This window comes from Pogona vitticeps, chromosome 6 (genome assembly GCF_051106095.1).
Source record: "Pogona vitticeps strain Pit_001003342236 chromosome 6, PviZW2.1, whole genome shotgun sequence".
In the NCBI taxonomy this organism is placed as follows: Eukaryota; Metazoa; Chordata; class Lepidosauria; order Squamata; family Agamidae; genus Pogona; species Pogona vitticeps.
Window position 1 is genome coordinate 66,708,342 of NC_135788.1, and position 144,179 is coordinate 66,852,520.

The window sequence follows — 144,179 nt, forward strand, 5'->3', positions numbered from 1 at the left end:
ATGACATGGGATGCTCAGTTGCTAAAGCTCATGTTATGCCAACTATGTTAGTCTTCAGTGTGTCACAGTATTCATAGAACAGTAATTTTCGTAAGCCAAATCTTGTATTTGATTTTACTACATTATTGCTAATTAAAAAGTAATCCATTGAGTTTTTGTTCCAAAACATATCAGGGAACACATAACTTACTAGTGTTGACTCAAGGTTTACTGCTCTTCCGACCGTAACACACAATAAGATACATAGCATGTAAAATGAGGATGATTTGCCCAAGAGTTCAGAATGCTGTTTCATCATGCCAACAGAGACCATTTGTATAATTCATTTTCTTTGATATTAGAATATTTAATGTAACTTTGCAGATTAAAATGAAGTGTCTTTCATTATACCAGAAGGCTGGCATTAATTATTTCAGTTCTTGTTTAGAGAAAAATCAATGCTTTGCATTTTATATTATCTTAATATCTAATGATCTGTGATTGTTAGTGGAACTTGAAAGAGGTTTCACGAATTTTTTTATGAAATAGCAGACACTTCAATATTACAAAAGTACTGTATGTTAATCAATAGTTATGTGAAAAACAAGTTTGATAGCAGTGGATAGTACTCAAAAAGAAGTTCAGCAGGATCTATGAGGAGGGTGTAGGTCCTCTGGAAAATTTCCAGAACACTGTAACACACCCAGTGAAGTTCAGTTTAATAAAGAGAACTGAAGAAAGAATCTTTTCATAACTAGTTATGTGAAGTCATCAGCTACCAATTAAGGAGATAAAACTGAAGGTTTGAATACAAGTCACCAGCAAAAAGATGTTGATACACTACATGTGTTTAACCTAAGGTACTGCCCTAACATATAATTTAAATTATGGACACTGAGTTGCTTTCATCCTCTTAAATTGCTTTATCAAGGACTGAATGCATTTACAGTACAATCCTATATCAGAGGAGTTCCTCCTCAGGAAAATGTGTTTACAAACAGTCTTATAAATGTTAATAATTTACAGTTGCAGTTTTATCAAGGTTACAAAAGTTAAACAGAAAGACGTTGTGTTAGTTTACATTTATGAAGTTGCAATCCTACACATAATATTTACCTAGGAGTAAGGCCAGATGAATTCTGTAAGATTATACTTCTGGATAGGATTGCAGTTGGTTAAAATAAGAATGTTTGCAACCACATTTAATTGACACATGCATACCGTTTCCCCAAAAATAAGACAGAGTCTCATATTAATTTTTGCTCCAAAAATGGGTTAGGGCTTATTTTCACAGGGTGTTTTATTTTTTTCATGTACAACAATCTACATTTAATCAAATACAGTCACCTCATCTTCTTCTGGTTGCTGCACAGTGGTGGAGGGCCAGGTTTCACTTAAGTGGGGCTTATTTTTGGGGTAGGGCTTATATTACAAGCATCCTGAAAATTCATACTAGGACTTATTTTCAGGTTAGATCTTATTTCTGTGGAAACAGGGTATAAAATGGACACAGTTCTAAGCACACAGAATTTTATTTTTATATTTTTAGGGGTTTTTTAAAATAAAACTTGTTTTAAAGGAAAACGTTACTTTAAAATCATACTTTCTCAACTCCGTTTTGAAGGAGAAATATTCCGGCGAAGTCCTAAACAACTCATAAAATTGTGTTACTGAAGCCATATTAACGAACACAAAAGCGAACTTGTTTGGAAATGCCACACCCACTAGTCTCATATTTTCCTAGTGAGTCAGGAAGAGAAAAATAAGCAGTTTGTATGTATTCGCAGCAGATTTTTAAAAAGGAAAGAAAAAAAAGCTACAGAAAACATTTCGCGAGACAACTATTTGCATTATAAGAGAGAAGACAAGTCCTCGTTTCTACTTTACTGGCGTTGTACAAAAATCCCTGGAAGGACTCACTCCCAATTTGTGGTCCGAGGGGAAAGCGGGAACCAAGTAAATGCTGGCCAGCAGGATCACCAGAATTTGGTGCTTAAACCTCACGAGCAGCTTTTGCAAAGAGTGGTCATTAGCAAAGTCTCAAACCCCCCCCCCCCAGGAAAGGCGACTTCAAAGAGACCCTCAAATTGACTTTAATTGCGTCCCCAAAGACCCCAAGCCGGAAAGCAACACAGGAAATGGCACACGACTTAATATTAAAACAATACCCCAAATCCAAATCGAGGCAGGCTGTGCGGATAAGGAGATGGGAAACCCGTATCCTTAATGGCATTTGAAAGCAACACGTTCTACTCGCAAGTCAGCCCGCTGTGAATTGAACCAGGTTTGGTCGCGGGGAAAGGGACATACTGTACATAGACTTCGAGGAACCGTACAGCCCAAGCCCTCTGTGCGTGCTTGGCCAAGGTCAGCCCCGCTCAGTTGAATGGGACTTACGGCAGAGAAAGCGGACATGAGGGAAGGTCTACCAAGACAAAAATAGCCGCTTTCTGTGAAGTAGCTTATCTCGCTCGCTCTCCCCCGACTTTCCTCCCTTAGAAGAAGGGTGTTCCTACCCGAAGGACCACCGCCTGTTATTTCCCAAGCCCCCCTCCACCTGGTCCTCATTCACGGTGACAGATTTACCCATCACTTCTGTGAGCAAGGCTGCCCTCTCACCTCGGTGAAGGGGTCCATGGCTGCGGGAACCACCAACAGCGAGCAAACGCCTCTCCTTCTTCTCCCTCCACCGCGTCCGCTCCTCGCCCACCACTCGTTCGAGCTCTTCAGATTTGAATTTCAGCGCCTGCCAGCCGGGCGGCGCAAGGCGCATGCGCCCCACGGGACCGAGCCCTCCGGCTCCGCCCAGCCCAGTTACAGGAGACCCACCGCAGACAACAGGCCCTCCTCTTCCTCGTGCCGGCCCACTTGGACATTCAGTACTACTTTTCCCCTTGCATAAGGGAGGTCAACCTAACCGGGTGTTTTCGCGGCTTCAAAGCACACTAGCCTGCTTGTACCAAAAAAAAAAAAAGGGGGGGGAGAAAGAAAATGGTAGGACGTGCCAAGGGCGAGAAGGGTGACTGGCGTGAGTGTTAGCCATTTAGGTGGAAGTACGCCCTGTAAGTGCGGAACCAGAGGCATTTTTCTCCCCGTCCCTCATAATCCGTAACGGTATGACCAGGCCGGCGCGACTTTTCAAGGATGCGGGATTCCGCGCAGCATGGGCTGCTGCTATCGAGTCTGGTGACGGTTGCGCTCCTTCCTACGGATAAAGAGGGATACCCCTGCCGGAGTTTTTCTCTGTCCGGCAGCTCCTGTGCTAAAACACGACGTGCCTTCCCAGGGCCAAGGGCGGCGACTCTTGCCAGTATTTCAGAAATAAATGAGCGTGACAGGGTTACTCTCGGGGGGGGGGGGGGTGTCTTTCAGTTGCAGCGTTTCCTTTGCCCCAGCGCACGGTTCGGGTGCTGGTGTCACCAATTTACTTTGCAGCATATTCATATCCGCTATATGGATTCCAACTCCTGGAATTCCCATTGTGCTGTGTGTAGTGGACAGAGTGCCTGGACTAGGACTCGGGAGAATAGGGGTTGAATCCTCACTTGGCCAAGAAAACTCACTGGCCGGTAAAACCGGTCCTTAAATATCATTTACATTGAGAGCCCTATTAGGATCGCTACAAGTAGACTTTGTCTAAAAGGGCGGGATAGAAATCTAATAAGTAAAATATAAGTTCCAACTTGATAACACCCGCACACCCTTAATCCTAATGTCTTACAAGTGGATTCTGGCAGGTTTTTTTTTTTAAGCTCCTCTAGGGAAGTGTGTGTGCACTGTATTATATTTATACTGATACTTTTCGTGTTTTATTGTCCCACGTCTGTTGTATCAGGGAACTAGTGTTCTCAAAGAGGGTGTGTCCTCTTTGACTTACAGTATATGGTCATCTGGCCATCAGAAGTGAATTTTGATCCTAGGTTGTTCTTCTGCCTGCCCAATGGTGAATTTCCCTCTGTTTTGAGAGCGTTTCAACCATATGCTGCCTTGGAACTAAACAAGTGTAGCACTAAAGCTGTATGATGATTTTTTAAAAAATATAGCGGTGTCATTTGGGACAGTGAAGTGATGCACTGCAGGTACAGAAAGGAATATTGCCACCAGTGATGCGTGGTCTTCAAGTCCCACAAGCTTTTCAGCCATACTGAACTTTAGCATTAAACCAGTATCATCATTTTTACAAATACTGTACAATTTTACCATCAGTGTCACTCAGAGGGGACTGCAATAGTGTATGTTTGTCAGCAATTTATCACTAGAGATCAGGTATCCATATATGAATATGAATATCCCTGTCCCAGATGGACCTAATGAGAGTCCAGCCCCCAGGACCTGTCCACTCATGCATCCTGCACAGCAAAGGTCCTACTTGTCCTGTAAATGTCACGTGGAGCTCTACTGTCTCTCTGCTCGGCTGGCCACTCCAGACAGGGACCAGGAGGAACCATTCCCATCTGAAAGCATCATCTGAAACTTCTCTTATACAAGGATAAACATATTATTGTTCCATCTACTACTGTATCTTGCTTTGGAGTTGCTTGATGCCTAAAGACTGCTTATTTATCATATATGGGTTTTTTTTTGTAACCCATCCTTTCCATGTTGTTGTTGATTTGACTTATATGCTACCCCATAATGCTAAAGCACTGTCTGCGCGATTACAACATACTGTATGTATGCAAACCCTCACCATGAGCTGGGAACTCATTTTACCAGCTTGGAAGGATGGAAGGCTGAGTCAACTATGAGCCAGCTAACTGAACATTTATATGCAAAAACAAGTCCCAATTAATAATAGAATCATAGAAAAGTGAAGTTGAAAGGGGCCATCAAGTCCAATCCCAGGCTCAACACAGGTATACAATCAAAGCAGATATGCCAGGTGATTCTCCAAGTTTTTCTTGAATGCCTCCAGTGTTGGAGCACGCCCCAACTCCCAAGGTAACTGGTTCCACTGTTGTACTGCTCTAACAGGAAGTTTTTCCTGATATTCAACCAAAATCTGGCTTCCTTTAACTTGAGCCCATTGTTGCGTGTCCTGCACTCTGGGATGATCAAGAATAGATCTTGCCCCTCCTCTGTATGACATACTTTCAGATATTTGAAAAGTGCTATCATATCACCCCTCACCCTTTTCTCAAGGCTAAACATGCCCAGTTTTTTCAATCTTTCCTCATGGAGCTTGGTTGCCAGCCCTCTGATCATCCTTGTCACCCTCCTCTGAACTGGTTCCAATTTGTTAGCATCCTTCTTGATGAACTGAACACAAGACTCAAGGTTAGGCCTAACCAGTGCTGAATAGAGGGGGACCAACACCTTGCGGGATTTAGAAACTACATCTATTAATGCAGCTTAAAATAGCATATGCCTTTTTTGTAGCCACATCACACTGTTGGCTCATATTTAGCTTGTGATCTATAACAATTCCAAGGTCCTTCTCGCTTGTACTTTTGTTGGACCAGGTATCCCCCATCTTGTAACTGTGCAATTGGTTTCTTTTTCTGAGGTGCAGCACTTTGCACTTATCCCTGTTGAATTTCATTCTGTTGCTTTTGGCCCAGTGCTCCATTCTTTCAAGGTCATTTTGAATTTTGCTTCAGTCTTCTAGGGTATTAGCTATTCTGCCCAATTTGGTATCATTTGCAAATTTGACAAGCATTCCCTGCACTCCCTCATCAAAGTCATTAATAAAAATATTGAAGAGCACCAGACCCAAGATGGAGCCTTGGGGTATCCCACTTGTTACCTCCTCCCAGTTAGAGTATGACTCTGTAGCCAATTGTGTATCCACAAAACTAGAAATAATACCATAAAATCCAGATCTGTTTACAGAGACTCTGCTTGAGACATAATAAAAATTGAGAGCACTTTTACTAACCAGTTCATTGATCTCCATAAGATATTGTTGGTCTGTAATTCCCATCATTCTGGACCATTAACCATGCTGCCTTGGATCCATGCGAACTAATATCCAACAGTATTTGGTGGAGCTCAGGTTATTCTTCTTCTAGGCTTTCCACAGTGCCCTTCCAGGAGGAATAGGGAGAGGTACTGGCTACTATTCTTCTTTTTTAAAACTTTCTCTTTGAATCAAACTATTCAAGGCCATCAAATTTTAGGTATATTTTGGATGTTTATTAGCTTTCAAATTCGGAATGAAGGAATAGAATGCAAAAACTTGAATGCTTAGTAAATTGATTAATTTATTTTGCCTTACTTAGACTTGTGTTTAAATCAATTCTCCAAAAATAACAATGTAATTTCAGTGGTACTGATTTCATAAAATCTTCTAAAACCTAACCATAATTATGGTGCCTCAAGTAAAGATTCAGATATAGTAGGATGACGTCACAGTATGTTGACATCATAAAAGCCTCAACACAATATTCTAGAAAAGCTTGTAAAGTGTGTCAGTTAAGATACAGAGGATAAACATACTAGTCTAGCAGTACCAACTTAGTAAGACATTCAGACCACCTGGTAGAAAGCTAAGTTGAAGAATGAGAACTTTGCCCCTTTTCCAAAGGTCTGATTTTGTGGTCTAATTTTTCAGAAAATGCAGCACAAACTGAAAGAAGAGCAAAGGAACGTCTGATTCAAACTAATACTTTTAAACAGCATTCTGGATCACTTGGATATATACTGTACAAGCAAGGAGGGATATAATGTAACTCTGCAGAATACTCCTACTATGAGACTAATTTTAATTTGATAAAATAATTTCATTTTGCTCAGGTAAGTCTAATTTCCTTTGAAGGTACTCTTGCTCAAAGAAACTGCCTGTCTGCCCCAGAATGGGATTTAGGTTTTAAACTTCAGAACTGAAGCGTTCATATTCACACATTAAACATAAATTAAGAATTTACAAGGAGCTGAGGGCTTGTCTACACTAACTCTTTTGAAGTGGGCTATTGCAGGATAAATCAGTTTGTCTGGGGTCAGTCAGACATCCAGTATGCCGTTTGGTGTAATCCTTGCATCCAGACACCACATGTAGCTCAAGCTACCCTATTTGGTCCACCTCCCTCTGCTGTCAGTTTCCCATATAATGATGTGGCCTTAGAAGACTGTCACTTCACAACATTGGTAAATTAAACACACCAAAGAAGTCCCCCTCATTGCTCTCTTCCATCTCCTCTCGCTTCCTGGTAGAAATATTTAATTAAAAAAATTAAGTGACACAGTGTATCAGTACTGCTCTAATACACCGTAAGAAATTACTGCCTCTGCCCCTTCATGGAGCATAAGAACTGTTTAATTTGTCAATATCCTAAAGTAGCTCTCTTCTTAAACCACTTCATGACTTGGGAAACTGAAAATGGAAGGCAATTTGATAGCCACAAGCTCACTTTGGTTTGTTTCCAGCAATCACATGCACTGGAAATGAATCAAAATGGAGCAATTGTACCCACACCAAAAATATAGAAGCCATTGGAGGTACCAAGAAACGCTCCAGGGGGTGGGTGCTGATTTTTCTGGTCACCAGAAAAAGGAGCAAACAAGCCCATCCCTGCAGTGGACAAAGCAGCAGGACAAATGCCTATCTGATTGCACCATGAAATATTTGGTTCAAATAATCCAGAACTAACATTAGAGACAGCTCTCCTTCCTCGCTACACATATCTATATAGGCATACTGGAAAAGACAGGGAAACACCTTCAGTTTAAAGTAAGAAGTTACAGTATAGTTGAAAATAATCCTTCAAAACCAAACAAATGCAGGCCATAGATGAATTCCCATTTCTCCGTGCATGAGATGCATGTGACAAGACACTGATGTACCCCTTCTGTAATTTAACTTCTACCATTGGTAAACAGTACAGCATTACCCTGCTGGGTACTCTGCTCCCTGGGCATTGCATAAAGGCACCCTTTATGCAAGAGGGGGAACAATAGTTTTGCAAGTGTTCATATCCACAAACAATAAGAATACAGAAGAGTCCTATTCATTTATGCGACCACAGAAATTGTCCACGGACAAACGCTGGCTCTATGGCTTGGAGATGAACACCGTGCCCTAGAGTTGGACACCACTTGACTAAAATGTCAAGGGGAACCTTTACCTTTTTATTTAAAAAAAGAGAAGAAAAGAAAAGATCTCATCAGGTGATGCCTGGAACAAAAAAAAAATCAAAAACTGGTGAGTCAGGGCACCACCACCAAAGCAGGAGCCCACCCCTTTATTTATATATTGATGGTCCTAGAAAACAAAACAAAAAAATACCCCAATTGGGTTATATGTAGCCCACTGGTGCATGGAGTTCACTTTTGGTTTATTTAAAATATGTTTACTCTTCCTTTCTCCTTAAAAAGTAATCCAAGACTGCTTGCTTATATTCATAGAAGATAATGATAATGTCTTGCCTTAACTGCAGCACATGTGACATGGGGGGGTATTGCACAGACCTATGCTGTGGCTGTGGCTCATGGAAAGCTTCACTGGTACCCAAAAGGGAGCAGGAACAGCTAGAAATGGGTGTCAGTCTTTAAAGTCACCAGACATACTCAATTCAAACCTCAAGTGCCACTTATCTTGTTTCTCTAATTCTGCAAGACTCCTCTTGTGCCCTGATACCTGGGGTCTATCCCTGTCCCAAGCCTTCAAAACCAAGATTAAAACAACAACGATGCAGTGAACCGTATGTAGAAAGATAACTTACTGTTATTCATATATACTGGAATGTTTACCAATCATGCAAAGAGTTACAAGGTTAATAATGTTTATAAGATCTATTTGTATAGTATGGAATACAAATAATTCAAAACAAGAAACCAAAATGGAAAAAAAAGAGAAACAATCTGAAAATCAGCTGTAAAGATTCAGAGTTATTTAGCACACATTTTAAAAAAATCATTGTAATGGTACTAAAAATCCACAGTTCGCTGGAGAAAGGGAACAATCCTGAGAATACCACATAACACAAAATAACATTTCCTTATAAGGTGTGTAGCACTAGCTAACTGCCAAAGAGAGGTGACGAATTTCAAACTGTGGTTTTCAAATGAAGATACATACCAGAAACATCCACAAACCGAATACATGCTACTGGATCTCATCCAATAATAACTGAGGGAGGAAAAAATGACTGGAAAATGATTTCATTACAAAATGAATGCTTTGTACCTGTATCTCTTTACAAGCATTTGTTGAAACATGTTTGAGCTAATTTAACTACTGTGTAACAAAAATAGTTTTGCAATGCAGCCACATACAGTTTTGGTTTTTTTTTTGCCATCTTAAACATTCTGTAAACAAAAAAAAATCTAAAATGCACAATTGGACTACTTGAAGTAGAGAGTAAATGTGACAAGATGACATCATGGCCTCTAAATTGTCATTTGAAAGCCAGAACAATTTACTAAAATTAATTAGCTCTTTGAAGGAAAGTAAGTTAAATAATTGTGAGGATATGAATAAGCATGAAACCTGTATATATATTTCCCCTTTCCCAAAGAAGTAAAACAGTCTGTTTTATACACACATTCTTCTAATAACAATGTAAATCTACAACTCATATGCTATTGAAGCAAACTTGGGAGAACAGCTCTTGCACTCATTTCTGCATTGGGGCAGCTTTGTTTAATTTTCCAAAATATGAAGTAGGGGGAATGAAATGAAATATAATTAATAACCTCAGAAAAATACTGGCTTTTGACTCATTTCTTTTTATTCCAGGATGAGACATCATGTAGTAAATATTGTTAACTTTGTTAACTTAGGGCTGGATAGCTAGCCGTCCTGATTCTAGGACTACAGCTTCCATAATTCTTTACTATTCTGGATGCTAGGACTTCTGGGAGCTGTTGCCCAAAACATTTGGCAAGCTACAGCTGACCCACTTCTGATCCAGCAAGATCTCACAATTTTGGAACATAATAGATTCATGCATGGCCCCAGCAATTGAGACAATTTATTTATAAGTATTATCATCTCAAAATAACAATTCCTTACTCTCCATTAGACCACCAAGCCCTCAAAATGAGCTCTTGTAAATTGCAGTAAAGCAAACAGCTTCTGCTGTAACAAGTAATGCAACATTACAGAGCTGTAATTCTTTGCATGTTTTCTTGGGATTTGTGACTTACTTCTGTATACATAAAATTGGCCTGTGCACCTGATGAGTATTGGCAAGTTTACTAGGAAACTCTTGAAAGGACCAAGCTAGATATGAACCATTCATTTTTAAACCCAGGCCTTCCATCTCTGAAGCAACAAAAGCTTTTAAAATAAAAGAATAGATGGGTGTGCTAAATGCAATCGTTGTTGTTGGTGAGTTCCTTTGCCCACTGCTCACCACCCCCTTGGGTTGATAAGCAATGAATAGCTGTCTTTTTCCATACACAGAGAGGCATGTAATTCCATGTGTTGTTATCCTTCTGCCCTGTCAAGACAGTACAGTATTGATTTATAGGGCCCTAATAGGGCTTTAAAGGTGAGATTTTTAAGGAGTAGTTGTATCAGTTCCACACACCCCAGTGAGTTTCCATGGCTTAGAAACCAGGCCTCCTGAGTGTTAGTCCAATACACCACACTGGTTTTCCCCATGTAATTCCATATCACTCTCTTATATGGAGGAAGGCTAAGCTAATGTTGGAGGAGGGTAGAAAAATTTGCTATTTTTCATCCTGATGCACCTACTTTCAAGATATGAGAAAAAAGTAGGGGAGAAGAGTCATGTATTTCAGCTGAGTGCACTGATAAAAATACAATGTAACAACTAAATTAGGTTGGAGTTCATGTATGATTTGTAGAGTTTCCCACAGATAATTGCAACAAACTGACAGTGGGCCAGAGCATATTTATTTATGTCATTAATTTGTATACTGCCCAATTAGGGCAGAGCACTGATCTGAGCAGTTTACATCAAAGCGAAACAAACACAATGATGTAATCACAAAACAAATCACTGAGATAAAAGCAAATAGTCAAATTAATCAGAAGTTAATACATCTAAGTGTAAAACTAAGCAAACCCAGATAATGGGAAGACCGTGGCATAAATATAACAAAACATTAAAAGAGGATGCCCTTAAAAGCTTCATTGAACAGCCTAGTTTTGAGCATCCTCTTAAAGGCTGGGAGGGAGGAGGCCAGGTGCAGCTCTACTGGGAGCCCATTCCTTAGAGATCGTGCCACAAATGAGAAGGCCCTGTTTCTTGTAGATTTTTTCTTGCCTCTCAGTGTCGCAACCCATAAGAACATTGCCTGTGGGGACGGGGTGGTGCAGGGTGATGTTCTTAAGGAAATACATTCTCATGTGACTACACACCATCCAAGCAGGCTTAGCACTTTGTCAGTATGCTGTAGCAAGTTATGCAAAGCTTTCATGAACACCTGTATTACAGTATGGCTAATGTAAATAATAAATAAATTGAAATCTATATTGCCCAAGCAAATTTCAAAAATATGAACTGATAATATCTGGTGCTTTCCTTCTCTTTAGGTCCTTTATCCATGCCTTTGAGGCTTCCTAAGCACAAAGCAGCTTCTAAAAGGAAAAAAGGTATCTATGATAGACTGATAACACAACACTTGAATCATCTAGGGTCAAGACTGCAAAAGACTGTAACATACACAAGACTATCAATGGCCAAAATCCTATTGCTTAGTGAAGTATATCACACTAGAGTAAGCCCATTAGGTCAGTGGGGATTTAGTGAATCAACTCCTCTATAACTTTGACTCAAGTAAGCCTACTCCAACTGCAGTTCACTATGCTAAAGTAAGTAGCAGTTTTGAGTAGACTCGCTGAATCTGTGGAACTATCTCACTAAATATTGATTCAATGGGCATACTCTGATGCAATTTAATACTAAGCAACAGGATCTTGGCTGTTATGTAGAACAAGTCTGTCAGTGTAAGCTTAAAGTAGTTGGTTCATAGGTTTTATACATATTAATAAACTAGTTCCTGGTATACAAAGTACAGTACTTTTTTTTTTTAAACGGAGGGGATGTCGTAGATCAGGGGTCTCAAACATGCGGCCGGCTTCCGCAGGCTCTTGCTCCGCTTTGCGGAAAATATAATGTGGCCCAGCCTCACCCAGACTCTGCCTCCAGTGGCCCCCAGGTAAATTGAGTTTGAGACCCCCTGTCGTAGATCTTTTATACTATACTGTACTCGCAGATCTGGGAACAGAAATCATCTACTGGGGCTGGGAGCCATTGACTTTCCAGTTCTGGTTGGAATCCAACCCCAATGAGGCCCCACCAGTAGGGCTTCAAGGGTGGGCAACGGTAATTATAGTTCAACAATATCAGGAGTCGGGGTTTTCTGAAACTTGAAGTCGAAAATATCTGGAGGGCCAAAACGCTCCCACCTCTAGGGCGCTCCACAAATTTCTTCCGGCGGCTGGGCTGCCCGAGCACAAACTCGACTGGTGGTGGGTGGCGTCTACGCTCATCATCGCTTCTCGCCTTGCCCCCCCCCTTCCCCTGGGTTGTCCGTAGCGGCTTTCCGTCCTCGAGACTACAAGTCCCAATACAGTATCTCGCCACGTTCGCGCGCTGCCTCGTCGGCGGGGAAAGCCCCCCCCCCCAGTAACGACTGAATCACGCCCCCCTTTGCGCAACCGCAAAGCCCCGAGGTTTCCTTTTCCGACGGGGAGGGGGGCCGTGCTTGGAATGCGGGGAGGAGGGGGGCGGTGTCCTAGCAACGGGGCAGAGGCGCTCCTGAGCGGCTGTCTCGGATGTCCGTGAACGGGGTGGTGGTGGTGGAAAGCGCAAGGAAGGGAAGAAGGGAGCCGGTGTGGCTCGTCGGCCGGGAGGTGGTGGAAGGAAGGAAAGAAGGGGCCGGAGACGCTCTTCGCTCCGTGGTCTCGGCGTTCGCCTCTCCCTGTGGCTAGAAAGGGCGGGAGCTCACCCTTGGCTGTTCGTCGGTGGGGCTCGCCCCCGCTGTTCATGCGGGTCCTGGGCAGGGACCCTGTAGGCTTGCAGGGGGAGGCGGAGATCCAGAATCCACCCTCCACCCACACATCGTAACGGATGATGCTCGACTCGATTCGTGTCACTGGTGAGTAGCAGCGTTTTCATTTCTTGCCTCGTCTGGTGCATTCCGGCGGTGGCCTCTGCCGGCAAGTTTCTGGTGCCCACAGAGTCGTCGCGATGGTGTCTAGAGGCGCAGAGTGATTTTTGCCGGCCAGGCTTCTATTGTGCAGCCGCTTTGCCTCAGTCGTTATTCCGGCAGCGGGATCGGCATGCGGCCGGATAGTCGCCACCCAGTGTTTTCTTCCTCCTCCCGCTTCTGATTAGCTGGAGCATCCACCTGCACGTTTAGAGTAGAAAGCTAGGCCTGACTCAACCCTACCTGTGCAGGTTTACAGCAGGGGAAAAAAAGAAGTTATTCTGAATCCAGCAACGATAATGGAAATCTCCGGAGTAATTGATTTGTTCCTTGAGTACCTATTGATATCTTCACCCCCACGTGGCTCTTGGCTTAATTAAAAATGTGGCGAGTATGTTGTAGTGGTGGTTAAAATAGCATCTGTATTTTGAACAAAATTGACATTTTGTTCTGAATGGATAACCTTTTCTGTACCCGTCAATACTTGAGCATAGGGTTAATGGCAATGCTTTGTAGTTTTACTTCAATTTTTTAGAAACATTTTAAAGAAAAAAATTGCCCTTACATTTTATGAAGTAAAATTACAAGGCATTGTCATTTGTGTATTTCCCTAACAACATTTTCAATAAGGATTTGAATCCCACTGCCATTTCTGTACATTCATCTCTACTTTTCTAGATTGGCACTGCCTTGTAAATTAAATGTGAAATGTATAGTTTTCCACCAATTCAGATTAGAAAAACAGAATAATGCAGATGTGAGACAGTCCTCCTTTTCAGGTCCCTGTTCTGTGCTGTGGTCTTGAGCAGTTTGGATATCCTGGGGGAGAGAGGAGGACATTAATAATAATAAAAGCAAAAGTTCAGTGGTAGAGTAGACCATTTCCCCTCAGAATCAGTCCTTTGTCTTGACCGCTGGGATTTTATCTGTAAACTGCACAGAGTATGACAATGGGCAAAGAACACTGCAGACATACACTGCTTGTTGATGAAAAATACAGGCCATAATTATATATGGGAAGATTTTCAGTCATCCAGGTGAGGTTATAGGGAAGTTGAATCATGGCAACTGGACTTCTTTCTTATTAGGTTGAAACGTTTCACTACTCATCCAGATAGCTTTTTCAGTCTGAGGAGAGTTGGCAGGAGACCCCTGATATATGTTGGTTTTACTTCCCCCTGGTCTGAATAGTCTCCTTAGATGGACAGGGGTGGGGAGAGTGAAAATCCCACTTCGGAGTCCTTCTCCACCTATTGTCATGGGTCCTTAACAGCCAGCCTTTAACAGTGCTCTTTCTGGTGGGTGTGGTCCTGATCTTTCTGGGGACTGATGAAAGGGCAGCACGATAAATGGGAGACAGATTGTATCTAAAACCACCCCCATTGAGTGAGGGATTTTCTATATGCACATGTATGGCCTCCCTGACCCCTCTCTCAAACCCTCTATCTTCTCAGTCCAAAATTTTGGTCATCAAATTAGTGTCTTCTCTCCTTCAAATGAAGGAACACTGCTGATTGTGGTCCTGAGCCATTGCCCCTCCTGTGCTGGGCCATTCTCCTGTGCTTTGTCCATCTAATGAGCCTATTTACATGGAGGATATATCAGGGGTCTCCTACCAGTTCTCCCCAGACTGAAGAATGTACTTGGATGAGTAGCGAAACATTTCGACCTAATAAGAAAGAAGTCCAGTTGCCATGACTCAAGTTACAGACAGGCCATAATTATTTTCTGTAGATGCAGAGCATTACTAGAGAAATGATATCGCAGTTAGAATACCCTAAATCACATGTGTCAAACTCAAGGCCTGCGGGCCGAATCTGGCCCACCGGGCTGTTTCATGTGGTCCTTGCAATATACCAGGGCTCCCCAACCCCGGTCCGTGGCCTTGGAAGGACTGGGCCGCTGGGACAGATAAGCAGGAGGTAAGCAGCAAGTGAAGCTCCGCCTCCTGTCAGCGCGCTCCCAGCTCTCCTTCCTTTCCCTGCCTTCCTGACATGCCCTGGAGAGGTGGGGCCTAGCTGGCTGGAAGGGTGAGAGGCGCACTTGGGCTGGGCAGAGATGGGGTGGCAGTGTTGCCTTGCTTTCCTCTCCCTCCTCCATGTTGCACCAGGGCTGGCTGGGCAGGTTGGTGAGCCAGGAGGCAGGCTAATAAACCTGATCCCAAGCCCCACTGGGAGATCCATGTGCCTCCCCGTGGCTTCTCCATCTACCCCGTTGAGGACAGGCACACTGTCAGGGGTGCACAGCTGTGCAGATAGGCGTGGATCTTGGCCACCTCTGTGCCCTCCAGGCAGCATGTCCAGCCTGGACTACCTGGCCACTGAGTGCCTCGTGTTAATTGCCACCAGGGCTCCAATCTACCCACCCTCTAAGGGCTGCAATCCCAAGGCCCAGGCAACATCAGAATCCTCCTGGTAGAAACTTAAAAAAAAACCATGTTCTGGTTTTTCAAGATCTGTCTGTTTCTGTTGCTCTATTCTGAGAACAGTTATGTAACAATTTGGGCAATAAGAAAACCAATGTATTTGCTGCTTTATTTCTGTGAGGACTGATTTTTGAGAAGGTTGCCTATACCATTTTAAAAGCAAGTGTAACATTGGAGTGTACCACTGAGCTCACACTCTTTGTAGTATAGATATAAAGAGTAGATACATTTATATAGTCTTACAGATACAACCGCCCTTTGAGGGCAACCACAATGCCGATGCGGCCCAAGATTGACACCTCTGCCCTAAACTATTAATACAGCCATAATATTTCGCATTGCTTTGTGGTGCTTTCTTCTAAAGTGCCTTTGGAAAAGCATGGACAGATGGATGATACATTAAGGATACATTTTGATAAGATGCTGTTAATGATTTGTTCAGTAGTTACTGAAAGGATTACATTTGCTACATAACTTTTGTTCTGTAGTGATATAAAGAGTAAGTGTTGTTTGGAAGTATCAAAAGACACAAAGATCTTAAACTGATAAAACATTAAGGGACTAATAGTACTGTATCTATGTTAACATGGCAACATTTCATTCAAAACAAAGCATTGTTCTATCACTCTTTCTTCCTGCTTCTAGACTTCAGTTTTAAGTTCTTGAAGTCTGGGATCACAATGAAAAATAGATTGCATCCTTAGAACTAGTTCCTGTAGTAATAGCTACATACTGCAGGAAATGAACATATTTTACACCCAGTTGTACAAACTGGAAATAAGGCACTTTTAATTGTATGTGGTAGTGAGGGAAGAAACCAAATTCTTGGTGGGCTGTACCTGACACATGCCCCATCTCTTGCCCTGTAGACAGTTGAGAACATTTGTTACTCAGACCTAATTTGTAAATTATGAAACTCATCTGCTTGTATTTGACTGAATATATTTGCTTTGATAGGCGACTTTCTTTTAACTTAATATCTAAGGGTGGGATCGCATGGGGAAATATAGCAGTTTGGACTGCTTATAGAGAGGTTCAGTGTAATTTATTTCTCGGCAATCACATGAAGGACAGGGAAATGTGCTCCTGCTTTACCCCATCCCATGCCCAAGCTGAACATTTTTGGTCCTGCTGCGGGGCTTCTACTTTGGGAGGCCAGGTTAAAGCAACTTCCTAGCAGACAGAAGGGTTGCTACAAGGGAGATTACTCCCATTAAAATGATATTTTATAGTGTGATCAGGCACATGCTTTTGCAGTCATCTGATAGCACCCTAAATAAAAATTTAAAAAGCCAATTTATAGAACCCATGCCATTAATTGTTAATTTGTTCCAACAATTGCTTATATATGTCAGACTGGGAGATAGGAGATGTGGGTTCAAATCCCCATGCAGCCTCACTGTGAAATGGAAATGGTAAAACATTCCTTCAGCATCTCATATGCCTGAAGATCCTATTTTAATTGCCATAAGTTAGAAAAAATTTGACAACATGTAACAGCACTCAAAAGCGAAGGTTGTTAGTACAAAGGTTGATACTTTGTTGTAAAGAAAATCATCTCACAATTAACATCAAAAAAACTAAAGAACTCATAATTGATTTTAGGAGGAAGAGAAATGTACATTTACCACTGTACATAAACAGTGAGGAAGTGGAGAGAGTTGGTAGTTTTAAATTTCTGGGTACTTACATCTCAGAGGACCTCTCATGGACTATAAATGCCAACATGCTAATGAAGAAGGCACAGAAGAGGCTGTATTTCCTGAGAATGCTTGGCAAGTTAAATTTATCTCAGCATTTACTTCTGTCATACTATCGTAGCACCATTGAGAGTGTCCTAACCTATGGCATTCTGGCATGGTTTGGGAGTAGCTCTGTAGCGGACAAAAAAGCTCTACAGAGAACCATTAAAATTGCCCAGAATATCATCGGGCTCCAGCTACCAACCCTGGATGACATCTTCACATCCCGCTGTCTAAGGAAATCACATAGCATCCTGAGAGACTCTTCCCATCCTGCTTATAACTTTTTTGAACTGTTACCCTCTGGCAGAAGATATAGAACAATTAAGACTCGGACCACACATTTTCTCAATAGTTTTTATCCCAGAGCTATAATTGCAATTAATAATGAGCTTAAAGACCACCAGTAGTGAATAATTAGTTGGACTGTGTTACTTGGCCTGCGGTGTAGATGTTTGTATTTTTAGTGGGGGACTTTTAGTGGGTGGGGAGTGTTTGGGAATTTTATGTGTGTGCATGTGTCTGGTCTCTGGGTGTCTGTGAATTTCGTTGTATGCGTATATACTTACAATGACAATAAATAATAATAATAATAATAATAATAATAATAATAATAATAATAATAATAATAATAATAATAATAATAATAATAATAATAAGTATTATTATTATTATTATTATTATTATTATTATTATTATTATTATTATTATTATTATTATTATTATTATTATTATTATTACAGTACTTGTAAACTGAGTTTTGGAAGCTGGGATGTTTATTTTTTATCACATTCTCTGACAAGTAAGTCCCTGAAAGCTGAGGATATAAGATCTCCTTTATTTCAGCTGGGGAAGGAGGCAGGTTTCCTGGCTGTCTCCCCATTTTGGGAATGTTATCTGCTGCTCTGGCTTCTCTTAATTTTGTTCCTTACAAACATACTGGACTTCGGCTGCCATCATGCTCAGTCAGCCATTGGCCACCATGTTGTCTCTGGACGATGAGAATTGTTGTCCAATAGCTTGAGAGGGCCCAAGAAGATTGAATTAGACTGCCTGTTCTCCAGGAACTGCCCTATCCTACCAGTTAAATCAGCAGGCTGAGTTCTTCTTTGCTAACAGATTTACTTCTTCACCTTCCATATGACCCTAGCATGCTGAAGCTTTTTACAGGGGTTTTCTCTGCTGTTTGCTGTGGTGTGGACTATCAGTCTGCAAATAACAGCACAAAGTCACCAGAGACAGGGAGGGGCAAAAAAGAAGGTTTGATATAGATACAGCATTAAACAATAGTGTGATCCTCTCCAGAAGCCAGCCTCTTCTCTAGGTTGGAGTAAAATCATGCCTGCCAACAAAATGCAATGCTATTTAAAAAGTGATATCTTAATCCCTTTATCTTTGATACCTTGAAGTGAGGCCCTTGGTAAATAGCGTATAATTCTGTCCGGGTATTTGACAAACAGAGATGTTGTAAATGCAGCTTTTGCCTAGCCTGAAAGTTCCTGTGCTTAGAGATTGATTAATGCTCTTCAGGAACATTGTATTGTCATTCCTGTACTTAAATACTGGGTAGCTTTTAGTCATCTAGCAGTTGTAGGACTATAATTCCCATCAAACCTAGGCAGTATAGTTAAGAATGAGGATAATAGAGGTGCTAGTCCAATAGCATCTTGAGGCCACAGATTGCATATGCCAACCCTGTTTTTTTTGTCTTGATTCCGCTATCTGCTTTGATTTTGGCTGTGTAAGAAAGCCTAGGCACCACTGAGAGCTTTTTTTAAGTGTTCTTCCTTGAAAATTCACCCTTCCCAGGTGGGTTTGGAAAGAAATTAGTTGTTTTGCAACAATGTAATCAAATTTAGTGTGGCATGAAATGAAAAGGCTTAGCTGTGTAGGTTGAGATGGTGAATGGTATGGTAGAAGCTCACGTCTCTAATGTGAACCTGCCATAAAATTAAGTTGGAGCATGAGAAAGCAGTAAGACATATCTCCCAGAGCATTTCACATGGAGAAGAAAATAGAAACACATGTAGTGTTCCATTTTACAAATGTCTGCTCAGATAGGTGCCATATTGAGATCAGTGGTATTTACTCTCAGGTGTATCAGATTGTTAGCTCAGGTGGCATTCCTTTGCATGGTCATTTGAAAAGAACCATCAGTTAAATTAGTGGGTCCTGCTTCACAGTAACAGTCAGAGGAATGAGCTTGTTATTAATCTGGGCTTTAACATTGCATCCCAGTCAACCATGCATTGTTCCTATTTCTGAATTGCTCTAGACTTGAGGGTGGGGAACGGGAGAGAAGGTGAACCTTCAGGTGTGTTGGACTGCTGCTCCCAGCAGCATAGGCAACATAGCTAATGCTGAAGACTGTTGGGAGTTACCATCCAGTGCTACTGGGAGGGCCGCAGTTTCGTCAAATCCTTGGTCAAATGAGTTTTCCTTTTTATCAAACACAGTCTGTTATCATAGGGTGTGGAGCAATATAAAGGATGCTTTTATACAGCCCTTAGTGTACCATGCAAGGAAGAATAAATTGTTCCCCTAAGGACATTACACATTTGTGCTGTTCAGTTGTTTTCCTCATGTGTAATTTGTGCATGGTGTAAGAGACGAGTATCCTAGCTCAGCTTCCCTTTGCCATTCTCATCACCCTGGGCATCTGGGAAGGGAACGTGTTACCCTCGGGATGTTGTTGAACTGCAATTCCCATCATCCCTCACTGTTGGCTGTAGGGGCTAGGGCCAATGGGAGTAGAAGACATATCTTTTCCACCACTGATCTGCGTAGGTGGTGGCTGCCAGCAAAGGATGCTGCTCTTTCCTTGGATAGTCTTCACGATTTTCTAGGATTCCAGAACCTCAAGGAGAACTTCCACAGATAGAGGAGACTTTTCTGTATAAACAATTGCCCTCCAAGGGTAGAGAGTCTCAAAAATATGTGGGAGGCATCCTTGCTCCTCTCTTTGAGGGCAGGAGAAGTTCAAGAGCACCCTTGAATAAGGGTAGTTTGATCAAGCTTACCTTGAGCATTACTGTCAAGGTAAGCTTCCTTGAATAGGTCTAGTGGCCCTTCTGGCTGTCAGATTCTGATAGTTGGCACTCTTAAAACAAGCGTTTTCTACTTCTGGAAAGTGAATTTTGAGCCATTCTTTCTCCTATACTGAAAGAAAGGTGAAGAATTACTAGTTCTGCTTTCGTTTTGAATAACTGTGTTGTACATATTTGCTTTTGAACAATACTTTTCCACCTTCCTCTGAGGCATGTATGTTAATATGCAGCATGAACAGTAGGATTCTTCCCCTACTTCAAGTTGAAAATTGGCCCTTCCAGACTAACACTGTGTGGGGTTTGTCATCAGTCAGTCCTGCTGACCTCTGTGGAACTTCTGTTCATGTCATCATATCTGGGAGTGTGCTGTTGGTTTACCAAGGACTGTTTTGCTTGGCTTTTGCCTGGCAGGCTTATCATGACATTTCCTAGAATAGCAGTTTGTCAAGCCCTCGCTTTGACATGCAATAGAGGGCTTGACAAACTGCTATTCTAGCAAACACAGCAAGTAAGCACCTTTGGGATGGGGTTGATTGAAAAGATTGAATCAGACTTGAACTATTATGCCCTGGGCACTTTGCCAAGCATAAAGCCAAGCTTCTCCATGTGCATCATACTGTATCTCTGTATGCAGAAGGAAGGAGCTAAGTACATGTGTTTCTCTTTCCATTGTTTTCAGCAAGTCTGAATGAATTATTTCTTTGCACCCTCACTCCAGCCTTGAAGTGTGTTACATTATGAATTGAGCTGAGTAGCATTGTTCTTGTGAATATGCTCTTTGTAAGTGATGATTTAGACAGGACTTAGAGGCAAGAATTTGTTGATGTCAAGTAAATGAAAGCTTTAAGTATTGTAATTGTTTGTTGAGAGGATTAAATCTATTTAAACTATCACACTCCCATCCTGTTCCATGATTGCTTGCTCTCAGTTTGTGCATTCTCTAATTGAATTCAGTGGGGAAAGAACAATTACATAAGAGCATAAGAAGACCCCTGCTGGATCAGGCCAAGGGACCATCTAGTCCAGCTTCCTGTATCTCACAGTGGCCCCACCAGATGCCTCTGGGAGCACCCAAGACAACTAGATACCTGTCTCCTGATGCCACTTCCCTGCATCTGGCATGTTAAGGTACCTTCCTTTTCAGCCTGGAGATTATATATTCCCATCATGGCTTGTTACCTACAATTAACTTTTCCTCCAGAAATCTGTCTAATCCTTTTTTAAAGGCATCTAGGCCAGATGCCATCATCACATCCTGTGACAAGGAGTTCCACAGACTAACAACATGCTGGGTAAAGAAATACTTTGTTTGTTCTCACTCTCCCAACACCCAGTTGGAGTGGATGTCCCCTGACTCTGCTATTGTGTGAGAGGGAAAAGAGCTTTCCTCTATCCACTTGATCCATCCCCTGAATAATTTTAAACATCTCAATCATGTCCCCCCTCAGACACCTTTTCTCAGTCTAGACTAAAGAGCCCCAAACACTGTAGCCTTTCCTCATAAGGGAGGTGCCCCAGCCCAGTCATCATTTTAGTCGGCTTCTTGTGCATCTTTTCCAGTTCCACTCTTGTCTTTTTTGTGGTGTGGCAACCAGAACTATATGCAGTACTCCAGGTGCAGCCTTACCAGCGTTTTGTACAAGGGCATTATGTCGGCTGTTTTATTTTCATTTACTTTTTAAATCATACCTAACATGGAATTGGCCTTCTTCACTGCCACTGCACACTGGGTTGCACTTTCATTGAGCTGTTCACCAGCACACCAAGATCTCTTTCCTGATCCGTCATAGACAGCTCAGAACCCATCAGCCAATAACTAAAAGTTTTGAATTTTTACCCCAATTTGCATTACTTTACATTTTCTTGTATTGAAATGCATTTGCTATTTTGCCGCCCATTCTCCCAGTGTGGAAAGATCCTTCTGGAGCTCTTCACTATCCCTTCTGGTCTTCACCACCTGGAAAAGTTTCATGTCATCTGCAAACTTGGCCACCTCACCGCTTATCCCTGTCTCCAGGTCATTTATGAGCAGGTTGAAAAGCACCGGTCCCAGGACAGATCTCTGGGGCACACGGCTTTTCAGCTCTCTCCATTGTGAAAATCGCCCACTGATTCCTACTTCCTGTTTCCTGGTTCTCAACCATTTCTCAATCCATAAGAGTACCTGCCCTCTTATCCTCTGATTGTGGAGTTTTCTCAACAGGCTTTGATGAGAGACCACATAAAATGCCTTCTGAAACTCCAGATAGTCGATACCGACTAGGCACATTGTGGCACCTTAAAGACTAACCACTATATTTTAATGTAGCTTTCATGGACAAGTCCACTTCTTCAGACAGCTTGTAGAGAAGTCACTGACCCCTGTATGTTTTTTGATTTTCAGCGCAGAATGAGACAGGGAATTGTTGGGGTTTTTTGTTGTTGTTGTTGTTGTTGAAGTAAACCTGGTTTCTTAAAATAAGTCTTGGAAAAGTAAAAAAAAAATCTTATTGATACCTACAGATATGTCAACAAAGAGGGCAAAAAACAGTTTCTTATTCTCGCGCAAAGGAATAAGAAGGCAAGAATGTATATGTCTAGTTTGAGTGAACATATCTAAGCATTTCAGTATGTAGTTCCAGCAACTTCCTTTCTCTACAGTTCCTTATGTCCCTTTTAAAGGTGCACTAGGAAGCCATGTTCTCTCATTGATTGGGACTTCCAGATTAACACAAGTGAAAAATGAAAGAGGCTTTCAGTTTTTGAGTCTTTCATAGCTTCCCAACTGAGAGCATTGGAAATCCATAAACTTTGAGATTCTGGAAGAGAGGGTATCGAAACTTACATATTTTCTCCATCAGGACACCTCCATTTGACTCATGCTGTATAAGTAAAATCTTTCCCTTCTTGTCATTGCCTCACTGTTGCAGGGCCCAGTCTTAACCTGTGCTCTCACCTGTGCCCTCACTGTCACTAGACTGGTTCTTCCCCATTCCTGTCATTACCTCCCTGCCACACATTCCATTCTTGCTGTCTTCTCTCACATCATTTTCTCACTAACTACAAGCCTGTTTCTTCCCGTCATTTTTTTCATCACTGTAAGACTGGCTCTTTCCCCTCATGTCCATTGTCTTGCCTACACAAGTCCTGTTCTTCTGCTGCTTTTCTTCCATTTCCTCCCTGCTGCCACTATGTTCCCAAGCCCCATTCTTCCCCTGTCATTGCCTCGCTGCTGCAGCCCTTCTCCAAAACCTGGTCTCGCACACCCCTTCGCCTTGTCACACCGGGCTTTTTTACTGTCAGAACTCTGAATGAGAAACCCTAAATGAAATAACTCAACAGAGCAATCATGTTTGGGTTTCTTAATGGACCAATACCCACATAGACCCAAACCAAATGAAAAGCTTCTCCAAAAGAACCTAAATAGAACTAATCTCAAAAGTTTTCCTCATGCACATTTCTAGTGTTCAGCATGTTTGGTTTTGAAATCCTAGATTTTGCCAACTTCTTTTACCACAACTGTACAGCCTTCCATGGGTTAGCAGCTGATGGAAGGGACGGGAGTACCTGCTACCTCGAATCACATGTGAAAGGGGGTCTTCTCTCTTCTAGTCAGGTGGGGCTAGAGAAGAGGGATTGGCTGATGAGCAGGGTAGGTGGGTCCGTGCACCATGAGCTCCTTTCCCCTGTTTCTACAAGAATAAGTAGGTTCTGTTTCTCTTTCTTGTCCATGGGGTCTATTATCACCAGCACTCACCAACTCTGTAACAGCTAGAAGACACACTTGAGCTCCTGTGTTCTTTTAAGGAGAAAGTCGGGGTAAAAATATTTTAAATAAATAAATAAAATAATAAAAGTTGTCATTCTGCTGAATAGGAATAGTGCTGTTAGTCTAGAAACATGGCAATGATCTAGAAATGTGGTATTGCACTCCTATCTTAATTCTTTATATCTGGTTATAATCAGCTGTTTTGTCAGGCAGTAAGACAGAGAATAGATAAGATTTTTTTTGTTATTACTATTGTTGGGACAACTATTACTGATCTCCTAGCATGCAAGGTTTTTTTTGTGAACAGTTATCTTTAGAGATGGGGATATTCGTATATGAGTATGAATATCCCCGCATAGCTGGAGTTAACAAGAGTCCAGCCCGTGAAGCCAGACCATCCACTCACATGTTTGCCGCTGGCCCAGCTCATCCTTCCAGTCGCTCCTGAGTGCCTTTCTCTTCCCGGTTGTCTAGTCAATCCTGGCAGAGGGATGGAGAATGAATCTCCCTGCAAGGTTGCTGAGTGGCTAGCAGAGCAGTGCTCCGGAGCGATTGGAAGGTAGAGAGGGGATGCCGCTGCTGCTGGACATGTGAGTGGACGGTCCAGCCCCAGGGGCCAGATCCTCATTAACTCCAGCTGTGCGGAGATATTCATATTTGTATACAAATACCCCCATCTCTAGTTATCTTCATTGGCAGTTGAAGAGTGCTATAAAGATTTATGGTTCACCTTGACATCATGAGGGGGCCTACAGATAATTAGTTTCTGAACTATAATCCTCCAGCCATTTTGAGAATAGTTCCTTATACACAATCTTCATATTTAAAGATTTGAGAAGAGAGCACTCTTTTCTGCATTTAATGCTTTTGAAATGTTTGGGATAGGTTTGTTTGTTTGTTTTCAAGTTTAAAGGATAATCTCAAATTGGTCTAATCTGTTTATTCATTTGTATGAAGCAAATATTAGTTGGGAAACTTTGGACATACAGTGGCTTGTTGGAAGCAGGAAGCTTGCTTAAAGTAGTATTTCCTTCAGCCCTTTAAAAATTGCATTGGGTGACGGTCTTCATTCTGTGTTGGTCATAAAGGATTAAATCCACAGGGCAGATTGAGTGGCATTTCTGTGACTGTTTCAGTAAAATGAGTAGAGTAATTTTGCTTTTCTTGTTCATGGACACTTACACATGGACAGAGATGTTTTTGGGAAGTTCAGACTCATGCAATGTTTGATTGTGTGTGGAGGTGACACAGTTCAGGCATTTAGCTGTGTTTAATTTTTCAACTGAAAATTTTGTTCTATATTACAGTGTAAGCATTTCATATTGCTTGCTAAACACAACCCTATGAGAACAGGAAAACAGCATTATACTTTGAATTTGTCATTCTAGTGTCATTTTTGCTTTGTTTTGTCTTCCTTTCACACAGAGAAACTCCATTGGCCAAAAGAAGAGTTCTCTAAAAAGACAATCTTGAGTCCTGAAGAACACCAGTTCATTCTTAAGAATGAAAGCAGTCTCCAGCACCTCTCTAGGTCTGGAATCCTTAAGGACACCTTCACCACAGGTACTAGCAGTTACAATGTCCTCCTGCAGAGCAAAGAGGAAAAAAAGCACCTTTACCAGAAGCATGCATCAGCCCCCCACAAAAGACTTCGAAAGTCCACCAAACCTGCTCATGTTTCACAAAGCAATGAACGCCAGAAGATTAAGGGGTCAAGGTCTTTACTCAGAAATGGGTGGTATTGCCTCAACAGACAGTCCTCCCTCTTTGTCCCCAATCCAATACCCAGCAGCGTCAAGTTAGCACGCAGCATTTCTGTCGCAGGGAGTAGCATTGGCTTGCCAGCTCAAGTAAAAACCAAGGTAAAAAGGCACTCCTTCACCAACCTAACCAAGCCAAAGCAGCTGCAGATGTCCAAAAGCTGTATAAAAGAGGGAGACACCAGCGGGAGAAAATTCTGCATCCTCACTGCCATCAAGCCTTCCAATGTGGAGAGAGAGAAGATTAAGTTCTTCAAATCAGATTTTACCTACAATCCTCAATTTGAATATGCAAGTTCAGCTCTGTCCAGTGTGTTAGCAAAGCACAGCCAAGCATCCAACAGATTTCTCAAGCAGGTAAGAATGCTTTTACCACACATAGTTCTCATGCACTTATCACCATTCGTGCCAGTCCTTTTCCCATGTTGTTTTTATGTCTGTTCTCTGTGAATTTTGAACTTGCTGCCACATCCTAATTTATTCAGCCTCCCATCCCACCCAAACATGCCTGCCTGCATGAGCACAGAAATTATGAGACTTTGTGTCAGGTGGGGCAGGAGATTCAAGATTGGCAAGCAGGTTATTATGAATTTTACTTGCTTTGGGGTTATTTTCACACCTGCTTATTTAATGGACTAAATAATACATTTACTGTATTCTTTTTGTTATTGTTAAAATTGATATTATAATCATATATTACGGAATAGACCATTGGTCTAGAGATGGATGGGGTATAAATCTAATAAATAATTAAATAAATCAAATATATAAAGCCAATTACTTAAGTAGTAGTGGTTTATCAAAGTAAAAAGTTAGAGAATGGTTATGGAAGGGATCACAAACAAAATCCTATTATCACACTGGCCTTGTATAAATCCATAATACGTCACAGCTGGGATACTGTGTATAGTTCCAGTTCTCACATGAACAGAAGTATGTTGTAGAATTGGAAAAGGGCCACCAAAATGACCAGGGGACGAAACGTAATTCCCCTGTGAGGCAAGGTTCCAGTGTTTGCTCACCTTAGAAGAAAGACAGCTATGCAGGTGTATAAAGTTATGCAGAGTGTGGAGAAAGGAGGTATAGAGAAGGACATTGTTCTTTCTCAAACCCAAAGAGGTCACCCACGGAAGCAAAATGGTAGGAGGCTGCAGATAAAAAATTAATCTGAAATTGGGAATGTATATTTATTGTTTAGTCGTTAAGTCGTGTCCGACTCTTCTTCACCCCATGGACCAGAGCACGCCATGCCCTCCTGTCTTCCACTGCCTCCCGGAGTTTGGTCAAATTCATGTTGGTCGCTTCGATGACACTGTCCAACCATCTCATCCTCTGTTGCCCCTTCACCTCTTGCCTTCACACTTTCCTAACATCAGCGTCTCTTCCAGGGAGTCTTCTCTTCTCATGAGATGGCCAAAGTACTGGAGCCTCAGCTTCAGGATCTGTCCTTCCAGTGAGCACTCAGGATTGATTTCCTTCAAAATGGATAGGTTTGTTCTCTTTGCAGCCCAGGGGACTCTAAAGAGTCTCCACCAGCACCACAGAATGTATATATTAATATATTAATATTATGAATGTATATACTGTATTAATATGCAAATATAGTATTTTCCAGCCTACATTACACACATCATTAGAATCTAAGCCTTCATTGTTTAAAGTATTAAGAGAAACTAACCAGGGATCATATGCAGATCCCAGAAGAAACCCTACCAAAATATGTTTTATGAATGCGGCTCACTCAGGATGACTGATTCCCAGCTTTGTTGGCTTTTGTTCTTCAGTGGTGCTACTGCACAGATTCACAATAGCTGAGTACACAGCGCAGTAGATAGATTCAAAATAGCAGATGTAGTCCCCTTCCTTCTGCTTCTCTCAGCTCCAGGTGATGGCAACTTTCTTGGCTTAGTGAAACTAGTCAAACCTTAAAGAATGTACACTGCGTCCTTGAATTGCAATAACTGAGTAGCATAGTTTTGGTTATACACATTTGGAAAAATAAATAAGTATTTCAATATATTCGCAAAGGCTTTCAATATATTTGCAAAGTATTTCAATAAATAAATATTCAACAATCCTTATCCATCCCTGTGTGCCACCTTTCTGGGTTCCTGTGGAGCAATTGGTTTTTCCAGTGCGGGTAGGACCACTTCATTTTGATTTGGCTCCGACATGTTTGTTCACTGAGATCGAACCAAAGTGAAGCTGTCACTTTACTTAAGCTGCTTCACAATGTAACAGTTATTGGTTTGAAAGCTTCCTCCTGCTCCTCTTCAAAAGGGGAAACAGATGTGAAGTTTTTTGGAGGGGTTTTAAGCCCTTTGAATCCAGTGCTTAATCGGTTGCTCAGAAAACCAATTCAGTACTACGTCACATTAAAATGATCTTTTAAAAATTGAAACTTCCTCTTGCTCCCCATAGCAAAGGAGACATTGAGAGTTTGATTGTTTTTATTATTTTCCTTCCCCTCCATTCCCTTCTTTTACTTTCTTTCTTTCCTTTTTTAAGGGAACCATAGACTAAATAGGGTTGCTTGAGAAGTGCAGTGTGGTGTCCTGCCCTCAAACCACCCAATCCGTGCATGGGGATTCAGAATCACCCCAAATAGCATATAGCACCTTTGTGCAACCTCAAGCAATTCTATTTAGCCTAATCCAGCCCGATTCAATTTGGTCATCTAGTCACACTCTGTTCTTCAGAAATCTTGGTCTGTTTGGCTTCTTCTGAGCAGTAGCATTTGACTGTTGAGCTGAATCCACATTTTAGATTAGCAAGCAGAAAGAAAAATACATGGAGCAATTTTTATAATCAAGACGTTATTTAAAGAAATGGAAATTAGGTTCTTTTTGCTGTACTGCGCAATTTTATGGTAGTATGATTACTTTGAAAAATAGTGGTATTGATGATTCAAGGAATGAAGGAAGAAGTCAATTATCTTTTCTTGCTTGCCCTGCAGTTACACTGAGTGCATTAACATGTATTGATTGGGGATAGTTGTTTAATTAGCATTGGATACTTTCACATAATACATTTTGTTCACTTAGGCGATGGATTGGTTTCTGTGCCCTTGACCTTGTTTGAAAATCTGTGTCAGGGACTGGCAGAGAGCAAGATTTGCCTTAGTTGAGACGTTTAGCTACCTATTTTGGAATACAAGGTCTGTTATCTGTTCTTTCTGATTGGATTATTGGATTGGATCCAGATTTGGGCAGATGCAACTGTGCCTGTGAATGCTACGCAGAAGGGCAGGTACTCTTACTGAATTTCAACACTGCAGGATATTTACTAATACTGCCATTTAATACCATTCATTGAACATTGGCCACACTGACTGTGACTTGTGGGAGCGGAAGCCCAACAACATCCAAGGACATGAGGTGTGGGGAGTATATGGCCATTTCCAATGTTGAATTTTAATTCCAAACGTCCCTCAACCATTAACTGCGCTGCCTAGAGTTGATGAGAGTTGTATTCCTACAGCATTGGGTGGCCACATGTTATCTTGTCTTAATGCCTTATCCATAAGCTCAGGCTAATCAAAGAAACATAAATGATTAAGGCTTCTGATGGTGACAGATTTCTTTGCTTCAGCCTAGCTCTGCCTCATTCACATATGAAGTAAGTGATTTTAACAACATTCTCCAAATGTGGTATGCAGGACTGATCATGGTACCCAGGCATCCTCTGATACAAGAAATTAGTTCTTTTAGGAGAAACGTGCCTCAGAAGGTTCTGGACAGGTAAGGTTCTGAAGCGTTATGGTTGAGGGAACATAACGCTTCAGAACCTTACCTGTCCAGAACCTTCTGAGGCACGTTTCTCCTAAAAGAACTGATTTCTTGTATCAGAGGATGCCTGGGTACCATGATCAGTCCTGCATACCACATTTGGAGAATGATGCAAATCCTATTTGGTCATTATTCAACCTGACATTGTGAATACACTTAAAGGGAAGCCCATAGAACCACCACCACCACCACCCCAGTCACTGCAATCTAACAGTTTCAGAACCTGGTTTAAAGATTAGAAAATTCCTACTCAAAAGTAGTCTACACACAAGCAATGACCTTCCCTTCAGAACTAGGTTTGAACCCATGAAGAATATGAATGGAGGCAATGTTAAATGCTCCCCTGTATGCTAAATGATCCTCTCTAATTATGTTCATAGTACTGGGTTGCCTAATAACTGAATAGGGCTATAAAGAAATTGAAATGAAAATAATTACGACAATACCTCCCATTGGGAAAGGCTGGAGAAACGACCTGGGGTTCTATCCCAGATAGCTTGACTCTGCCTTCTATCCTTCCGAGGTTGGTAAAATGAGTACCCAGCTTACCTGGGGTGGTAATGTATAGCCTAACTTGTAAACCACCTAGAGAGTGCTTTAAGTGCCATGGGGCAGTATATAAGCAGCACACTTTGCTTTGTAACTTAAGCCCATTAGAATTTTCCTGCCTCCTGTGCAGAAGAAAACAAGTTTATGCTTTATCTTCTGTTTGACAGCCCATCTGAGTTCAACTGTCACACCATTGTCCTCTCCAGGTTAAACATATCCAGTTTCTCCAGTCTTTCCCATGAGGGTATAAATCAGTGATTCCCAATCCCAATAAATTGCAAGGCTATTGTCCGGTCATGCTGACATGTGAAATTTTTGACAGACTAGTGAGACATTCTAAAACATTTTTCAAGCTCTGACAATAGGACAGTTTTTCCTTCCCATGCATTGCTTTTTTTTAATGACAGACATTAAAAGAGCTGTCTACTCTCCACATGTAATTGGACCAGATACAGGTTAAAACAAACAGATCTTCTCCTGTGATGCCTAGTTTGGCTACAACCTTTAAAATTTCATTAGAAGCCCATGGAAATTATGCTTCTGGAAAAACTATCTTCAAGCCTACTTTGTGTTTCCTTCTTATCCTTTGTTGCTGTTGGAAAAAGGGAAATGATAAAATATTAAAGGGAACAGTCTTTTTAAATGAAACAACGGACTGTTGAGTAGAAACTGGATCTCTATAATGACTGAAGGGTGTTATGAATACCTGTCAAAGTCCTGTGTGGCAAAGACTTTGTGATGGAAACTGGAAAACTAGCACATTGAATTATTTAGTTCACTCATGGTTGAATTGTACATTGCTCTTCTCTTGTACAATGGAAACTACATTTTCCTGTAAGTATCAAGATCGCAGACATATAAGTCAGAATCTGCAAATGTCAGGAAGGCCACCTGCCCCACATTACTTAAGACAATCCTCTGTTTAAAGGGCTACCCAGTCTAAATTCAGTTGAAAAGCAAACAATGGGAAGAAGAGAGAGCAATGATCATTAAAGTTGCCCTTTATTTGTAGGCCCTCCACCATAATTAGTTGAATAAATGGGAGATGGATATCAGTTATCACTCTCCCTGTGGTTTAGCTGTCATGACTTTTAAAATGCTTGCATTGTAATCTTATTAGGAATTTTGTTAACAGAATGAGAAAAGTATGTGCTCCTGTTAGGAACGTGAATCTCTCTGTGTTTTGCTCTTGTTGAGAAACATGAAAAATATCCTTCTTCTTACAGTGAAATTTCTCTGCATCAGTTTTTTTCCTCCACCAGATTCCTACAAAAACTCACTGATAACCTCACAGAGTTTTTCTGAAGTTTCCAGGGTTTTTTTTTCAGAAGAAACACTCACAACTGTGCAGAATTATTACAGTTTTGGCATTTTTCTGCTAAGCATTCTCCATAAGTGGTGCAGTCTTCCCCAGAATCTTGCACAGGATTCTTTCGAATTTGGCCGATTTTGTGCAGAATGGCCTGCTTCTTGCACAGATTTCCCAAGAGTGCTGTACAGGATTCCCCAGAAAAGGCATTGACCTGTGCAGAATTTGACAGTTTCTTGCATAGAAAAAACAGTGGGGAAAGTGGGAGCAGGGAGAGGGAAGAATGGAATCGGGGACATTGCATTAAGCTAGAAGGTTTGGCAGTAGCAGCAGCAAGTATAGTGAGACTCAGAAAAACAAAACAAAAATTTCAGTAGTTCTCTAGCTCTTATATCAATAGTATGGGATTTACAGAGCTCAAGTGGAAAGGATATGTTAGTTCAAGGGTAATCTAACAAAATTTAAAGACTTTGTTGTTGTTGGAACAGTGATACATGCTCAACCAACCCTTTTATGTGTATCTCCCATTTTCCTCCTACAGATCAAGAACAAATTGGAGGGAGGGACGTGATCAGAGATTAAAGTGCATTTGGAATATTGTTAATGTGTGATGCACAAAAAGGACTCCCTTTACAAATTTATTATATAACTTTGGACATAAACTCTCTCACTGCCTAAGGATGGGGGTGGACAAAGTGCAGTCCATCAGTTGTGTATGCCCCACAGGTGTCCAAAGGTGATCCCCAAGTATCCATGCATCTCCCCACCCCCAATTTAATGTTTTTTTAAAGGTTATTTTTTGGGGGGGAGCTGAAAAAGTCCCCTTGTGCCTTCTTAGGGGTGTGAGGGGGTAATTTTATCATGTTTTGACCTCCTCATAGCTGGGAAATGTTTTCTGTAAATAAAGAAAAGTGCTTTGAAATGTTGGCCACTTGGAAGGATTGAGGAGGCTTTATCAGCGCCATAAAAGATAGAACCTTTTAAAAAGAAATATATATTTGGAATGGGTGGGGTGCAGGAGCAAGTGAAGCCCTCCAAGGTCCATGATTCTATGCATGCAGCCCTTGGAGTTCTTGGAAGATGACCATGCATGCTCTAGGGATTAAGCAAAACTGGAAAAAAGAATTCAGGACAGAGGTGTGCAGAGATCATTGGAAAGTGTTTCTCTATGTTAAGTCTTAAAGGGGCCCTATTTTCTTTTTCTTATGGCTACGCAATCACCAAAACTCTATCACTTCTCTGTTTAGAAGCTAAAGCCTGTTTTAACCTTTTTATCTGACATGCTCTTGTCCTTTTTGCAGGCTATCAAAATTATGGAACTGACTTTGCAAAAATATGGAAGCTATGAAAATTTTGAGCAGGCAACTGGAGGAAGCTTGCTGCCCAAAAGTCGCATCTGGAATCATGTCAGGAAATACATGGCGAAAGAAGGCTGCCTAGGCGAGGTTGGGTCACTTATCCAAGCACTACCTTAAACTTCAGAATCACGGCTTACCCGTGAACACCCCAGTCATATGCTCCCTACAGTGCAATGATATCACATTGGTTGCTCATTGAGAAAGGCTGCAGCAGCAGCTACCCATCTGGCTCTGAAGATGGAGCAACATGATGGTGTTATTATGTGAGTCCTATAGTGGAGCAAGACAGAAGAAGGTGGTAAGGAGGAACCCCAAAAGTGACTTTAATTCACTTTAAAAATTGTGGTGATCTGTCATGGAACAGCCTCATTGAAGAAGATTACCGTGGTTTCCCAGACCTAATTGCTTGTTGCAAAGGGGGCATCATAACAATTCAAGCTTCAGGGCCCCCAAAATATAGGTCCAACACTGTTTCTTGGTGGGTACTTTCTTGTTTGTTTATTTCAAGCACTTAAATCGTTTTTTTCTGCTTCAGGATGAGACATTTGTGGGTTACATCTGATCAAAATAATCTAAAGATTAAAAAAGAAATCACATGAAGTGAAAATAGCTTAGTATTTTTGAAGGCAAGACAAAGCAGCAGATAGCAAAAGGGTGACCTTTGGCCCTCCAGGTGTCTTGGGAGTTCAGTTCCTGTCCACATCCCCCACTATGGTCAATGGTAGGGAGCTGAGAATGGAAGTCCAAAACACTGGGAGGACCGTTCACCACCCCGATATACACCAAATGGCATCAAAGAGTGTTAGCATAAAAACAAATGCTCAGGGTAAAAGTAGTCTTCAATAATAATAAACTCCAAGTGTCCAGAGACCTTTTGCTATAAGGTTTCCAGTACGGTACATAAATCTTTCTGAGAAGGAATAGCCTGGATCTCTTGGCCTGGATCAGGATATTCCAAACCCAGTGCATGGCCTACAAGGAGACCCTGTGTTGCATTTCAAGAAATCAGGATTCAAGTGTTGGTGAGACAAACAGCAGACCCTCCTGTCCTGATGACCTTAGGGAGCAAATAGATTCATACAATGGGAAATGACTCTTCAATCTAGCCTACAAAAACACAGTTATAGTAATCCCATTGTGAAGTAATGCCTACACCATTTTGTGTGTTTTTCCCCACTATAATAACATGAGAAAATTTTAGGCATATGGAATATGGAAGTGTTTTGTTTGCTTATTTGTTTTTTGTAATAATAAGTATATAGAAATGTGAATGCCACTAAAACGGGAAGAAAATGGCTTTGAGATCTCAAGCTTCTCTTTTTTCTTCAGATCGTGGTTCATCTTTCAGAAGATTTGCTTTCTCGGGCCTCAATGACGGTGGTGAATGGCCGACCAACTCTCACAATTAATATTTCCACTGCCCGTGAACACTGGCTGGAAGGCATGTTGAGGCATGAAATAGGTACAAAAATAACTAGTGTGACTGCTTTATTGAGGTGTACCCACAAATATTTATTATGTGCCCTATTAACAAAGAGTTCTGCTGCTTAGTATGTTGACCAATAAGGCTTCCTTCTATGAAGACCCTGGGGTTGACACTTGAGAGATATGGATCCAGTAGTGGGACCGGTGAAGTAAGTCCCTTCATTTGAGAAACTGGAAGCTGTTGTTGACATGCCAGGAGACTTTTTTTTTATACAAGAAATGAAGAGCAGGCAAGGGATAATGGAAACAAAGATCCGAAACAGAGGTTATTTTAAGAATTTAAGTAACTCTTCCAAGCTCTGATATGGCTTTAAAGAAGTGGTTTCTTAGACTTCAGATATTACAGGAACCAATAAGAAGTCTGTCAAGAGTCTGGGAGATCTCGTAAGAAGGAGAGAAATGTCTCTTAAGAGGGTAGGCAGAATTGATGTCAGAAATAATCACAATAGTTACCTAAACCACATGTTTCATTCATCCATTTGTAACAAAAATGGCAAGGAATACACTCACAGAAAAAAATATTTTTGCCTTACTGTAGTATCTTCCTATAAGGGACATGGTGGCGCTGCGGGTTAAACCGCAGAAGCCTCTGTGCTGCAAGGTTGGAAGACCAGGAGTTGTACAATTGAATCCACGCAACCGAGTGAGCTGCCTTTGCTTGTCCCAGCTCCTGCCAACCTAGCAGTTTGAAATTATGCGAGTAGATGAATAGGTACCACCAAGGTGGGAAGGTAACGGCATTCCGTGTCTAGTTGTGCTGGCCACGGAAACTGTCTTCGGACAAACGCTGGCTCTGCGGCTTGGAAACAGGGATGAGCACCACCCCTTAGAGTTGGACATGACTGGACTAAATGTCAAGTGGAACCTTTACCTGGTATCTTCCCATATCGCTAGCCTTTTTCTTGTTTTTTCAAAGCCGGTTTGTGCTCGAGGCATTTGTGGGGAAGTGGCGGACAGGAAAAGAATGCTGAATCCTATGCCCGTTAATTGTCTGCTACAAATTCCCCATATGAGCCATTTCAAATTCTCTGCCCACCCTGCCTGAACTGGGATCCAGCTTGAGAAATGATTGGTGGGGAAATGGGTAAGAGTAAATGATGTAATCAGAAAGTACAGAAGAAACACTTCCTACCATGCTGGTTCTCCTGCCCCTGTATTAGTCTTATTTCCACACAAATGGTCCTGGGAACTTGTTTGCCAATGTAACTCTACTCTGGTCTTCTCTGCAGGGAAGAGGGAGAATAAATGAAGGCAAGTATTCTTACTGAGGCTTGCACATGCTGGTTGTGCCTAATAGAGCTCAGCTGGCACTTGGATGTCCATCTGACAGTGGCTGAAATTCAGTGTTTTATTCCTTCTGCCCCCTCCCAGCATGGGGCAACAGTGCTGAGTGGTAAAGCTCCATCTCATGCATCGGCTGGGGAATAGGTGACATGGGGGCACACTTACTCTAAGATTATTCAACCAACAGAGAGAGGTGGGATGGGCAATATGTCTGACACTCTACATCGCTCCTGATTCGTACATTAAACATTGAGCCTATCCCACCAAATGCAAGTCCTCCCACATCATTTTTTCTGAAATACGTAAACTGGAGTCTCAGAGGAACTGATGTGAAAGCAAAGGCTTGGTGCATTGTGTCAACTATCAAAATAGCTTATTTTGTTGTCCCTCACCCAGAGCAATCCTGAAAGGAGATATCTTTGTTTCTGATCTGTCAGCAATTTCAACATTGTTCGGTTAATGTTCTGGCATTAAGAAGAATTGGGCAGCATCAGAGCAAGAATTAAAATAGTGCATGAGACTCTGGATGGTGAGAAAAAAGGAAACAGATACAGCAGAGTTGCTGAAGTGTCCTCTAACTCCACAGCACTCCTGCACAGATGCCCCTGAAGAAAGATATTATCCAAAATGTAATTTTAAAAAATGCCCATAGTAAAATGCCTGCTGAAGTTTCTTCTATTCCTAGCTGCCTCTTCCGCCCCACAATTCTGACATTACTTGGTAGGCTGATTTTGTTTTTGTTTTTTATTAGGGACTCATTATTTTCGGGGCATTAACAACAATAGCCAACTGTGGAGCAACTGGAATGGACGTCGAAAGCATGGGTTAAAACCCATTAACCCCACAGAGGAAGGCCTGGCAAGCATTCACAGTGTTTTGTTTCGAAAAGATCCCTTTTTGTGGAGAGCTGCCCTCCTCTACTACACTGTCTACCAAGCTAGCCAGATGTCCTTCCAACAGCTCTTTCAGGACATTGGGAGATTTGTCATGGATCCCAATACGAGGTGGGACTATTGTGTTAGAGCCAAGAGGGGCTGGACCGATACTTCTCAGCCAGGTGAATTGTGGTGGTGGTTTCCTTTTTCAGGTCAAATATTTATTTTGATCAAGCTAAAGAGGTGAAAGCTTTACAAGTGGAAGCCATAAAAAGTTCAAAAAGACAAGAAGCTTGTTGGGCATATGGCATAGTTGAAAATGCAGATTATTTAAAAGGAAATTCTGTAATCACAATATGAATAGGTTGTTTGATCTTCTGTTGAGATTATCTTATCACAGTTTGGCCTTTAATAGCTGTCATCAAAGTGTTGCCCCAGATTGTCATTGTAGGGTATTCTTTGCTCTAGGCTCTGTTCATTTATGATGGTATACTAGGATTAAGAGAATTAGCAACCTAGTGATAAAAAAATTATATAAGTTGAATAGAACATATTCCATTCAAAAGCTTTTGTTTTTTCCCCATAATAGTTAATCCATCCAATCTAAAATGTTGACATGGAATGTTAGTCTTCCTTCCTTCAGCAGAATTCAGTTATCTCTAAATACTTTGTTTAGCCAGGTTGTTAGTCAATCTACTGATCCTCTAATATGCAGCCTGATCCTAAGAATATTTGTCTTAAAAGTAAGCTCCATTGAGTTCATTGGAACTTAATCTTTAGTGAGTCTGTTCAGGCTTGAGGTTTTATAGTGCAATCCTGTGTATGATTGCTTAGAAGTAAATTCCAGTGTTCAAAGTGACTTATTCCCATGTAAACAAACATTGCGTTTGCAGGAGCTGAGCTAGACTGTTCATAATACAGTGTTTTGTAGGTCACTTAATCATAGGGCTACCATGGGTCAAGGGCAACTTGACAGAAAATAGCAACCATGCGTAAGATTGCAACATTAGTCTGCCTTTTTTAAAAAAATGTAAAAATCATGTTTGGATATACAAGGCTTGATGATCTTTTCTTCTGCAGACTTACATTGGAAATTGTTTCTCAAATATACTGTAAATTCGTTCTTTCAGGCTGCTTCAGTAAAGATCAGGTCTACTTGGATGGTATCCTCCGGATTCTGAGATACCGGCATTCTATTGATTTCTTCTTACTGACAGCTCTTGGAAAGGTGAGTGAAATGGTGGGGCATGGAATAAACCTATATGAAGTGTTAACCGATGTTGAGTATACACTCTTTAAAATGTACAATTGAAGATTTGAGAACATTGGCATGCAAGTTAGATAAGAATACGCTGATCAGGAAATTAGTAAAGTTTGCTGAAAATGACTACCTTGTCATGGTTTTCAGAATCCTCAAATTAATTGCTCCTGGTTTATATTCAGAAGTCTTATAATTTGGGGGGGGGGGGCAAGTTTGTCTTTTCCTTGGAAAAGCCATGGTTTTGTTGAGATTTGCGAAATACAAACATCCAATTGGGAGCTGGTCCATTTGTTTACCTTCATGCTCTTAGAGCAGCACCCATGGTCTTGTTAAAGCCCCTTCTAGAAGGAGCTCCACATACTCCCCCCTTACATTTTATGCTTTTTAGAACTGTTTTCATTGTTTCTCTTGCTACTTGTGAGAATAAAGGTAACTGATATCTTTCTGGCAGGCCTCTTTGGGTGGTACTGCTCTGAGAAATCTGTCCTGAACTTTTCCCATTTGTTGATCCTTTTTATGCAGTGCATGATTCCAACAAATAGTACTTGAAATGCTGAAATAGGGAAGTGGAGTGACTTCATGTGAAATTAAGCCAGACTCAATTTAGTCCATAGATCAGGAGATGGAGATCCTTTGGCTCTCCGGATGTTTTTTGGTTTCTACTTCCAGAAGCCCCAACCTGGTAAGAGCTTATGAGAGCAGTGATTCAAAACATTGTGTTTTGGGCAAAGATTTCCACCCCCTTGTATTCCCTTCCCTGTCATGTAAACTGTTTGCTAACGAACATGTTAGTATATTCACACTTAGAAATAATGACACGTATCAATTTCATCATGAAAAAAAAATACAGTGGTGCCTCGCTTAACGATTTTAATTGGTTAAAAAAAAACATTGCTATGGGAAAATATCACTAAGTGAAACACGTTTTCCCATAGAGATGCATTGAAAACCGGATAATCCGTTCCAATAGGAACGGATTGCCGTCCTTAAGCGAAAATCGCCATAGGAAACATCGCTAAGCGATACAGTGTTTCCCCCATTGGAATGCATTGAAGCCTATTCAATGCATTTCAATGGTTTTGCGATGTCCGTTTTTTCCAATTTTTAAAGTGTCTTAAAATGTTCAAAAACTGTTTTAAATGCTAGGAATCGTTAGTGCACCTTCTAAAACGTGTGCAAACTTAATTTGGCTTTGTTCTGACTCTTCGTTAATTTTTGGTGAATTTTTTTTCTCCCCTATTAGAATGCATTGAACCCGATTTTGACAGCTGTCAAAATCGGGTTCAATGCATTTCAATAGGGGCGAAAAATTCGCCAAAAATTAACGAAGAGTCAGAACAAAGCCAAATTAAGTTTGCACACGTTGTACAAGGTGCTCTAACAAATCCAAGCATTTGAAACAGTTTCTGACTCTTCGTTAATTTTTGGTGAATTTTTTCTCCCCCATTGGAATGCATTGAACCCGATTTTGACAGCTGTCAAAATCGGGTTCAATGCATTTCAATGGGGGGGGGAATTCGCCAAAAATTAACGAAGAGTCAGAACAGAGCCAAATTAAGTTTTCACACGTTTTAGAAGGTGCACTAATGATTCCTAGCGTTTAAAACAGTTTTTGAACATTTTAAGACACTTTTAAAATTGCAAAAATGGACATCGTTAAGCAAAACAGGGGACCCAAAACGCATTCGCTATGCGAAGCATGGTCCCGAAATCGCTAAGCGAAAATCGCCCATAGGAAACATCGTTAAACGATGCAGAAAATTCTTTAAAAAAACCCATCGCTAAGTGAATACATCGTTAAACGAGGCAATCGCTAAGCGAGGCCCCACTGTAAAGTAAAAATTACAATGCTGAAGTGAGGTTGTTTACTATCCTATATCTTTTCAAGTGGATCTAAAATAATCTCACTTCAGAGGCTCTACTAACAGTTTCTAGCTTTGCCCAAGCCACGGTTGTGGTTGAGATAGCAGGTGAGTGTTGCAGAGGATGGCGGGCAACTCTTGAGGAACAGTTTTTTCCTCCTAAGTCCAGCAAAGATTCAGGTGGGCTTGGGAGTTTCTGATGTAAGCACAAGAGGAAGCCGTCTGTTCAAATGCCTTCTTTTAGCCCATTGGCTTGTTGTTATTTGTTGTGTAGTTGTGACATGGATCAAGTTGATTTTTATGATACTGGTGTAACTCTGCTTTCTGTAGTATTCTGGGATGGTCTATATGCATTGAGAAGAAGTGGGAATAGTTTTAGGTTCATCTGAAAAGGCACTGGATAGTGTCCCTGCCCATCACACTCCACTCCAACGTTTCTGTGCTGGTCTCCAAAAAAAGCAGGGGGTAATTGCATGTTTATTTTTTTGAAAAAAAAGTCTCCCATACGTCATTATACCTATCTTTGGAGGTCTCTTCCCATATTTTTTTATTTTACACTAAAGTTCTGAACTGGAGTCAGTCAGACCACATTTAGAGAATTAAACACTGAAATGAGATTACCCCAGAATGATTTTTTCCTCTTTCTTACATAGGTATCCTATGAGGATGTGGATCGGCTCAAGGATTTAGGGATCACTGAGAATATGAGGTTGCCTCACTTCTTGCAAGACTATCGTCGCTACATGGAACATTTGGAAAAGATCATGGAAGTCAATGAATTATCTGACACTGAACTCCAAACTCTTGTACCCTAGATCAGCCACTGGGTTTTTTAAATCTACCATTCACATCATTTATATCAGGCTGGAGCACATGGAGCCCGAATTCAAAGAAGATGATTCACTAACATTATTTTTATTGCCTGACAAAATCTATATTCTTCAGATCTGCTTTTTTTGTGTTGTTTCTTTTTTTAAGAAAGATAAACCATGGCTACAGATCTAGATGTTCGTATTTAGATTAAAAATCTGTATGCTCATTTCCATCTGATTTTATACCATATAAAATATTTTGTCAATTCCTCAAAGTTTAAATTATAGATGAAACACAGACTCATTCTTTAAGAAAAACTTTATGTAGAAATGTCCTAATTTCTACATATTTGACAGGTGTTTGCATTATTTCATTTAGGGCATACTTCTATTTACAACATAATAGACCCATTGGCTTGTCTGTGGGATTTGGGTACTCAGTAACATATTTAAACCTTTTTCAAAGAGTTAAAGAACTTCTGTACAGTTTGCTATGATCAGTCATTCTTTCAGCTCATCACTGTGTGTCTTGCTTTATTTAGCAGAACGATATATTCACAGACATGTATTTATTAGTCCTAGCATATATAAAAATAGTTTCCACTGCCAGGTTCTGATCATATATTAACATGTTGACTATGTTTCTTCATAGTCAACATGTTAACATATGGTATGTAGCAGAGTGTGTTGTTTCTTTTTCACAAGAGATCAGCAGTCTACACTGTGTTCTTGCCCACTTTCTTTGCAGTTTAGCTGTGGGAACCACAGAGTCATTGGTTACACAGTGTACAGTCATGGCCAAACAAAAAACTAATCTTCAGACTATAAAACAGTTTTACTGGATTATTTCAGAATTAACTGGTATGAAGATTACAGCCTCCCAGGATATATGATGACATTGTTCTATTGATATCAGTGGGATTATTTGTTTCATCTGTATTTTATGAAAGATAATGTCTCCCAAGTATTCTTGATATTCCATGAGACAATTTTCTGTCTTGCATACATACTTCAGGGAATTTAATTCCAGAAAACTGCTTTTTTTGTTGTTCATGTGTTAACAGTATTGCAAGAGAAACAGTTGTGGAAACTCTTCATTGATTGATAATCCATATGGGAGATGTGCACACATGTAAGGTATTTGCAGCTTTAGTCACTGTACATCTTCATCTCACTATAGATGTGTCTCTCTATAGTAGTACAAACTTAGTTTTCCACCTATAAGTGAATAGACTGTTGTTTCCTTACTGAGGGATGTTTGTTATCCAACCAAGGAACAGAATCAAGCTTAAAAACTCTCTTCCTATTCCACATGTTGTTCCTTTTCCATTACTCTCAGTTTTGAACTGGTTCCTTTTCCTTTATTGCCTGTACACACCTGCAACACACACCCATTGCAGGCCTGACAGGGGTGGGGAGAGAGACAGACAAGTTTTCCTAGAACTGCCACTCTGTTCCAGCACCAGAGATCCACAGGTGTGAGCAACTTTCTGTCTATGTTGCTGGTATAAATGCTTGTCCACTCTGCATTGTGCTTCTCATTAGAACCCTGTAGAACTAACTAGCTGGATAGGTCTTCTGATACAAGTGGGGAAGTGTATCTATACACATGGTTTTGGCTAGGTTGAGTCCTGTAACCACAGAACTCAAGCCCTATCAAAAGAATATTTGCCTTTCCTTAGAACTTCAGGGGCTGAGCCTGCTTCTCTTGAATATATTCAAGTCACTCAGGTAGCACAGTGTTATGAAATGATTTTAAAGAAGTGTTTAAATCTTACACACAACCACATGGGAGTTCCAGGATGGAATATCTTAATTTCTAACCTGCTGATGTAGCTTTGGAGAACTTTGCTTTCATTGATTTAATAGCATCACCACCACAGTAGATTCAAGCACAATGGAGATCATTCCAACTTTAAAATTGTATATATATATATGGGTTTATAATGTTGAGAGTTGATTACAAAGCTCTCATTTATTAAGAGAACTCGGCAATATTTAATAATCTAGCTAGATGCCTGAAAATAGCATTCTGCAATGAGTTATTGTTCGAGTACAGTTTTTTTAAACAACTACAGTTTACAAAACATGGACCAAGAACACACATATGATAGCCTTAAGTTTCTATTGTTGGTACAACTTATAGCTTAGGTGCCCTCTTTACCTCACTGAATTCAACAGGATCATGGGCTGAATGCACAGTTTGAACAGATAGTATTTCTCACAGATGTCATATATGTTTAGATCAAATTCTGTTAATTTAGATGTATGTGCCATCAATATTCTGTTAATGCAGGTAAACACACCAGCAACCTAAACAATAAGTAACTCAAGAAAACATACCCTACAGTAATGTTACATAAGCTCCTGCCTTAGTGTTCAATTATGTGTTCAGCAGAATGGGCTATAGAGCCCAAATTGTTGTACCATAGGTTACTACAGCACAGAGCTATAGTAACATGCTATTAGGCATGCTGTCTTCCCAAGTGCTAATATATTAGGGATCAACGTATTCTTGCCCTCTCCTTGGTTTCTTGCTCTCTATCTCCAGCCAACTATTATATAGGAAGATTGATAGGCTTCATCCTTAGTGAAAAGTAAACTGTTGTAGCACACTGATGTCCCAGCTTAGGGAGTGAGGATGGTTTTTCAGTTTTTCTTTTGTGTGAACCTAGCTGGCATTGGCCCTCTTTTGCTTGTTATAAATGAGATTGAAAAAAAGAATGAACCATGGCGCTTTTGAGCATTGTGACGTGTGAACAATATGTTTCACATCTCTCAGGTTAAATTGCATCCATCATTAGGATACAGCCATTGGGAAAAAGGATTTGCACCAAGAAAACACTAAGCCAAACTATTTTTAATCTAAAGTTCACAGTTCAGCTTTCCAATTAAAATAGTTGACTGCTATTGTTATTAAATTCCTTAGACAAATTTTCCCTTAAAAGGGGAGAGTCAAGTCATGTTGTAACAATGTTTCATATTAATTTATCTCAGTTGGATTTTCAGCACTGTAAATAGCAATATGAAGTAATTAGGAGTCCTTTTGGTCGATGGAAATGGTTCCCCTAGAGCACTGGTTACCTCTTTATAGCTTGGCTACAGGTAGCAGTCTTATACAGTATTTTAAAATGTGTGGATTTATGCATTAATTTACTGCACCTCAACCACTGGCTGCTGTTCTGCAGTGTGTTATTGGAAATCTGCTCCTGTTCATTGCACATGTGACTGGTCAATGATGCATCTTGTGGCAGAGCCTCCTCGCAGGCACACAGAATAACTGAAATATTAGCTATGCATCCTTAGTTCCTGCGTTCTGTTGTTGTAAACACAGTAGTTGTCTTGTATTCTGTTAACAATGGACCTTAAAAATAAATGTGGTGCCATTTAAACGCTTATTATTAACACCCTATTTTTCTGGCTCATTTGTATAGTTCAGTGCAAGTCATGACATTTATAGTCAGCATAGTACAAGTCCCTCAACAAGAGTACCACGTCATGCTGTTTTTCAGCACCAACTTGTTCTCTCCTCACCCACATTTTAGATTGTAATTGTGGTTTTGTAAAGTTTTATTTTTAAAAAATGCAACAGTCTTGCTATTAAATTGTAGTTACTGTCTTGTCAAATAAGGAAGGGTCGTATTGGACTCTCTGGAAAGTCTTCTTGATGGTTATGTGCTGCCAATAAGACATTTTCTATTCAATAGAGCTATTGTTCTTTTCTGATGGCAGAAGGCGAGGAGGAATTTAAAAACTTAATGAGGGTGAAAGAGGAGAGCACCAAAAATGGTCTGAAGCTCAGCATCAGAAAAACTAAGATCATGGCCATTGGTCCCATCACCTCATGGCAAATAGACGGCGAAGATGTGGAGGCAGTGACAGATTTTACTTTCTTGGGCTCCACAATCACTGCAGATGCTGACAGCAGCCACGAAATTAAAAGATGCCTGCTTCTTGGGAGGAAAGCAATGACAAACCTAGACAACATCTTAAAAAGCAGAGACATCACCTTGCCGAGAAAGGTCTGCATAGTCAAAGCTATGGTTTTTCCAGTAGCGTATGGGAGCTGGTCCATAAGGAAGGCTGACCCCCGAAGAATGGATGTTTTTGAATTGTGGTGCTGGAGGAGGCTCTTGAGAGTCCCCTGGACTGCAAAGAGAACAAACCTATCCATTCTGAAGGAAATCAACCCTGAGAGCTCACTGGAATGATAGATCCTGAAGCTGAGGCTCCAATATTTTGGCCGTCTCATGAAAAGACTCCCTGGAAAAGACTCTGATGTAGGGAAAGTGTGAAGGCAAGAGAAGGGGATGACAGAGGGCGAGATGGATGGACAGTGTCATTGAAGCTACCAACATGAATTTGACCAAACTCTAGTAAAAGGCGAAAGATTTATACGATCTGAAGAGAAACCAAACTCTAGAAGGCAGTGGAAGACAGGAGGGCCAGGCGTGCTTTGGTCCATGGGGTCATGAAGAGTAGGACATGACTTAACGACTAAACAACAAAAACAATTCCACCAGATATATTGTGATTTATAATGATAAAGTGTCCAGAACTGGTGTTTGTGTAAGGTTTGTGTAACTTTCCACAAATAACTGAGGCTGACAGCATTATGCCCGAATGCACAACTGAGAAGTACTCTTGGCATCCCATTAATTAGCTGCAATGAGTTATACAAAATATAAACAGAAATAGAATTCTGGCCACTCTGAATACTCTGGAGAACAATATAATAATAAAAAACAGGCTTTAAGACTGATGAGAAGAACTTCAACATGGCAAATTAGTTCTATAAAGGCTCTAAAAATGTAAGTATTGTAGATTTTCAACTTTCCCCAAATGCCAACATTTTACCTTTTTTTCCAAACAACTCCACACACACACATGTAGCTTCAAAATTTCTTTAGATTTTACATGTCTAGTCGGTACTTTGAAGTAATCCATTGTAGTGTTTGTGGTACCATTGAATGTTTACCAAATCAAGATGAAAGAACCCTGACCTACTGGCAATGGTGCGGCTAAAAATATTGTAAATAAAATAAATTTATTTTTATTTATTTATTTATTTTTATTTATTTATTTATATCCCACACCACCTGGCAACCAGGTCACTCTGGGTGGCTAACAACAATATAAAGATTATAATATTAAAAACAATAAATATAAATCTGGAGTCCCAATCTGGATCAATGCCATGAACAATAAAGTTGATTTACTAGCTGCTACTTTCTATAGACGGATTCTAGGGATTCCCAATTCAATCAAATTATCTACTATAGCCCTAGAGCTAGGCCCGCATCTTCCTTCAACGACGGTGTGGGCTCTTACTTTCAAATTCTGGCTGCGCCTCTTTTTTAAAATAAACCCAGATGCTCTCCTTGTTCACCTTCTCAAAGATACTTACCAATCAATATGGTTTTCACAATGTGAATCCAAACTCATGACCATTGGCTTATCCTCAAACTCTCTATTTAACAGTAATTTTAATCAAGCACTCTCCCTTATCAAGGAGAGACTATGGGAGTCTGAGTACCTTCAGTTAGTTTCTAATGTGAATCAGACATGCTCCCCAATTCATTTCGGTGTTTTTCCCTCCTTTGGTTATGGATATTCTTACTTCCAGTCCTTGGTGAACCCCTCTATTAGGAGAGCCTTTATGTTAGCCCGACTGAATATCTTCCCTTCAGAGGTGCTTAAAGGACGATATACCCGGGTGCCTTTTGAACAAAGAATTTGCAATTTCTGCGGTTTAGAACCAGATTCAGTCACACACATCCTTTGTCACTGCCCTGAGTTTAAAGATATGTGTGCTTGTCTATTAGGTTCAATAATTTCAAATTTTTCTGGCCCTCCTCAGTTACTCACAGGTTTCCTCCTTAATGACTATTCACAAAAAATAACGGCCTTAGTAGCCGAGTTTCTTACAAAGGTTCTCTCCGCCCAGGGCTCTAAAAATTAACTAGACTACTCCAAAGTATCTCCTATTGTGTTTTTTGCTGTTGTTTTTTTTTTAGCCGTGTAACTACCATTATGTGTATCTCTATTTGCTATTAATTTCCCAGTATAAGTTTTTTTTTAAGTTTCCTATGCCAATAAAGGTTACCGAATTGAAATAAATATAAATCAATACATAATTAGGGAATTAAAACAAATGGCAATAAAGGTGGTAAAAAGAGTGATGGAGAGGATGGCAAAAAGAATGGTAAAAAGGGAGGGCGAGATCCTAGTGCTCTGGGAAAGCCTGGTGGAAGAGCCAGGTCTTCAGTGCTCTTTTGAAACCATCCAGCGAGGGTGCCAGGCGGATCTCAATAGGTAGGTTGTTCCATAGGCAGGGCAGGGGGGCAACCACTGAGAAGACCTGGTTTCTTGTTCAGAAGAATCTATCGGAAGAATCTGAATTTATCAGAAGAATCTGAAAGATAAGCTAGATAACCCAAACTAGTTATATTCCTTGAGTAGGATATTATAAATGAATACACCAATTACACAAAAGAGATAAATTTAGCTAGTTTAATACCTAAAGATTATTTTCAACTGGATCTGTTCTATAAATAGTAAAATCTGATGCCACATAGTTAAAGCAAAGTATAAATTGTTTTACATTTAAATTGGCTTTGTCCCATTATTCTGATATTGCCCCTTTAATGTCTGATGGTTGACCTAGTATATAGTTATATGTTTTCTGCTTTTATCTTCTAGACAGGATATTTCCTGACAGAGGAAGAATAAATATGAAAGGCAAACTTGAATAATACATCAGTAGGAGGGGCCTGTTCACAAACTTCATGTTGTACACTGGGAATTCACAACCCTACCCAAGCAAACCTTTTTGCCGGAAAAGAAAAATTTATTAAGAAATATAAAAAACTAATAGTTCCGACCAACATCAGAGCCATTTCAGTCAACCAGTGTTCACAAGACAGCATTCATGCTCATATGTGCAATGGGATTTTGAAAACTATTACAGAGTAACCATAAACTGACATGCTAGTCTTAATGAGAGCGGAGCACTGATTAGATGTAAGATGTAAATTCTGTATCACCAGAATTTGTAGTAGCAATTTAATAAGGAAAGTTCCTTCTATTCTGTGTTAACTTCCAAGATGACAGAAGTTAACTCGAGTGTGCGAGGTGAGGAAATAAATTTGAACTCCCACCCCCACACTCTGCACTCTTCTCAAAGATGCACAGAAATGAAATACAGTATCAGGTTTTCCTATGACACTGAGGATCCAGGTTACAGTTCTCCACGTGAGGAGAATGATAGCAGGTGTTGGCAGGGCAAATGAGCTCCCTTCTACATTAAGGTTCTTTCCCAAATGCCCATTTAGGGCTCGCTTATGCTCAATTTCAAGATTCCACTTGAAGTGATACAATGAAAACTTGTGTCACGTGAGTCAACATTCACACGGCAGGGTTGTCTTTCGTTTTGATCACTGAAATATCCCACACATATTGCAGTGCACACTAAAAACTCAATTGAAAAACTGCCCTCCTAAGGGCTACATCTGTTATAGCACTATTTTATTAGAATTTAGAGAAAAAGAGAGCATTGAAGTACAGTATTAAAAAGTGCATTTTATTTGAAATTATTTGGGTATCCGAACAGAGAAATGTCCACCACTGTCTTCATAAAAAGTCACATATATTCCATGGCAATGGATACCATAAAACATCTGTAAAGGGGCACAGAGGTAGGAACGGGAAAAGGAGATGTTAAAAGCAGAAGCTGATTCTTTCTTAAATGGGAAAAAAGGCAGTTCTGGTTCACCATCAGGCCTTGCGCAAAAGGGTCTTCGGACTAGTCCTTTCATGAAGGCGAATGCAGTTTCAAATTTCCATTCATCATCGTTCATGTTTGCTGTTTAAGTCACTGCATTCCACCATCACTCCATTTCCATTTCGAATCATATCCTTTCTATTCCAGTCCTTCTCTGTGTAAAATTCAGCTAGTACCGGGCAGTGGCTTGATGCTACTCCACCCCATGACCAGTTATCAGGGATCCAGGGGTTTGTAAGACCTTCTCTTACAACTGCCCAATGACCTGTATAAACAAGTTTGCAAAGCATTAATGTTGGGGGAGGGGGAATCTACGTACTGTATTGCTAACACAAAAGCAAGCATTTGCTTTCTGGTGCAGGGTCTGGAAAATGAATGCAATGTTTCAGAGTTTTGAATTTTTTGTTAATTTCCTCTATTTGTACAGCAGATGTGTAGAGATCCATAGAGCAGAATAGCTTCAACTTCCCCAGAGCAGACCACCCCTTTTCCTCATTAACGTGGACTTAACAGTGTCAATAACTCACTCTGGGACATTAGTAGGAGAAAGAACTAAAACTATTTTCTTAACTTACAGTTGTGAACTGATAAATAACACGACTGTTGTTCAGCAACAGATTTTAAGAGACTCACAGCTTTCAAAAGACAGAAGAGAGGGAAAAGGCACAGTGGAGAGGCAGGCTTCTTTTTGAATCAGAGGCAGGGAAAGAACTATTGATTAGTGCTGTTAGTAAGCGACAATCACCCCAGCCCAGAAAGGTCCCTCCCAGCCATACCTACTAGAGGTAGCATGCGAGGTTGCAAAAATTCCAACATGCATTACTCTTAATTGGTTAAAATATTCAACAGTAATTTAAAATATTAATATTTTGCTTATTAAATACAAGTGACAAAGTTTTGGTTCACTTTTTTTGGTAACGATTAAAATTTCACAGTATTTTAATTTGGGAAGAGAGTCGGAGTGAGTTGACTGTTTTAATAATTCTAAACAATGTTTATAATTTAATAATTTGACAGTTATCACTTTATTAAAGAAATGAACTAATCATATAATTTTTTCTTAATGCTAACTAAATTAAAGTAACACTTTCAAGCTCTGCTGCAAAACTATTAAATCTTAAGTACAGTGGTGCCCCGTATGACCACGATAATCCGTTGCAGGAAAATCGCTGTACAGTGAAATCGTCGTCATGTGAAAAAATCCCCATTAGAATGCATTGAAAACCAGTTAATGCATTCCAATGGGGAAATACCTCATCGTCCAGCGAAGATCGCCCATAGAGAACCGCCGATCAGCTGTTTTAAATCGCTGTCTTGTGAAGCTTCTGTCCAGAAAACACCCATTTTGTGAAGGGAAGCCAGCCATATTGTGAAGGGAAGCCATTTTGCGGAGCTGGAAAAATCGTCATTTTGCGAACAAACAGTTCGCAAAGCAAGGACCTAATCATAAAGCAGATTCCCCCCATAGGAACCATTGTTTTGCGAGCGCTATAGCGATCGCAAAAAAGTCATACTGCGGTTTCGTCATACTGCAGGGTCATCGTATTGCGGGGCACCACTGTAGTTGTCAGCCTGCTCTGTGTCCGAGCATAATGGCAGAAAGCCTTGGATGACTGCTCAGGTCTTCTGAAGATCAGTGTAATATAAATAATGGAGTTGGAGGGAGTACAGAAACAAGCATATATGTAAGAGCACCATTTGTCTGGTGCTCCTGGCCAATGAAATCTTCTGCTGTAGAAACAGTACATTCTCAGCCACAATTGATGGCTGTGGAAAGAACCCATATAAAGTACAAAACAAGCTAATACAAGATAGCATGAAGTTATATTTCCACTTAATAAACAGCAGACACATTGCAGGAGAACCTCTTTGATCAAGTTACTTCTGAGCTTGTAACTGTCATAACAATAAAATACATATTCATTGAAGCCTGCTATTTTGAATTTTCATCTTCTCCTGAAAGGAAACCTTACCAGTGAAAATCTTCTTCAAGCTACGGTTTATCCAGATGTTATCAAGGGATTTGGAACCCTGAGGGTTCTTCGTGCTGATGTTGGTAAAGGTACTGGCAGGAACCAAATGGTGGAATTTTTCCTTCCGTAACAGGTCGTGGTCACTGCTGTCTGGAGCTTGGCCAAAGTCTCCTAAAATGATCACATCTTTTTCCCCTAGGGTTGGCAACAGTATTAAAAGATAGAGGATATGTGTGTTAAGCTGTGGATTGTGGAGAATGACATAAAGAAGGCCATCCAAACTCTCAGTCGTAAACCATTAGTCCTTCAACTCACCAATCAGAGATTTTCAGCTCCTTAAAACAATTCTGCCCAGCTCCTGTGGCTACTTCCTAAGCAAGGAATTCCTTCCATGAACATGTATCTGATGCCACCATCTCTTCCACTAATTTCTCCTTCAAAGATATGGGTTTGCTCTTTTTCCCACGAGACTTCTAGGCATTCAGGCACATTCATGTAGTTGTTATAGTATTTGCTCACAATCACTCACCACTGGAGATAGGCATGAACTGAACTAAAAACCAAAAAACCTCCCATGATTTGGAATAGTTCATGGTTCGGTTCATAGAAACTGTTTTGCTGAAATGAAATTAGGTGCTGAACTTTTTTCCACTCAGCACTTCGTTTTGCTGCCTGTCCCCTTCTCATTGCCCCATCACCTCCCTACCTCATCCCGCCACCTTGTCCCCCTCTGCCGCTGTTGTCATCACTGTTCTGCCAGCAGTGGCACAGCCTTCAAGGAGCCTGCGTTGCTGCCTTCTGCACAGGTGCCCAGCCACTAGGTGGTCACCCTCATCAGCTGGGAGGTGGGTGCAAGCACAGAAGGCAGCACTCAGAATCCTTAAAGGCTCTGCTGCCGCCACCGCCATTGCTATTGCCACCACTGCGGCAGTGGCATAGCAGTATCACAGCAGAAGAAGGTACACCCCACCACGACCAGGCACAAACATTTCTGATTGGTTTGTAGTGGTTCATTATCAGCTATGAAGCATCACGAACCATTATTTTTCAGGTTCGCGCCCATCTCTAATCACCATACACTATCCACTTGTTGCCTTTTGTTGTCTTGCCTAGTTTAGACTGCAAACAACCCTTTTTTCCTTTGGTGTATATAACCCCATTAAAGGCTACGTACCCTGAATAATAAAGTGCCACACACAATGAAAATAAAACAGTGTGGCTATTTTAGTGCTCTACACTAGTCCATGCATTCAGACAGAATGACACAACCGGCTGTGCGTTTCTTACTACGTGAACCCTCCTCTTTGTCCAAGTGCCTCCACTGGTTTTGAAAGCTGACAGTACTTTGCGAAGATACATTATCAGGCTCTGCCACCAAAGGAAATGCACTGTTGTGATGCTGTACTGACAAAGACCAGAGATTCAACATTGAGGAAGTGTCCACAATGAACATACTAGGAATCACAGTATTTTGTGAAAGCCTAAAATGTATTTCTCCAGTACAGATGTTGACCTACTATTAAAATAGATTGATTAATAATGAATTGTTTTAGCAGACTTTATTTACTTTCTGAGTAGGAAATATTTTTAGAGTACAGTATCTGCTGTTGATGTGTCTTCTGCTATGCAAGCAACCAGCCAGCAGAGGGAACTCACACTCAATAGCAAACTCAATCTCTTTGTCCGGCACAGCTTCACCAGGCATAGGACAGCTCCACCTGCAAACGACTGCAGTTCCTATTCAGAACACTACATGCTTCCTGCCCCGACTAATGGTCCTTTCTGTGCAGGGAGAAAGCAAGCACCCCTTTTTATGATACTCCATGCATGACAGATGCACCTCTCTGAGTATTGCACCTCTCTCACTGTACAATTTGCAAAAGAAATACATGTAAATATCACAGAGGTTTTAAGTTTTATTTCCTAGATGTGTGCTGTTTTGAAAAGTAACAAGTCATCTCAAGTATTTTGCTGCTTCAAAACTGGTCAAATGCCTCTCTAAAACTATTCTACTTTAAGGAACAAAAACAAGCACAAATTAATACTCGGCTAATAATCAGTAAGGCAATTCGCCAGAAAATCCTAACATATTAGGACGTAGCTAACATTGTAACCACAATAAACAGAGAGTGCAGCTACAGAGCAGTTTCAAAAAGGGATGAATGTGCATGTTCAACCCCAGAAATCCACGTATACCTGTTATTTCTTCTCACATTGGTCCCTCTAATTCTGTTCCTGACAGTTTCCCATCCATTACATTTCTCGGAATCTTACTGGATCTTTTCCCTCCTTGTTTTCCCCACCCACTGTTGTCAAACCTTCCTTTCTTCCATACCATCCATCAGGGAAAACACTCTCTGAGCAGTTCAGAGTGAATTAAAACGTCCTTGTGATCATGCAAACAAACCCACAAAATGCGGTGAATACAATAAAAAGCCCCGTCTCTAGCTGAATCAATAACCCTCACATTTTGACACAGTTTCTTTCTAATTTATTCATTTTTTACTTTTTGTTTTTCTGATGTAGAACAAAAATACTTCATCATCCAGCAGTGGTGTAAACAATTTGGAAAGCAACATTTTTTTTTGTTCTGCTTTGACTCTGTTGACACTAGTTTCAACTTCACATCATGTGGACACTGGGATGTAAAAATGGAATCAGAGGAGCAAGGAAAGGTGCATAAACGATGCCTTTAGTAAAGAAGCAACCTGTGCTGATGTCAGGGGGATTTTTCTTCTCAGTAAATATGCTTCAAGACACATTGCAAATCTCCCTGAAGGTAATTTATTTTTAACTTCATATGAACCAGAAATAAATCAATACAGTACTTGCCTAATAATCAGAAAAATTACTCCAGAAGTTGTTAAAACACACACCTTTGGGACAGTGGAGGGAGATGGAATGCTAATCATATCTTTTGCTTTACATCTAGTTCTTTAAAGTAGTGCTGAGTTCAAATCAGGCCCATAGAGCACCCTATGCTTAATTCAAGGCAATAAAAGCTAGCAAAGCATCAATCGTGTCTTGCAAATCAAATAAAAGGTTACATATTTCTGTGCACTTTTTCCTGAAACTGGAGATAGATTCTGGTTCAGAATGTTTTGAGTGCTGACCTTGAAAAACTGAGATAAGTCATCTAACTTTTGTTTTAGCTTTTGTTAAACAGTAAACAAAGGGTTAGCCTCTCATCCCCCACAACTGAGGCCAGTAACAATATTAACTATGGTGAGATCATGACAGCTTCACAGGAATCTCTTTGACTCTAACCCAGGGGTCTCAAACTCAATTTACCAGGGGGCCACTGGAGGCAGAGTCTGGGTGAGCCTGGGCCACATCAGATTTTCCACCAAGCAGAGCAAGAGCCTAAGGAAGCCGCCCAGGAGTTTCCTTAGCCTGTCTGGAGCTCCGAGGAGGAGGAGGAGGAGGAGGGGCGTGCAAGTTCTCGTTGCCAGCCGTGACCCCCTCCAGCTCCTTCTTCACTAACACCAGCAGCAGCACAAAGAAGCGGAGAAGGAAGGGAGCACCTGTTACCGCCTAGCCGGGGGAGGGGAGGGCACGACTTAATTGTTTTTAAAAAAACCCTCACAGAAACGCCTTGCCAAAGGAGAAAAGCCCCCATTGGTACCCGCACGCGCGCACACACACACACACACACACTCACGGAGGTCCGGCAACCTTCCTCTGAGGGCCTCCCCTCAAAAAAAGGTGCACTCAGCAGCAGCAGCTACCCCCACCACGACATAGGAGCAAACTTTGCAAAGCGAGCCCAGGCATCCTCCAGAGCCGAGGCGGCTGAAGCAGGACGAGGAGGAGGAGGAGGAAGCACCGCCGGGCACTGAGGCGGCCACTGGCCGGGCTGGTGCTGGGGGTGCTGAGAGAGAAAGAGAGCCAGAGAGCTGCTTCCCTGGAAGAGGCGGTGGCAGCAGCAGCTGCTGTTGGCAGCTTGGAGGCGCTCTTCAAGGACGGGCTGGGAGCGAGCTCTGCTCTCAGGCATCGTTCAGCGGCGGTGGGGAAAAGGGCCGGCTGCGCACCTTGCTCGCCGGCTCTCCTCCAAGAAAACACCTCTTGCACCCTCCATCTGAAACTGCAGCCTGCCAGCTGACAGACAGGCTGAAATTCTGGATGGAGGGTGCAAGAGGCGCTGTCTTGGGAGAGAGCCCACGAGTGAAGCGAGGCTTCTTTTTTTTTTTACTCTTGACAGCAGAGGACATGTGGCTGCTTCAGGGGGGCAGGCAAGGCGGGGGCCACAAACTATCGTCTGGCGGGCCACAGATGGCCCCCGGGCCACATGTTTGAGACCCCTGTTCTAACCCGAGGGCCAGCAAAGGGGCTGGAAATTAGAAAAAAGGAACACAGCCCAAAGGTCTGGTGCATTAACAGGCAACATAGCCAGAGTCCAGACTAGTGGCAAATCTGGAAGTGTCATATTTTAACACAGTTTACATATAAAACACAGCCAGCAAGTGCCTCTGTAAAAGATAAGTTCCCTCCTGGAATGAAGAGGAGAATTTTCTAAGATGACACCTGCTTGGAAAAATGCAGATACCATCAAAATATAGTGCACACTTTTTAAAAATATGTTATTTTCCACACAAATATAAACATACAGTGGGGTCTTGACTTAAGAACGGCTTGAGTTAAGAACATTTTGACTTAAGAACCACTCTCACAGGAAAATATTGACTTGACTTACATACTTAGATTTGAGTTACAAACTGAAAAAAAAACCACGTGGGAGGCAGGGAAAGTGCAAAATTTGAACTTTCAGTTAATTGTTGGCCAGTGAAAAGGGTGCCTGTCTGCTTCCTCACTCCTGCCAGCGTTTAGAGAGTGGACTGGGAGACGGTCTTCGGACTGCCTGGTACTGTACTGCCTGGACTGTATTTTCCCTGCCTTCCCTGAACCTTTCTTGACCTAAGAAAAAAAGAAACAAAATATCGCCCTCTAGTGGTCGAAGGCGGAATAGCAGCTTCCCATTAGTTTCTATGGACGGAAAAGAGCAGATACGGATCAAATGGTTTTCAATGCATTCCTATGGGAAATGCAGATTTGACCTGAGAACGTTTTGACTTGAGAACCGCCTTCCAATACGGATTAAGTTCTCAAGTCAAGACCCCACTGTAATTAATCAACTAATTCTTTTGATCAAAATGTATACACTGGATGCCAATGGTTCTGACATATACCTTCTGATGTTCTTACACATTCACAAAGAAGAAGAAGCCTAGCACAAGGATAGTGTAAAATGACTACACCAATCTGTTAAAAGTTGATGTAAATTTTAAAAATCACAATGAAGAATCTGAGTGAGCAATTTTCATTATTTTTAACACAGCTGGCTAAAACTGAGGAAAAATGTAGCCTTACCTTTCAGTGTTTCCTGGAGAGTCAGTGCAAAGGCTGATAATTTGTGGCTACTGTGGTTCTTCACAGTGTTTTCTCCCACTGAGGGCAATAGAGTCAGATGAAGATTGACCAGAGTTAGGTCATTCATTCCAACCTAGACAGGTGAAGCAATAGTAATGAAAACATGTCAGCAGTAATGCTTAATTCTTTTAGTTGCTTAGTAAATACTAATGAAATCTATTAGCAACCAAATAGGTTTGTATTGTTCAATCCCAAAATTTTGTGTTGAATTATTCATTAGGAGAAGACAAACCTGTTTTGAGCACTCTTACCCTGAAATGTGCAATGTATGGTTGAGGATAATTCTGCCTTCCATTACCATTTGTCTGAGTGTTCTCATAGGAGGTGACATCCTTCAGCTCTATCCCTGCAGTCGTGTCCCACAAGAACCCAGAATACTCCACACACTGGGATGCAAAAAGGAAAAAGGTAAGCTAGTTACGGTAAGGCACTATTCATTTCAATAACAACTAACTTATTTCAGTTGGGCTCCTCTAAGCATGACTACATCTGGATTCAGTCCATATGGATCCACGTACAGTAGACATATATCTTGACTGTCGATTACCAAAAGGAGTTGAACGGACTGCAGCTTTCGTCCTATTCTTGCATTATAACCTCAACAAGTGAGAAATGAATCCCTCTAGCTCCACTCCTCTCTGTATCCAAGGTTGACACTCACCTGTATATTTATAACTGTAATTTATTTGTTTGTTTATTATATGCCGCCCACACTACCCAAAGGTTTCTGGGCGGCTTACAACAATTAAAACACAGTAAAAAGATAGAACAATTAAAATATATGCTCTGAAAATTGCCATCAGGACCCACAATTGAAATTTCAATTAAAAGCCTTCTGGAACAGGAAGGTTTTGACCTGGCGCCAAAATGTCATCAGCGTTGGCGCCAGACGAATCTCAGTTGGGAGGGAGTTCCATAGTCTGGGGGCAGCTGCCGAAAAGGCCCTTTGTCTACAAGCCATCCCTCTTACCTCCTTGAAGGCTGGCTCTTTCAAAAGGGCCCCCTGGCTAGATCTTAACTGCCGGGTAGGCTCATATGGAAGGAGGCGGTCCCTCAGGTATCCAGGGCCCAAGCCATTTAGGGCTTTATAGGTCAAAACAAGCACTTTGAATTGGGCCTGGGCAGCAACTGGTAGCCAACGTAATTTAAACAGAATTGGCTTGATGTGTCCCCTAGCGGCCCCACCACTCACCAGCCGCGCAGCTTGATTCTGGACCAGTTGCAACCGCTGGACCGTCTTCAAAGGCAGCCCACGTAGAGTGCATTGCAGTAATCTATATGAGATATTACCAGTGCATGTGTAACTGTCATGAGACTCCACTCATCCAGGTAGGGCCGTAGCTGGTACTGTTTCCGCAGCTGAAGGAAGGCAACCCTGGCCACCGAGTCCACCTGGGCTTCCAGAGTCAGACTGGGGTCCAGGAACACCCCCAGGCTGGGGACCCTGTCCCTTAGGGGGAGTGTAACCCCATTCAGGGCAGGGAAATGGCTCTCCAGCCTATCTAGCAAAGCACCCACTAACAGCACTTCCGTCTTGTCTGGATTGAGTTTCAATTTATTAACCCTCATCTAGTCATTATCAGGTTCAGACACGAGTTCAGCACAGAAACCACCTCACCTGGATTAGTGGGAAATGAGAGGTAGAGCTGAGTGTCATCAGCATATTGCTAACTCCTCAGCCCAAACCGCCTGATGACCTCTCCCAGTGGTTCCATGTAGATGTTAAACAGCATGGGGAACAGTACTGAGCCCTGAGGAACATGACATAAAGGCCATGGGACAGAGCAACTGCCCCTCCAGCACCACCCTCTGGACATGGTCAGCGAGGAAGGAGCGGAACCACTGTAAAGCGGTGCCCCCAACTCCCAACCCAGCCAATCTGTCCAGAAGAACACCGTGGTCGATGATGTCGAAAGCTGCTGAGAGGTCCAGGAGTATCAACAGGGTCACACTCTCCCTGTCCCTCTTCTGGCAAAGGTCATCGTACAGGGCGACCAAGGCAGTCTCTGTACCAAAACCCGGCCTGAAACCTGATTGAAATGGATCCAGAAAATTTTAACCTTCCTTTTCAAAAGCTGCAAATATATGTTTTTACATACGTAATGTTTCAATATTCTTAAATAAATGCACTGGGAAACATAATTTTATTTAAGCAAAACTCTTTGGGTTTAATGCAATTGTTAGTCTCAATCAATGGGACTTATGTAAATGACAACTTAACTGAAGACCCACTAATTCAATGGTTCTATCGAACTGGTAATAATAATTTGGTTTAGCCTTTCATTTTCCTGGCATAAAATTTGCTGCAGTCTGACAAAAACAAAAGAAGCAAAATCAATTAAAAAGGTTCAGGAAAAGCGAGTAACAAATATAATTACATCTCTGAGTGGAGAAACAGAAAATTTACGAAAAACTCATGGTGTCTGAACGAGGATACCTTCTGTGGTTGGCCTGTAGATTTCTCTGAAACGACGGCCTTCCAGCATCCCCGTGGGCCCTTCCATCGCCGGGTGTTTGGCAAAGTTGGCTGGTTCAGTTCCGTGCAGAACTGCAAAAGGATCAAAGGGTAAAAATCACTGAATAGACCTTTTTGAAGAATTTATACAAGAAAGGTGAAGGAAGTGTCTCTCTTTTTCACTCACACAAAGATCAGCCCCTGAAACTCAGTAAAGTATGTCAAAAACACTGTGCTACCATCCTGCACATTTCTACTTATTACTGCTTTATTGTTGCTTGATGCTGCACACCCATAGGGAGCTAAGCAAATAGATACGAACAGCAAAATTAACACATAGTTTCAGGCAGAGATTTTGATGAGCTACCAGGCCAGTTACCTCAACTGGGTGCTCAACTGGGTACTTCTAAGTGTGTAACATGAAATCAAACAACTCTCCTGCTGTGCTATGAAGAACACACTGAGCTGAACACTAAAAAGATCCTGTGAAGCTCTGGGCAAGTCCCCATATAAACAAGAGAGCAGATAGAGCATATGCTCACAGGGGTGCTCAGAGGGCCCTCCTCAGAGGGGTGGCAGCTTAGCTTGGACACTGAGTTTGGACAATGTGATGAAGTGTGTGTTGCAAGTTCAAAGTAAGAAAAATGTGTACCACATCTCTGGCAAGAAAAAGCTAAATTCCATGATTTGTATAAGCTATGGAGATTTGCATAATTATTCCTTAATTTACATTATCTCTTCTGCTTTTAATATTTGTTATGGAGGGGGGCAGTAAGCTCCCTGGCACACAATAAGCCTGGCTCTTGGCACACAAAATCTCATGGAGCACCTGTCCTGCCACATACATCCACCCTTGTCTTTTTATCCACAATTGCTACAAATATGCTTCTTTCTAAAAATTAAGTATAAAGTTCTCAGGATGTTGGATTCTATTGCCAATATCCAGAGCTTTTTTTAATTGGAGGGGGGGGATATCTTCTCCTTGGGCCTGCAGAACTAAAATATACGTATCTCCTGTCATATTTTTTTTTTGTACATGAAGAAAATGTGGCAAGTGTACTATCACTCAAAAAGAAAAGAATGTAAATACAGTACATATATAAGGTTACACCAACAGCATAATTCAACCAAAGTTTTACACATTTCACTCATGTAAATTAGTGGAATGTTAGAAGCCTGTTTAACATTGGGGTGTGTTACTTTATTTTCTTGCTGTAGAAGTCTTAATATTTTTGAGATTATTGTTATCTTAATTTTTGTTTTCAGTTTTCAGATACAGTACTACTGCCATTTTCAAACTGCACAAACTGTTAGGCAAATGGAAACCAACAAGAGGCAACTCAATTTGCAGATATTTTAAATTAATAGGCCATTTTTTTCGATGCCAAGAAACAAAGTCATCAGGGAGAGGAAAAAGATGAAAGGCTTATTGGTGAGAGCATCAATTTTAGAAGACTTATAAATGGTTCAGCAAAAGAACTGAATTCAAAACAGGAGAGAAGAAGAGGACACTCAGGAACCAGCCCTGATTTTCAAAGAAGTGATGCTATTTTACATCCAGTAAAACATCTGAAGGAGAATACAGAAGCAGCCTCAGCAGCTGGAAAGAGCTAAATAAGGCACTAACTCTTATAAAAAAAAAATTAAATATGCCCTCTCAACAGAAAGGGAAGATGGCTGGTCTCCAAGTGTTTCAGGCCCCATTCGTGCTGATTTACAGCCCCCTCAGCCCTTTTAGAGAACTGGCTCTTGGTACTGTGCAGGAGGTGCATTGATTAGGTCATCCTTAAAATGGTATTCTCACTATACCAAGCACAAATGGAAGGCAATGCAGTCAAATCGTTCTTTATTAAACTGGGTCCTAAGTATAAGAATTATATTCAACTAAAGTTATCGAGTGACAAGCATTTATGTTGCCCTTCTGCTTACAAAGGATGGGGAAAGTGATTTCCACCAACTCCTTCCTCTGTCTGCAAGCCCTCTATCATATCTCACTCTGTTCTCCCCCAAAGCAGCTCTGGGTGCCAAGAAGCTGCAGAGGAAAGAATGAGGCAGGGGGGAAAACCCACCCAATTTCATAAACTAAGTTTGTGGAAGGAAAGTTAGGATCTGGGCCATTGTTATCATCATCACTATCACTAAGACACTATGATTGTGTTGTCAATGTATAGTGGTGTTGTTGTTTTTTACAGGATGGCCTAACAACAAAGACATGCTCCTAGCCGAAGGAAGATTAGATTCAATAACTTTTTCATACTTCTTTCTTTCCTGCAATCTGTTCCCACTGCGGAAGATTACACCGTGCTAAAAATACATTTTAAAAATACAGTATTTTTTAAATTAAAAAACAATGGCTATTTAAAATTTTTAAAAGGCTTGAGAAAGTCCATACAGGATACATACTGACACCTTGTGAATTCTATAGTGCCAGGAACTGGAGTTGTAGCTAGCATTTGTTTGGTCCTGAATCATTTTCCAATACTTCAATATTTTAGAGTGAGAAGACCAAAGAACCCTATCTGAGATAAGGGACCTCAGCCACAAACTGGGACAAGGACTGCACTTATCTTTATGGTGCAGGTATCCCAATAGCAAGCCAGAGTATAAACTATGGGATGGATTTGACAGTGCCTACTTTTTAAACAAAGCAATCTATCACGACTGCATGGAGTGCTAGCAGATCTCTCTTCCAGTTATCTTGATATGAACAACTGTCTGGTATTTTATTTCAAAACAAAGCCTCGTTTGCTGAATAAAAGGATAGAATAGAAGATGGCTCAATTGTTCCTGAAAAGAACATATTTATGTTTGTTGCAAAGTTTCTAAGAGAACCAACAATTCTGCTGGTTTAGCTGGTTTTTTATTTTTGCTGTTATTGTTGTTGTTTTACCAACAGATACATCACATTTGAAAAACCTCTCCTAGGAAGAAACAACTAAACACATTATGGCATCTTAAAGGCTACCACTTATAGCTTTGCTCTAGAATGTGGGCTCCGCTGGTGCTTGTCGCCGAGTGGAGCTCCTTTGTCCTCCCCTCAGGATAGCACGAGACCCGCTATTCTCGTAGACACCTGGGGGGGGTGTACATCCTAAAAAGGACGCTCCCCCATGTGCTCAGCCTTTTTCGAAGCTTCCGTCTCACCTGCCCGCCCAATATCCAGTGTGAGTCTGACTGGTCATCCTATTGGGGGCTGGATAGGAAATTTTGACCCGCTACTCAATTGGCTGAAGTAGTTGTGGGAATTTTTCACCGATCCCACACTGGTATGTGGTTAACATAGTTTCATTGCTATTTAATTGTTTTAATGTTTGGTCACATGGCAGATAGAGTGGAAGGAAACTGTCCCAATGAGTGCCCATGGAGTTCAAGCAGTGCATAGCGGGTCTGAACTTTTGCTGCTGTGGATCGTGAGGTTGCAGTGCTGGGAGGAAAGACCTGCTGGGGCCCTCCCCAGGCTAAGAGCCACCAAAGGCTGGGGGCTTGCATGCCTGGGGGGCTTGATATTTTCCCAGCCGGGGTCATGCTGTTTTAGCATGACAACAAGGCATGGGACTCACCCATACAGGTTGGTGAGGGAGTCCTGTGAGACCTTCGACACCAAACCTGATACCATACTACCACAGGCCCTTGGTTTCTAACCATAAGTTATGGCATGTTAATTTAATAAAGTGTGGCCCTATTTATACCCATCACCAGCGTTTCACCCCATTATTCCAGAGTGGGAAGGTAATGAGCTTTTCCTGGCTACAGTCTAGGGAAATTTGCAGAGGACCTTCTTTTTTCAGTTCAAGAATAAGCTCACTGGCAACCACAACTGAATCCAGAGCGCGCGCGCGTGTGTGTGTGTGTGTGTGTGTGTGTGTGTGTGTGTGTTTTCCCATAGGAGGAAATGAAGCTGAATAGCAGAACACATGCTTTGCATACAAAAGAACACCCAGAAAGTACTAGTCCTGAAAGCAGTACTGGTTTCTCTTCCTCCTCTGTCATAAAAAAACTGGTTCCTCCTGTACCACCAAAACCACTTCTTTCCAGTCTGCTAGGATAGTTCTGAGCTCTCCCTCACCCCAACCCTTTGCTGGCTATATTTCAAATTCCACTGTGTTCCCCTCCAGTTCTTGCCCAAGAAGTCTAAGTAATTTGGTGTTTTATACCATTGGCCATCAAAAGCCAGTAGAGACCTGAAACAAAACGTTGCAGAGCGTAGAGTGTTCCTTTTCCATGTTTCTGCCAGTAAAACATCTCCATCTCAATTCCATTCCCCCTCTCACTGGACTTTCCTAATAGTCATCCATGTCCACTGAACATGCTCAGTCCTCATTGAAGCTTTTTCCTAAGGGGTTTCCTCCCCTCCCTATACTTCTCCAACTTGAGAGTGAAGAATGAATGGCCAAAGACATAATGGACTTCTTTACAAATCTCTAGATTTTCCAGACAGTTAGCTCCCACCACAACCAGCGCACAACTGCACCCTGATAATGCTGCCTGCCCAAGCATTCTATCAAGCCACTTTACCAACTCCATGTTGACTGGCGACCTCTCGAACTTTAGTCCAAAAAAGTAAGTTTTCCAAACTCTGTTCTTGCTAGAAAAGTAGAGGCAGATCTTTGAGAAAGCAGAGATATTGATTGTCTTTTTCTCTACAATAGTGTGTTAGCAAATTGCTACAAACTGGAAGGGAACTTGTAATCTAACTTTTTATTCATGGAAAAACAGAATATAGCATGTTGTTCTAGTTGAAAAATTAACTCATCAGTACTTAAATAACCACACTCCCAAGGTGACTTTTTTTCAACACTGTGGTAATAAGAATGACAAGACTTATTTTCCACTAGTCTCCCATGCCAATCTTTGGTGCAATATTCTGATCTGATACAATTTACAATGATACTATATATACTTTATACTATTTTTATACTATTTTGTATTATTAAAAGAGAAAGAGACAAGGAATATGGCAAACAGCCCCCACTGTATAGGGTTTTTTTGACATCTTTCTTCACACTTTTCCGTTGCTCAAACCTTCTTTGTTATACATAGAGAATGCAACAGATCTTTAACATGGGAATTAAGGGAAAATCTTCAGCTACTTGCTCCACAAAAGCCAGAAAACATTGGAATTTATTGTTAAATATATACTATAACACACTGAAAACAATATCCTCTAATTTCTATGCTGCAATGGCAGTCAATATGACCCACTCTTATGTTTTATTTGCTGGCACAAGAAGTCTTAGGCTCAAGCATTAAATTAAAGTGGGAAATTTACGTGGACTTTTGCAATAATGCAATTTCATCAGGTCAACTTGGTTTAATTAATTTTAATATGCATCAACTTTGATAAACCGGCAAACTGCACAAATCAAAAACAATCTGTACTAATTCAGTTAGTTTTGGCTGGATGGTTTAATAATTAATCTTGGCGAGACAAAACAAGCAAGCCAAGTAAATTACACAAGACCAAGCCAATGTGAGCATTTGCAGTGTTTGCAAATGCTGAAATTTTTAGCATCTGCTTCAAGTTCTAAAAGTTTTTGAAAAGAAAAGAAAAAGATTATCAACCGACTCATAGGATGACAGACTACTCCTCTGGGCATATACACCTGGATATTTCTGATCACCTCCTCCTGTGGGAAAACTCGCCCACTCTAAGCTACAAACTTGAGAAAGGATCCTGGAGCCTGCCATCTGTTAAAGAACAGGCTTAGAGTTCAGTTGGCTGAGATCTCAACTGACCCAGAACTTGGAAAAGTTATGCTTGGCCTATTACTCACAGCATTCTAAGAAAGGAACTTCCCTAAGCTCATCCCAGGGTACAATGGTTTTCTGAATGGGCCGTCTACCAAAGGTTAATGGAGCTCACTAGTCTTGGTAAGAGGTATAGAGCCAAATAAAAGAGAAAACTGCTTTCCTTTCTTGTGTGTTCATCTGAGCATTTCTGATGCGGCTACACTGGAGGTTCAAAGACCAAGTATGAGCAGAGTTAAATCAGACTCGGACACAAGATCTCAGATCAGATAAACATAAAACACATGACATCAATAATCAGACAAGTTTACTGAAGGTTCTGTGCACTTAGGAATAACATACGGACATTGTAGACAGAGATGGAAAAATGTTTTTGTTTTGTTCTGTTGCACTCCCAGAATTCTGCTGCCAACATGGTCCCTCTTTCCCATCTCTGACTGTGGATTTTTAATTAACTGATGGATGTGGACACAATTTGCACTATTTGTGGCCCCTCCCAAAAACTGTTGAATGTGTGGAGTTCTATTTCAGGGCAGTTCTTCCCCTATATTCTTATTACCCTAAGGATGCTATCAGCTGAGGTTTTCATTGTGCTGTTTTTCAGTCTCATTGGTATGGCTGAGGCTGCAAATACATGGTCAAATACCATGAGATTTGCTCCACTTATAAAATGGTTAAATGTTTCTATTGATCACATGACGCAAAGGCTATTTGAACCAGTCCAGTCATTTTTACTACCAAAGCCAATTTATTTTCTATGCCACTGTGGGCTTCTATCTTTTCAAGCTGGAATGATTTGAACAGGCTTTTTCCTATGTGACTGTGATACATTATTACAAAGATGGGGGGGGGGTGTTTATAGGCGACAGGCAGTTGGGGCATGATGTTCAGGACCAGGGGAACATGCCCCCACATTCTTTCCTCTCCCCCTTTCCTCTTCCTCTCGTCAACCCCCTGCTCAGTGCAGGAATACAAATCAAAGGATATCTGCCAGGTGGTTGTCTAAATTTCTCTTGAATACCCCCAGTGTTGGAGCAGGAGAAGTTCACAGTGCTTATGTTTCAGCAAAATGGTCAGAAGAAAGCCAGTCAGAAACAAAGGATCACTCAGTTAAAACCTGAAGAAGCATGGAATGGTTGAGGGATGAGGGAGATTGGCTGCCTAAGTAGGAGAATGGTGGTGGGGTGGGAATCACAAGTTAGGACTGCCTAGGTAAAGCCAGAAGAAAATCAGTTACCATAGCAACAAAGCCAACAAGTTTCCTTCTGTCTTTATGGCCTGATTTATCAGTGCATGCACAGACCGATACATGCAGCACAGTATATTCCACATTGCATGGGCACAGTAGGCAGTAAAGTACATGGTTAACTAGGCTGATTAAGAGAACTAACACCCCCCCCCCGCCCTGCACGTTTGTAGTTAAGCCAACAAAAAAGTGGGAACTTTGTGTGTGTGTGGTGGGAGAAGCAGCATTCATTTAAGCAGCACTCTCTTTTCTGCTTAACAGTCAACTCATGAACAGTCTGCTTTGCTGTGAAAGTGATTATGAACTAACAAAGATAACAATGGGTTTAATCACTATGAAAAACTGATCTGGCTGAAAAAAACACTAAAGCTGACCGGGAGGAGGAGGAGGGAGATGGCTGCTGGAAGCCCATAGGACTCCGTCCTTTTTAATCCACAGACTCTGTCCAATTCAAAATGACATACAATACAGGAAGAAATGCCAGTATGGAGAGCAAAAAGAAGCAACTTAAATAAAACATAAACTTGTTTCCCCATTACTGCATATTGTTCGATGAGAAAAACAAACACAGTTCTAACACAAAACACAGGCTTGGATCTATATACATTTATACATCACTGCCCTGACAACAAACTTAATCACAGAATCATAGAAAAATGAAGTTGGAAGGGGCCTACAAGGCCATCAAGTCCAACCCCCTGCTCAATGCAGGAATACAATCAAAGCAGATCTGCCAGGCGATTATCTAAGTTTTTCTTGAATGCCTCCGGTGTTGGAGGTGTTAGTGGCAGAATGACAATAGAAGAAGAGCTAAAACAAAAACATGGCATGCTGAGTATTACCTGGCAAAGAAAAACAGGGGACTGGGGGAAAGAGGTGGAGTTGAGAAGGATGTGGCTTACTGGGTATAATGCTGAATGGGAGCACGTCTGCTAGGTCAGGAGCAAGAACTGCAATATTTTGTTGCAGGTCCTATTCTACAGTATTTTGCACAACTAATCAGAAAGCCACAAAAAATGAGGAAAGCAAGAAGAAAATATTGTGAACCAGAGGAGCTCGATAACTAAAATCAAAAGAGTTACTTTAAGTACCATCTTGATGGGATTTTTTAATTTCACCTCCTCAACTCGAACAAGCACACTGTCCTTGATGCACAAAGCCACAATCATAGCAAAAGTGCTTTGAAGCTCATCTTAATTTTCTAAGCGTTTCTTGTGAAATGTTAGTGAAACATAAGTGCTACAATCTGGGCATTCAGAACTAGTTGTATGGATCTCTGGATCTTTGCCTGTAAAAAAAGGCAGACGTACAGTACATAATGTAGTGGTTAATCAGACTGGCCATAAGAATACTCACAGAGAAAAGATCAAGACCTAACAGTTTGTGCTGTTTCTGCCACAGAGTGGAAAAAAAGGAAACAGTAGATTTCCAGCTGGGAAGCAAATCTCATTCCACTGACATAATGTAATTTGCAATGTATTGGGGGGAAGGAAAATCTCTTATTTATATGGCATGAGTCACAGTAAATAGAGCATCCTGTAGTTAATATATGATTTGTGCTCAAATAGATTTGTGTCGCTTTACAAACAAGCTTAAATACCTTTTCCAGTGAATCTCTGTCAGCCAACTCCTGCACAGCCAGAAGCTTGATGCTGTAAGAAAAAGAGGGAGAGAAAACAGAAAATATGTCATTTGAAGCAATGTGGAACTAGCTCCTGGACACCTGAAAACATTAAGCAGCAAGTTATGAAACACCGATTACAAGTTGGCCAATCCTTTACAAAAGTGTAGCCCCTATGCCATTTATGTGAACAGTCATGAAATCGACATATCTCTGTGAACTGCAAGCAACATGCAAGAGATTCCTTCACTTATACTCATGAGGCTGCATGCTCCGTTGAAAACAGATGCAATTTCTGAAAAGTGCTTTTTACTCTTTGGCCACAATTTTACTATACCAAAACTCAGTACATAAGAGCCAAAGGAATAAAATATATACCACACTTTCGTGAATCTGGTGCCCACCAAATGCCACATCATTGGGCATGTGGGCAGCAAATGATGGGAGTTGTAATTCAAAACATTTGGAGAGCACTTGATATTTTACTACATCTGAAAGAGGGTTCCTGGAATGTTACTGTTGAAAGAACTGTCATGTAGTATCAGGTCAATGGGAGAAGCATGCCACTGTCAGCACTGACGAACGAAATGATTTTCCATAATTCAATTCAGACTCTAGCTATTCATCCTGAAAATCAAGAGTCATATTCCCTTTTTCCTTTTCAAGAGAGATGTTCCATCTCAGAGCTAACAGAGAATATGACTACAAAGAAGATTACCCAAGGTTGATGCAAACTTCTCTATGTTGCACTCCAGCATTTAAACTGCTGCCACAGTTTACACAGAAATCATGATTATACAAGGAAGGAACGTATCAAGTGTCCACACATCATATAGCCTTCCATCTTCTTCACCCTTCTCTAACATTATCACCACTCTCTTACCCACACCATTCTCTTCTTTTTCTTTTAAAGTTTAGCAAGAGAAACAGCACTGAAAATGACATGACTTGGTAAGCACTTGAATTTGCACTGCATCTAGGAGAAAGAATGTTGTTAAAATGCAAAATACATTGTAGCCGTAGTCCTTAAGAGTATGAACAGAAGGCAGGCAAAAGGAGCAAGGTTCATTCACACATCCTACTCTGTATATCATTGATGATGTCATCTAGAAACACCCAACAACGGCCTGAAAGGATTGATATAGATTATCACTGTAGAAAAAAACAAGAGAAAAGAGCACATCCGGAAGCACTATCAAAAGACATCGAATTTTACCACATGCTGAAAGACTGAGTCTACTTGTGATTAGTGGCCATGCTGTTTTGTAAAGGGAGTAAGTATCAACAGGAACAGTGAGAAACACAACATAAACCATCTAGATGCTTTCAGACAGAGCAAATATAACCTTGTGGCACTTTAATAATGAACCCACTTGGTGGATTGTGGCCACTTTTACAGATGCAAGTGTATCTGACATTCATACAAACAAGAGGAACTGGGAAATATAAAATGTAATGGAAATGTCATTTCATTCGATATTTCCTTCCTCGCTATGTTTATATAAACATCTGTCTATTGAGGCTACACTCCATGCATCTGAAGAAATGGCTTACGCCAACTAAAACTTACTAGTCTTAAAATGCCAAAAGAGTCTATTGTTTTTGCATGAATGTAACCTCTTTTCTTAATAGATACTTTGTTAGAAGATTAACAAGCTATGGGTCACCACTGCACCTTGTGGGCAGGTTGCATCAGCCAAAAGAAACTAAAAAAACCATGAAAAGGTGTCTGTTTCTCATTATTCTAATACTGAGCTGCATATTTCAGGAAATCTACTTCATTTCATAATAATAATAATAATAATGTTAATTCTGTCAACATTTTTGTAATGTGCATTGACAGATGCAACCACATGTTCCAAAATGTAGTAAAAAGGAAAGAAAAAAAAGAATGAAGATCACTTGTTTGTTTATTCTTAAGTTCAGTCAAGCTCCTGTGTTGACTAATTGAAAGTATAAGGTTTCTAAAGAAGCATAATCACCAAGCAAGGATTTATAGCACTGCATAGTGAAGCAGAGATCAATTTATTTAAATGGGTGTGTGGCAGCCTGGCATCACTGCCTTGTGCAGAAAGCAGAACTGATTGGACATCTTCAGTGGTTTTCCTAGGACTAGCAGTACAATTGATCTAAAAATAGGAGGCAATTATTGCTGGCTGTCCAATACATTACATTCCTCCAAGGTTTTACAAAGGACTGGAAAGGTTGCCTTCTTTAAAAAATAAAAAGCACCATTACATAGCCAGCCACAGGGAAGGATCATCTGCAGAACAGGTACGGTGGACCCTTGACTTACAGACGGCTTGACTTACAGACTTTTTGAGTTACAGACTTCTCTGGCCGCAAAATTTAGATTTGACTTGCAGACTGAGATTTGACTTACAGACCAGAAAAAAACCAAAATGGAACAAAAACGGCCTATTATGGGATTAATCGGTTTTCAATGCACTGTAGGTCAATGGAGACTTGACTTACAGACTTTTTGACTTGAGAACCGCCTTCCAATACGGATTAAGTTCTCAAGTCAAGACCCCACTGTATAGTACAGAGGCCTTAGACTGAACTTGCAAACTCAAGATTCTGCCCAATTCTGAGGTGAAGAAGCAAGATCCAGAAAAACTAGCCTCAGTAGCCCAAACAAACAAATAAATAAATAAACAAACAAACAAACAAACAAATAAATAAATAAATAAATAAATAAATAAATAAATAAATAAATTTTAAAAAATCTAATATTTATACCAAAGCAGCTCAAGTGGTAAGGCTGGACCCGAACAAAGGATCTTGGGTCAGGATTACTTTGAGATCTGAGTAATAATCTTCTGGTAGCGCCTCTGATCACTGTTGCCTCTCACACATCCAAAACTTAACACAAGCCAAACATGGCAGTAACCTACAGCAGGAAGGTTCACTCACCCATTTCACACTAGTTTGCTTCATCCCATCAAAAACAGTCTGTATTTCAAATGAAGCATGGAAGCCAGACTGACCCTGCACAATACTGTATATTGTTTGCTTCATCCTGGTATTACTAAGCTGTTCCAGAACTTTCACACACTGCAGCCCCCCCCCCCAAATCACGGGAAACTGATCAGCACCTCTGTGTCCAACAAGGAAAAAACAAAAGTCTTCGGCTGAAAGCAGTGACTTAGGTCCAGGTCTGGGGCAACTAGCACTGCAGGAGAAGTGAGCACTCCGAATCAAGGGAATGAAGCATGAGAATCAATCCTTCCTTCCTTCCTTCCTTCCTTCCTTCCTTCCTTCCTTCCTTCCCTCCCTCCCTCCCTAATGGAGTGAGTACCTGAGAAGTTACAACCAGCCTTTTTACCATACACTTGGACCTAGTTTACTTTAACATTTCTCACTGTAACATAGCAGGATGATATAAACAAAAGGATCTCAATCTTTTAGAGACCACTAATCACAGTCACAAAGAACCTGATATACGGTCATGACTTCTACCATTTTATGTATCAGAACATAATAAAAATCATCTGGTCCTTAGCAGGTCTGAAGATTAGGTAAATACAACCTCAGATGAACAACACATGACGTATTACACTGTGCCGTGATTTATTTTACAAAAATAAAGCCAAAATGGAGACGCCATATGTGAAAAACTAAGTACTGTACATCCTTACTGTTTCCATAGGAATTAAGACACTAATAGCAGCCAGGTTCTGCTAACCAAATACTCTTTTGAGTAATTGATCATCAGCAAGTGTAGCCATCTTTATAAAAGCCACAAAGTTTTAACAGTTTGCTGGTCTGGATTACTCAGGTATGTATTAACACAATGCCAAGGAACACATTAGCAATGATTGTAGAGAAGCAATTGTTGCTGCCCATAAATCTGGGGTTATAAGGATATTTCCAAACAATTTAAAGTCCATCATTCTACAGTGAGGAAGATTATTCACAAGTGGAAAACATTCAACGCAGTTGCTAATCTTCTCAGGAGTGGACATACAAGCAAATTCACCCCGAGGTCAGACCGTGCAGTGTTCAAATTGCAAAAACCCCAAGAGTTACATCTCAGACTCTATAGGCCTCAGTTAACAGATGAAATGTTAAAATTAATGACAGTACAATTAGACCAAGACTGAACAAATATGGTTTGTTTGGAAGGGTTGCCAAGAAAAAGCCTCTTCTCTCTAAAAAGGACATGGCAGCACAGCTTAGATTTGCAAAGTTGCATCTGGACAAACCACAAGACTTCGAAAACAATGTCCTTTGGACAGACGAGATAAAAATGGAGATGTCTGGACATAATGCACAGCACCATATTTGGTGAAAACCAAACACAGTATATCAGCACAAGCACCTCATACCAACTGTCAAGCATGGTGGTGGAGGAGTGATGATCTGGAGTTGTTTTGCAGCCACAGGACATGAGCACCTTGCAATTGTTGAGTCGACCATGAACTCCTCCGTATACCAAAGTTTTCTAGAGTCAAATGTGAGGCCATCTATGTGACAGCTAAAGTTTAGCCAAAATTGGGTCACGCAGCAGGATAATGATGCCAAGCACATCAGCAAATCTACAGAACGGCTGAAAAAGAAAAGAATCAAGGTGTTGCAATGGTCCAGTCTAAGTCCAGACCTCAACCCAATGGAAATGCTCTGGCGAGACCTTGTGAGATCTGTGCATAAACTAATCCTCGCAAACCTCAATGAACTGAAGTAAAGTTGTAAAGAAGAGTGGGTCAAAATTCCTCCACAATGATGTGATAAAGTCATACAGGAAATTATTACTTCACGTTATTGCTGCTAAAGGTTGTTCTACAAGCTATGGAATCGTAAGATGTACTTTTCACACAAGGCTTCTCCATTTTGGTTTTATTTTTGTTAAATAAATCACAATGTGGTGTAAGATGTCATGTTATTTACCTATTTTTCAGACCTGCTAAGGACCAGGTGATTTTTTAATATATCCTGATATGTAAAACCATAGAATTCTAAGAGTATGTACTTTCGTTTTCACATCACTATAAATCATGAAAGAAATAAAATACTTCTTTCTTCTGAGAAGGACACATATATGTTTATAGGCATCCTGTTACATATAGTTAAAGCCTGTTTTACAGTTGCATTGGTGGTCAAAGAAATCATGTGATTAGGAGAGACGTGCAGTATCCAAACTCACTATCAGTGAGCTAAAAGGGCACAGATGGATAATGCATGCCAGACAGAAAACGACAGCACACTGTATTTGCAGAAAGAGATGGCAACATGATTAATAACGAATTCTTATTTATTGTTATTAAATCCTATGCCACACCCCAGGCTCCTTCCATCTGTTATCAGTAGATACATGCACCCTGGTTGAGAATGGCTGAATAGACAACCTGTTAGGAAGGCAATTCAATTACATTTAATATTTTTCTCCTCCGCGTGTCTCTATAAAACTCTGTCTACTAAGGCTACACTTCAACTGGGAGAGAAGGACAGGATAAAAATCAATCAAACAAATGAAAATTCATTCATGAATCTGAAAAAGCAGGCTGCAGTCCTCAAAAGCCTATGTTCAACAGTGTGTTAAGTTTTTAAGGTGCTGCAGGACTTCTTGTTCTTTCTGAAAATGGCAGAAAGCTTAGCACGAAAGCATCGGCAGCTTAAAGCTTTGTTTTAGTTAGTGTGATAATTTAAACATCTACCCTTGATTATTTATTTATTTATTTATTTATTTATTTATTTATTTATTTATTTATTTATTTATTTATTTATTTATTTAAATTTATATGCCGCCCATACTACCCAAAGGTCTCTGGGCAGCTTGCAACAATTAAAATACAATACAATTTCCTCGTGATTACTTGCACGAGGAAAGCAAACTCTGTATGTTAATGTAAGTAGTCAGAGAGTTAAGAGTTCTATTTTGAGCCAATTCTCAACAACAACATTAACTATGCCTCACACTTATGCACACCAATATTAGCACCATTTTAAAAACTGACTACTGCAGTTTTGATATAAGATCTAGTTCCCCCCTCTTCCAGCTCTAAATAATTTACTCTGCTGCCAAATGAGGCTGCAGGCCATACTCTCGCAGAACTTCTCTTCAACTTTCTCACCCTTGCTTTTCTTCCACCAGTAGTAAAAATGTTTTTAAAAATCATTATATGACAAGGACTCCAGCAGCAGGTGCAGCCAAATATTGCATTGGTTTGCAAATCAGCAATCAGGCTCAGGAATGCATGCTTCTGTCCCTCACTCATTAATGTAAATTCCCTTCCATAGTTAGCCTTTACTGTGATTCAGCATCTCTGGGGAAGGGAGCAGGAGGGGGGGTTGGGGGTTGGGGGGGAGCATGCATTCTGGAGGCTGGATTCGGATGTTCGAATTGTGTTTTTCAAAGAGCCAGCATTATATGCTCTCTAAATACTATTCATAGTATATCATTGCTTAAAAACAAATGTCTGTGTTTACACAGAGTCTAATCTATATTTGTTTGTTCTTACATTTAGGAAGGGTGTTCAGCCCACTTCACTGTGGCTAAAACAGATCTATAGTTACACAAAATCTCCAAAGATTTTTTTTCAAAAGTATTAATGATGCATGGCAGTAGCCATTAGCTTCTGAGAGCTTTTGGCAAACTTCGTGCCTCTTTTTACTAAGATGTTTAACTTAGATATGGATGAGTCATTCTACTGATTTTTTAAAAAATTATCTCCTGGAACAATAACAAGCAACATTTAAAATAAAGATCTAATGATTAAAAACAAAATGCTTGGCTTCCAACTTGCAAAACACAAACATTATTTGGTAAATAAACAAACTATTTAGTATGGCTCCTTTGTTCTTCTGATTTCTCTTGTGGGTTGTTCTTGATGCTTCTGAAATATCCTTTTCTCCATTTAGTTTTGTCTCATGGATACAGTGCTATACCTCCTTGATTTTGGTGTGTGCAATTTTTTAAAGACATGGCAAATGATTTCCCATTATGCAGCAACATAAACCACAACAAAAACTGAAACTAAAGGACTGTGGAAGGGACCTGGAAATAGCAAGGAATTATTCCTTTGATGAGATGGTTGGACAGTGTCACCAAAGGTACCGACTCCAGGAGGCAGTGGAAGACAGGAGGGCCTGGCGTGCTCTGGTCCATGGGGTCACGAAGAGTCGGACACAACTAAACGATTAAACAACAAAATTCCTTTGAGGGGCTTATCATCTCAAGAACTTAATTTTGCATCTTTGCCAAATAGTTTTAAATTCACCAAGAATTTTACCAATGTGAAATCAGAGCTGAAAGATAACATGTTCATCTGAAACATCATTAGAAATTGGAACAGAAAATCAAATATAATTTAAGGCTGTGTGGTTCCCTTTTATAGTGTCAAAGCCCAATTCTGTTCTGTTCTTTCAGTAGGAAAGTACATGTCCTACTAATTTGCAGTGGGTTTTTTTCTCATTTGTACGCTGAGAACTTTCAAAGTCTAACTGATTTCTTTCTTGTTGTCTCCTATTAAAGGCACTAGAGCAGAACCAAAAAAAATGAAATAAAAGGTTGGTGTTACATGTCACTAATTTGCCTCAGACATAAGAGTGATCCTAATAGGGCTGTTGAACTTCTACTCTCAGCAGACTTAAAGGCAGTTAACATACCATTATTCTCCCCATAACTGCATTTTTTTGAAATTATCTCATAGACTGATGAATTATTTACATAAGCTCTCAGTCCCTTAAACTAGAAATGCATTTTTAGCACTAAGATTTCATACTATGCCTTTGCAATATGTGGAAGGGTGCTACACCCAGACATCAAGAGCGCTACTAGAGAGTTTTCAAAATTATTTACTACACTGCTCAAACTTGCTTGATATTAAAGTTGTGGCAGACAGAGTAGGAAGATTTGCAGCAGCTGCATGAAAATTGAAGAGAAATGTTGCAAAGATTGATACAGTTAATTGTAAATATTTAATTTAAAATTTATGGTATTGTTTATTTGCATTTTTTTAACCCAGTATTTTGTGAATGTATGTATTTTTTGCATTTTTCAGCTTGTTAGAGCTGTGTTTTTAAGTCCACTCTGCAGGTGTATATATTTCTATTTATTAAATATTATTTATATTCATTTATTTAATATTTTTACCCCGCTTTTTTCCTTGAAAACAACGTAAGGCAGCTTACAACATTGAAAGACAATATTTAAAGTTTAGAAAAATGAGTATAAAGAGGCATCTTACGTCATTAAAAGGCAATATTAAAGCTAGAAACAATATGTATACAAATATTAAAAGAGGGAAAAAATGTCATTCTGAAAACCCAAAAAATGGAAAACACAACAATCCAACTAAAAATCAACACAATAATAATCCATCTAAAAATCACACACAGGTAGCTAAATTACTAAGCAAAGGCTTGCCTGAAGAGAAAGTTATTTGCCTGTTTGCTGAAGGCCAGCAAAGATAGCCCCTGTCTGGCCTCCTGTGGGAGGGAGTTCCAAAGTCTGAGAGGAGCACCAGAGAAGGTCCTCTCCTGTGTCCCCACCAAATGCACCTGTGAGGGCAGCGGGATCAAGAGAAAGGCCTCCTCTGATGATCTTAAAGCCTGGGCAGGATCATAGAGGGAAATGCGGTCTTTTAGACTAGGGTTCCCCAACCCCCGGTCAATGCCCCAGCAGCAGTCCGTGGCCTAGGCAGGACCAGGCAGCAGACACAGATCTCCTGCCCCCTCTGTAAGTGCCCCCCGCGAGTGCTGCTATGTGCATGCGTGTGAGCAAACTCTGCCTCCTGTGAGCACACACGTGTGTGAGTGCACTCCACCCCCTGCGGTATCCATTACTGATACCAAACACTGATTTAGAGCCAAAACAGCTTCCTTTAGGTGGCAAGGTGAGATAGAGCTGGGTGTCATCCACAAACTGGTGACACTGAACACCAAAACTGGAGAATCTCTCCCAGTGGTTTCATGCAGATACTAAATAACATAGGAGACTAAACAGAACCCCGAGGAACTCCACAGATCAGAGCCCAAGATATTGAAAAGGAATCCTCCAGCACCACCTTTTGAGTTCTTTTCTCCAGGAAGAACTGGAGCCATCATAAAACAACGCCTCCAAGTCCCATTTCAGAGAGATCCGTCAAGAGGATAATATGGTTGATAGTGTCAAAAGCCACTGAGAGGAGCAGCAAAACCAACAAGGACACAGATCCCCTATCCAGTTCCTAGTGTAGGTCATCGACCAAAGTGACCACAGCCATCTCTGCCCCATAACCAAGCCTGAAGCCAGACTGAAATGGATCTAAATATTCTTGTCTCATCCAGAAACCTCTGGAGCTGAGAGGCCAGAACCCACTCTAGCGCCTTCCCCAAGAATGGGATATTAGATACTGGTTGGTAATTATTCAGTATTGTGGGGTCCAAAGAGGGCTTTTTTTCACAATGGCCTCCTTTAAGCATGTGGGGATCCTGCCCTGTTGCAAGGACGTGTTCACCACTCCTCCTACCCAGTCAACAGTCCTTTTCTCACATATTTTATGACCCAAGAAGGGCAAGGATCCAGAGGACACATGGAGGTGCTCACCTCTCCAAGGGTCCTGATCACATCATCAGGCTGCAGAAGCTGAAACTTATCCATTACCACAGGGGCCACAATTACATTCACAAGACCTGAATCAACTAAAGCACCCAAATCAGAGCAGACTGGAGCAATTTTGCCTCCACAGTGATTTAGGTTTTCATTGCAATTCTAGTTGTGATTAAATGATCAAAGTGTTTAAATCAAGAATAAAGATACCAAATTATTAGAATACCCTAATAGGATTTTCTAAAAATGTGAGATACTCAAGAAATGGCCCAATGAATTTCCATGGTTGAGTGGGGATCTGAGTCTTGGTCTCCTGAGTCCTAGTTCATTATCTGTCCATGACATCACAATGGCTCTGAGATGCAGTAATCTAGAACGTCCTCAAGAATCACCATGCAGCAGATCTCAGATGGGTCTTAATGTTAGCTTCTGACTGCCAAGATCTATGCTGTTCCTCTGTATCCTTCTGACTGAGCCAGGGACAACTTTCTCAAATCACCTGAAATTCACATAGTGGACAGACCAACTTGTCTTATACTGCTCAGAATCCTGGATCAGAACTTGTTTTAAAAACGGCTAAGGAAGCAATGACCCTGCTCAGACTCAGACAGATGCCGAGAGAGATGAGGAGTCAACGGAATCCATGTTCTCCAGTGTGGGACGAGTCATCTGGTTGCCATCACACATTCCTGAACTTTGCACACTGGTGTCCTTTATAGTTTATTAAAAATGGCTAGAAAGATGAGCAGAGAATGGCTGAAAGATACAGTAGGTTAAATATATGCAGCTTTGATCCTGGTTAGTCTTAAGAAAATTTTGCATAGCTTTTTGAAGAAAGAGCAGGCTAAACATATAAACAATGATGTAAACAATGTTAAGTAAGGATGCAGGCCATAAGCCAATGTGAAATTAGAGCTGAAAGCTAATATGCCTGTCTTCATTAGAAACTGAAACAGGAAACCAACAGCAAATCCATTTTTCTCTTAAAATTTTCAGGCAAGTCTTATTAAAGCAGAGCTGGGAATCATACATGGGATTTTTCTTTCGCTTTTAAAATGAAGCAACATGTTCCTTCAACAGAACTGTATAACTTTGTAAACATCTTAATCATTTCATCAGCCAACTGCTACAATGGGGGAAATAGTAATGCTTCTGTCCTTTCTCAATGTCCTACAAGAATTTCTCAAAAACTATAAAGATGCAGCTGTTTATCCCTCCACCCACTCACCATAAAGTGCTTAATAGTGCTATGTGAAATCTGAATCCTCAGATTTGAGAGTTGCAAGACACACAGCCATTGCTCCCATATGCTACTTACTGTACCAATACTGCTAATGTTTTCAAAAGAAATTGTGAAGTGCTTTTGACTAATACATTCAAACAATGGGTCAGCTTTCTCTGTAATTCAATTTCGGAACAGCATTATTATTTTATTTTACTCTGGTCTGCAAAGCAGGAAGATGGGGTGGATCTCTATATAACCTAAACCAAGTGATATATCTAAAGAGAAAGGACCAAGATAAATCACAATTTCTTGTAAAGCTGTAGAGAACAGTTCTTGGCAATATTTAGGTATACTGTAATATGGTTGCCTTCAACTTGCAGTACAACAGGAGAACAAGAATAATCTTTCCCTTATTCTACCAGCACAGCAATTCTATGTACAAAAAAAAACTCAAATAAGAAAAAAAGAAAGAAAACTCTTGAAAGGGCAGAAGAATGTTTCTGTCTGATACAAACTATTGAGTAACGGCAGCCAGAATTAATTGATTTTTTTTATTTGTTAGCATGACTGAATTATATCCACAAAAGGTCATGTCATAAATTTGTTAGTTACAAGATTCTTTTATTTATTAACTAAGCCAGAGCATCAGGGGGGAAACAGTTTAGCAGTATTTGCATGACATATCTGAAGTACCTGTATGCAGAATAACAATACTATTGCTCCATCCGCTTGAATGCTTTATCATTCTGATTGTTTTTAAACAGGCCTTAAAAACCTGCATGTAGGGACGTGGTGGCGCTGTGGGCTAAACCACAGAAGACTATGCTGCAGGGTCAGAAGACCAGCAGTCGTAAGATCGAATCCACGTGACGGAGTGAGCTCCCGTCGCTTTGTCCCAGCTCCTCGCTAACCTAGCAGTTCAAAAGCATGTAAATGCGAGTAGATAAATAGGTACCATCTCGGTGGGAAGATAAAACGGCGTTCCCTAGTCACGCTGGCCACGTGACAACGGAAACTGTCTTCGGACACGCGCTGGCTCTACGGCTTGAAAAGTGGGATGAGCGCCGCCCTCTAAAGTCGGACACGACTGGACTGAAAATGTCAAGGGGAACCTTCACCTTTACCTTTAAAAACCTGAATATTCCGGTCTGCCTTTAAATGAATTAATGAGCACTTTAATTGTATAAATTCTTGCTTTACTGTGCTGTCACTTTAAATGCTTTATGCTTCCTTTTGTTGTTATTAACTGAATGTTATTTTTTGAATATTTTACTTTATAAACTGCCTTGAAGAAGGTATAAAATGTGTTGCAAGAGGTAGCATAAAATATTTTAAATGAAATACTTTACCTTCCCTGGTGTAATGAATTAGATATACTCCTGCCACTCTGCCATGTCCATGCCTTATACCATAAACAGCTTATGCAGTATTATTCTTGCAGAGTCATTTCTGTGTTGCCGCTGTTAGCTAATAAAGATTAAATGGACTCCCAGCCAAAACTCAAGCTGTTGTCAGAAGATTACCCTTGAGCTTTAAGATTTCTGCAGCTTGCACAACGCATCTAAACTACAAACCTAGATCACAGAACTCTGGCATTAAACGTCATTCCTTCTCTGGAGACAAATGTTCAGGAATAGGGAAAATGTCCTAGCATATATTTCTCTGCATAACCAATAAATTACAGACACTTAGTATTCTCAGTGATTTAAATATCCCAGGGCATCCCCTAAGGAAGGGAATGGTGAACGATTTCTGAGTATGCGCTGCCTGAAAAACCCTGAAAAGGGTTGCTATAAGTCAGAATCAACTTGATGGCATATTACTTTTATTAATATTCTTTGGTGGAAAGCCACAACTCAGTGATAGAAGACTATGGCTGTAGGTTCAACATCCAGCCATTTCCAGTAAGGGCTACTACATCAAACTCTGAAGAATCCCTATCAATCAGTGTCAACAATACTAGGTTAGGACTCATACACACAGTGGTGTTGCTGCTGGTTGTTCTGGTATTTCCTGTCGCAGATTTGAAAAGATCATCCTAGTGTATGTGTCCACACATGAGGAGGGTGTTGCCAGATTAACGCACTGGCTTATTCTGGTACCAGCTGTCCATATACATCCAGAATTGCTCCTTGATGTCCCACTCCTAACATTGTCTGTCTTGCCCTTTTGCCTATATTCTTTATTCCCATCCTTGTTTTATGCAACCACAGGGCATAGGGAGACGAAGAACAATCAGCAGAAAAACACACACAAAAACACACTATCAAATGATACCCACAAAATGCACAGACCAGCACAGAACAATGAAGGATTAGGGTCCGCACAAGCAGATCTTGCATTGGAGCAAATCAGATCAATGTGGAAGAGAAAGAAAAAAAACCAGCACGCAGCAGACGGGTAATATAACCCAGAAAATAAGGAATTTTTTTGGTTATACTTGAGCTCTGTTGACGTTACTTTCAGCCCTGATTCTGTGGACACCAGGAGGCAGTACTGGTGCAAGGAGAGCTGAACAAATGGTCAGTATGGACAAGCCATTAGACGGAGCAGCAGTCTGGCTCAGTATAAAGCAGCTTCCTATGTTCCTAAGTTAGGCTCATATCATATTTGCAGTGTGCACCTTCCTTAGTGCCAGGGCTGACTTATGGTCCCAAGGATAGCATTTATTATCTATTCATCCTTCTTACAAATCATGTGTTTTTCTCAGTAATTAAAGAAAAAAAGAAATAGCACTGGTACTGTATCAATCCTCAATTTCTCCAATCAGATAAAGTAAGAAAAGGACAGTTGTTCTGGGTTTTTCAAGTTCTTTGGCTGTGTTCTGAACGTTGTTCTTCCTGATGTTTCGCCAGTCTCTGCAGCCGGCATCTTCATTAAGAAAGGGACACTTACTAATTGACCTGGAATGTTCTGCTCTAGTTCTGGACAAACTTGATAATTCACTATTAGAATAATAAATTTATTATGGGAGAGCTAAGTAATATTCAACTTTAAAATTGGTTGGTTTTATGTGTTGCTGTAAGGGCTCTCCATGTTCACTCAAGGTCCATGATCTTAGCACATGCACTTTTAGGCAATACAGATTTGGTATCCTTTGCTGTGGCTTCTTCCACCTTCACCACTGAGGTACAGCTGGACAGCTGTTGAGGGCTGAGCAATGGACCTAAGTGTCAGAAGTGTCCATCTGCTGGAACAGACACATGGAATCTATGCAGCTGATGGTACTATCCCATGTTACAAGTACTCAACTGGCAACTAATGCCATTCACATAGTAACTGTGCAACTCAGTAAGATTCTCTTCTCTTAAGCGAATGGGAACATACTGTATCTCATTATGGCCTTCTCACCAAATGACTAGAGAAGAGCAGCCTAGCAACTAAACTACAACAACACTGTCTCATGGTCTAAGAGACAGAGGGAGTTCCCATAGCAAGCTGAACGCAAGAGAACAAACCACTAGTTTCTAACGTCTAGTCATTCTTCCTTTCACCATGTGTCAGTCTGCACTGTCAGCAAAATCTTTATTAATTCAATATTGTTTTGCTTCACTTCCCAACATAAAAAAATTGGAAGCAGTTTACTCCAAAAATGTAAATTATATCCATACAATCATATAGAAATACAACACTGAATATTCAGCAATAAAAACATCATTTAAAAAACCCAAAACACTGAAAATGTGTTTCCATAGTACACAGGTTTAAGTACTGTAACAAATATTTTCCCCAACTCCACTCAGGCTAGACCAATTCTCATAAAACAATTCATGTGCTTATGATTTTTTTCTTTTAACAGGCTGCTTTTTTATTGGCCAGATTTTATTTCATGGGGATGGGTGAACATATGTGGGGAAAGGTATTCAACTCTACAACCCCTTTCCTCCTCTACAACTGCAGTCAAAGGCAGGGAAATCTAGAGTAGCTTTATCATCTGTTTCATCTGACAGTTCCATGTACATTTCCTTGGACACATGGCATGGCTTATCCGCAATCAGAGAAATGGCAAACGGACACGTTCTGGGTACATCCTACAACTACTCACCAAAGTAGAACATCTTTACCTCCTGCTTGTCAGAGGCAGATGTGTCAGAATTCCTGCTCTGCACATGCAATTTACAAGTGAGGCACACGGATCAAGTGAGCACAACAACTATTCACATGACTAAAAGCAATTGATCAAGCACATGTCATGTATTTATACATATGATATGACTGATTGTGACTAATGTGGAGGAGATCCAGCTCATCTCTCAGCCCTGGGTGGAACAAAAGATCTATGATCTCAACTGAGGATTGTTCTTCGATTGCATCTCTCTGATCCCTTTCTGTAGGTTATGATCCTTAAAGCTGGTGAAAATGGCAGTCCAGCAATATTTGGAGAACCACAGTGTCCCACTCCTTCTTTAGAAGGATAAAGAAAAAAACAGCTGGTGTTTTTAATACAAATGCACACAATACATCATTTCTCATATTTCAGTTGTAAATTGTTTATGTATCATAAACTGAAACCTGGTGAGGGTTCTTAACATGTAATTTACGAAGAAATGAGTAGAGGGAGCTACAGAGCCTGTTCATATGTGCCTAAAGAGTTTCCTCATTGTTTTATTACAGCAGACCCTCGACTTACAGACTTTTCGAGTTACAGACTTCTCTGGCTGAAAAATTTAAGTTCGACTTGCAGCCTGAGAATCGACCTACAGATCAGAAAAAAACCAAAATGGAACAAAAACAGAACAAAAACAGCCAGTTATGGGATTAATCAGTTTTCAATGCATTGTAGGTCAATGGAGACTCGACCTACAGACTTTCTGACCTGCAGCCACCGTTCCAATGCGGATTAATTCTGTAAGTAGAGGGTCCACTTGTACTGACCTTCCTAAGGTTACACTTGAGGAGCTGGGTGTGAAAGATTATTATAATGAGAGCTCCATTGCTAGACTTGGTGAAGATGACTTGCACCCATTGGGAACCTGCAATCCAAGAACACTTAACCTAGAAGTAGGACTTACTGAAATACTCTTCAGTATGGGTTATTTATGAGTAGGAAGGCATGCACAGAATGGCACTGTTAGAACATCGGACTTCCTAATAATACACATATTTTGCCAAAACTAGTCCAGTTATATATCCAGACTAGTCATACATACTTACAAACCCATCTGTCTTCTGTTATCCAGCAGGACCCACTGCATGTTGACCTGAATAATTATCCACCCCCTTTCAGGGAAAAAATGTTCATTCTAAAGCCTTAACTCTGCTTTTCACCTGAAATTCCAAATTAATTTAGAATACGGTTAAAATGGCAGACACATACTACATGTTTCTAGTTAAATAAATAAATAAATTTTGCATATTACAGCAGACTTGGTATTTCTTCTTCCCCTTTGCCCTTCTCATGATTTATCACACACAACTGTAGAAACTCCCTGAGGAGTGTATTCTGACCAGCATGAACTTTGTAAGAGCAAGGTCATTGAGCTCAAGTAACTTAAACACCGGCAAAAATCCAAACAGACGTCCTATTTGCTGGAAATATAAGACTTTGCTAAAAGTTTTCAGGGAGCACCATGAATACAATTCTTCTGACTTACCAGAGCTTCTGTTTTTCTGGTAAGCACCAACCCGCCTGCCCCTCCTTCTAGTAACTTTTCCTCTACAGCATTTACTACCACTGTTTTTAGAATGCATGCCACAGCTAGCTAGCTTGGGTCTATGTATACTTCTCAACTACTGCCAAACTGGTCTGGCAAGAAGTAGGACATTTATTTGTTTAATGAATTTTTACTTTACTCTTCAGCAAAAAAAAGGTTCTCATAGCATCTTCTGTATCCATACATACTTGGTCGATCATTCAGATCTCCTAGGGAAGCCCTCCTCTGTGCCCCGCTATTGAGAATGGTACAATGTACAGAGATCCAGAGGAGTTCTTTCTCAGCTGCAGCTCCTCAGTTATGGAATGTCCTCCCCTTGGATATGTGACTGCCTCTAATACTGCGCGTATTTCCATGTTTAAATCTATATGTTCACTTGAATATTGAACTATTATTGATCATCAATCCTTCTATATGCTTTAATCAATCATGCTATTTGTTAGGGTTTTAAAATGTTTTCATTGTTTTAAAATATTCAACTGTATTCGTTTCTTCTAATGTGACCTTGCTGGTTGTATCCCACCCTGAAAGCTGTCGATACAGAGCAGACTAGAAATGTTTGGATGACCATTTTAAACTTATAGCAATTTGTCACTAAGGTATGCCTTTCATATAACTACATAACAGGATTTCAACCAATGTCTGTTTCAGTTATTAACTGGATCCACTCTAAATTCCATGCCAGAATTTCTATTGAAACTGCACATAAGAAATTTGATTTCCTTTTTTTTTTTTAATTTGAGGACTCAACTACACATCAGAGTACTCCTGTTTTTGCATTGGGTTTGGCATGCTGGAAAGCAATTTAAAAATCCCCAACTACACAACATAGAACCAAGTGTACATTTTTTCAGCTGGAAAGCAAGTTTTTTTTTTTTAAATACCCATGTGAGTATTTATTTTAAATAAATTCTGGTCATGATTTTTTAGAACTTGATTTAGCATGTGTGATCACCTGTGTTGGAGTAAATAGTGTCTGTGGAGATATGCAGGGTTTGCCAAGTTTTGGATGCCAAGTACAACAGGTTATGGACTGCAGGATATCCTGCAATCTGAACAATTCCTCTTCCCCCCACCTCACCTGCTTTTATTTCAGCGCTACATCAATCTAGTGCTATGCCAGTTCAAAACTTATATTTAAAAACTGATTATTAAAAAAACACCCAAAAAACAGGGGACTGGCTGATGCTCTCACTCTGACATCTGCACTAAAACTCACAAGTCTTGCTCTCCCATCCTTCTCCATCACACCAGCAAATGGAGCTCTGAAGCTTCCTCCTCTGCCATGGAGCACAGGTAGCTTCATGTCTTGCTGGGAACCTACTCTGCTCTCCTCCCTTGATTGATGCAATCAATGAATCCAATGTGGTCACTTTTTGGAAACTCTTCCTCACTGGAATGCAGGATGGTGCCTTCCCTCTTGGCTCTGAAGAGCTCCTGGCAGTTAGAGAAAGCAGGGTGGATGGTCTTCATAGAAAGGAGGAACCACCACAACTTCCCCACCCTCCTCAACCCCGAGCCTGAGAGGAGCCTTCACCTGGTGGAAAGCTGGGATAGACTCACCCTCCCCCATCTATATAGAGGTAAGACATGGGGGTGCAGGAGGTCTTCCTAGGCCATCTTCCATGAGGACATACACACCAACTGAAAAACCATGTGACATTATACAGTATTGATTTCTAAAAAACTGAAGCAGCTCCCAATTTAATTCAACACTGTAGCAGTGTCCTTAGTTGCCCAGCAATTTACTGTTTTAAATAAAACATTTATTCTCATTGCCTCGTTATTAACTAAAGAAATGCCTCAAAAGAAAATTTTCTGCTTCTTATAAAAGTATAAAGGAAAAATAAGCTTGGATTGCAAATATTTAATATAGAAGAGACAAGAATTCACAGCTCCTTTATTGCTGCAACTTAAGAGACACACAATGTTTGCATGTGTGGGCTTGGTGATGATGGGTGAACTCACACTCTGTTCATGTCAAAATCTCACCAGAAAGAGTTGTTTCAAAATATAGCAACAGGGAAAGCAAGTCATATAATTAAAAATTAGGAAGGAGTTTTTCCCTACACTGACTAAAATCGCTTAGACCTGGATTTCTCATTTAGAGTAGGGGTGAGGAATTGTTCACATAAAATAACATAATTTTGTGTTCTCACTCTATCACAACATTCTTATGATTGTAATAGAGATGTTAAGCAAATCAAAGTGTTGGGGGGGGGGCCTAGGTGCAATGCTGAACTCAAAATCTCAGTCCATAGCTGGAATCCTGTATATATTTAATTGGGAATACGTCAATGATATATCCTAGGAAAACTGATTGTAATAAAGGTTAATATTCAACTAGTAAGGCAATGAACTACAAAGGAGGCTTAATCCAGAGAGGACAGATAAGAAGTCATCCAAAATGTATTTATTAGAAAACATTTAATGACTCTTCATCCTCATAGGTACCAAAGTGAGGCACAAATACAGTAAAAATAAATTGCAACAACATCAAAAACATAGAATTATGGGTCATATGCAGCCATCTAGAAATTTTGTGGAAAGTCCCCAGTCCCTTCCACCATCAAATTTGATGCACCACTTTTTTCCCTTTAAAGCAAGAGATGTACTCAATATACACAGAGAGATAAACACACACACACACACACACACACAACTTCTAAATTTCCCTGAAGTGTGATTTCCCCCTCTTAACAAGGTACATAGAGAACACATTCTTTGTTTTAAAGGGGAAACCCCACTTATTTTCTGCCATTGCTGCCACAACAACAAATATGGCAACAACAGAAGCTGACTCCTGGAGGCTGTTTACCCTAGAGATCATCAACAGCAACCAACCAGCAGATATAAATCAGGTGCCACAGTTGAGAAGGCCCTTCTCTTGCTGACAGATAATACCTACAGAAGAGCCTCTGCTGGTGATATTAAATCACATGTAGGAAGAGGTGGATCCTTTAGATATCTAAGTCACTAGTGCTTAGGGTTTTAAAAAACAACAGTAGCCACCTGAACTGGACTTGGACACCAACAGGCAATCAGTACACGTTGTTCAGAACCAGTGCAACCCTTCTCTGTTATTGGCTGCTTTAATGGTTTTTAAACTAGTACATTATGCTGTAGATCATGAAATTTTTATATGCTATTTTTGACATTGAATACACAGTAAGATGGCACACTGTTTTTTGTTCTGCAATAAAGAAATATTGATTAGCTGGTCAAGAGTTAAGAACTCCTTCCAGGTTATTAAGACAGGAAGATGTTGTTAAGATGAAAAATGACTCTGTGTTTTCTTCCTAGTATATCAGAAAGAAGCATAATAGCGTGGATGGGGAAGCAAACTGCTAATATATCTGTTGCAAAGAACTGATTTGTGCACTTACTAGCAAGGATAACACAATATACACCCCATCTTTCTCCACCAAGCATGTGATTTAATTGTGAGGATTACAATTAGGTACACTCAAGGGGGATTGGATATTGGATTTCTTCCTTTTCTGACTTGTATAGTGACTGTGAAAAACTACAAGACACCTCCACTGCAGGCATATCATTATCCACATCGATGCTGCTGCAATCTTCAAGAGCACATAAAGCAGAAATTCTGTTATGTTTGACTTGTTTCTTTCTGCTCTTGTTTTTATCGTATCGTGCAAGGATGGTAGTGGTGGGGAGTTAATTGCCAGTAATCACTGTTCCAGGAAAAAGTTTCAAAAGAATTTTCAGGAGACAATATTAATGCAAGATTAATACCGTCAGAAAAAAAACTCATGGGGGAGAAAGGAAGCAAAGCAAAGCATGCTGCTTATATACTGCCCCATAGTGCTTCAAGCACTCTCTGGGCAGTTTACAAGTTAATTATGCAGGCTACACATTGGCCGCCCCCCCCAGCAAGCTGGGTACTCATTTTACCGACCTCGGGAGGATAGAAGGCTGAGTCAACCTTGAGCTGCTACCTGGGATTGAACTCCAGGTTGTGAGCACAGTTTTGGCTGCAGTACAGTGGTTTAACCACTGTGCCATGAGGCTCTTCAAGGTAAGGGTTTCAGAGAAATGCCTGGTGATGTACTAAGCCATTAAAAAAACAAGCTAAGATTTAAGTGTTGGCAGAAAATGTACAAGGCCCCTGTATATAAGTCCCGCTGACATCACTTAATAGTACCTGTGACTCTGACTCTAAATTGGAAGGGGGAAAAAAGCACAACTGTGGCAGGCAGGATTAGGGCACCAGCATATGGATCATCTTTCTCCAATGCAGCGCCTACAGAAGCCACAGCAGTAAAGAGGGGTGGACTGCTCGTGAGGTTTTGAGCCCATTGCCTCTCTGAGATATATGCATATGCCTTTGGATTTTTAAAACTGTGACCATTTTAGAAGGTCAGAGAAAAATCTTTAAATCGATATTTTGAGGGCTAAAACTCTCAGAACTACCGAGTTTCGTATTCATATCCCAAGGGAATATGAATACAAAAATCCCATGTCTACCTGGAACAATTGGCAATAAAAGAAATAAAAATGTTGCCCATCTTTAGTTTATTGATTTTGAATGAGGACTACAATGTATTTTGGTTGGCTGTTTTTTACCATAATGTTTCACATTAATTACTATGTGTGGTACTGTACTCAGAGGGATAATTATTTCATTGTTCCATGCATGTATGTCTTTTACAATATCATACAATTCTATATCTGAAATCAATAACTATGATTAGGATGCTTAGGGTGTAAATTATGTGTTTTAATGAAAAACTGCACAATTCTTGTAAAGACAGTTTATGCTACAGTGTTATTGGGAAAAAAAAGGTACTGAAGCTATATGACTTACAGAGAATAACTTCTCCACTATTCTTGGCTTATAAAGCCATTCAAAACTTCAAATACTGTACAATCAATCTTCTTTCAACACAGATCAGTTCACTCTGTAGTATGTGACAGCACAACTGGGGAAATGAAGTAATATTCCAGCTTTATTCCCATTCATATAGTGTCTAATATCAGGGGATCTGGAAGCATTCTTTATATTGGCATCATTTTTAAGACGGAAAAAAGAAAATCTGGACAAATTACTATAAAATGAAATAAGCATTTAAACTTGGTTATACTCGTTTCAGCTGCTGAAGTGTGAACATCTAGGGCTGCATTATTTGTACAACTCCTATATAAACCAGGCCAGTTGTTAAGATCTTCACCAGAGACCCATTCCTTGGCAACACCAATTTCTGAAGTGTGGTGGTATCTACTAGAGGCAAACATGCTACCAAGGAATCCCTCTCCTTGTCTGAATTTACCAGCACTAAATTTCACAGTATTTGGGGATCATGTAGAAGCAATCCTATTTACTGAGTCTCCTCAGCATCTTAGAGAATTTCTAAACCTTCCATATTTTATGACCTGCACGCAACACTGGAGAAGACAGAGTGCGAAGGGATGACAAAGGACAGCACAGTCGGTAGTTCTGAAAATGAAATCCTTAAAGTGTGGAATTCTCTGACAAATAATGTTAAGTCAGTGAAAGCACTTGGAATTGCTCTTCTTTCTTTCTTTGGGTCATTTTATGCTTGTGAGCAGCAGTTTTCAGCTTTGAATTACATCAAATCTGATACCAGAAACAGACTGATTACCTGAGTGCTGCATGTGTTTCTCTCAAACTAATTCCGTATGAGCTGACGTTTGACAAATGATCAGCATGCATACAACATCAAAAATCACATAAATTGTGCAAAAGCATGCCAAATCCAAACCTTTACCTAATGTAGTGTTTGCAATCCAAGACACTAGTTTAGGAGTTGCTTAAAGTGTGATAAGCAAGTTTAGTTTTCTTGTTTATCTCGCTCATACTAATACAGGTTGACTTTTTAACTTTTACTAATCCAACACCTGTATAAGCAGGGAAAGGACCTGGAGTAAGGCTTGCCCCATACAATTTCAGTCTGGCATATAATATTACAAGTTGAGTATCTCTTATCCAAAAAATACATGCACAGAATTATTTTAAAAGTTTGTACAAATTACCTGGCTTCAGGCCATGTGTACAATGTATTACTTTAATCATTTTTTCCATTTACTAGAGTTGATGGGTTTTTTTCAATAAAAAGGTGTTTGTATCATTGAAAGCTCTGTTACTGGGTATTTATTTGAAGAGAAAATGTGTTGATTAGTTCAGACAACTGTATGAGGTTTTTTTTTTTCCTAAACTAAAACCTCAGTACAGTATTCAGGTTTAATTGCAGTGTTGGCACTTCAAAAGAAATAATTTGGTTTTGTGTTGCAGTTTGGGCACTTGGACTCAAAAAGGTTCACCATCACTGGCCTAGGGGTACCACAGAGGTTTATCTGTGAGCCTTGAGGCAAGGAAGGAGAGAGGGAAAGATGCCAGGGCCAGGGTGGGGCTACATGCAATAACTGCCACTATTGTCAGGGAATAATGCCTGATTTTGTACTACCCCATGACTAGGTATCAGTACTCACAAAGAAAAACAAAAGAACTGTCCAAAGACAGTCTCAAGACACTGCATGTGACACAGTATGTTAAGGCTAACACATGAAAAAGAAGTAAGAACTCTTCTAAGATGATGATGATGATGATGATGATGATGATGATGATGATGATGATGATGATGATGATGATGATGATGATGATGATATGTAAAAGAGGAAATTTCAGCAAGTGGTGCTTATCATAAATGCTGCCTCTTCTGAAATACATCTCCTTCAGAACTGTTACACATAGTGATCTCCAGTAAGTGCTTTTCATTTAAAATTGTACTAAGCCTTGTCCTCTGTTATGTCAGCACCTTAGGAAAGCAAAGAAGCTCTATCTCTTGGTTTTCTCTTTTTTATGTGTGTGACATTATTAAAGCCCTGATAACAAAATATGGCAACCTTACCCTTCCTAACTTTGTCATGTAACTACATTATAGTTGGTTTCATTAAGATGAATGTTTTCCCCAAATTACAATCAGACTATTCAAAGGCACATCCTTGGGTCTATTGGTGTTTTTTTTAACCAGACATGAAACCAACACAGCATCATACTCTTGAAGAAACTTGGGAAGAAATAATTTGCAAAGAGAGATGACACAAATCAGCTACGTAGGTTTTCTTACACCTTGGTTTCCAGGGAAAATAGGCAATGCTTCACTGTTGCACTACCCACATCTAACAGTATTTTCCTAAGGATTCACACTCTGAATTCCATGCTTTAAAAATAAAAATAAATCTGCCAGAATTGAGCCAGTGGATCCAAAGAATCAACTATAATCTCTGAGCTATTTTCGTATGCTGTTAAGTAACAGCACGCTATAAAGTTTCTTTGCCTTACAGCCAAAACCAAAATATTCCATGCTGCCTGGAAGCCAGGCATACATTTCAGTGTAAGCAGAAGGACAGCGGCTTTTAAAACAGAATTGGTTTGTAAATGCTGAAAATGGACCAATCTGTACAGCTGAAATGTTAAGCATTTTATGGTAGGAACCTAGTCAAATTGCAACCTGTTCTTCCCTCCTCCTACAAGCACAGGTAGTTTTCTTACACTGATGTCATTGGTCAACTAACCTTAGTACAATTTTAAATGAAAAGCAATCACTGGAGATTACAATCGGGAGTATGAGACTAGCATGTTTTGGAGGTTTATCTTCTCCTGAGGCTATGAAAGCATCTGGAGGTGGGAGAATTTTTGATCAAATAGATAGAAGGGAAAGCAAAGTTTAAGGAGCTCTTTTAGTCTCCTGTATTTGCTTCTTATTTAAAACTTCAATCAACTGATGCCACCAAATTCAATTCATATGGGATCGTGTGCACACTCACAGATTGTCAATAAACCTAAGCATGTCACCTATTCTTGGAACTTTGCTTCTGACATTCACATTCAAGCTTATTGCCATTTGAAGTTAATTACATAAGAGCTGGAGGTACTTAAGATATCAAATCTGCCAATGAACTCTCTAGCTATCTCTTACTTTATGCATATACTTAACATCTTATTTTTTTCCTACTACATAGTCAAGGGCTCCAAGTATCTAATGTAATAACAAAAACACACATTTCAAAAACACACAAAAAAGCTACAAGTCAGAAAACTATGGAAACAATATACACAGCAGCTGAAATCCCATAACAGGAGCACAGTAAGCTGCAACTAGAATAGGGCCACTGAGTCAATGGGGATTTGGTAAGTCAACTCCTTCATAAGTTCCAATGATTCAAATGGGCCTATTCTAGTTGTGATTTACTACACTACACAATAGGATTTTAGCTGGTAAGAGGCAAAATTATTACCTATCATATTAGAAGATTGGCAAATCAATAAGTCCTTAATGGTACGGCTGAAGTCATGGAACCCCTTATTAAATGTTGCTTAAGACTGAAGGGGAGCTACAGTGACATCTAAATCTCAGTGTTCATTAGTTAATTGCCAATGGAGTGTAGGAACAATGCATATTTTACTGTAGAAATCCCTCAATCCACCTTTTGGAGGACTATGAACAACAAAATATCATTTTGCTTTGTCTGTTTGTTTGTTTCTGCATGTTGATCCCTCCTGCCTTGTCTAGTTTACCTAAGCTCAGTTTGCTGTGAGCGCCAAACCAGGCACACTACAGTTAATACTAATCCTAGCTGGCCCCTAATCTATTATTTCAAACAGAAATGAGAAGCATTGGTTTTGGGCTACCTCTCCCAGAATTCCCCACCTGGCAAAACAGCAGCCATGCTGGCCCATGTTTAGCAGGAAGTAGTCCCAAAAGAAGAGTATCAGGCAATAATAATAATAATAATAATAATAATAATAATAATAATAATAATAATAATAATAATAATAATAATAATAATAATAATAATAATAATAATAATAATAATAATAATAATAATAATAATAATAATAATAATAAATTAATTAAAAATACAACAAAAATGTTGTGACACCTTAAAAATTAGCTACTTTATTTTAGTATAAGCTTTCATGGACAAGTCCATTTCTTGAGCAAAGTGGATTTGTCCACAAAAGCTCACAATAAAATATAGTAGTTAGTCTTTAAGGTGCCACATTTTTGTTTTCTTAATTTTAAAAAAAAATCTTTTCTTTTTGGTCTGATATGCTGGCAGAGACTAACATGGCTACCTATTCTAAAACGACAACCAAAAGAGGAATGTTTCCCATCTCTGTGCTGAAATGGGTTTGTAAACCATGGTTTGAAGGTAAACTATGGTGATTACAGCAAACTACAGTTAGGCAAAGTAGGCAAGACTAGTTCCAGCTCCAAGGGGCCCCTGACATATGGCCCTCCAACAGGGTTTCCATTACATTGTTATCCCTCGCACTCCTAGATGTCTTGGTGATATTCTGACTGGCACAGGATACCCACCATTTATTTCCCACAATGCTAAAGTTATGCTGGGATCATTATGGAATATTAAAACAGCAGATGTCTGTCTAGCCAATGATGAGCAAAATATTATTTTAAAGGGAGGGTAGGAAATACACTGTAAGGAGAATAGTTGTTGCCAGGGCACTGGGCCCAAATGCCCATATATGCAACTGCCCATATATGCTACATGGTCACACTGGCCCAAGAACCAGGAGAAAGAGAGGGGATCAGGACACGATAGGGAAGAAGAGAAATTAACCACCACCACAACAGAAAAGTTTAACAACTGACAGAAAGGGAATGTATCAAATGACTGTGAAAAACCTTAAAATCAAAATTAAGAAGTGAAAATACAATCAAAGCCATAAACACATGGACAGTTCCAGTACTTAGGAATCCAGCTGGAATAACAGGTTGGACTCAAAATAAATTTGAAGAACTGAATAAAAATACACAGAAACTAATGAACATGTATCATGTACTACATCCAAAAAGTGATGTTGACAGATTATATTTACCATGAAAAAATGAAGACCTTGGATTACTGCAAATACAGCAGGTAGTAGAGAAGTAAACAAGAAGCCTAAATGATTATATCAATACCCAGAGAAAAATTACTTAAGGCAGTGAAAATGGAGAATATTTTGAAAACAACAGAAACAAAGGCTCAATATAAGAAACAACAATTTGAAAATAAATTAAACAGCTTGAAAAATATAGTACTACATGGACAACACCTGAGAAATATTGAAGGAAAGCATGATCATAATTCAACACAGACATGGCTAAAACCAGGGACTCTTAAGAAAGAAACCAAAGGCTTGATTTCTGCTGCACAAGAACAAGCACTCCAAACCAACATGATGAATGCTAAGATCCAAGGAATTAGTGCTAACAGCAAATGTCGACTCTGCTGAGAAAAAGATGAAACTGTGTCACACCTTATCTGTTAATGTCCAAAGATTGCACAAACAGATCACAAAGTTAGACATGATAGAGAAGCAAAATTAGTGCACTGGTCATTAGGGAAAAAATAATAACTTGCCAGCCTCCAAAAATCTGTGGGAACATCAGGTAGAGAAGGTGTCAGAAAATGAGGAAGTCAAGATTTTGTGGGATTTCCAGATACAATCTGATAGATACCTTGAACAGAACACACCAGGCATAGTAGTAATACTGTAGAACAAAGAAATGCCTGGATCACTGACATTGCAATTCCAGGGGTTGCTAGAGTTGAAAATAAAAAATTGGAAAAACTAACAAAGTACAGAGACCTGGAAATCAAACATCTCACTTGTGGAAGAAACACACCAGTGGCCCCCATAGTCATTGTGGCTTTGGGAACAAGATCAAGAAACTTCACACAGTACTATAAGCAGTTGCAGATCTCAGAAATCACATCATCAGAGCTACAAAAAAAAACAGTATTAGGAAAAACATACACACTGCACCAATATTTAACAGATACTTCAGGTTTTGGTTCAAATATGTATCTGTTATATAATACCAGTCAATGTTTTTAAAATTTTGACTTTGCCTGGTGTTTTTAACAACCACCAACAACAACAACAACAACAACTTTGAACTGAAGAGCTGGAAGGGACCCAATGGATCATCAAGTCCAGCCCCTGTCAAGGAGGCACAGTGGGGAATTGAACTCCCAAGCTCTGGTTCTAGAGCCAGAGACCTAAACCACTGAGCTAGTACAGAACAGATAACCTTTTGGATTATAATTCCCAGAATCCCCAGCCAGCACTGTGGGTGACCACACTTACTTGGAGGTGATTTGGTGATTTGGCTTGATTCTGGCAATGCATGTACAGTACTATTTTTTATGTAGTGAAAGGTGCCATGTGTTCATCTGAGCAGCAAGAAACCAAGGATGTTAAATATTACTTTCCCCAGTAACTATTTCTGATCAGTTTAAGAGGATTACCCCATAACTATCCAAAGGGTGCTTATAGAAATGAAATTAAATGCTTGATCATTTCTCACTGCAACATCCTTCTGATTATTCAGAGAAGATATTTTCACTCCTCCATGATAGCTCTGTGTCACAACTCTCGACTTCCTTGTTTAGAATTCAAGGGAACTTCTTAGCCAACTGTTACCCACCCTTTTTAAACTAGAATTACTGCCACTGTCTAAAACTGTTTGTTTTAGGAGAAAAAAACGAGGAGGGAAAAGATGAATTTAAATACTAGACCATATCAAATTTAATCAAATTAATAAAAATGTGTGGGTAACTGAAGGCCATCTTTCAAAGTTCAAAAGAGATGATTTTCAATGAAAATACATGAGATTTTGAAATAAATAGAGCTTGCTTCTAAAGAAGAGCCGGGTATGGCCCTTCAGACGGTTGTGCACTACACCTCCCTCACCGCTGCTGGCTAGGACTGAACTGGATTTTAAGCCAAAGCATTAAAATATCTGGAAGGTCACAATTATCCTTCCCTAATCTAAAGCAAGAGCCAGATGTTTCTATTAAAAAAAAACTTGGAATTCAGGAGTCAAGACAATAGGAGTGGATGTGTCACTATTTGTTAAATAAATAAACACACACACACAATTTTTTTCTAAATCAACAACAGCTGCAGGCAGAATAACAATGACAACTCACTTCAGAGTTCAGCAGAAACGCACTAAACCATCATCAGCCAGCCCTGCTGAGGTCAATGACCAGAATCACAGTGGGAAGTGCCTGGAACAGACACAGCCTGGGGTATGGGCAGGGGAAAAAACACTGCACATATGCCTGCTGTTCTGCAAACCACAGACATGTGAGAAAAAGGAGAAATAAGCTTCATATGATTGGCAGTCTTCCTGTGATGACACTTCAGAGTGACCAACTCAGCTGCAGATGTAATAGCTTTAACATTTTTTTCTTTTTCAGTGAACATATAGTTAAAAGCTTCCAATTCTATTTAAACATAAAATGACGCTCACAAATACCTGGAGCATCAGCTGAAATTATGCTGCAATCATTTAGATTTATTCTGCAGTGGGGAAATTTCTTTTCGTACATTTGTTTTATTTATTACTTTCAAACTATACCTAGTTAAATCAAATGACAGTAAGAATCTTTTTTAAAGTGTATAATTAAAGGCACTATATAAAATTAACAAATGAAATGGGAATTTTCTCTTGAGTAAGGAGGGATGAGGACTGTACCACTGGGGATGTTGGCTAGGGCTGAGGAGAGCTGCAGCTCAACATTTCCAAAGCTTGGAGAAACTTTTAGACAAAACGTTGTCATAAGGACACACTCCTTGCAGAGTACTATACTATAACTTCAATGTACTGCAGTGAATACTTACTAGGAACAAGCTTCAGGGGACATTTTTTAATAAACATATTCAGGACAGTACATGACTTTTGCTTTGTATAACAAAGCACATGGAACTTCCTAAAGTACTGTATCGCTCTTTACAAAGTAGCTCCTCGGAGACATCAGCGAAGACAAATGTTATTCAGATTTTAAAAGGTCTAGCTATGGAACATTTACATTCTTCTATTTTCTTGCCCTGTGCCTGTTGCTGTCACACCTAGTTAAGTGAAAAAAGAGAAGTGTTTGCATTAAAAAAAAAACCCTCTGACCATTTACCTAGCGGCAAGTCGCCCTGAATTCAACAAGATCTGCTTTATTATGAGATGTATCTAGATTTGCAATTGGGAAATGTAACTCAGTGGAAATGACCAGAGAAGGATGGCTTGGCTATATTACAGTGCCATTTTTCCCAATGCCAACTCCATAAACAGAATGAGACATGTAAAAACGTCTGTCCAGTCATAAGAAACAAAACACGGTGTGAATCATAAAAGTGATAGTTGGACCACAAATTATTTCTTAATTTATCAAGATCAATATAAACAAAAGGAGATCTGAAGGAGGAAAGAAGACAAAGAGAAGAAGAATTAGGGACCTGGCTGAGAATATGAAACAAAATAGAACATTGAGAATTCACTTAGCCCTCTTCACACATTATGTAAAGGCATGAGGGATGAACATTTAGCAGCCAAACAAAAGGGTATTATGCACACACCAATGTATGTCTGTAGCAGAGAGTGGTAAAGTTAACTTTCTTGACTAAGTTCCCAGAAAACCCTAGCTGGGACAAGGAGCGCCCATGCTGGTAGGAATACGTATCTTGCTATTTTGCACAGCTCTGGGGTGTAGCACTCTACCATATATGGTAAGGTTTCCTTTCCATTATATTACACACTTTAAGGAATTCAAACAAGACAGTCCACCACTACCTGTACCTCTATATTTGATCAGAAAAACAACTTTGCCCCTCCCCAGATCTATCACAGGTTAACACTCTGCACCCCTTTCAAATTTCTGCAACAAAAAATGCAACTACATTTTGAGAGCAAAGTGAAAAAGGCCCTTAAAACAAGAAAAGCAAGGCTTGTTTTAAATAAATCTTCCCCATTGTCCTGAATTTTGATTTTTAAACACTACCTCTACCTCACCAGTTTCTCCCCCCAATGCATACTCAATATTCCATGGCCAATGAACATGCCCAATTGTCTTTGGGCCAGTTCTCGCCACCTCTTTGTTTTTTCTAAAACTGATTTCATTATATTTTTTGCAAACATCTAGGCTCCTCTGGGCATAAGGATACCTCCATCTTCTAACTCAGTTTGTGCCATTTTGGCTTTAGTCCTTTTGGCACTTGTTTCTTGAGCTCACAATCAGAGGGGGTGTTACTGTGATTACATCCGGAAACACACAAGATGAAATAAAACTCTAAATATGTTTTCCCAGGTCCATTCAAGTTCAATGGGACTTATTTTCTAGTAGATCTGTCCTGGGTTGCTGTCCAAGTAAACAGTTTCTCAGGAAGTTGTCGTCTGTCTTACTGAAATGAATGGTCTTGCACTGCTCCCACAATTTCTGTTCAATAATTAACCAATTATATACTAACATCCTAAATATTATTTCCAGATGTCATAATGCAAACAGCACTGAAAGTGCAGAGGGAAAAGTTACCATATTTTTACATCTATAAGATGCTACTTTTTCCTAAAATCATTACCCTAAAAATTAAGGGGCGTCTTTTATATAGATTTGTCCGAAGACAGTTTCCGTTGTCACGGGGTCAGCGTGACTAGGGAACGCCGTTTTACCTTCCCACTGAGCTGGTACCTATTTATCTACTCGCATTTACATGCTTTCAAACTGCTAGGTTGGCAAGGAGCTGGGACAAAGCGATGGGAGCTCACTCCATTGCGTGGATTCGATCTTATGACTGCTGGTCTTCTGACCCTGCAATACAGGCTTCTGCGATTTATCCCACAGCGCCACCACATCTACACAGAGACAATTACTCAAAGTTGGGACACTTTAATTAAGAGCAAACTGCCACTGCCAGTCACATCATTTCCCTGGTGCCAGTGCAAGTCAGTCAGGGCTTACCCTTCATCCAACCCTCACTATATTCAATCTTGAGCTACTTAAGCTACATTTCCTTGTCCCATACACAATAGAAAAGTGGTTTCGGTCAAGTTACTAACAAAGATCTTAGAACAGAGGACTTTTCATGGTTTAAGACCAGTCAAATTAGTAAGTAAAAGTAACAGGAAAAACTAGTTTAAACAAACTATGCCAAAAGTGCCAAAAGTGCTGAGTGAAGGGAAAAGGCGGCAAACAGAAGACAAGAGACAGGTGTAGACTTGATATACATTCCCCTCAACCAAAGCTTAGGAAGTCAAGACAGAATTGATGAGTTTAAAATAACCTCTCCAAACTCTGTGCTTAACGTAGAACCTGTAAAACAGCATGAAGCTACAGCATCCTTTTTTCAGCTTAAATGCTTCCAGAAACAGATATCACTCAAATGTTCAGCTCAAATCTGCCTGTTTGCAAGTTCTAGTCATTTCCACACATGCCTCCTAGAGCTATAGAGAACTACTCTACTCCATCTTCTGCATGATAGTTTTTCACACAGAAGACTGCTGTCCTATCTCCCCTTAATTTTTTTTTACAAAGGAACAGCTGGAAAGATTAGGTGAAAGAATGGACTTCATGGCTGAGATAGGGTGCACATCCGTTCCCAGAACAGAAAGGTGGCAGTCCAGACTTACACACAATTCTACAACAGTGAAAAGGAAAACATTCAGAAGGTATACAAGGGATGGAGAGTTAGGGAATGTTTTTAAACTAAATGATGTCCTTTGAAAAAACACACTCCAAAAGAAGAGTATACACGTAACTATATTTTACAAAGAAAAGTAAGTAGTTAAAGAAACATGAAGCATCAGTAGAGCGTTGTGGAGGGGGAAGGTGTTTTTTGTTTTGTTTTTAACTAGAAGGGTGTTTCATTTCCTGTAACATTAGTGCAAAAAAAAATTAAGTCAAATAAAGCTCTTACACAGTATTTTATGTGGCCAGTGCAACTGACCAATACTGAACTGGGCACATATAGTGGGAAAACAGTGGGGAAGACCAGAGATTTAACAATATAGGTTAAGACGATGCAACTCGCCAGTCAGGATTATCCCTTCTATCTCAATCTTTTTCTTTGCCACACCCTATGCTTTCTGCTCTTATTTCTGGGTATTATTCTGCCAGGAATCTTCATTCTCCCAACTTTGCCACCCTCAAGCTCCCTGCTTTCTCTAATGCTCCACTAATCTCTCCTTTTAAGGAGTGCCACTAAGGTTGCAGACTTATCCTCTAAGGGCTTAAGAAAACACTTTGGATATATTAGTCTTTGGAGAAAAGATCATCAGCTGCTGAAGAGGCTGCAAGGCAGTCTGAAGATCCAACAAGACCGGTTTGTGATTTGTCCATGACAACAGCACCACAATCCTCAGATTACTGTTTCCCAATCCAACATGTCATCTTGTAAAGTGTTTTGTACAAAGCCCAAATATATTGTCCCATCATTATTATCAGCACAGCCATTAAATCCTGAATTTCTTCAGACAAGGCAGCCTCAGTGTGGAAGGAAAAATCCTTCCTGACCACCAGTCTTGGAGTTCCCAACAAGACAAACTTCTCCTAACTCCGTGTGAAACTGTTGAGCAGCAAGACGGAAGATGCCCCTTCAGAATTCCAAACCTAGCTCAAGTTCCTGAGAAAATGTATAGGAGGCATCAGTGACAGCTTGGGGTCACTGCCAAGAGCACATTTCCTGAGATTTTAGGGGTGAGGCCATCTCCATCCCGATTCATAAACCATCCATAATAATAAGCACGTACTATATTTGATCAGATGAACATAATTCTCATAGATCAGGAAAGATTGACGGCAATCTATCTGGGGAACAATTTTGCCCCCCCCCCCAAGATCTATCTCAGGTTAACAAGCAAAGCTTGTTTTAAACAAATCTTCCCATTGTCCTGAATTTTGATTTTTAAACTGCCTTTGAAGCAAAACCTTTCTGTTTCTTTTAGATGGTATTCAGCAGGATTTTTTTTAAATTGCAATATTATTTTAGAGGTGGGAAAGGGCCTGCAAAAACAGTTCTGAGGAACATGCAAACCATTTGCTATCATACACACCCATGTCCTGTACTTAATAACAAATCCCTTCCTCTGCATATGCTTGCAAGTACCTTTATTCCCACCACTATTAACATATCTGCCGTACTCAGGCATTGGAGATATGCCATGAGAATCCCTGTCTCCAAATGAGGAAGGAAGCGGACTAAGAATAGGCAGCACACATGGGAGGAAGAGAATCCTGTTTCCTGTGGCAATTGGATTGGTGCACCTTTGATCTTAATCACCTTCAGTTCAGGAGAGGCAAGGATTGTAAGCTTTAAGAGTCTGCTCAGGTGCCACCATCATGGAATAACATGATGATCAAGACCAGTCATTTTAGAACAGGCCAGTTATGGAATTCTAGTCACAGTCTGCTTCCAATCACTTACTTGTGCAGGATTATGTGTTATTGTTTTGTAAGACCATATGGTATATTATAAAAAGCAAGGCTAGCTTGACAACAGAAGGTATTGTTTGATTTAAAATCTTTTGTGAAAGGGCAGGAAAGATGAGGAAGAAAATCTAAACTTAAACACAATAATCCAAATACATTAAGGAAAAAAGATACAAGCTATTTTGCACACTGATTCACAAGGGGAGATTTCTATAATATATACAGAATAATCTGTACCTGTTTGCTCTGGTGGAAGTCATGTTCAGTTCAATGAGACTTGCTCCCAGATACGTATACAGTATATAAGATTGCAGCCTCAGTAATTCATGAGCAGCCCCAGTAATTCACTTGCCATATCTTAAATAGCAGCAACAAAGAAGTTCACTAGGCAAACACGGATAGTATTTGGCACACTGAATAGCACCCTGAGAATCTCAGTCACTGTATGCTGAAAAAGCTGGAAAAGATTGGAAATGGACACAGAATTGTTTATCCAAGGTAAGGAGCAGATTACACTAGTTAATGACCTGATCTTATACTCTTTAGAAAAGCCTTTTTTCTTCTCAATTGTGCCTATTATTCCACTCAATATTTACTGTGTCTTCAAAGATCATGCAGACGTGTAGACAATGTTGTCTTCTCATAAGCCCACAATGCATTTTGAATACATTCTGGATTCGAAGGGGTTGCAAAATATACACCTTGGCTTGAACACAGGTGATGCTAAACCAGGGATCATCTTTGCATACTTTTGTAGCTATCCATTTTTATCTCAAGACTGTGTTTTTCCCTGTATTTTTATTACACCAGAGTTTTTTTTGGATGCATTCCAAGGTATTATTAGAATGGGTCCAGGAAAATACACAGAGATAAAGGAAGAGATAAGAAATAAAACAGCCACACCTTCCTGCACTGCCAAGCTAGCAAGCACTTACTATACAAAAATAAACCAGCTGAGATATCTAATGTTTGTAGATGTTTTGAAACACTTATTTAGTGGACTAGCAGCAGAGTCACTTGGTCCCAACACATAGGACTCCTTCTGCACCAGCACCATTATGGAGATGGAAGAAAAGAGGCACTCAGTGCAGATCCACGCACAGAATATAATGCTTTGCTTGAGAGTCTAGAGGAAGAAAACACCCACAAGCTTATAGACATCACACTTGCAAAAGGAAGTTCAGAATGCATGGACAGACTACATGGCTTCCTCATATCTTCAAAATACAGCTGGAACCTTTTTCCTGCAGGAGAATGCAAGACATAGCCGGACTTTGCCTTTTCACTCTTGCCTAACAGATCTAGTCTAGATGCGACCACAGTTGTGGGACACCCCCCCATACACTAGCCAAATCACTCCTCATCTCTCTTTAACAAGTTTGTCCCAGTTTCTGATGATTGTGACATAATAAGAGGACCATCCTTTTAAAAAATTTCAGCAAACCACAGGCACGGAGAAGACATAAACAAAGGTTTCCAGTTAAAAGAACAAGCTGTATAAAGAAACAGAAAATATGCTGCTCAGACAAAGCTAAATTCCCCAGTAATCTCCAGAATGAAAAGATGATCAAAGGAGGCCAGAGGTTCAGAGGTTTACTACAGGTTAATGACTCAAGTAATTCTGCAAACCCTACAGCCAAGAACACCAATACCTCCTATGAGTTAAATACTGTAATTGGAGTTATAAAAATAATGAATAATCAAGTAAACCTAGCCACCCACAATTTTAAAGAGATGGAAATGATTCATTAAAAGGAGAAGGGAAAAGAAGAGCATGGAGGCTGTGAAAAGCTAGAATATTTATTCAAGAGCATAGAAGAAGCTTTTGAAAAGGATTAACACAACTGATGTGCCAAACAACATGAAACATAACTGGATTATGGAATCTACCAAGGGGTGGAAACAAATATCCTACAATACTTCTGCTGCAGGACAAGATCAGAAGGATTTGTTTTCCTCACTTTAGAAGATGGGGAGAAGGACCATGGAGGTCTGGCTTTCTAGGCTCCAGGTAAATACTGTGCAGAAGCCACCTTGTCTAGCTCTCCCTTGTTCACCTGCTGCTCTGAGTTAATCGAATCTTCCAACAAACCCATCTAAAGGTAACACATTCTCAGCATAGCAATTGCCTTGAAGATGTGCTTCGGCTTGTTAAACCTAAGAGTAATCATATCAAATAAGCATTAGGAACAAGCACCAACTGTTACAACAAAAGTTTCTAAAATAAAAACAAAGAAAGTCTGCTACACAAGTCTACATACATTAGGGTTTAGACCAGCAATTCCTAACCTTAGATCCTCAGATGTTCTGGGACTAAAATTCCCATAAGTCTTCACCACTAGTTGTGCTGGTCAGAATTTCTGAGCGTTGTAGTCCAAGAACATCTAGGGACCCAAGGTTGAGAACCTCTGGTTTAAAACCTTTTCAGTCCCGTGCACTGGACCTAGGCTTGACTCTGAAGCCAGGGGCTGCCTATGCACATGCACACAAATTTGCACATTCCTCCTTCCATATTCAATACATAAGTATGCCTGCATGCATTCTTTTCTTCCCCATTTCTCCATGTTGTTATAAAAAAGTTTACCTTTCCTCTCTGGGAAATCTAGTGAGCACTGGAGGGAGTGGAAGTGAAAGTTCTCAGTCTCCAGTAATCTTTCCAATGAGGTCACAGCTTCTCTACCACCATTAGTAGCAAAGGGTGAATTCATCATACAAGGAAGGCTGATACAGTTCAGGAGCATCAGAATGGCAGCTTTTGCCCTGCCACCCAACTGAGTGTCTCAAATGTGGAAAGATTAAGTGAGACCCAGGAACTGCAAGCTGTGCATCCCAATATTAACAGGTGCTCAAATATCACTTTTACTGGAATTTGCAGGAAGGCAAGTGCATTAGAATTGAGGATAATATGATTAAACAGCTTAGGGAAATCCCACGTATGATAGATAAATTGATAAATTACACATGAAACTGGCCTAATCTAGTCTTGCTGAGTCATATTAACATTCATCTTTGCACCTCATTTATATGTCTGGAGTCAAGAAGTGTCAGGACACCAGTTCAGGACTGCCCATAGTCATGCAATTGGAATCAACTGCTATTGCTGATTGTCATCCGAAGCTTATCTTAATTGGAAGATTGCCAACTTCACAGTCTATGTGGCCCATGCCTTTGACTACCTTCTGATATAACACAAAACAAGCACAGGAAAACTCCTCCCATCACTCACTGCCACACCAGGAAGTGTTGCCCATTGGAAATTTCTGTAAAAAGGAACAAACCCAGTAAAAAAGTCAACAACTCTAGTTAATTAACATGAGCAGCTGCTTGATTTATCATCTGAGTTATAACAGAATAATTTCCTCCCCAATAATAATTATCAGAGACTGGGATGCAACTTCTTTTAGGACAACCATTTATGGAAGTCTGTTCTGATTTCAATTGAGTGACTTCTTTAGGACAAACATGGAGGCAACAGACTATATATCTCTATCTGAAGCCTACAATCTCAAACTTCAACAGCATGTTTTCTGCTTCAATATTGAATTTCCCTGTTCAAAAAAACCTGGAATGTCAGATAGAAGAGTTCTGGCTTGTCTTTTTCAGGACATGTTAGTCTTCTAGATCTTGGGAGTTCAAGTGTGAGCTATTTCCTACACCTAAACCTTGTGGCACAGGACAGGAAAGGTGATACCATGATAGCATAGTTACATGATCAGAACTTGCATTCCACACATGTTTACTTGGGAATAAATTCGACTGGATAATGGGAACTACATTTTTGAAAGCACATTCACTGGCCTCCGTCACAAACTGAATGAATGTTTGTAATAAGAAAGAGTAATTCTAAATAAGGCATTTTCAAGGTATAACAAGCTGATGTAGTAGTTATACGCATGTAACTAGTACTGAGGAGACCAGGGCTTAAATTCCCTGAGGAATCATTCTATCTCAGCCTAACGCACCATGCAGGGTGTTTGTGAGAATAAATGGGAAAAGTTGGAGAAATATATATGGTGCCCTGAGCTCACTGGAAGAAAGGTAAGATAGAAATATAACTAATATTAAAAATATTTCAAGTCCCATGTGTTCCCATATTTAGAATCACAAAATGAACTGTAGGTATAGATACCCAGCATGGTGCAGGAGATAGACGGGCTCAAGAGACTGGGTTCAAATTCCTCCTTGGCAATGAAAATTCCCGGGAGGGGGTGGCACTGGTAAAGCTGCTCCTTAAATATCTCACTTACCTTAAAAGCTCTGTTATGGTTGCTGTTGGTTGGTTTCAACTTGAAAGCACAATAACACACACAGCTGTAGATATATACTGGACCTGGAAATAGTTTGTTGCTAAAAGTGCTACACTGTGTCATAACTATACATCCCAACTTGTTCACAATTTACATAATCTGTCATTCCCAATTTACAAAGCTTCCCATAAATTATGGGGCAATTCTCAAAACCAGGTATGCTTTCTACAGTAATACAGGTTTCTCATACATTTTGGATCACACAACACTATGTTGCAAAACAAGATGATTGCAGCACAGTCTTCGTTACCAAATGTCTCAATTGCTCATTATTTCCTCCTGATCCAACACAAACAAACTTCTCATTGCTCCATAAGGCTTATGAACGAAACAAAACACACTACAACATAATCTAGCAAACAGATGAACCTCCACACGGTGGCCATGAGAACAACAGTCATCATCCAAATGCATGTTGAAGTACAAATAAAATATAGAAATAAAAGTACTTTAGTAATAATAATATAATCAATTATGAATCTGAAAGCACTTTAGCCTAAAATACCCAACTACATATTTTCGATATACTTTTCCCAACCAGAAACTGAGAAAGCAATCACTGGTGTGTTTTTTTAATTGTACAGTATCTCCTTCAGAACCCAGCTTTTACTGGAAAAACAGACAACTTGCTTTTCATGATGGAATGGAAAAAAAGAAAAAAGAATTATGTATGACAAACAGCATTACTTCAACATCAAGAATAATGAATTCACCCCTTACTGGACTTTGGATGAACACCACACTGTTTTCAAGCAATGTTTGCCATAGAAACGCATACTTCAGGACACAGAAGGGACACAGCTCAGTGCCAGAGCCCATGCATTATTTGTAGAAGACTGCAGGCTCAATTCTGTTATCTCTAGGAAGGACTGGGAAAGACCCTTGCCTAAAACCCTGGATGGCCACTACCAATCAGTACAACAAATAATGTACTACATTGGCCAATCCTCTGACTTATATAAGGCAGTTTCCCAATGCTCCTGGAGCACACTGCCTTCATCTTTTTTTAAGCTAATTGAAAAGATGTCTGCAGTAGCTTCACTGTGACCATTCAATATTCTCACCGCTGGACAAAGAAGTCTTTGCCCTGAACCTGTGGACTCAAATATTACTAAGAGAATTTAAATTCTGCAGGAAGTAACTCAGATTGGAAACATGGATTGGCTCTCATACATTCACTTTGCAGCTGATTTAAACATGAGCGTTGATGCACAAAATATCAAGACACTTACATGTGTTGAGCACTGATATGCTGCCATATTGCTGGCCTGTGTAAGTCAACAAAAGGAGCGAAGGTTTACATCAGCATGGCCATTTGGCCACAAACTACAGGTGTATAATTAGCCCAGGCATGGGTTAGCATGGAGGAGCTTTTATAGCTCCAATGTGGGTAAAGTGCTCTATCGTGTAGATTCATAATTAAATCATTATTTACATTTATCAAGATGCAAAAATCTGATCCATTTGGACTCTCAGGTGCACAGAATTTGGTCCACAGCTACTTAAACCTCAGATTCAAACTACATGTGTGATTAACCATGGCCCTGCCCCGGTCATACAGAAAGCAGGGTGGCGTCCAGTTTAAAGACCAAAATGGGCACAGGAGTGCTGAATGTACCTTCTCCTATGTGCCCACCTCCTCAAGTGTACTGGGCCCAGCCTTGCTCACTTTCACTTGAAACAGATTGTAGGGAAGCTACAGTGGACAGGAGGAGGAGGGATTAACATGGATTTCGCCACATGCCCCTTCTACTTTTTAATTAGACTCCCACTTTTCACTTTTTCATGTGACTGGAACAAACTGAATCTAAATTGGATGAAGATGTTTCCGCCAAAAAGTGAAACCCCAGGAACAGAATGCACCAGCTGAGTGGAACCTTGTTCTCTCCTAAGATCTTCAGGTTAAATTACCCAAGCATAAATCAAAAACTCAAGGATGGTTGTGCTGTTTAGTTCAACAGTCATGAAAAGAAGAAGAAATTCAGTAGGATCTAACCAGGATCTAACCAAGAGGTACAGCAGCAAATGATATCTTCCAACCACTGAAATCAAAGTGCACAGTACCCATAAATTATTCTGGCACTTAAGGCAGAGAACCCAGAAACACTGCTTCCTATCCCTCGCAGTGAAAAGCAGACAAACATTTAAAAATATAATAGAAAGGTAAATTAGTAACAATTTGATACCCATCAGTGCCACCCAAAGCACGCTGCCTGAGGCAGCCACTTAACTCTACCTAATGACAAAGCTGATCCTGAGAGCTTTCAGAAACAGTACTGCTTAATTACCACATAGCAACCTATTGAGTAAGGTGGCTATTTTCTTTCTGAGACAACCTGAACGGATGCTTTTTCTGGGATAACAAAAGCTGTGAAGAGAGACCTTAGTAATATCTGCTGTACTTGGAAAACAGTCGTTTCTGCTTCTTGGTGGTGTTCGTGATTTTTGTTAACAAGGAAAAAATTCTGCACAAAATTCCACAGAGATCAATAAGGTTTAAATTAAACATCATTACAGTATGTCCAGAGGTGGCATGACTATAAACACATGACAGTGGGTCTGTAGATTAACAGGTTTGTCTATGATGGGGTGAGCAAACCAGATGTCAGACTGCAATTCCCATTAATACCTAGACAGCACAGCCAATGGTGAGGGATGATGGAAACCGCAATCCAACAACACTTGACAATCTATGGGATATAAATCCCCAGACCCCAATCTATAGACTTACAGGTGAAAAGGGAATGGTTGAGTCAGATTTCAGGATTAATTATTGGGATAAAAACACAGATACTGAACTAAGAAACTAGGAGTGAAGGAAGAGAAAAACCGCATACACTGCTTAATTGCCTAAAACATTTCCACAGCACCCATACCTGTTTTCCAGCAGGGTCATGCACACAACCTCACGCACCCCAGGATTGTTGGCTTTTTCAACAGAGCAGTTTTGCAGATTCCAAGTGGCCACCCTCACCACAGGCCTTCCATCCCTCAGCCCACCAAACATTTCAACTGTGGGCCGTGTGGAGATGATCTGAGTTGGCCCTCCTGGTGGAAAATCCAAATCCTCACTCTGCAGGCTTAATGAGGTGGGACTTGGGTGAGGCTTGACAGTGAAATTGAGGCCACCGTTGGTATTAGTCGAAGGAGGCCTGGACCGCTCCGCAAAGATCTGCTGCCGGATTTTGTCCAAAAACGACGAGTTGATGCAGTCCATTTTGACTAGATCCTCAATGCTTTTGAAGGGACCGTGCTCTCTACGGTACTCAACAATACAGTTGGCTATTTTCTCTGTGATGCCACGGATGCTCATGAGTTGAGCAGGTGTGGCTGTGTTAATATTGATCTTAGCAGCAGAAAGTTGGTCGAGGTGCTGGTCCTTTCTCAAAGAGCTGGGTGAGTGCTGAGCAGAGTTGCCCTTGCTGCTCACACAGATTTCAAACTTTACCTGTTCTAGTTTGGCAGCTCCGACCCCACTCACCAAGGCTAAGTCTTCAACTTTCTTGAAGCCACCAATATACTCTCGATATTCCACAATGTTTTGGGCGACCATTCTGGTAATCCCAGGGAGAGTCATGAGTTCCTCCTCTGTGGCTGTATTGATGTTGAGTCTCTCCTGGTTCACCAGGATGTTGCTGAAGTTGCATGCTGCACTAAATTTACGACTGTGACATAGGTCTGAGGGGTCTCTGGGGATGGAGCGGTGACAGCCAAGGTTACCCCCCATTGTTTGTATGAACAGCAGAATAATCCAAGGTCACTTAGTTTTAGTCTTGCTGCTCTAATGGAATATGGTTGTTCTCCAGGAGGACTGGTGCTTGGCACTCAAGTCAAAATGACTGCCAGTCAGGCCACTTCAGAAGATGAGCTAAAAGGAAAGGGCCTCAATGAAAAACCTAAACACAAATATTTCCTCATGAGAGGGAGGAGGGGCTGTAAATACTGCGCTTAAAATCAAACTTGGCAGCCACTGGGCTATTAGCTGGTTTCTGAATGGGGCTTCACCAGCGAAACACAAGGGAAAGTTAAAAAATATTCTGAACGCACACAGAGGCATGCATGCAACACGCAAGGGCAGTCCGTCACAAAACCTGCTAGTCAACAAGCCAGCCTCCTTTCCTTTCGTTTATTGGGAGGGAAGGCGTTCCCTGTCCCGATCGCCTCTGACAGGACGAGGAAGTGGTGTCCCACATTGAAGAGAGGCAAGACCGAACGGATCCACCAGAGCAAGCCCTTAAAAAGTGCCAGCAATACAGCGGGGGTGGGAGCGCGACATCCCAGCGCTGCGGATCCCGGGCAAAAAAAAAGAGAGCCGTTCTCAGTGGAACATTTCGGCGGGGGTTGCACCCGATCCTCGGGAGGGATGCGCGGTTCCTCGCAGGGCGGCTGCTCGTCCAGTCCTCCCCTCTCCGCGTGTGAGTCTTGTCTTTCCTTCCTTCGCCAGTCGATCTGCCACCTTTCTCAGGTCTCTGCGAACCCAGAGGGACGAGGATCAGGAGCGGAGGAAGAAACCCAAGCAACAATCTCCGTCCTCTGGTGGGCTTTCGTAGCCCGGCCAGCCCTCCACGGCCGGCCTTCTCGCTCCCTCCTCGTCCTAGGAAATCTGTGTGGCTGGACTCGAGAGTTGAGAGCCGCTCTCCGCAGACGCGACGGAGCAGCGCCCTCGGCAGCCACCCTCCCAAGCCAGCAGCACCTCCGACCTCTGCCTTCGTCGCTGGTTTACCAGAGTTGTTTTGTGCCGGAGGATAGGAAGCGCGGCGGCAATGGCCGGCCCGCCCTCCGTGCAGGGGAGGCGGGGCCTGAGCTGCTCTTGCCGCCTATGCGAGACGCGCTCCAAGGCTCTCCCTTTACCCTACTGAGAGCTGGCTGTAGCCAAGCGCCAAAAAAATGGACGCCGCCGCCAGGGCAGAAGTCCAGCAGCTGCCCTCGGTCCCAGACGCCCTCTACAACGTCCCACGCAAGCCCCGTCCCGCTGCCTTCGCTCCTTCAGTCCCCGTGTGATCGTGTCTCTCTGACGAGCCTACTTATTCTACACCCTGCCCCGCGTGACCAGTGCGCGCCACATAAAGCCATGCCCTGGGTATGCGTTCTCAAGGCCCGCGCAAAACCGCGACATTTCGATAACCTGAGGCGCAGGAGCAAATTGTCATCATCCTCCTCCTGACCCGTACGCACACGCCCGCGGGCGGACACTCAAGGCGTAGCTATGACAATGTCTCCCGAGAAAGATTTGAGTTCCGCACGTGAGGCAGAAAAAGTCCCACAACCACATTTCCCATACAGTATCTGTAAGCCGCCTTACAAGAACACCAGGCTGCCAACAAAGGGTCTTCTGGCACCTTAAAGATTAACAAGATTTATTTGAAACAAGCTCTTGTGGCCGTCAGCTTGATATTCACAAAAAATCATGTCAAATAAGACATGTTATGTCCATCCGCACAAGACTCGTTGGTCATTTTCTTGGAACAGACTAGAAACTCACATGGCTCCCCATGGGAAATTTGTACTGACAAGCAGCCATGTTCATAGATACTGGTATTAGAGAGAGAGAGAGAGAGAGAGAGAGAGAGAGAGAGAGAGAGAGAGAGAGAGAGAGAGAGAGAGAGAGAGAGAATGATTGCTACAAGCAACTTTGAAATAACAGGACCTTTATTTATTTAGCAGTTAAATAATAAATGGATCCAAGAGCCTTTTGACCATGCTATATTAAGTCATCTCCAGGCAACCAAACCATGGCACCTCTTGAAAAGAAGGGAATAGTTGCCAGTGCATCATTCAGTAAATTTGTAACTATCCTATGCCTTACCACTGCTGCTTCTGCCTCTTGTTTTCCACCAAAACAAAACTGTCAAGAAACTTGAGCTGGTCCAAAATGCAGGAACCAGATTTCTGACCGGGGCTGGTTACAGGGATCATATAATCGCCATGTTACAGTAGCTCCACTGGCTGCCATTCTGAACACAAATAGCTATCTCAGGGATCACGTCTCCCATTATGAGTAAGTTTGGTTGTTCAGATCAACAGGAGAGGCCTTCCTTCACAGGTGCATCTGATGGGGGGGGGGGACAAGAGAGGGCCTTTTCTGTTGACGCTCCCAGACTTTGGAACTTCCTCCCACAGGAGGCCAGACTGGCCCTATCTTTGTTGTTCTTTCGCAAGTAGGCAAAGATCTTTCTCTCTAGGAATATTTGCCCTAAGTGATTGGCTCCATGAGAAACTTTGTGTTGCTTTGTAAACGCTTGTGAAAATGAAACTATAAATGGACTCAGTTCTGTTGGTGCTTAACTCTGTAATACTGTATCACAGAGAACTTAGTCAACCTCCAGATTCATTGAAGGATCCAGGGAGACCTGATGAATTTTACATCAAGCTACTTCTTTCTAAACAAGACTCACTTATTACACACTCTGCAACAAAATGTTGTGCAGCAGCAATGGCACAGCACTCGCTTATAGTCTCCTGAGGTCACAGGTTGACTGGTTTTAGCATGAGGGTGGTTTATTGTTGCGTGTAGAGAAATTTTGTGGTCCCAGCCGAAGGGACGAAAAGTTTACAAATATTTACAAATATGTAGGAAGGACTCCCTATACCCCAAAGCCCCTGTTCAAACCAGTTTGCCCTAGACGATCCAGTGGTTCAAATGATAGCTATAAAATGCTGTAACTGATTCTCCCCATATATTATAACTAGTACACAATCAAGTATCTGTTGTACACTTTTCAAACTGCATTTTGTATATTTTACCTATATAATAAGTTTTACGAACTGGTCACCCGACCGTAATAAATAAATTCATTCATGAATGAGTGACTTTGGGATGGATAGTTATGCATTAATGCTCTGACTGGGTCTTTAGTACTACATGTGCTTATTATCTTTTAATAATGCAATCAACTGTTGTATACTTATTGTTTTAAGTTTTAAATACTGTTTTTCAATTATGTAAGCCACCTTGGGTCCCTTTTAAGGAGAAAGGCATGGTACAGTAAAAACATTTTAAATAAATAAAACAAATAACTTATGGCATTCTGGCATGGTTTGGGAGTAGCTCTGTAGTGGACAAAAAAGCTCTACAGAGAACCATTAAAATTGCCCAGAATATCATCGGGCTCCAGCTACCAACCCTGAATGACATCTTCACATCCCGCTGTCTAAGGAAATCACATAGCATCCTGAGAGACTCTTCCCATCCTGCTTATAACTTTTTTGAACTGTTACCATCTGGCAGAAGATATAGAACAATTAAGACTCGGACCACACGTTTTCTAAATAGTTTTTATCCTAGAGCTATAATTACAATTAATAATGAGCTTAAAGACCACCAGTAGTGAATAATTAGTTGGACTGTGTTACTTGGCCTGAGGTGTAGATGTTTGTATTTTTAGTGGGGGATTTCTAGTGGGTGGGGAGTGTTTGGGGAATGTTATGTGTGTGCATGTGTCTGGTCTCTGGGTGTCTGTGAATTTCGTTGTATGATATACTGTGTATATACTTACAATGACAATAAATTATATTATTATTATTAAATAGCAAGAGTTACAAAACCTCACCAAATCTTTTGAGGAGAAAAAGACTGATAGTGGTAGTGTAGGTTTTTTCCAAGATTGAAAGCAGTACCGAAGAGCTCTCAGTTAAAATACATTGTTGTCATTCTATTTTTCCTTTGCTTCTTCAAAAGTAGCCTGGTGAATTTACAGTTTACAAATGAAAGATTGCTAAATCTCTCTATAGAGTTCCATGTGAAAGAAAAGGAGTTTGTGCAATAAAAGACTCAAACATAAGCACCCTATTTCCTATTTATTTATTTACATTTCTATGCCACCTTTACCCAAGGTGGATCACAAGTTAACCAGAACCAATAGCAAGCAAATTTGAACTACAATGATATACGACATTAAAAGCAATTAAACATAAACTGAATTAAAACTGTATTCTCAAAGGCTTTCACGGCTGGGATCCAATGGTTGTTGTAGGTTTTGCGGGTTGTTTGGCCATGTTCTGAGGTTTTTTTTTTCTTCCTAACGTTTCGCCAGTCTTCAAAATACAGAAGTACTGGACAACACCAGTAATCATTATGTTAGACTGCACAGGGAAGCCATTGAAATCCACGAACACCAGCAGAACTTCAACAAAAAATATCTAAAACTCAACAAAGCCTGGCTCCCAGCACTGAAAAATACAGCCTGCAAAAGGTCAACGAACTCTACCCAGCCACAAGGACCAGTGATCACTGCACACAAAAGACCAGCTAATGACACCCATCAATCACAGTGACAGATCATCTCTTCCCCTTATCACAACAATACATCCATAACAAAAATCATGCTGATCACCATAATCACCCAATCTCCTGAAAAGGACAAAAAGCTGATCCCACAGCTATAAATACTCAACTATCCCACAAACTGCACCAGAGCACAGACAGAGTTCTGACTCCTGTCCTCTGAAGATACCGGCCACAGAGACTGGTGAAATGTTAGGAAGGACAACCTTCAGAACATGGCCATACAGCCCGAAAAACCTACAACAACCAGAATTAAAACTATTTGTTAAAACTATTAAAAAGACATTTGGAACTCATTAAAACTGCAACAACAGAAACAGAAACAACAACAACAGAAACAAAGTCTCAACATAAGAAACAACAATTTGAAAATAAATAAAACAGCTTGAAAAATAAACCACTACATGGAGAACACCTGAGAAATATTGATGGAAAGCATCATCATAATTCAACACAAGCATGGGGACCCTTAAGAAAGAAACCAAAGGCTTGATTTCTGCTGCACAAGAACAAGCACTCCAAACCAACGTGATGAAAGCTAAGATCCAAGGAATTAGTGTTAACAGCAAATGTCAATTCTGTAAGAAAAAGATGAAACTGTGTCACACCTCATCTGTGAATGTCCAAAGATTGCACAAATAGATTACAAAATTAGATGTAATAGAGTTGCAAAATTAGTGCACTAGTCATTATGTAAAAAATATAACTTGCCAGCCTTCAAAAACCTGTGGGAACATCAGGTAGAAAGGGTATCATAAAATGAGGAAGTTAAGATCTTGTGGGATGTCCGGATACAAACTGATAAGACAACTTGAATATAACACACGAGACATAGTAGTAATAGAATGAAGAAATGTCTGGATCATTGACATTGCAATTCCAGGGGATGCCAGAGTTGAAAATAAAGAATTGGAAAAACTAACAAAGTACATGAGATCTGACAGATCTTGATTGTGGATGAAAAACACTTCAGTGGCCCCCATAGTTATTGGGGCTTTGGGAACAATATCAAGAAACTGCACACAGTACTATAAGCAGTTGCAGATCTCAGAAATCACACCATCAGAGCTACAAAAAACAGCAATATTAGGAACGGCATACATACTGTGCTGATATTTAACAGATACTTCAGCTTTTCATTAAAACCTATACCTGCTATATAATACCAGTCAATATTTTTTATAATTTTGACCATGTCTGATGATGATGATGATGATGATGATGATGCAGCACACACAAAATCATATGTATCACACTATGTTTGTTGATTGACATCAGTGGGCACAATCCCTTTTGGCGATCCTTCCTTTTTGGTGACACAAGGATCACCACTCTATTCTCAATATAAGGCTTAGGTGCTTTGTTTAGCTTATTTGGTGTTAGTTTGTGTAGGCCAACCATAATCTCTTGCCAGACATATAGTATGGATGTTGCTGCCAGGCTCAGCCCATCATTGTGAATTTCGTTGTATGGGTATACTGTGTATATACTTACAATGACAATAAATTATTATTATTATTATTATTATTATTATTATTATTATTATTATTATTATTATTATTATTATTATTATTATCATCATCATCATCATCATCATCATCATCATCATCATCATCATCATCATCATCATCCAGTAATGTGAGGCAACTACTACAGATCCTGGCTTGTGGGGGCAGCAAGAGCAGCCAGCTGGACTATTCTTCCTCATCTTCCTGAGCAAAGTATGCCACAAAACTACTTTATTCTATAAAAATGATCTTCTTCTGTAAGGTGTGGTAGAAGATATTATTCCCCTGCCAGTGTTCAGCTAGCAGTCCAGTTAGGTTCCACTTATGAAATGAGAATGGAATACCATCTTATCCTTCAAGTAGCAACATTTTGTGAGTCAACCCTAATTGCTAAATCCATAAATCCCTAAATGACACTATGGAGTAGAAGAGTCCTAAAAGAACAAAATGTAAAACAATTGCATTTTGTATCACAACCTGAACCATCCCCATGAGCTATTGCTTGTTTGCATGAAGTGCTTAGTGCTTAACTAAATTAGATCTGGATTTAAAACTATCACAGAATTATCTTTTGCAAGTTGTTTTTGGTACAGCAAATATAAATTGGAGAAAAGTGCACACATATTTTCAAGCCTCTCTACCCTCCTGGACCAGAAAATGGAAGGTTAATTGGACATGGTCATGTCCAGTTAATCATTAATAAGCTTTAAAAATTTAATTAAATTATGTTTACATTTATGCTGCATTACAACACCAAAAGCCTTACTAGAATGAAGGTGAAAATCTCATTCATGACTTTACTCCTCCCTTCTGCTTTGCTTCTGTTTTCAATTTAAGAGAGAAAGAAATGATTGCAAGGATTTGTGAATATTCTTATCCACTTTACCAAAAAACTGTCTCTCGATTTCCCTTTCTTTCTCCCATACCACTTATTTGGCTTACTTGGAGATTTCATTAGGCTGGGCAAGTCAGATCTTGGAATGGAAGGAGAAATGGGGTGTATTATTCCCTAGTTCATTGACAACCTGTCTCCTGGCAACAGCTTTCTTTTCCTGCTCTTTCCCATTCTTGGCTAACTTATTAAAGCAGAAACATTGGTGCAAAACCCAATTAAAGTGAAACACTAATTAAATTGCCCACTTACATTAAAAATGTGTGTAATTCAATTAACTATAATACACTAGTATCAGTCTCTAATCTGGATGAAATTATATAAGCAATACCTCAGTGTTAGGCATAGTATCTATATAAAACACATGAAAAAATACATGTGCAACCTTACAATTAAGCAAAGTAAGGTGGCTGCATAAGGTGGCAGATTTGATGTGTTATGAGAAGGCAGCAGGTTTTTGGTTTCTAATTTTTGCATTTTTACTGCTACAGAGAGGGAGTGGTACTTTAAGGCTTTCATTGCTTCCTATGCCAAAATAACTTGGTCCAAAATCTTATGGCCGCATTGTTGATTTGAACCAGTTGTAATTAGAATTTAAAAGGCTATTAATCCATTTCCAGGCACAATTCAGTGCTGGCTATAAACTATTTAGCTCTATACAGCTTGAGTCTAGGTTAGCAGAAGGACTACATGGGAAGAACTTTGCTTGACTGGGTGTTAAGATACTAAGAAGATATTTTCTTCATTTCCCACCACCCTCCCAGTAATATCTGCTCAGGATGCAAAAGAAGGTCTTGGTGGCTGCTCATGGCTAAAGAATTTCATCTGAAGGAGACTTGGCTTCCCCCCCATTGAACATTTTGCTAGCAGGCAAATATTTTTTTTTAATTTAGACAGGCATTCAAGTAAGTGCCTTTTAATGGTGCATGTGCTGTGTTAATTCTTTCTTATTTTAATGGAGTAACTGATTTAATAGTGTTTTCATACAATTTCATAATTGTATTTTACAATTAATAGTGTAACTTACTGTAGTCTGAAAAGTTATATTGGATCCTGCAATGGGGAAAAGTGAGATATAAGTGAGTTAAATAAATAAACCAGGTTATTTTTAGGTCCTTTGTACGGTGTCTTCAGTGTCTGGGATGGCATCCATATTTGGCACCTATTATTTATTTTATTTATTTATTTAACTTATATGCCACCCACACTACCCAAAGTTCTCTGGGCAGCTTACAACATTTAAAATACAATAAAAAGACAAAACAATTAAAATGCAATTAAAATATATACTCTGAAAATTGCCATCAGGACCCACAGCTGATATTATTTCAATTAAAAGCCTTCTGGAACAGGAAGGTTTTGACCTGGCGCCAAAATGTCATCAGCGCCAGCGCCAGACGAATCTGTCAGGAGGGCATTCCATAGTCTGGGGGCAGCTGCCGAAAAGGCCCTTTGTCTACAAGCCATCCCTCTTACCTCCTTGAGGGATGGCTCTTTCAAAAGGGCCCCCTGGCTAGATCTTAACTGCTGGGTAGATTCATATGGAAGGAGGCAGTCCTTCAGGAATCCAGGGCCCGAGCTGTTTAGGGCTTTATATGTAAAAACAAGCATGTAAAAACAAGATGCTGTCACCATCTGCAGTGATCATGGAGCCAAATAGGATGAAGCAAATGTGATACATAACAAAAGAGGTCAATCCTGCTCCCCCATTCTTATTCAGAACAGGGCACACTGATGGATTCCTCTTGCACCTTAATTTCAACTCCAAATGAACACTACAGCAGGTCATCCCACTTTTATATAACACATCAACAGTGATGTGGAAGAGCAAAAATTAAAAAATAACCCCAATAAGCATCTATAAACATCTCTGAACATCAGTTTTGTAGTACAGTTATATCTACTGTTAAATATAATCTTAGTAGTCCAGTACTGATTCATACTTAACAGGGAAAAAGCTTGTGTATAATGTATAGTGAGTGTTTTTTCTTGTTAGCACATCATGGAATTCATGCTTTATGTTTATATGGACTAGATGTGATGTTCAACAAGACAAATGCATCAGTGTGCCTATCATGATCCTCTGAATGAGAATGCCAGTGTGATTTGTTCTTTCTCCTCTAGGAATTTCCTGATTTTTGAAATGCATCAACACATAGATACTAATATTGAAAAAATTAAATCTGTCTTTACAGAACAACTTCAGGTAAGATTTTTTTCCCACTACCATATAAATAGACAAAGCAAACAGTTAACAGTATCATAATACCTTGGGCTCACCTTATAAGGCAGACTAACTTCTAATAATCAGCTCTACCTTGACCTCTAAGAAAGGGAGATCCTTTAACAAAGGAAGTGTTGGCATTTAAACCTGTCTCTTATAGAAGGAGATCCTACATACTACAAGGTGTTAGTCATAAATCTGCCACCATAAGATGGTAGCATGCTGCTCACACTTCTCCACATACTTCTCAGTATTTCCACATACATTCCAGAATCAAACATCATTTGCAAAAGCTAGTTGTTTCCAAGGAGGTGGCCACAATTTTCACCTTATAATTACCAATCTGCATTATCAACAAGGGTAAAAGGCTGAAAGAAACACTTCTAGCTTCCAGAAGGTGTTAGGTTTGAATGATAGAATTGTAGCATCAGTGAATAATAACTGTAACAAAAAGTTTACCAAGTCATCTGTGTATATGTGGGAGAAAACATGGTAACCTGTCATGAGGTATAACTATGCAGTAACGAGAACCACCATATAAATCATAATTAAACATTATTAGATTAATATCTTATCTGGCAAATTGTTTTTATGGGTGTCATTGGTCATGTGAATATTGTGTCACATTGAAAAGAAGCAGTGTGTTCACAGCTATATACTCACTACCTACATTTTTGTACCTTTTTAAACAAATGCCAGGAAGTCAAGTTTCCTGTTAGTTACAATCTTCAGTCAGCCTCTGATGCTTATCTTTACTTTTTGGGAGTCTAAAGATAAAGAGTGTAATTCCATTACCCATCTCCTTTCCAGATCTCTTGCCAAAATCAAAATTAAAAAAATGTAATCAAACAAAAGGCTCTGACAAAAATTGCAGAAACACTGAGTAGGAAAATGGGTTATTAGTTATGATATGCTATAATGTAATGCGCTACATTTTCAAAGCAGGTATATTGCAAACCAAGCTGTATAATTCTGAAGCTCTGGCAGTTGCTTCTTTGCAGAAGGGAATTTTAAATATACTTAATCATGGGAGGGGGAATTGTTGTGTTTTATATGGTCTCAGTGGCTCTTGAATTGTCCAGTGGTCTGAAATGAATATGTTTTCCAGTAACTTGGCAAAGGACGGTTAAAATAAAAGCCCTTTGATTTCAAAGCTCACATAATTATGGGCCTTATTGGATTGCATTTATTTCTAGATATGTCTATAGAATACCAGCTTCTTCTGATGCAGATGCTTTGCATAAGAATGTAATCTAAGCTCAGTCACTAATTCTAACCTCCAGAAATTATAGATATGCCTGTTGGCATATAAAGCAATAATGCGTTAACAAATATTGTGCTGTTTTGTTAAGACAGCTATATTGCTGTATTCTTCTCTCCCCAACAGTTGTCAGCTGAAGTGTTGCTTATTTTGTGTTTGATGGGTATGTCCACAGAAAAATGACCTCTAATAATTTGGGTTTGAGGAGAAATAGGGGATTGGATGTGAGGGGATGACATTCTTGGGAGTCTGTTGATGTCCATGCCCAAGCAAGGAGCCCAGTGGAAATTCCTGTACCCCTCTGGCTCTACTACTCCTTTGTTTTGCTAGCACTACAAGTTCAACTGTCAAATGAATGAGCAAGAACAAATTAGTTCTCATTGCTGGTGTTATGTTTCTACTGATAGGGATGAGAAGAGAGGTCCTTGTGCAGTTTTCTCCTTTTCTGCCATTCTGTCTCAGACAACAAAATGTCTTGGGCTAGAAAGGCACACATGGAGCCAAGAGGGTTCAGAAAGGCTTTTCCTGACTGTATTCATTAAGAGACAATTCTCCTCCGATACTGGTCTTGCTGCCTAGGGTATTCTAGAAGCTATAGTCCAAAAAAAGGAACTTTCCCAGGTTCTGAATTATAGCATCAAACTCCACTAGAAGACAGTGGTAAGGAATGGAGAAAATGGCTCACATCCAGCAGCGTTCAGAAAACCATCATTCTTCTTTGCTGTTTTGGCTCACAAACTGAAAACTGCTTATCCGGAATGGCTGCATTTTTTGTTTAAAGCTTTCTCCTGAACTGAGCAGAAGAGAAAGAGGAGGAGCGGGGGGGGGGGTTAGAGGGAGGGGGGAGGGAAGAGACGTAAGAGAAAGGAGGCTGAAATATTTCACAGTGATAAAAAGTATCCATAACATATCCTTACAGTTTATGGCACAATCTACATTAGAGGCTGATTCTTTGTACAATGTGCTTTTATGTTGTATCTCTGGCTATATACACCATGGAAGCAAAAACAAAGCTGGTGTAGATACAAATTCTACCATCAGAATCAAAGTTCCATCTAACAGTTATCACAGCAGCACAGAGTGACACAGTTCTCAGAGGTTCTGTTGTTTTTAAGCTGTAGCAATTAATCTCATTGCAAATATCTAGAAATCTTGTTCAAAATGGCACCATCCTCAGAACTGTGTAGGAGAACATCCTCAGAACAGCAAGATATGCAATAGACCCTTCAAAAGTTAGTTCTCTGTCCTGCTGTTCCTACTGTACAAGTGACAACCACAAAGCACAACATTTTCCAACATTTGCCTCTTTCCTTATGGTTGTAAGTAATTTGTCACCGGGGACAAGGCTCTCAGGCCATTGTGGGACTGGAAAGAGCTGCCTGAACTAGGCATGGAGTCAGTGTTACATGGACACTTCTGTTGTTCGTGTTGGACTGCATAGCTGGGGGGAAGATTGTTGTTGTTATGTGCTTATAAAGGCAGAACTGACTTATAGCAATACTAATAGGGTTATGAAGGTAAGTGAGATATTTAAGGCATGATTTTTCCACACCCACAAGTGAATTTCCATGGCTTAGTGGCGATTGAAATCCAGTCCTCCTGAGTCTGACTCTGTCACTCCATCCACTACACCACACTGAGTATCCCGGGGGGGGGGGAGGTTAGCGGGCTATATAGCCTAGTGAGTTGGGTATATGGCTGCAGAACTAAAAGTTGGGAGTTTTAAACTGTACCTCCTGGGAGACGATTCAGATAGTATAGCCTTGGGCAATCTGCACAATCCCAGGGCACCCCCAGAAGAAGAGAACGGTAAACCATGTCTAATTACCTTTATACATAGAAAACCCAGGAAAAGGTCACCATAAGTTGGAATTAACTTGGAATCAACTCGATAATTGTCGGGATCACACATGGGCAACCCACAGGCTACAGGCTATATATAGCCCATGGAAGCTTTCCATGCAGCTTACATGGGTGTCCAAGATGTCACTGACATCCCCCGTCCCTTTCAAATATGTGGCAGTCTGCATGGTACACAACTTAAATGGAAGGGGCATTAGACAGGAGACACACACAGAGAGATAGTCACACTGTCTATATTAGTGAGTTCATATAAACATGAACTCTTCTACTGCCAAGTTAGCTGATTTTGAGAAACAGCTGCTCTCAGTGCCACTTAGCTAAAGGAGAGATGTGTAATGAAATCTCAGTGCAAGGGCAAGGAGATTTAATCTACCCCCCATCTTCACACATCGGGATCTGAGGAAAGAGACAATAAGCACATGTGCATGGCTGTGTGCAGGCCTTCATCCATTCACTGCTACCACATACATTCTCCAGGGTCAGAAAGATTGTCCAGCCCTGAACTATAAGGACTGTAACACCAACTTTCTAAAGGGATTGAAATTGAGTGAGATAAACATAAAGACTTGAACAGTTTTTTGGGTGTGTGTGAAGTAGAGGGAATCAGTGGCCTTGGTGGGTATGGAATTTTGGAAGTTGCAGTCTCTCTAAGTGACCTTTCTGTGACAGAATGAAGGCCCACCTCAGATGGTTCACTCCAGAGATGAGAAAAGTTACTTTTTTGTATTATATCTTTCAGACTTCTGCAGCCAAAATGGTCAGCCGCCACACACACTGTGGGCTCTTGGAAGCTGTACTCCAAACAAACAACTCTTTCTGTCCTTGAGCCATCCCAGTGCTCATGTGCTGCAGCACTAAGACTCAGCCTGAAGGCTGGTAAATGTACTGCCATGTAAATGTAGCACCTATACAGATCCTCCCATTGTTCTTGCTGCTTCTGATGGGCACTGCATTGCGTCTCTTTAGATCTCAGCAAGTCTGTCTCATTGCTGATCTTGAACAGCAGACAAATAAATGTAGCAAACTCAGAAATAAATGGTTTCTGAATAGCTGTAATAGTTACTTGTCTGTCATCCAGAAGAAGAAGACTATTTAGATTTCCAGATGATACAGAAGACTGCAGCGTGTAACATACAGATCTCAGTAGGCAAAGCTTTTGAACCTTTGTAACAAAAGTACTGAAAACCTCAGAGGACCAAGATCTATATGTGCTATTTTAGAAAATACTAAAATGTATACTAAAATACTAGTATGTGCTATTTTAGAAAATACTAAAATGCAGAGCATAACCAGAAGGGGGAAGTTGGAGTGATCTGGTTCACATTTAAAAGGTTCTTATCCTTTGAGATGTGATTTATTTTATCTCACACTTGAGTGATCCTTTCATTCATACAGGAGATATTTCTTCACCCATGAGAAAGATCCAGACAGTTCTTTAGATTGCTCCAGTTTGTCCCCCTGTTGATTACTGATGCTTCCTCCCCTCTCCTGCCTTTTTTTTTTTTGAAGATGTCATTCAGCAGGCCACAGTGACTTCCCCTCTTTTCTTGTTAAATAGACACAACACTACAGCAATTCATCAACCTAGCATGGTATCCATATTACACATAATGTACCAAAATATATCTCCAGTGTATTAGACTTGCATTATGTCAGTCAGGGATTTTTTAAAAAAAGACAAAACAGAGGAAAGGTTTTCTCCATCCTGTCTGTTAATGTCACAACTGACTAAATATGTCACAGGGTTATCATCTCAGATAACACCACTCACCACTCTATTTGGGTCTGAATTAACTAACCTCATGGGCTATAGAATGGGATAACCAGGAACACTCACAATCATAAAAATCATGCAGCCGTACTGCTGTACCAGAAAGGAGAAGGACAGTTTGTTAAAGTGGTCGGTTGAATTGTTCTTATGTGAACCATGGTGCACTAAAAGCCAACCAAATAGCAAGCTGTATTCCCATCTGATTGTCCTGTTTGTGTTTTCGGGTTGAAATTATCTGTATTGCTGCTTCCACAATTAATGCTGCAATCCTATATACATATATACAATATAATCAGAGTAAGTCTATTAAACACTATGGGACTTATTTCGATTTAAACCCACAAAGGATTGCACTGTGCATCATAAAGAATAAAGCAGTTATGCTGATATTATCATTCCCCTTTGATAGAATGAATATTAATATTCTGTGCACAGTCTCCAGCATCTCTAGCTTCCTGTAAATAAGGTGTTGCTCTCATCTAGCTAGAATTAAATCTCCATCCATCACAAAAGCATCAGCAAACAACATCCAAAGGCTGAAATAAATCTGTGTGACTGGGGAAAAAAAAGGAGTTCAGAGTGACTGGTAATCAGAGTTCAGTGAATAACTTCTGTGAAAAGATCTTCAAAAAATTACATCTTGAACTACACCTGTGGACTCTTCCCATATTTTTCTCCTCAAATTCTATTACTAACTTCCACTCTTATTTCTCAGTAGCAGCAGCATGTGGGAAAGCTATATTTTGGAAACTCCTCATATTGGTTGACTGTTAAAATTTGTATACCGCATCATCTAGTGGTATGCTAGTATTCTAGGTGGTTTCCAACATAATATGACACAAAGAATAAAAACCCACCAACACTGTCAAACCCACAGAAATGTAAAAAAGCAATGCCCACCACAGCCAAGAGGGAAAATCCAAATCAAAAACAAAACAAAATAAAACAAAAACAAAACCGACATTGAACCTGACAAACAACAATTGTAGGGGGAGGATATCCTGAAATGCTTCTGTGAAAAGCAATGTTTTTGTATGCTTTCTGAATATTAGGAGGGAAGGGGCTTGACACACCTTCCATAGTGAGGAGGCCACCACTGAAATCCCCTAGGTTCCATGGCTAGTGGCCATGTGGGTTGGGCAATGCTGGGAACTGAATTCCAAAAAAGTAACTTTTTCAAGTTACAATTTTATATCTGAAGGAAAACTTTACGCAGCAGCCTATATACACTATGCAAATTCAGGCTGTGTACATTTTTTAAAATGCCTTTTTTGTTTGTTCGTTCTACACATTTTATCAGCTTCAAATTAGAGCCTGGGAACAGTTTGTTTTTATTTATTTTTATTATTATCCTCTCATTTTTCTGATAGAATTCCCAGAAAGGTTTAACCAGCATAGAAGCTGTAGTCCAAAATGTAAATTTTCTTAGATATGGTCCAAACATTTCCAAGCATATCTTCACAATCCTGAGGGCTAGAGAAAGTAATGTCTTGTTCTCAAGACAAAGAATAGAATACAAATAAAAACTCAATCCTTTTGTGAAGTATAAAATATATATCATTTATTTATTTATTTATTTATTTATTTATTTATTTATTTATTTATTTATTTATTTATTTATTTATTTATTTATTTATTTATTTATTTATTTATTTAAGTTTATATGGGTGCCCTTTGCTAGTAAAAATTCCATCTATGAAACTTAAAACAGTTGACCTCATAAAGGTATCAGCACAACATGGCTTCTGGAATTTGTCTATGAGCAAACACAGCTTCCCCTGCATACAGTATCTGGATGCTACCTGACATATTATCATTTTCAGATGGCACACAGGAATAGAAACACAGAGTACAAAACCACGTACAATCGTCTTAAAAACCAAGACTGTAACAAGTTGTCAATTCTTGACTGAAATCAAATACTGAGGTAAACAAAAAGATCTTCAACATGTGCCAAAAGTGAAAAGGCACCAGTACTTGTTTTTTTAATTTACAATATTTTAAAGAAGAAAGTGGGAAGAAGAAAGTGAGTAGACTCCATCTCCCTGACATCTAGTTTTCTACATGGAGAATTATTTTTATTTTTTATTTATTTACTTATTTTGGTATGATGAAGCATTTAAGTATGTGAACTTCAGCCTGAAGTGTTACAGCCAAGAAACACATTTATCTCTACCTGAGAACAGAACCTGTGACAACAGAATGGATCACTAACAGGTGTTGTGAATGAACAATGCCTGTGCTCTTAGTCTATCCAGCTGATTGAGAGATTTGCCTGTTGTAGAAAGTTATCATTACTGTCCTTCCCAGCATGCTTGGAATTATTATCTGTAAAATAAACAGTACGTGACAAATAGGGTTAAAATATGTTGCTAATATGAAGAATGGATATGCAAAGTGGTGTACTGAATAGATTGATGGACTAGGACTCTGGAGACCAGGGTTTGAACTCCCACTCAGCTATGGATACTCACTGGGGAGTGAAACTGGTAAAACCACCCCTTAAAGATCTCTCTCACAATGAAAGCCCTGTTAGGGTCACTATAAACCAGTTCTGACTTGAAGGCACATAGCAACACAAACAACAATACGAAGAAAGAACTGTTTCTGAAAATCCATTTGAAAACCCTTTTTCTGTGAATCCTCTTAGTCTTCTGATGGTAACAAGGAACAGATGAATGTAACTTTTTTTAGTAGTACAGTATGTGTAGTCAGTTTTCATGACAACTTTGATGGTGATGCACAACTTATTTTTGTGCATAGGTTACATTTGAACAATATTCTATATGTAACAAGGTGGTCAGAAGAAGTTGCTTTTATGTATTCCCATTGGTCTGTGCAGCTCAGTAACTTCTATGGGAGGAGGGAGATACACCTGACATCTTCTCTAGTGAAGCCAATGGTTTGGGATCGTGGGAGTTGCAATCCAACATCTGGAGGGCATACCTGTCCTGCTGTCTAGCAGCTATTCTCCAGAGTTCCAGGGTCAAATTGCATGAAATGCTGAGCTTATGTTAAGAAGCAGATAGCAAGGTTTTCTTCCAGGGATTCCTTAGAATCTCGTGTCTGAACAAACATACTTGTGAATGACGTCCTTGTTTACTTCACAGCGGCTAATCCTGCAAGAAAGCAAGCTGGTTTGCAAATTGCAGAAGTGAAAAAACTTGTTCTAGAAAGGACAAACAGATTTCTTTTTCCATTTAACGAAGAGCTACTTCTAAATGCTAGACATTTTTTTGTATTTTGACCTTGGACAGGAATAATTCTCAGCTTAATCTGGAGATGCCAGTGACTAAACCTAGGACCTCTGTACATACAGAAGCCATTTGCAGTTGAGTGAAGTATGAGCTAAAACTGCTGTCTGCTATGCCATCAGAGTTTTTAAAAAGTTTGTGATTAAGTATTCTGCTATGATCATGTGTAGATCTCAAAATGTAGCCAAACGGGAAACCAAGCCAGAAAAAAAAGAAAAACCAGTCTTTCATAGGCAAGGGACCATGAAAACTGCCCCTGCTTGTGATCAAATATTTTCTATTACTGGAGTTTAACTGAAGCACTTGTTGATCTTATGATCACACCAAAAGCATTCTTTTATAGTGTCATAGCAGAACATGTATAAGTGATGTTGTAGAACAGGTATATCCATTAACCACTGATTTATGACCCAATGTCATCCAAATACCTTGTTAGTAAGCTAACCTGTTTACGACCGCAGTATGCCAATTACTGGTGTATGGCTCTGACTCATATGGATTTCTGTGCTGACACTTTAAATTGCTTGGTATGTAGCATGTAAAGTATCATTCATTTGTTTGCTAACATTGTAAAGCTGTCTGCATTGTCTCTTATCTCCTGTTTGGAGAAAATGCATACACCATAAAAATAAAGCAGAAGGAACAAAATCCAGAATTTCTCGTAGCCAATGTCATTTTGACAACAGTCTGGACTACACAAAATTTTTAGCATGTGTAAAGTGAGGTAGAAGATAGGCGCATCTCCATGCACTTAGAAAACATAAACATGAAGTGTTGCATATAAATTTTGCATTAAAAAAGAAAAGCTCAGTGAACTTATGAATACCTGGTAAAAACTCCTTCTGGAAAAATGGTGAGACACTTCATGGCATAACCATTATCAGACACCAGGGGAGCCACTGGCACAATCTACACAACCTTCTATCATGCTTCCTTTCACCCACCCCAGTTGGAAGAAGATGAAGAGGCTGAAGCAACTGTGCTACAAGCCCTTCCCTTCTTGTACTGTCTTTTTATTAGAAGTGGCAAAAGCATCAGAACTGAGGAAATATTAGGACACAAGGGGAGGGGCAAAGAAAGAGCAAATTTGATTCTGGAAAAGCACACTCTGGCCTGATACATAGGAGATAAACTTTGGTCTACTTCAAATTGCAAATGAATGGGGTTCATATGACCACCTCAGCTTGTAGTCTGAAGGTGACCAAGCCATCTCAGTAAATGCTGAAGATATTTCAATATAGACCTTGCAGGAATGGTATCTAGCAATGGTATAATCTCATGAATGTGCACTTATAGCCGCCTAGAGTGGTCTTAACCGACCAGATAGGCAGGATATAAATAAAATAAATAAATAAATAATAAATAAATAAATTATAATCTTCCTAGGAAGTCATGTCTTGCTAGGTCTGGCTCTTGGAGCATCTAACCAAGTCTTTTAATCAGTCCAATCCTTTGAACCAGAGATGCCAGGAATTGAACCTAAGACCTTTGGCATGTATAACATGTGCTCAACCTCTCAGCTATGATCCTTTCCCAAATATTTTTATAATACTTGAAAGTGATTTAAGCACTTCACACATACGCAGCCTTTTCTGAGATGGACTCTCAATGCCAAATTGCTATATGGGACTCCAGTTATAGTCTTTTTAATATACATAGTTTCCCCCCCTGCTTTCCTTCCTTCTTGTTTTTCCCTTTCCCTCGCACTCCATCTTAGACTGACTTCACCCTACAAGTTACTTGCCTAAGACTGCTCCCTTCTTGTATATTAGACTTCAACCTCCATTATCCCTAGCCCAAAAGGGGATGTCTTATGAAATGGGGCCCACTGGTCTAAGCAGAAGGCCATTTATATACACACCATTGGTTTACACCTGAGTCCTGAGTCCAAATTGGCAGGAAACCTAGCTTTCCTGCCTTGGAGGACACTGATCTAACTGGTTTCCCTTCTATGGCTTAAATTCCAGTAACATCCCCAGATATTGCTACATATTTCTGTTCAATGGGGTCAAGGAAGATTGCCTCTGTAACTCAAGTCCAGTTTAGCTAGCTTAGGTGGTGACATGTCATGGAAGGCACAACATGAAGGTAATCTGCCCATTTGTTTAAGAACATTAGAACATTCAGTGTATGCTGGATGATACACCACATAGATGTGGGGGATGGATCTAAGGGGTCGGGTCAGGGTATAAAACAGCATTATGGGAATGGATTTATTCAACAATTTTGCTATAAATCCTAATGCAGTGTCCTATATGTATTCCAATGATCTTATACTATCTAAACCCATATAGCAAGACCATTAAAAATCTCATTGAGCTCTTAATATCAGATAAAAGGGGAACGTTAGCCCGAGCAGGACTGTACCATGCATGCATTGGAGCTCATAGACTCAGAATATATTGTTGAATTGGATGAGGTGTCTTTTTTGTTTTAATTAACTTTAATAATCATACAAGTAGTAGGGTAGAAATAGGATTGAAACGATAATAACAATTGCAAGGCGAGCAACTATTTATATAAAAACAACTGTATAAAACAGGATTTCTCAATATATTAGTAAATCATAGCCGCCTAGAGTGGTCACAATGACCAGATAGGTGGAGTATAAATTAAATAAAATAAATAAATAAATAAATACAATATCATACTAACCAAAAGAGACACATCAATATATCCTTGTCATTTTGTACATTTCACTTCTCAAAGCACAGCTGAAAGCAGTGAACTATATGAGATAGATATCAGTTGTGCTCAAAAATTATTTCAAAAATGGAAGTTAATATCAGCAAATATTTAAGTGTGCAAGAGGCCCATACCATACAGCAGAGCAACAGTATTTACTCTGACTTCACAAAAATATAGGGATTATAATGTTGACTGATGTTTGATGTTGACTGAGGGCTGGTGAAATCTTTCAGAAAATAAAATAAAAGGAATCTATGTTATAACTGACCAATGGGAAATCTAAGTCTTATATCATTGTACCCTACACTGTACTGTAGTAACTCAAACATCAAATATGACATTGAGGGGAGTGGGGATAAAGGGAGTGGGGATCAAGTCCTATATGAGGCAACATGTTATTTGAGACTCAGCTGAAAGAGAGCAAATTTGCTCAGTGCCCCATATATTAGAAAGATCAGGAGAAGCATTAAGTCTTACCATTTGTTGCTGGACCAGATGCAGGTCTTCAGTTCTATCCCTATAATAGACACAATTCCTTCATTACCAGCCCAAGGATGCTGGAGCAAAATGTGCAGACCTCTTCTAACATTCAGTGGTCTCACCTAGAAGGCCCCAATTAAGCAGTGTGTAGACACATTGTATTTCCTTAAAGATCTGTGCTATACAGACTCTTTTTCTGCACACATCCCTTTAAAATTGAATAGGCCCATCAAATTATTGGGAATCTGGTGACTCAAGTCCTCTGTAAGTTCCACTGCTTCAGTGAGTCCACTCCAGATGTGACTTTGTACTGGATTTCAGCAATTCCTATTAACGAAGAAAAAGTTAACAATTTTTGGATATGTCAAGCAACGCTCCAACAAAACAGAGAGTTCATTAGGGAGTTAAGTGCTTTCATTTGCTGTGCTGGGTGGTAGAAAGTGCAGGCGATTTGTTCAGAAAGAAGTTATTATTCAGAAATATAATAATTTTGTAGCAAACACCAGCAAAAGACATCCTATTTCTTTATACCCCAGAGAGCCAGTGCCTTGTATTGGATAATGGACTAGAACTCTGGAGTCCTGGGTTTAAATCCTTTGTCAGCCACGGAAACTCAATAGGGAGGATGGAATGATAAACCACTTATTGAATATCTCATATAGCTCAAAAAACCTATAAGAATAAACCCTACGTCAGAAACAATCTGAGGGCACATAATAGCACAAAAATAGATAATGTACAGTATGTGCTTACAGACAACCCACTGGAAGATGTCCAAATTCTGCTGTTTTGGTCAGGTGAGTTCCATTTTCCCAAAGACTGAGGAATGAAGAGGCAATTATTTTTTATTAATTTTTTTGCACAGATTTAGTTTCTTTTGCACAAGAAAACACAGGTCCTTCGAATACTATTCTTGCTGTAACTGAGGAAGGCATTATGTTTTCATGTCAAACAAATATTGAAAACAAAGATTGGAGATCACAGGAACCAAAATGAAACAGATGGTGTACAAAAGGGTGGACTTTCCGTTCTCTAAAGGTTCCACAAATTCATTCTAACCTTTAAGGTCTCCACAGGAATTCTTTCCAGTGGTGTTGGGGGGCAAAGATCCATTGCAGTATGATAGCATAATTTGTGCGCATAGGACATGCTCCTACAAAACAACATGTGTATATCAAAATAATACATAGGGTGAGGATTGCAGGAATATGCCAGTTTATTGTGGAATATGTGTGTTATTCTGGAATAAATATAGAGCAAGCTCCAGGGATCCACGTTTGTCCCTCAAGGATCACATTGCTTCAAAAAGTTGGTTTCAAAACAGGAAATAATCAGAAGTTAACTTCCAGGTTTTTGGGAGGGGGTTAGAAAAAATACTAAAATTCTTTATCACGTTTTACAGCAGAATATGTTTTCTGGATGTTTTCAGCACATTGACACCTTTTTAAAAACTTCACCAGGGCTTCCATCCCAGCTTGCCAATACTGGAAGGTTTCTCAGCTAATGACAACGTTGGGTCAGGGTTCAATATATGGCAAAAATGGAGTCACTGGAGCTGTCTCTTCAGCAAGAACAGCCTTGCTGCTTGATCAGTGCTGCAGACATTACTGGGTCACTCCAGTGGCTCCTTTTTGTTGAAAATGGCTAGCTACAGTTCTGCCACTGATTGACTGAATAGGTGGGTCAAGGGTACAATCAGGCCCATAGCTGGAGATCTTGTGGGTGCTCTGCTTGTCTTATAGCTTCTTAAAGAAATTCACAGATCAGTGAGAATGCCTTAGTTGACAAGAGGAGGAGGAAGGAAGAGTGCTCTTACAAGCTTCATATCCAATCTGTCTCCAAGCTTCTGGAGAGGCAAACGCCATAGCAAGCCTTCTGGAGTTGACCCCACGCCAACATAAATGAACCAGCACAAACCACCAAACGGGCGGTCCACGCCCATCTCTGGACAGAACGATGGCAAGACACAATCCCTGCCGCCACCCTCGCCACTGCCTCTTCTTCCACCCAAAAAAGAACAAAAACAAAATTGTTAAGAGGGAAAAAGACAGACCATTTCTATAATAATCTTAGTTTGATGGCTCTGGAAGACATCCCTCTAGAACATTAGTTCCCAACCTTGAATAACCCAGATGTTCTTGAACCGCAATTCCCAGAAATCTTCACCACCAACTATGGTGGTCAGGATTTCTAAGAGCTGCAGGCCAAGAACACCTGGTTTACCCAAGGTTGGGAACTACTGCTGTAGAAGGACCCATGACCTTCAGACTTCAAGATTTTTATTTCTGAAATAAATCAATTTGAAAATGCATGAGAAAAATACCAAAGCGTAAAATGAAGTGATGACAGAAGACGACAGTGAAGTTGGATACCCAGTTAAATGGGATAAATTATTTGATGAAAAATTGCACCTTCTACCTCCCTTTTCCTCCAGAAAGAAAGGTTGAAGTTAATAGCTGGCATTGGCCAGGACATGACTCAGATTTGCAGGCATCAGCAACAGTACAATAACTTTCCATACCATTTAAGTTCCTTGCACTACACAGTTATGTTCAGCAGGAGCCAGCTGAAGCAGCAGAAACAACTGTGTCCTTTTATTCTGAAAACCAGGATGACAGTTTGAAAATTGAACTCTTGTGGTTTCACCACTCTATGAAATATGTGTAAACAGGAAAAACACCAGCTTTGCCTGGAACATGGGGAAATATTTCAACTAATGTTTTTTGCAGTTATCTTATCATACTTGGGTTATATCTCACTCTTTCAATTTCAAAATGTTAGTTGGAATATTAGATAGTTTCCTCAGTGGTTGTAGATTGACCGACCCTCACGTTTCCTTCCTTCCTTCCTTCCTTCCTTCCTTCCTTCCTTCCTTCCTTCCTTCCTTCCTTCCTTCCTTCCTTCCTTCCTTCCTTCCTTCCTTCCTTCCTTCCTTCCTTCCTTCCTTCCTTCCTTCCTTCCTTCCTTCCTTCCTTCCTTCCTTCCTTCCTTCCTTCCTTCCTTCCTTCCTTCCTTCCTTCCTTCCTTCCTTCCTTCCTTCCTTCCTTCCTTCCTTCCTTCCTTCCTTCCTTCCTTCCTTCCTTCCTTCCTTCCTTCCTTCCTTCCTTCCTTCCTTCCTTCCTTCCTTCCTTCCTTCCTTCCTTCCTTCCTTCCTTCCTTCCTTCCTTCCTTCCTTCCTTCCTTCCTTCCTTCCTTCCTATCCTGATGCATCTCATCTACCTGCCTAAGAGCATTTCCCCCTTCCTCAGTGCCCTTTTACTTTTCTTCTGCTCTTTCTTTTCTCTTCTCTCCTTCCCTTCCCCCATCCCACTAGTTTTCCTTCCGTTCCTCTCTACTCACTGAGGGCTTGTGATCATGCGTCAATTGGATCAGGCTAAGTAGGGTCATTTAAGGTCAAGTAAAGGTTCAGTATGCCATTTAGTAAAATCCAAATGGCATACAAAGTCAAGTGGCCCTATTTGGCTCACCTCCCTTGAGGAAAAAAACCAAAGATAAAAATCCCCCTACTTGCACTATCCTCTTATCTTTTTCTTGTGGGAGGAAGTTTTCATTTTTTAAAAAATCTAAGTGGCATAGCACATCAGCAGTGTCCTACTGGATGTTTTAAAGCAACTTTTTGCTCCACAGAGGAGCAGAGGAAGTGTTTCACATCCCAAGTTAATGAAGTAGCTAAGTTGTCTTCTGAAGCCATTTAGCAATATTGGGAAACTGAAAGCAGAAGGGAAAATTTAAAGCTATAAGCTCCCCTTTGATTCAATCCCAGCAATTGCATGTGCTGGAAATGAAATAAAATTGAGCAAACCTACCCACAAAAACAAACAAAAACAGTAACCCAAGACAGGGATCTAGAAAAGTGCAGGTAGGAATACTCTGGGGAAAGGCTGGTTTGCTCCAGCAATAATGTTGTCTGGTCACTGGCAAAAGATAAAAAATAAAAAAAATCAGCCTTTCCCTACAGCAGATCAAATAGCAGGACAAATACTCATGCGATTGCAGCCTCACTCTTCTTTCCTGCCTTAGCAGGTAGCAGGGCCCTATCTCTCCTTCAACATTTTCAGGAGTTCAGAGGTTCTGAAGACTAAAGCAGCAGCTGTGCCTCACATACTATTCTCCCTACGATGCCTCAAGCCCACAAGGAACTGTCTGCAGCTCATCAGGAGAAATCAATAGGTGAAGCCCAACTGTAGTTTTCTCTCTGCTACTTAGAGATATCTGTGCCTAGTACACTGATGGTGATATCACTTCGTCGGGTTGGTAGTCCTGATTTAAATGAACCCCCCGTCTTTTCTGCTGTTACCAACAGTTTTAAATTATAGAACATCCTGTTAAAACAAATTGCCCCCGTCCCCAATATAATATTTAATGTGACTGCATCTAACACCATCTGTATACACTTTCGCATACGATACAACATTTTTCAATACTTCTTATTGCAAAGTAATATAACAATTGGAGCTAAACTATATAAGGATCACATAAGGTTTGGCCATACATATATATATAATACAATTATATAGTATTAATGTGGGGAGCCATTTGGGAAAAAAGAAACGAAGCAGGGATATTTGTATATTACCAAAGCAAGCTTTTTTAGTCCCCAGCTGCACTGAGGTAGGTTAGGATACCCCCAAAAATCACTGAAGTTTGGTCCAGTGTTTGGGGGCTTAAAAATGGTGAAAGGTGAACAAAAATACTTGGCACCAGTTGCTATAGCAAAAGAAGAAAGCACCTGTGATAATGGTTCATATTTTGTTAATCGTTCTGCCTTTTTAAGGGTAAATTAGATGTAGTATGTTTGTCCACACCTCTCAAGAGGGACATATCCCCTTCCTCTTTTTTTTTCTCTGCCCCACTTCTCCCCCTTAAAAAACAACGTGTAGGTACATCGCTGTGTCAGCAAAACGCCCTTGCTGCCAAACCAGCCAGGAGCAACACTGAAGCTTTTCTTTGTTTTTTTGCTGAGCCAGTGGCAACGTTGCGGCTGCCACTGCTCTCCTGACGCCAGCTCCGGCTGCTTCATGTTCTTTGCTTCCTGTTCTGCCCTGCACCTCTCGCCAATCCCCCTGCTCAGCCACCACTGCCACTGCCCTCAGGGAAAACACGAGTGGAAGAAGTTTGGGAACCACTGCAGTAGGGGGACTGATGTTCCATATGCTTCCTTTTGGCCATTCCTAGAGAATTTGGGGGGTGGGTGGAATGTCCTATTATTATGCCTGTCTCTTCTACTTCTGAGATAGCCTTCAGCTCTCTCCGTTGACCCCCTTCTCCCTTTCCCTTTACAGTCCCCAAGTATGTCAAGCCTTATTTAACAGAAGCATACAAATGTGCTGACATTCCACTTTGAAAATTGTTAGAAGAAGAAGAAGAAGAAGAAGAAGAAGAAGAAGAAGAAGAAGAAGAAGAAGAAGAAGAAGAAGAAGAAGAAGAAGAAGAAGAAGACAGACAGACAGACAGACAGACAGACAGACAGACAGACAGACAGACAGACACCAGCTGTTGGGGGACATGGACCCACATGCCAGATGTATAGGAAATAAATTGATTTAGGAGTACACACTCCATGGAATGCAGGTAGTAATGCTCAATGAAACATGGAACAAAAGTAGTAGTGGCCTCCTGGTGGACTGGATTTGATGCTGAGATAGCACAGAGGGGTAACAAAAGAATCAGTAATAGTTGTGCATTTTATGAACACCCCCCCCCCCAAAAAAGAGTCAGAATTAACGAGGAGTAACTTGGAAACATTGGGACCAGTGGCCATGATCTTGATGTTGAGCTTCAGACCATTTTTTGCACTCTCCTCTTTCACCCTCATTTAGAGGTTCTTTAATTCCTCCTCACTTTCTGCCATCAGAGTGGTACCATCTGCATATCGGAGGTTGTTGATATTTCTTCCGGCAATCTTAATTCCACCTTGGGATTCCTCCTGTCCAGTCTTTCGCATGATGTATTCTGCATATAAGTTAAATAAGCAGGGTGACAATATACAGCCTTGTCGTACTCCTTTCCCAATTTTGAACCAATCCGTTGTTCCATATCCAGTTCTAACTGTTGCTTCCTGTCCCACATATAGGTTTCTCAGGAGATGGATAAGGTGGTCAGGCACGCCCATTTCTTTTAGGACTTGACATAGTTTGCTGTAGGTCCACACAGTTAAAAGCTTTTGCATAGTCAATGAAGCAGAAGTAGATGTTTTTCTGGAACTCTCTGGCTTTCTCCATAATCCAGCATATGTTAACAATTTGGTCTGTAGTTCCTCTGCCCCTTTGAAATCCAGCTTGTACTTCTGGGAGTTCTAGGTCCACATACTGCTGAAGACTACCTTTCAGGATTTTGAGCATAACCTTGCTAGCATGGGAAATGAGTGCAATTGTATGGTAGTTGGAGCATTCTTTGGCACTGCCTTTCTTTGGGATTGGGATGTAGACTGATCTTTTCCAATTCTCTGGCCACTGTTGAGTTTTTCAAACTTGCTGGCATATTGAATGTAGCATCTTAACAGCATCATCTTTTAAGATTTTAAATAGTCCAACTAGAATGCCATCACCTCCACTGGCCTTGTTGTTAGCCATGCTTTCTTTCACTTGAATTCACTCTCCAGGATGTCTGGCTCAAGGTTAGCAACCACACTATCTGAGTATTTCGGGACATCCAGATCATTCTGGTATAATTCCTCTTTGTATTCTTGTCACCTCTTCTTGATGTCTTCTGCTTCTGTTAGGTCCCTACTTACAGACTAGGAAATAAAATTGTGGCAAAAACATTTCATCAAATGCGAACAATAATTTTGAAGTAGTGAGTTGTTTTATGTATTACCTACAGTACAGATGAGACATCCTCCTTCCTTAGTTCTTATTTAGGGAAATCAAACCAGTTGAGTACCCAGTCCACTGAGGAGTAAGTTGCTGTCTGCATAATTAGGTTGTAAAGTGCTCTAGCACTATAGGACAATGTATAAGCTGAAACTACAACTATTACTGAGAAGTAGAAGTAAATATGTATCATTAAGAACATAGGATGCATGCCCATATATAAGTTAGAATATCACTCTTATCTAGCCCAGGATTGTCAGCTCTGACTAGCAGCAGCTCTCCGAGGTTGCAGACCAGATTCTTCTTATCTAGCCCTATCTGGATATCATGGCTATGACATAAAGGTCTCCATCCAAATACTAGTCAGGCCTGGTTAGTTTCAAAACTCAGATGAGACCAAGTGTATTTGGCTTGGTATTTGTGTTCCATGCAGAGGAAAAATTCATTTCAAAACCTACTCACTGTGGGTGTGACCTAACTGTAACACAGCCAGATGCAGCAGAGTGATCATTAAATCAAACCTTTTTTTTTTCTGGCTGCTTTGCAGCCAGTGTTGGTTAAATGAGAAGGACTCAAACATTATTCAAGCTGTGGAGCTCTTCAATAATTCAGGACGGTGTGCCGTAAACAGGAGAGACAGCCCAAATCAATCAGGATTGTGTGCATCTTTTGTTGGCTGAGCACCTAATTCCCAGACTTAACCTCACAACATGCAGTAAATTGCACTGAGTTCCTGGAACTGAATTATGAGCCCTGTCCACATATTTGTATATGAATGCAACAACATGGACAGGGAGGTGGGATGAGAGTGGCAAATCTCAATATGTGTATATTGGGATGAGGAATGTGTTGTTCCCTAGATGTCATTCAAGTGTGACTCCGGCATCCCTGACCATCAGCTATGTTGACTTGGGCTGTTAAGTGCTGTAGTCCAACAAATTCTGGGCAGCTATGATTACACACAGCTGATGTGATGGAAAGCTCAGAGTGTTAGACAGAGACTTGGGAGATCCAGGTTTGGACCCCCACTTGGGATGAAACTCACTGAGCGACCATGGGCTTGTCATTATCATTCAGTCTAAACTATCTGTCAGGATAAAACTAGGGAGGAGGATCATATGACCATCTTGCGACCTCAGAAAGGCAGGATATGAACATCAATCCAAATTTCACTGTATTTAATGTACTCATGCTCAGATTCTAGGCAGTTCTGTCAGATATATGGAACATTACTTTTTCAACTGCAGTTTCCAGTATCCTTAGGCACTGAAGAGTTTGGGAGTTGTAATTTAAAAAGTAGCAATTACCATATATGTGTACAGTACTCGGTAGCAATGGTTCATGTACTGAACAGGGGGGGCAACTCCCCTCACATTTTAGAGGAGAAATATCCACAATTGGTCTATGACCATCAAATGGTTTTATGCTATGTAGAACACAATGGAACAGCCAGCATGGTGCAGTTAACAGAATGTCAGAGTAGGAGTCAGTAGACCTGAGTTCAAATTCCCTCTTGTCTATGGAAAACCCAGAAATAAATAATCAGTGTTCCAAAGGTCCATACTGTATTTCTCTGACCATATGTGCTAGTCTGAGGCTGTGCTAATATTACCCATTAATGTCATCATTTGTGATGTTGAAGTTATTATCCCAAACATTGTTTGGATGGTAAGGTCCCATCTAGCCCATTCAAATATCCAACTTTGTGAAAAATCAATCATTATGTTGCTTTTTACCCCCTACAATCTTTCCCAATTACCCTATGGGATCTTTCAAAGAAACTAAGCATGGGAAATGTGAATGAGCTCCGAAGGCCTAGAGAAATGTGAGTTATGACAATTTATTCAGAGATGGGCAGGGTTGCTTTTGGGAAATACAACTCTCACAATCCCCCAGCCATCTGGGAGTTGTGGTCTGAATGGGTGGGTGAGAGACGATAATTTCCCTTGTCTCTGGCTTTATTGCTGTAGGCAGGCCTTGTAGTTTGCCTGGTGGAAATATTGTCCACCTATATGCAAGCTCCTTTGGGCAAAGACACTGGGTAGATATAAAGGAAGAAAAATATATACACTGTGCTTTGATTTCTGTAATGACTTCCCACCACCCAGAGAGGAAAAATGTTTGGGTATTTTTGGACTTTGCCAGAATCCCCTAGTGAGCATGGTCAATCTGATCATATTGCTGGGGTGATGGTAGTTTCTCTCAAAACTGTAATAAAACAACAACAATGTAGCATCTTTGTGATGATCAAGAGGATCTGCCATAGAATGTGTGTGCACAGGGACAACTAGCTATGGCTGAGTTATTTATTTTCTGTATGGATCCCATACTCAAACATGATAAAAAAAATTTGTGATTATATGTTGTATTATTTTTGAAATGCAGCTAGGCACTGAAAAAGTCATTGGATATATAGGTGGTCTGTTGAGGAAGATGGCCATGCATGTAGGGATATTGACTTTCTTATGCTTCTCATAATTCTACCTGCATCCTTCTCCCATCCTTGGCTCACAATAGGTTAGAATATTAGAACATTAGAATATTTATGTGGGGGCCCCTGTACTTTAGAATGCTAGGTATTTTTGTATGCACTTTCAATACTTTCCTATTTATATGCATTTTTCACATTTTAAGCCATTCATATTTTTAAATGTACTCATAGCTTAGGGTATATTTTATATATAAGCATCACAACATACATATTTCCGATCCTCAGGTATTCTTGGTACTAAAATTCCCAGAAGCCTTCACCACTAGCTATGCTGACCAAGATTTCTGAACACTAAAGTCCAGGATCATATGGGGACCCAAGATTGGGAAACACTGTTCTAGAATTATGAACTTTAGTCAGACTGAACAACTATCTGGAGGTCCTTGATTCTACATCAAACTGGTGGTGGACTGCAGTTCTGTTCAGCCATCGCCAATCCAGCCAATGCTGAGGGATTCTGGAAGTTGCAGGTCAATGCTGTCTAACAGGCTATATGTTCCCCTTCCTTGTTCTACATCACAGATGTTTTGTTCGTGCTAGAAGCATTTTTTTTTTAGTTTTAGGTCATTATCAATAAACTAATTCATAATTAATAACATTTAGACTGTACGTCAATTTTCTTTGAAAGATACCACAGATGGTCCTCTTGCTTTCCCTTTTTCTGAGGTGGCTAAGGTTGTGTGATACTGGCCAGAATCTTATTGGTTATTTAAGCTATGTAAGTATAACAGTGTAAATTACAGCAGCAAATTGCTACTATTAGTAAGTCACGATTCTTGTTCTTTGTCACATGCCAAGTCACAGAACTGGTATATGATGAGGAATGCACGTGGCCATTCATTAACTAGAGGAAATTCTCCTCTGTGATTTACACCATAGCATTTATACAAGCGTAAATAACCAATGGGCTTCTGGTCAGCAACTGGAGAAAGTCAAGGAAGGTGTAAGGTTGTCCTCTGAATACTACCTCACCACTATCTCCCAACCATGATGGGGTAAGGGGGAATCAAGTTAAGATAATGCACTAGCTACCGGTGATATTCAATAGGTAAAGGTAAAGGTTCCCCTTGACATTTTTTAGTCCAGTCGTGTCCGACTCTAGGGGGTGGTGCTCATCCTGTTTTTCAAGCCATAGAGCCAGCGCTTGTCTGAAGACAGTTTCCATTGTCACGTGGCCAGCGTGACTAGGGAGTGCCGTTTTACCTTCCCACCGAGGTGGTACCTATTTATCTACTCGCATTTACATGCTTTCGAACTGCTAGGTTGGCGAGGAGCTGGAACAAAGCGACGGGAGCTCACTCCGTTGCATGGATTCAATCTTATGACTGCTGGTCTTCTGACCCTGCAGCACAGGCTTCTGCGGTTTAGCCCACAGCACCATATATAAATGATTGTTCACAGAAAAGAACCAATTAATATCGAGATGGACTATTTTGAAGCTTTCAATTGAGCTAATATTCATGAAATTAAGGGCCTGTCCTGACTGGCCATTTGGTACAGGCTGGGTTGGGGTACAAAGGATCACTGGAGGAGGTGTCATGTGGCATTTGGTATGCTCCTCCCATCCAAATAGCATATTGACCCTTGGCTCATTCTGTCATCAGTTAAATGCTTCTTCTGATCACCTGCAAGGGGTTAAGGCAACCAAAAATTTGTTTTTATGATACATCATCGTTGATGTGATGAATCACTTCAGTTCAATTTTAAAAATATTTTTCTTTGCCTCTCTGTGTATTGCCTGTCAAGAGTCTGTCTGCAGCTGTGGTTTTGATCGGCAATATACAGACAGGCAAAGAAAAATATGAATATTTTAGAAAATTTAATCAAAGTGATTCATTGCATCAGTGATGATCTAGCAGATGGAAAAAAAGAGCAGACTAACCTGAACCATCAGCACACCAAACAGCAGAACAGGCTCTAAGTTGCTTTTAGAAAGAGAATGCCTGTCTGCCATAGCACTCCAAGAAAAGCTAATGTCAATGGTCCTTAACACAGTAGAAAGTCCATTACATATTACCTCTTTTTAAGTAACATAGTCTAAATATTTTTAGCCATTTTAAGAGGCATTTTGACAGGATTTTTTTTCACATTTATACCATTCTGTCTTAAAACAGTCCATGATGTTTGCAAGGTGAGCATACATAGCAGGTGTGTGCCTGTGTGAAAAGAGAAGAGATGCTGCAAAATTGCACAGGTTGTTAGATGCCATGCCTATGAACAGCCTTCTCTAATCTTTGACCAGCCTTTTCCAATCTGACATTTTCTGGAGATGCTGGAATGCCCTGAGCTACAAATACAGCACAGAATTGTCTGTACTTCCTCAACCTGCAGATCCCTGGATTGGATAAGATGGAGCCATGGCAGTTAAAGTTGAATTAAACTGCTATCGCTTTAGCATGTAGAAACACTCAATGTCTCTGTATCATACCTCCCAGAAATATGGACTAACCACCTGCAGTTCTGCTCATTTAGAAAGCTAAATGGGCTTCACCAGCATTGCTGGAATGCTGAAATGACTAATCTTTTCACCGATGTGCTTTTGCTTTTCTAATCAGGCGTTCATATTTTAGTGAAATGCAGTTAACAAATGGTCTTTGCACAAATGGGTTGGTGGGAGGCCTTTTTCTTTCAATTAAGCATCTCTCAAAACCTAGTACAGTAGATTAGAAGCACCTGTGTTTAGGGAAACCACTGGATGAAAGTCAAATTCAGCTAGATGCAAAACAGAGAAAGGAACAAAGAGAAAGAGGTGGGGTGAATATTCATAACATGTCTTGAAAGGCACTTTGCCTGAAGTTGAAGCATAATTTACCAAAGTGAGTAATACTACCACCAGTTTCCAGCTGTACGATTTCTGTTCCTTGACAAATACAGCAGTTCTTCTTTTTCCCTTACATATTCTGGGAGATGTTAGAACAGTTCTGGAAAAGGCTTAGCTATACCTGCAGATCTTGAGCTGCGACTTACAGATAACTAGAATTGACAGAGATGAGAAGCCCTGTTACTTGGGTCCCTACCAGACACCGTATGCCCTTAGATACATTCTGATAATACATATTGGGGAAAGAACTTTAAAATTTGATTGTGGCCGGTTTTGGCAAGTTAGTCCTAGTGACACACTGTGTAGCAGTACAATAATAACAACAATATGTTCCGGTAAGTATTTGAAGCATTTCACATACACATAAAGCTAGGGTGACCACTTTCACATCATGAAAAAGGAAGGTATGAATCAGCAAAAAGAGGATAAAAGGGGCCACTGATGTGTGTGTAACTGCACATGTGAATTGATATGTAGAAATGAAATTTTTGTTTAAAAAGAAAAAGTCAGAATGACAGTACATAAATCTCAATATGTGGGAAAGAGTGATAAGGTGACTAGATGGGCGGGGTATAAATAAATGAAATAAATAAATAAATAAATAAATAGTACACTTGCTGAGTCTGCTGTCCGTTCGTTTAGTCGTTTAGTCGTGTCCGACTCTTCGTGACCCCATGGACCAGAGCACGCCAGGCCCTCCTATCTTCTACTGCCTCCCAGAGTTGTGTCTGCTGTCCAAGTAGCAACAATATGAGCAGCTTCAAGGCCTCTGATTTCCCTCCTTGTGGTTCTTAGTCTTTAAATCAAACTTGGACTTGATGGAAGACACTTTCAATAGGAGGATTTCCTGTGTCTTAGGATTGCCAGGTTTCAGGGTATGGCTCTGAGACTCAGGTTTTGAAGTTAATTCCTCGAGTCTAGAGCATCAGACCTGAAATTCCAGCGAATGGGAAGCTGCCAACCTGATAGTCCTAAATGTTGAGGTTTATGCTCACTGCTTTGGGATGTAGAATATAGACATGTTCAGAATCACCCTTGCCTTTTTCATTACCTTATATAGTGCAGAATTGCTGGTGTTGGTGGTAGATTTTTAAATTCATATGGCAACTTTTAAATTAATCCCCAAGATTGTCTATCTCTGCACACACCATTTTGCAGTTACTACACAAAGGCTTTGTCTCTGTGATATCAGGGGGCATTTCACAAACACCAGTCCCTAGGTCATGGGCCTGAGCCTTTAAAACTCAGGGAATGAGATGCTTCCTGGCCTGGCAACCCTAGTCATGGCAGCTCTCAAATGGAACCCTGTCATCCATAAAATCCACCCAGCCACCCAAATGGCAACAGGACTGAAATATTATCAATCTATATGATTATTTCTGTGCTACAGATAGAAGTAATCTGAAGCTTCAAAGATACAGTAGCTATGGGAAAGAAGACCTTTTAATGATGGCTATGGGATGCTCTGAGAGGAATGTGGTGGCGCTGCGGGCTAAACCGCAGAAGCCTGTGCTGCAGGGTCAGAAGACCAAGCAGTCGTAAGATCGAATCCACTTGACGGAGTGAGCGCCCGTCCCTTGTCCCAGCTCCCGCCAACCTAGCAATTTGAGAGCATACAAATGCAAGTAGATAAATAGGGACCACCTTGGTGGGAAGGTAACAGCATTCCGTGTCTAAGTCGCACTGGCCATGTGACCACGGAAGATTGTCTTTGGACAAAATGCTGACTCTATGGCTTGGAAACGAGGATGAGCACCGTCCCCTAGAGTCAAACACGACTGGACAAAAATTGTCAAGGGGAACCTTTACCTTTACCTTATGGGATGCTCTTCCTATGTACCCCTTACTATGCTTGGTGCCCACATTGCTACACTTTTAGGACCAGACTTTGAAGTTCTTTGGCCCCTATGGTTCTACTGGTGAGTTTAACTCCAGTACTGACTGGTTATTTTTAGCTCCTGCAATTTGCACTGTACTTTACGGTATGTGTACAATTGGTTTTTTAGGTTGGATTGACCGTTCAAGATTTATTGTTGTTTATTGTTGTATTACAGTATTATGTTTTTCCTTCACTTTGTATGCTCTCTATATAGCTATGATATATCAAAGCACACCGGCTTATCTAAAGTCACTCAGCACATTCATAACTGAGATGGGATTTGAACCAAGGACTTTCTGGCTTACAGTACATGCTCTTAACTGCTATGTCATATCACCACCAATAAGGATAATATTACTCAGTCACTCATCTGCCTGGAGATAATGCCACTGCTAGATTAGTGTGACATCATACAGTTGCATAATTGGAGTACCTAATTCTTTGGGTTTTGTGTCACATTCCTAAATGGAAGGCTGAAAGCTTTAAAGCTATCCAATAGTCTAATTTTCCAGATTATATAATATCTGTTTAATCTTTTATGTAACCAGAGCAGGGATTATGTCCATGTGAGTGCCTACGAGCAGCATTCATTCTATTCTGGCAGGGGTGGGTGGGTGCAGAATTATACTTGCAGAGTGAATGGTTGATGTCATCTATTATTGGTATGTTATGAATGGAGGCAGCCTTAAGAACAGAGGAGGTGGACTAGACATGCCCTGTTTGCCTATGATTAACATAATATGCATGTTGCACATCTGCTGTGAAGAAGGTACTGCAGAATTATCACAAAATGTAACCGCCAAATTTAAATGACGAATTCATAAAGGTTATCATTTCCTAATGGTTGCTAGGCACAATGGCTGCATTTTACCTTCAGAGAGGCAGCATGGCTTCCAGTACCAGTTGTGGGCAAACATAAACTGTGGGGAGAATTTGCTATTGCACTCATTTCCTCCTTGTGGGCCTCCCAGAAGCATCTAGCTGGTCCCTATAATAACAAAACATTATAGTCAATATAGGTGACATCTATCTTCATCCAGTTTCTTCACAGTAATGTTTCTCTATATGTCCCATTGAGTTCAGTGGGAGCATCAAATGAATGTGATGATGTGCAAAATCCAGGTGTGATACAGAAGACTAACAGCAGAACCATGTTAAGGAAACAAAGAGATCTGTCATCTCCAGTCGTTGTATGAGCCAGAGGTCACCCTATCGAAAGCAATGGACCTTCTGCTAGCTGGAAGTAAATATTATGCTGGTGGTGAGTATTCTCCACATACAAATGGCAAGAAGAACCATGTCCACAATGTACTATTGCACATACAGTAAAAACAGACTACTGTGATCTAAATGTTTTATTTTTAAAATCTGAAGTAGC

General features: G+C 40.3%; 3 protein-coding genes and 1 long non-coding RNA gene across 7 annotated transcripts in view; 2 read left to right on the forward strand and 2 right to left on the reverse strand.

Annotated features, from left to right (window-relative positions):
* Window positions 1–2,737, reverse strand: part of ANLN (anillin, actin binding protein) — a 39,237-nt gene extending 36,500 nt beyond the window's left edge. For all 4 annotated transcript variants that reach the window (XM_078377484.1, XM_078377483.1, XM_020788167.3 and 1 more), the window contains exon 1: window positions 2,599–2,737. In XM_078377484.1, the coding sequence (XP_078233610.1) occupies window positions 2,599–2,616 (18 nt within the window). In that variant the 5' untranslated portion in view covers window positions 2,617–2,737. The remainder of the gene's footprint in view (window positions 1–2,598) is intronic.
* Window positions 2,738–6,631: 3,894 nt separating this feature from the next.
* LOC144583547 (uncharacterized) lies at window positions 6,632–11,540 on the forward strand. The gene is made up of 2 exons (XR_013537373.1): window positions 6,632–6,714; window positions 11,423–11,540. It is a non-coding gene; the product is annotated as an uncharacterized LOC144583547 (long non-coding RNA).
* Window positions 11,541–12,692: 1,152 nt separating this feature from the next.
* On the forward strand, window positions 12,693–43,751 carry MATCAP2 (microtubule associated tyrosine carboxypeptidase 2). The gene is made up of 7 exons (XM_020788174.3): window positions 12,693–12,990; window positions 25,429–26,120; window positions 32,711–32,854; window positions 34,097–34,229; window positions 36,288–36,593; window positions 37,542–37,639; window positions 40,188–43,751. The coding sequence occupies exons 1-7, from the start codon at window positions 12,963–12,965 to the stop codon at window positions 40,347–40,349; spliced, it is 1,563 nt and encodes a 520-aa protein (XP_020643833.3). The 5' UTR covers window positions 12,693–12,962; the 3' UTR covers window positions 40,350–43,751.
* Window positions 43,752–47,907: 4,156 nt separating this feature from the next.
* Window positions 47,908–108,968, reverse strand: EEPD1 (endonuclease/exonuclease/phosphatase family domain containing 1). The gene is made up of 7 exons (XM_020788166.3): window positions 107,450–108,968; window positions 66,579–66,630; window positions 57,967–58,077; window positions 55,781–55,915; window positions 55,470–55,602; window positions 50,103–50,297; window positions 47,908–48,394 (listed from the first exon to the last, which is right to left on the reverse strand). Exons 1-7 carry the CDS (start codon window positions 108,298–108,300, stop codon window positions 48,195–48,197), a joined length of 1,677 nt encoding a protein of 558 aa, XP_020643825.3. The 5' UTR covers window positions 108,301–108,968; the 3' UTR covers window positions 47,908–48,194.
* Between the last annotated feature and the right edge of the window lie 35,211 nt (window positions 108,969–144,179).

Bases quoted from the DNA above. Each gene is read 5' to 3' on its own strand.
- MATCAP2 (XM_020788174.3), top strand. From the start codon at position 12,963: ATGATGCTCGACTCGATTCGTGTCACTG. The intron at 26,121-32,710 runs GTAAGAATGCTT...TCCTTTTTGCAG, and splicing joins CCAACAGATTTCTCAAGCAG to GCTATCAAAATTATGGAACT. The intron at 34,230-36,287 runs GTACAAAAATAA...GTTTTTTATTAG, and splicing joins CATGTTGAGGCATGAAATAG to GGACTCATTATTTTCGGGGC.
- EEPD1 (XM_020788166.3), bottom strand. From the start codon at position 108,300: ATGGGGGGTAACCTTGGCTGTCACCGCTCCATCCCCAGAGACCCCTCA. The intron at 66,631-107,449 runs GTATGGGTGCTG...TTTTTCTTACAG, and splicing joins ATGACCCTGCTGGAAAACAG to CATCAAGCTTCTGGCTGTGC. The intron at 50,298-55,469 runs GTAAGGCTACAT...TGCCAACCCTAG, and splicing joins TCTCCAGGAAACACTGAAAG to GGGAAAAAGATGTGATCATT.